Raw genomic sequence first — 144,179 nt, 5'->3', positions numbered from 1 at the left:
AAAATCATTTAGTTGAAGAGATTATATCTCTCTCAAAAGGGCTTCAATGGGAAAAGCAATGGAACAAGAGGGATTGGGAGATGCTTCATTCTTCTAAAAGGAAGGTTGATAGAGACAGTTCATACATTTTTTAGTTTGGGAAGTGGTCTGCAAAAGAGTGTTATAGATGAAATCTTTGAATGTAACACCTTTTCTTCAAACTCAGAATCTAAGGAGGACATTTATACATCTGTGAACTCTAATATGGATAAGAATTTTTAGACTATGAGGCACATGGTCAATGAGGGGAAAATTTTTTTGATTCAAAAATAATGGGAGATGGTAGGAATGAGGTGAGAGAGATGGTTGATAATGAGATTACTATAGAAGAGATCAAAACTTCTAAGATGATTAAAGAGGAGTTAGAGAAAAAGGAATCAAATAAGGTAAACAAGGAGTTTTTTGAAAGACCTGTTGTTGAAGCAATCCAAATTCCTGCTTTAAGGATGGTTTCAATAGATATGACCCAAAATCCTTCACAAGACCAAATTTTTAGTAATATAGATCTGAATCCTCAACAAGATTCTACTGATATGGCAGAAGAAGACCCAATTTTTAAGGATATACAGATCTCCCCTATTAGAAATCTGGATGTTTCCTTTGAGGGACTACAGGATAGTATAGACAATTCTTCAAATTCAGACATGGAGGATGTTTCTTTGTTTACTCAAGAAGAGGTGGATGATCTGGGTTGGCTAGCTTGTGCAAGCGAATCGGAGAAGAGAACTTTGGAATAGACCCCCTCTCTCTAGGCCAAAGTCAAAATTGGAGAGAAGGGGAAGCGAGGAGTTAAATCCAATAGGGTTAACTTACAGATGGTGGGCAATGTTGCTTGCCAAAGCAAATTGAGATTGGGAAGAGGTTATGCTTCTTCTTAGAAGAAATGAGAGCCATATCGTGGAATGTCAGAGGCTACAATGCCCCTGACAAGATTCACTTGATCAAGAGATGTCTTGATCAAGTGAGGCCGGATTTAGTTTTGCTTCGAGAGACCAAAATCAAAGTGGAAGACTTTGACTCTTTTGTTAGGAGATTCCCAACTTGAAATTATAAGTTAGTTGAAGCTCAAGGAGCTTCGGGGTGTTTGTCTGTGTTATGGAGAGCCTCGGTTATAGAGGTTGAAGTGGCTATTCATGATAGATAATGTTAGTTGGTAAAAAATATTTCAAAACCGATTCACTCTAGTTTCTATGTCTTAAATGTTTATGGTCCTAACAATCCTGAGCAAAAGAAATAGTTATGGAGCGAAATTTTGATCTTGTTGAAACAGAATGAGAATAATTTGTTTATCATTGGTGGAGATTTTCATGCTCTTCTTCACCCATCAAATAAAATGGGGGGGATTGATTGGAATGGACAAAGCCACAAGGATTTCAGTGTTTTTGTGTTGGACAATGGTATGATTGAGATCCCTTTCAGATCTAGTGACTTCACCTAGACTAATAGAAGGAGTGGTTTTTTAAACATAGCTCAGCGACATGACTTTTTTTTCATTACGGGTGATTGGTCTGATTCACATTAGACTTGTATTGCAGAATTTATTCCTATTATAGGTTCAGATCATTATCCAATCTGTCTCAGATTATAAGATGATTTAGCTCCAAACAAATGTCCTTTTAAGTTTGAGGCAATGTGCCTAAGAGACAACAACTTCAAAAATTGTGTGGATTCTTGGTGGCATCAAGCTCCTGAGGTAACGGGTAATAAAGCTTTCATTTTTTTCAAAAAGCTTCAATTTGTGAAAGAACAGATCAAAAGATAGAATAGAGAGTCCTTTAAAAATATTTTTAGTGAGAAGCTAAGGATAGAAGGTGAGCTAAAAGTGTTGCACAAGCAGATCATTTCTTAGGGTATGGATGAAGAAGCTTATGCAAAAGAGGAGTTAAATAAAATATGCTTTGAAACACTAGCTAGGGAGAAATTGTATTGGCGTCAAAAATCAAGGGAGACTTGGCTCAAAGAGGGTGATAGAAATGAAATTTTTTCACACCTCAGTTAAAGTTAGAAGGACGCACAATAATTTCTTTTCTATTAAGAATGAAAATGGAGATTTACTTTGAGAAGCTGATCAAATTAATTCGAAGGTTGTGGGGCTCTTTTCAAAAATATATAACGGTGAGGAGGGACATATTGATGATCCACACCCAATTTTGGATGTCATCCCCTCATGTATTAAAGAAGAGAACAACAAATGTTAATGGAGCCCATTTCGCAGGAGGAAGTGAGACGTGCAGTTTTCAGTCTAGAGGCGGACAAATCTCCAGGACTGGATGACTTTTCAGCTCTTTTCTTCCAAAATTTTTGGAACCTCTTGGCTATGGACATTGTGGATGTGGTGGAGGAATCAAGAAGAGGGGTTTTTATTTTAAAATATTTTAGCAACACTTTTAATGCCTTGATCCCTAAGAAGACAACAATTAATTCTTTTGATGATTTCTAACCTATTTCCTTGTGTAACACTACTTATAAGATAATTTCTAAGGTCATTTCTAAGAGGCTTCAAGTTGTTTTAGATTCGGTGATTTCTAATTAATAGAGTGGCTTTGCCCTAGGGAGATCAATTTATGAAGGCATAATTCTTGCATACGAGACTGTCCATTTTATTAGATTAGCAAAAACAGAGAAAATGATGGTAAAAGTTGATATTAAGAAAGCTCATGATGAGGTTAATAGAGGCTTTCTTTTACAAATTTTGTTTATATTTGGTTTCTCCAATGACTGGATTTCATGGGTGAAAAGTTGCATTAGCTCCCCACACTTTTTGATTCTTGTTAATGGTAGTCCGCAGGGTGTTTTTTGAATCCAATAAGTGAATTCGACAAGGGGATCCATTATCCCCTTTCTTGTTCATTATAATGGCAGAATTGCTTGGAAGACTGATTTCAAAGAAAGGTGATGAAGGTGTTTGGAAGGGTGTAAAAATCACTGATAATGTTGAGCCCCTTACCCATCTACAATTTTCTAATGACGCTTTCCTTATTGGAGAGGCATCTGGTAGGGAAGCTAGAGTGATTAAGCATACCTTAGATGATTATGAACAGGCCTTGAGGTAGAAAGTCAATTGGCATAAATCATAAATATTCTTTTTCAATACTGATCCAACAAAATAGAGGGAGATTTGTAGGGTTCTTGGTATGAAAATTGGTAATATGTTGGGCAAATATTTTGGTATTCCTTTTTCTGGTGGTGCTAGAAAATCGGATTTATGGAAGGGTCTAATAGATAGTTGTTTAACTAAAATGGATGGCTGGAAAAGTATATGACTCTCTTCAACTAAAATAATTCTAATGCTAAGGTCTGTTATCTTTGCCATTCCTATTTATTCTATGATGTGTTTAAATATTCCAAGCAAGGTTATCATGATAATTAACCATAGGATGAGATTTGTTTTTTGGAATGGACCCAATGAGTAGGACAAAATCCCGTTAGTAGCTTGGGATAAAATCTACAAATCAAGGAACAAGGAACAAGGGTGGGGTTTGTTTGAGAGATTGGCACTTGATGAATGAAGCTCTTGGAGCTAAATTGGTTTGGAATCTCTATTCCAGTCCAAATATGCTTTGGGTCAAAGTTATGAGAGCAAAGTATCTTGACTCCTTGGAAGATCATCGAATATTCACAATCCAAAACCTGCCTAAAGGGTCAGTAATATGGAATTTCATTATTAGTTGTAGGAAGGTTATAACTGATCATATCTCTTAGCAGATTGGAAATGGAGAAAAAGCTAAATTTTGGGAGGATTCTTGGTCGGGATTAACAACTTTGAAAGAGATTGATGGGCTACAGGGGACCAAAGATCATCTAGTGCTCCTATGGGGAGAAAGAGCTAGAGATTATGTGACAACCAAGGAAGGGCTTGGGGTTGAATGGGCCTGGAAGGATCTTGCTACAATAGGGATCTTAGATCAACAATAAAGTCTATTAAAGGAGGTATTGGATCAATAAAAATTACTTTTGACAAGTAATGAGGATAAAGTTATTTGGTGTGGGGTTCAAGATGGGAAATACTCTGTTAAATTAGGTTTTTCAAGTTTTTGAAGGAAGGGATTTGGAGACTTCGAAGGTTAAGGAACAAGGATTGTTTGCCTAAAGTGGGGTTTTTTGCCTAGATAGTTGTTAAAGGTAAGATTTTGACAGGGGAGAGGAGGAAACGTCTTGGTTTTGTTGGCCCATCCAAGTGCATGATGTGTGGGGGTGATGAAGAATTTGTTGATCACCTTCTTTTACAATGTGAAGTTGCCTCAAGGCACTGGACCAATCTAAAAGAAAAATTAAATTGGCATGGACCAATGCAAAATTTTCTCAAAGGGGTGTTTGAAAGTTGGCCAATTCCTACAAGGAAATCTACACTCTCAAGTATATGGATTTTGAGCCCCTCTTTATTAATATAGGAAATATGGAAAGAGAGAAACCGTAGAATCTTTTTGGACAAATGGGAGGAGGATTGAAAGATAAATGATAGAATAAATCTAGCAATTGAGGAAGCTTTTGGGACTCCAACATCGCAACCTCATTCAATTTCTTTTCCATACACAATGGAGGATGAAAGGATTTGTAAGTTGTGGCCAATGATTAAGATTAGACATGGGGCATGGAATGTGAAGACCTATAGTAAACAAGAGAAGTTACATTCGGATTGGAAACCCCTAGCAGAAGGTTGGTATAAGGTCAATTTTGATGGGGCAACTAAATTTAATCTCGGACTCTCTGGAGTGGGTTTTGTCATTAGAAATAAGAAGAGTGAGATTGTTAAATATATGGGTACATGAGAATTAAGTATGGAACTAATAACAAGGTTGAAGCTTATGCAATGCTTATAGCAATCAGGATAACACAAAATGCAGGTGTTAAAAATATACATTTAGAAGGGGGATTCATTTATTATAATTCAAGCCATTAAAAATGGGGCAATAAGTGTGTGGCATTTGCAGGGTTATGTTTCTTTGATTTTAGAAGAGCTAAATTTTTTTGATCAGTTTCAGGTGAGCCACATTAGAAGAGAGGGTAATAAGGAGGCTGATATTCTATCAAAATGGGCTCTTAGTTTTGATCAGGAAGGGGATTTGGGACTTGATGATTTCAAATGCTTTCTTAAATTGGAGGATGATTTTGTAGATTTCGAGATCCTTTAGTTTTAGTATTTTTTGGGTAATATCTTTTTAAAGCCGAAAAACTATGATTTTGAGTTGGGAAAATGACGTTTTCTTTGGGAAGTCTTTTTTTATTCTAGTGTTTCAATTGTGGAACTTAATTTCTCAATGGGATTCTATTAAATGTTGGCATAATTAAAAGTCGGCGTGGGAAGATTGAAAGGCTCATAAATGATGAATAAAATGATAGTTTGAAAGATTGATATAGATCACCTTACGCGCTAATCAATAAGGGAAGGGATTTCACGTGTCCGAATAGATTTGGAAGTATTTTTATTTGTCAGGAAGGACGATGCTGTGATGGAATGCAGATCTTAAATGTGTGAAATGTAGATTTCTAAATCATTTTTTTGCCGAGCTTTGACCTTGAGAAGTGTTTAAAGGCAGGGTGTAAATATGCTTTATTGCATATAGATATTTGTCTGGCTTTTTTTAGAAGAGGTGTGAATAGTTGGGTGAGATAGGGAAGCCATGGAAGCAAATTTTACAGTAAGCACCAAGAAACAACAGAAGGGTTTTAAAGGACCGGTGAGCAAGGAGAGAATGCAAGAGCTTCTCAGATATAAGGAAGAGGAGGTGGTGTATGTTGCTTTAGGGGTCCTAGGTAGTTTATTCATGGAGAACAAACGAAGATGGAGGGTAAATCTGGATATTATTTCCATGATCATTACCCGGAGTCTTGAGTTGGATGAAGACACTGAAGTGGTTAAATGGGCTGCAACTTCACTCTTTGAGGAGAAGATGCTTCATGGTTTGAATTCCATTTTAGAGTGGGCGGTTCTAGGAGTAGGGTCAGATTTTTCAGAAGGGATTGAAGAAAATGCAGAAGCTGCAGAGTTTGGGATTGTTCCCTTTTTTAGGTGGGAGGGAAAGGTGGATAAAGAAACTTATGAATTGGATATTGCAAGGGCCTGGAAAAATCTCAAATCGATCATTCGATGTCACAAGCATGAGGGGAATGAATTGATGCGAGCTTGGCCAAATATGGTTATGAGACGAGGCACTCGAAGAACAGGGGTAGGGCATGCCGAGATGGGAGACATCAAAATGGAGCTTGAACTCAGTAGGTGCTCAAGGAGTAAGAGTAAGGGATTTTTTTGATAATGCAAACATAGGTAGGATGGTGGTAGTTTTTGTCCTTCTCATCATTTTTGAATTTTGCAGTTATCCTTATGTAAATTATAGCTTAAGTTGGAAGATGGATCTCAGAATACATAGTTTAGTATAGTGCCAAAGTTTATGAACACTTAGTTGTTAACAGGGGTTGTGGTTCTTTTTTTATTGCAGAAGGCGGGCTGAATATAGTTTTCTTTTTTGATATAGGGCAAATATATATGCATGGGAAGACATTTTTTTGTCTTGTAAAGGGGGATAAGGTTTTTTTAGGTGATTTTTTGTGCTTTTGGACTTATGGGAGGCTTTAGATATTTGGTGTAGCGAAGATGCTATGTCAACTTCTCTATGTAATTTATTCTTATTTAATAAAATCAAAACTATTATTACTGACCAAAAAAAAATAACATACTTGGGTTTACTTTTTTTAATAGAAATATTTGTTGTGTATTGTTTGTAATGAAATAGTTTAACTATTCATTTTTTAAATTATTATTATTATTTTATACAATGTAAATGGTGTGAATTAAATCCTATACAACACTTATTTGATTTTATCACTTATATTTTCAAAAATAAAAAATAAAAATTTTATATATATTTATAGAGAAAAATCACTTTATTGACAAGATTATCAATAAAAAATGAAAAAAGTTAGTTAAATTATTTTTTAAATGTAAAGAAATAAAAAAAAAAGCCTATAAAATCTATCATTCCTATAAATTTGCTCCTATAACACCAAATTTTTTCATCTAATCGTATTGTAGATAAATAATTTCTAATTTAAAAATATAAATCTCAACTTTATAAAAATCATGTTTATTTTGAAAACAAAAATAATAACCACTTTTGATTGATGTAAAAAATTGATTAATTAGGCTTAAGTGAATGCAATAGTACTAGTGACAATTACTAACAAGTGCCACGTAGTGGCGAGTACTTGCTATCATAGTATTGCAATAAAAATATTTGTTCTAATTTTTTAATTATTATAATTTTGAATCATTGTTATTTTAAAATTATATTAGAATAATTATATTTATGTAATATTAACTACAACTCTTATTTTAATAAAATAATATAAATTAGCAATTACTCTTTGGTGTGCAATGGGTATACCAAAGAGGTGTGAAAGGTCAATTGGGGAAAATTTGATCTAGTTTTTGGATAAATTTGTGTAGTGCATGAGGTCAATTTGTGGCCATGATGTTGTTTGTACAAAAAAGCACTTAATTGAGAGGTGATAGCTTAAAATCAACTATGCATCCACTTAAAAGGATTCAATCATAACTTAAATGAAACCTTTGAATTGAAAAGATAATCAAGTTTTATTAGCAAAAAACTCATATTATATTTGCAATAGGCTGAGCACAAGAGTGAGGTTGAGATAGGGCTAGAAAGAGGGATATATAGAGAGGTAAGAGTAAGATAGAGATTGGTAAAGAGATAGATATAGAGATAGAGAAGAAGATGGAGATATAGATGGATTTGAGGATAGAGATGGAGAATGGGGAGAGGAAGCTAGAGAGAAGGAAAGATATGAGAGAGATAGAGAGAGAGAGGGGAGAGGAATATATAGATATGGAAGAGAAAAATAAATAGTTGGAGAGAGATGAAGATATAGAAAGATAAAGTTAGAAGTAGGTTGTGATATAGAGAGAGAGAGAGGTTGTGATATAGAGAGAGAGGGAGAGATGTGGTGGTAGAGAGAGATAGAGAAAGAGGGATAGATAAAAGAAGTGATAAGGTGAGATAGATATAGAGAGGAAAAAAGATATGGATATCGAGGTCCAAAATGAGGGAGAATGAGAGAGAGGTGGATGGATAGAAGGAGGCATGTCTAGAGATTAGGGGGAGAGATGAAGATAGAGCAAAAGAGGAGGGAAAAAAGATAGAGCAAGGGAGAGGGGGAGGTAAAGATAGAAAGAGAGGAGATAGAGAGGGAGAGACAAAGAGAAAGAGATAGAGAGAGAGATATAAAGGAAGAGGGAGAGAGATAAATAAATGGACAAATGGAGCTAGAGAGAAGGTGAGAGAAATACGGAACATAGATATATTGGAAGAGAAAGAGAGAGATATAGAGATGTAAAGGAAGAAAAAGTGAGAGAGGTAGAGAGAAATATACATAGGGGTATATGGAGGGAATGAGGGAGGGAGAGATGGGGAGAAATAGAGAGGAGGGTAAGATAAAGAGAGGGATGGCCCAGAGAGAGAGAGTGGGAGGAAATTGATATAGATAGAGGAAAATATAGATAGATAGAGAGGGATAGAGAGAGATAGAGATATAAGTATAAAAAGAGATAGATAGATGAGCCAAAAAGAGATGGAGAGAAATATGGAAAAAGATATATTGTGCAAGAGATATGGAGCAAATGAGAGAGAGAGAGGGGCCAAGAGTGAGAGAAAGGAGCTGACAATGACAAGTAATAGAGAGAGAAAGGTTTATACTTTAGAGAGAGGGAGCAAGATAAAGAGGTGGAAAGATAGAGATAGAGAGATAGAGAGAGAGGGGGAGAAACATGGAGTGTATATACATTAGAGAGAAGAAGTAGAGAAATATAAAAAAGAGGGAGTGATGGGGAGATAGGGAGAGATAAGATAGAAAGAGGGAGAGAAGTGATATATAAGGATATAAAGAGATAGATATAGGGATAGAAAGGATCTAGAGAGTAAATACAACTTGTAAAATATAGAGGGGGTGAGCAAGAGGGAGAGATGGAAGGAGAGAAAAAGGGGGAGAGGAAGAAATAGAGATAGTCTCGCTCTAAACATTTAATTTAGGTGTTAAGTTGAAATTTATTTTAACATATAAATTAGAATAAAATTCAAATATAATTATTTTATAATAAATAAAATTTAAATAAGACAAAATATATAAATTCTAAGTCTTTTAATTATTATTTGTAATTCTATTAAAAAACACAAATAATTAGAATACAATTTTAACTTAATAAAAAATCAACCCTTAAAAGAAGAAGTAAGAAAATAAGATAATATTAAAAGAAAATAGTAAGAAAGAAAGATTTTAATTCAAAATATAATTATTCTATCATAATTAAAATTTTAATAAGACAAATAATTATAAATTAAATTATAATAATTTTTAACTATTATAAAAAGACACGTAAATAATTAAAATAAATTTTAAACTTAATAAAAAATTAACTCCTAATAAATAAAATTAAAATTTATATTTTAATCTTTTTTATTATTAAATATCTCTTTTTAAAAATTAATATAAATTTAAGAGATTAATTCTATAGTCTTCATTGGCTCACTCATGGCTTGTCTAAGGTTAATCTTAGGGGTGGTGGGGGATTGGATAGTGTTTGGGTTAAGCTAGAGCAAGGGTGGGTTAAAGTAAATTTTGATGGGGCTTCAAGAGGCAATCTGGGAATCTCGGGTGCAGGATGTGTTGCTTGTGATGAGGAAGGTAAGATTTTATTCAAAGGAGCTTAACGACTACATGATGGAACTAATAATGAGGTGGAGGCTCAAGTAGCTTTGCTTGTGATAGAGCTGGCTAGTAATCTAAAGATTCTAAAGGCTCACTTAGAAGGAGATTCAAAAGTTCTTGTTGATGCAATCTCGAAGGGCTCCTCTCCAAGTTGGTGAATTAGTAAATTTATTTCAATCATCTGCTCAAAGTTATGGGCCTTTCAAGATTTTCAAATTTTGCATATTAAAAGGGCAGGCAATGGGGTGGCATATTTTTTTGTCCAATGTGGCATGTGAGTTGGACCCTTTTGCAACTTGTTGGTGGGGAAGTAGAGATGAAGAAGTACATTGGACTACTCAGTTGGCATCTAATGGTTTTGGCCTGAATGACTAAAGTGATGCCGAGAGTACTGGACGTTGATTTTTGTGTAGAAAGAGTGGAGAATGACTTTTCAGGGAAGCTGAATTAATGGTTGGAGATTTGAGGTGATATATGTTGGAAGAATATTTAAATTCCTTGTGACCAGTACACTTTTTTAACTTGTTGGCTTTATTCACCACCTTGGTAAGCATGTGAAGTCTTTCTTCTTGGTTGGGAAGGCAACAAACTATGGTACATTTCATTTTTTGGTGCTAGTATGGATTTAATTCCAAATGCCTTTGGTTCATGGTATTTCCGTTATCACTTTTTTTATTTTTTTCGATAGGCGTTGGGTGATCTAAATTTTTGGCTAAGGTTGGTGGAGGTGATAACATCGCCATTTCTGGAAGAAATGGAAGCTAAATTTACCTTGAAAACTAAGAAGCAACTCTATCCATTTCTCAGACCTGTCTCAGAGAGGAGGTTGAATGGCATGTTTATTTTCTTAGATGAAAGGTTGGTGAAGTGTGTGAAGAGGCTATTGGGGGAATCCATTGGTGTGGTGGAGCACTGTTACAGAACTAAAATGGATGTGTACTCTTTAATCTTGGAGTGGGGATTGGAATTGGAGAATTTTGTAGAGCCGGTGAAGAAGGTGATGAATGCCATTGTCCCGAAGGATTATCGCTTGGGTATGGAGTCAATTTTTGAGTGGGTGGTTCCTGGTGCGGGTTTCAATTTGTGTGAGGGGATTGAGAATTTTCACCGAGTGGTAGGAGAATTACATCCCCTTTCTAAGGTGGCAAGGTGATAGAACAAAGACTTGTTTTAGTGGGGAGGCTTGTATCGGCTAGGAAGCTCTGAAGTTGTTTGTCAATTTAATGGAGGTAGAAGCGGAGTTGCAGCAAGCCATTGAGGAAGAAATAGCATTGGAGGAAGTAGGACGACAAACTAGAAAGAGAGAGCAGGTGAACCCTAGTTCTTCCTCTGGTTAGAGTTCAGGTTTCTCTGTTAATGGTGTCTTTTCTTGCTTTTGGTTTGTGAGGTTAATCCCTAGATTAGTGTTCTTAAATTTTGACAGACTGTGTTTATATACCCTGTCTTACTTGGATACTGTATTGAGTGAATTTTGCATGCTCAAAGTCTATATTTTTTTGGAGTGTGGGTGTTTGCGTGGGTGGTTGGGGCTGGTGGTTTTTGTATTGTAGGTTGGTTTGGATGGTGGTTTTGTGGATGCTTTTTGATGGGTGGTTTAGTACTCTCTTGTAGTTAATATGTAAACTTTCTTAAATTAATAAAATATACTAATCGTTAAAAAAAAAAAATTGTAGTCTTCATTCTTCTCCCCAATTTTAAACCATTGATTTCAACAAGTAGTTGGTTCATTTCATATAGGGAATGCTTCAACATAATAATTATAATATAATATAAATTTTATAGTGAATGTATATATTTTTCTTAAAAGCATAATCCTAATTTAATTTTAAAAAATTATATAATTATAATTATAATAATTAAATTAATCTCAAATATAATTACTAATTTGTAGTATAATATTATATTATTTTTTATATTTGTGTAATATTAACTATAATTAGTTTTAATAAAATGACTATTAATAATTATAAAAGTGAAAATAGACATTTTTTAAATAACTTAATGAAAAATATTTAAATCTATGACTAAAAGTTATTAAATTATTTTGTATATATTAAAATGTTTTAAAAAATTATGATTTTAAAAAAGTATTAAAAAATAGAATGATTTCAAAAAATATATAAAATATAATTATAAATAATACATATAATAATTAGGTTTATTTTTTAATAGAAATATTTGTATTTAATTTCTTTTAAACTAAATGAAATATTATAATTGGTTTTATTATCTATATTTTGAGATAAAAAATAATTATTAAAATTTATATGTTTATTTAGAAAAAATATTTTATTTACAATATTACAAATGATAAAAAATGAAAAAAACTATTTAAAATAGACATTTCAATTTTTAAATTACAAAAAAATCCAAAAAAAAACCTAAAAAATCTATCATCCTTAAAAATTTGCTCTTATAACACCAAGTTTTTTAAACCAATCACATAGTGTAGATAAATAATTTCTACAACATCTTAAGAAAAAATAATGGTGCATACTAATGGTGCATATTAATTGAATAGAGCAGTTTCACTGAATGCAATAGTATTGCCTAGGGCAAGTACTAATAACATTAAAACATATTCGAAAGAAGATAATGATGAAAGAAAGATTTTTAATTCAAAATATAATTATTTCACAATAATTAGAAATTTGAAAAGATAAATAATTATAAATTAAATTAAAAACATAATATCCCTTTATTAGAATGTTTCTGCATATCATCGTTCTGCTCTGATATCTGGCGAAATGCGAAATCTCTGTCATGCGAGATTGCCAAGGTTTTCGACGAGGGGGTGCAGACAAGTCTTCGCCTCTTGTCCGAGGAGCATTTCAATCTTCAGCCCGCAAGGTAAGAAAAACCCTGTTACAAACGAAGGTCGGTTTTCGGTTGGCAAAGCGGGCAAGTTTGGGGAAAATGCAGTAATTAGGGCAAAAATGGATGATGCCTTGTCACTACCCTCCGACGGAAACTGGCATATCGTTCGCTCGAAAAAGGCCAGGAAGAAGATGGGCGAAAGTAGAAACATATCTTTCAACTTCGATTGGCACAAGTCCTTAGCCTCAAATCTTTATCCGACTACCGGGGCAAACACGGTGCCGCTCGGGAAAGTTAGAAATTTTGAGCCAAAATCCAGAACAAGACAGAGGCGAATTTGTAAAATTCCGGCAAAATTGACGGAACCCCAATTCAATTTATTTAGCAAATGTGGGGTTTTTGCAAAGTGGGCGGGAATTGGAGAAGATACAGGAAAAATTATTGAGTGGTGGATGGCCCTATACCCGGGACAGGTAAGTATAACTATCCTGGATAATAATTTTCTTGCAATTTTGTGTGATAATCAAAATACAAAAAATGATATTCTCCATGGTTCGGTTAAATTATATAAAGGTTATGGTTTTTTTTCGTTGTGATTGGAAACCGAACTTTGATCCTCACTCACAGAATTTAATCAATTACCCTAGATGGATTAATCTGGGTACATTACCAGTTGAATATCTGAATTTTGAAATCCTAGAATATATTGGGGAACAATTCGGTTCTTTTTTGGGATGTGAAGGTCTAGAAAATGGGGTTGTAAAAAAGAATATCAAAATCTTAATTGAATCTGACATTAATTCACTGGACTTAGATCCCATCACGCTAGTATCGAACAGGGGGGAGTGGAACATCCAACCCACCTTCTATGATGGGGCTATAAATGAATCTGATATTAGGTTGAAAACATGCTCAGCGCTGGTTAATAGTATCGAACAAATGGATAACTCTCTCTCAGATTAGCATAAAAAAACTACAATAAATGCATCCCCTGTTCACGACAATAGCCTTCATGTGGCTTACCCAGATGAAAATAGAAACAACACCTACAGCAACATTAATGACCTTGATAAGATTATAGATGAGGCAAACTCTATAAAAGAAGATGCCTTAGTGGAGATGACAAAAAGAATCTCAAATTCGGTGGACTCATTGAAACTTCCATCTGACACAAAATCAGACAAAAATTTGGAACAAGAAAATGAGGCAGATCTAGAAGAAATATCTTCTAGAATGGCTGCTGTTCTTGAGGTATTTGATAATAAGGTAGTTGAAAATCTTTCTCCGGAAGAGGAAGCTGAGAAGAGGTTCCTAATTCAGGAACTCTTGGCTTCTATGGATGAGGAAGAAAATAATGAGAATAGGGCTGGAGATATAATAACTACTCCTGTCAATGACTTTTCAGTAGCTCAGCCCCAACTGGGAGAGGATAATGGAGAGGGAGTGATAGTGCCCCAGCAAATCTTAGGAATAAAAAACATATATGACGGGAAAAACTTTCCTGACTGCGCTAGAGAAGCCAAAAGTAGAGGCAGAAAATCTTTGAGCGAGTTAAGATTGCAGGATGGAAATGCTAAAGACCAAGGCAAATTGACAGCCTTCTTTGATGCTGGGAAGGGGAAGGGCCTTCCCACGGCCCCATGAAAATCTCTTCATGGAATGTTAGGGGCATGAACGCCCCTAACAAACAGCGTCTAATTAGACGCAACATTATTAAATGGAAACATGATATCGTTCTCATACAAGAAACTAAATTAGCCCAGGTAGAAGCTGAGGCTTTTAAAAGGAAATTAGGTATTCTTTGCGGTGAATTTGTGGAAGCCAGGGGCGCTTCTGGTGGTATTGGAATTATTTGGAATCTGCGTAGTATTATTTTTCATCCTATAGCAGGTAATAGAAATTGGCTATTGGGAAAGGTTATAAGCAAACACAGCAAATTCACTTTCACCCTTATAAACATTTATGGCCCGATCCCGGATGCTGGAAAGCGCAGAGTTTGGTCAGAACTCTCGATTATGATGGGGCTAGATACCTCTTCCCCTGTTATTCTCAGAGGGGACTTCAATGCTATTCTGAATTTATCAGAAAAAAAGGGTGGTATTCGTAGGGAACCGCAATCCTTAAAAGACTTTAAAGAGTGGGTAGCTTATAACAATCTTATAGATATAGAAACCAATAATGGTGTGTATACCTGGTATAATAGAAGATCAGGCTTTACACAAATCGCTGAGAGACTAGATAGATTCCTTTTTAGAGGGAACTTGACCGATCTAGCGGTTAACCTCTCTGCTTCACTACTCCCATCATCAGGATCTGATCATTATCCTGTCATCCTCAATATTGAGGGAGTGGCTACACCGCGGTGTTGCCCCTTTAAGTTTGAAAAAATGTGGATGCAAAATCCAGACTTCTATGACCTGGTCTCCAGGTGGTGGTCTGAGGTAAGTTTTCAGGGATCAAAGATGTTTTGCCTTGTAAATAAATTAAAACATCTCAAGTGCAAGTTACTAAAATGGAATAGTGAAGTTTTCGGTAACATTTTTGAAAGCAAAATGTCATTAGAAAAAGAAATCGCAGACCTTAATGAAAAAGTGTTTAGACTAGGAATGGATCAGGATAGCTTCCTCAAAGAAAAGGAGCTCCTCGGGAAATACGAGGATGCGTTATCAAAAGAAGAAATATTTTGGAAACAGAAGTCTAGAGAGAATTGGCTTCAAAATGGGGATAGGAATACTAAGTTCTTCCACAATAGTACAAAATTAAGGAGGAACACTAACGGTATTCACAAGATCATGAGTAATAATGGTATACTACTGGAAGATCAAATTGACATAACTACAGAAGCGGTTAACCATTTTAAAACCCTGTTCAGCTCTGAATATTCTCTTAAAGATGCCAATTTAACTATTCTTAGGAATATTCCTAAGATCATAATTGAAAATCAAAATAAAGCGCTTTGCATCAAATTTACAGAATCAGAAGTAAAAGTTGCATTGGGGCAGCTTAACCCTGATAAAGCTCCCGGCCCGGATGGATTTCCTGCTTGCTTTTTTCAAAAATGTTGGCACATTATTGGTAAAGAGGTTGTGGAAGCTTTGGAAGCTGTTAGAAACTCTGGGAGTATTTTAAGGGAGATCAATAACACTTTCATTACTTTGATCCCAAAAAAGGAGGAATCAAGAAATTTTGAAGACTTTCGCCCTATTTCTTTATGTAACACAATTTACAAACTTTATACTAAAATTTTAGCAAACAGATTGAAAGGCATCCTTCCGTGCATTATTTCTGAGGAACAAACCGGTTTCGTACCAGGTAGATCTATCTTTGATGGCATTATTATTGCTCAAGAAGTCATGCACTCGATACAACAGAATCGATCAGCTGCGATGATGATCAAGTTAGACATTAAGAAGGCATATGACAAGGTTGATTGGAGATTTCTGTGTAAATGTTTAGAATCCTTTGGCTTTTCTAAACAATGGATCAATTTAATCTTCGAATGCATTTCATCTCCCAGGATATCATTGCTTATAAATGGTTCCCCAGCAGGCTTCTTCCAGATATCTAGAGGGATTAGACAAGGAGATCCTTTATCCCCTTTTTTATTTATCATAATGGCAGAGGGCCTTGGGAGAATCATTTCATGTGCTCGAATGAATCAGATTGTCAAAGGTATTAAAATTACTAATGGAATGGAGGCCATTACCCACCAGCAGTTTGTTGATGACACAATGTTGATGGGATGTGCGAATAGGTCTGAAGCCATGGCTTTCAAAAGGATTCTTGACATCTATGCATTAGCTTCTGGTCAGGAAGTGAACAGGAATAAATCAAAAATCTTCTTCTTTAACACTTCGCAAAACATAGAGTCAGATATTTGTAATATCTTAGGGTTTGATAAAGGGAAACTCCCTTGTAAATATCTAGGGATTTCGATGGATAAGGGAAACAATATAAATTCATTATGGAAAGAAATCCTTGAAAAGATGGATCTCAGGTTGAATTCTTGGAAGAACAAATGCCTATCTTCGGCTGGGAGATTAACATTACTAAAAGCTGTAATGGCGGCTATTCCGATATTCCAGATGACCTGCCAGCAATTACCTAAAGGTGCTCGATTAGAAATGATAAAAAAGATGAGGAAGTTCTTTTGGAATATGAACTCAGACAAAAAGAAATATGCTTTAATATCTTGGGATAAAATTAGCCAGCCTATCAGTATAGGGGGTGTTGGCATCAAAGACTTGGGGGTTCAAAACATGGCTCTCGGGGCGAAGTTAGTCTGGAAAATGTACTCGGATCCAGATCTTAAATGGGTAAGGATCCTCAAAGCTAAATATCTCACTAATTCCAATCCTGATAGTATACTAAGGATGGAGTTTCTTCCGAAGGGATCCAAAGTCTGGAATTTTATGTTAGAATGTAGAGAGGTGATCAGAGACTATTTGACTTGGGATATTGTGGATGGGTCTGAGGCATTGTTCTGGGAAGACTCGTGGGGGGGTTATTCTGCCCTTGACAAAACTGGAATAAGCGTAGAAGGTATTGAACATTGTAAATCAAACAGGGGCAGGTATGTCAAGGATTATATCAAGCTGGTTTCCAATGACCCCGCATTGGGTTGGGAGTGGAAACCCCTTGATGAGATGAACTTGACAAATGCAGACAAGGAAACCCTCTGGAATAATTTGAGGAATAGGCATTTTTCATTACATAATGGGAAAGACAGGATAATTTGGGTTGGTAGTTCTTCGGGCATTTATAAAGCCAAAGAAGGTTACTCACTTTTAAAACTCAGAAGAGCTGTAACCAATCCTAATATTCCGATTAGCCTTTGCTGGAATAACGTGGGTCTTCCCAAAGCTGGCATCTTCTCATGGGCAGCTTCCCAGAAGAGGATTCTTACATCAGATTGGTTCTTGAAATTAGGATTCATGGGACCATCGAGATGCCCTCTATGCGAATCCGAGGAAGAAAATGTGGACCACCTGCTTCTTAGTTGTAGTTTCAGTCAGAGATGTTGGGATTGGCTTTGCTCAAGCCTCGGTTGGCCGACTCCGAGACCGAGGGATATTTCAGAGTGGCTGATTAGCTGGCAACCTCCCTTCACAAATGATATATACCACTTAGTATGGCAAATAGCACCGACAATCCTCATATGGGACATATGGAAGGAGAGAAACAGGCGGATCTTTAAAGAATCAAAATTGAGGGTAGAATCCCTTCTAAATAAGATCGAGGCAACAATTGTGGAAAAAATCAATAATAAACTAAGACATACCTAGGGAAAGACTAATAATTTAACCAGATGGGATGAGGTTCTTCGATCTAAATGGATGGGTTTGATAATTCCCCCGTTTATGGGAAGTGGAGGTGAACAGGCTGAGATAGAAAGGAAGCTAACAAAGTGGACTCCCCCCCGAAAGGGCTGGGCTAAGCTTAATTTCGATGGTGCCTCTCGTGGAAATCCTGGTATAGCAGGTATAGGGTGTGCAATTCACCAAGATAACAATGTACTAATTGCTAGCATTAATAAGCCTATTGGCTGGGCCTCGAATAACATGGCTGAGTTCTCAGCGTTACGGGAGGGATTGATTTTAGCCAAATCACTTGGGATAAAATATCTGGAAATTGAGGGGGATTCATCGTTAACTATAAATGCAGTCAGGACTAGGGTAGTGTCAAACTGGAAATTGCAAGCGGAACTAAAAAGTATTTTGGACTTGATCAAATACTTTGAGGAAACTTCGGTCAATCATATTTATAGGGAAGGCAACACTATTGCAGACAAGTTAGCCAATTTAGGGGCAGATGGTAATTCGTATGTCTTTAGAATGGATTGCCCCATGGATATTTTAGGTGATGTCCGCAATACCCCTTCATATCACTCCTCTCCAAATCCTCTCCTTGTTCCTCATTTATAAACTCTAGGAAGGGTGGCCACAGTCTCCTTACTTCAACATTTTGGTATACTAAGATTTCGATATATATATATACATATATATATACACACATATATATATATATATGTTCTCACATGGATATATATATATATATGTGTGTATATATTCATAGACAGTCCCATTCTCATCGGATGGTTCTTATATTTATAAATATATACATATATATATATATGTCCATATATATAGATATGTGTATATATATACAATAGTATATATATACATATATATATTTCCTCATATATATATGTATATGTGTGTGTATGTGTGGGTGTAATTAGAAAACTTCATAATCACACACACGCATATATACATATATATATACAGAATCTATATATATATGAGTATGTATATATATAAATATATATATATATTTATATATATCTATATCTGAACCTTAATATATGCTTGATTTCTAATTTCCGAGTCCTTGACTACCATTCGGTGGGTAGGTGCCAGGGGTGTTTCAGTCGTGTTAAGAGGTGATTGGTAAATGTCTGGTTTCTCTGTTCTGACTCCTGCAGGTTATTCCTCCAATGCATGTAAACGGTGATAAGTCTGCCCTGGACAGCGAAGGGATAGAATTCAATGCAAATTAAATCTCTTCTTGTAATGATAAGCTGGGTCTGCCAGGTGTTATGTCCTTGAGCCATGGTTACTGGTTTTTTAACACTTGGTTCTCTAGTTCCTACATATCGGTTAGAGCTGGTAACAACTCTAACTGAGGTTATCAACCTTGTTTTAAAATGGGACAGTTAATGATGGTTTCTGTCTCGATGTTTGCATGTCAGTAGAGGTTGTTTCAGAATTGCTTAGCATCCAACACAACTTGATTTTGAGGTATCCTGGATCCTTCGTGAGGGGTTCTTTCGGGTTCTTTCAAATGATTGAGGTATGGGTGACAGATTTATGGTGAGGTTTTGAGGAGGGCAGTAGAGGTAATCCAAGATTTAGATATGGATTCAGATTTTAGTTGGTTTTATTTACAATAAATCTCTGGTCCATTTCTCGGTTCTTCTGTGATTTCACTTCTTTTCCCAGGCCTATTTTTTTCTATGTGCATCTGTATATTCTCAGGATCATGGCAGTTTCAATGATAGATTATTGTGCATATTGGCATTTAAAGACATAGACATATGCATAAGAAAATATTTATTTTTTATGATCAGGTTTTGGAGAACTGATTTTTGCAGAATTTAATGTATTTAAGAATCTGATAGAAATTGATTCTTTCCAGCTGTAGGCAGAATTGTAGCCTGGATAATCTCTTAATTTGAAACCCAAAGGGGTAGGATGGTTTCAAGCTAAGGGGTATCCAGGCTATAATCCTCTTACATTATTTGAAAGATGTTATTATTCTTTGAATGATCGATGCAATTTATTAAGTTTACTATGCTACTAACAATCTGGCAAAGTATGTCGCTAAGATTTTGCAGATTCGGGAAACAGGACAAAGTTTATGATCAAAGCATTTGTGGATTAGCCATATATGAGAAGATGGATCCAGCCGGAAAGTGCTGAATGATATTATGTACGGATAGAATCTTAAATGTCTTATTATGTCTACCTACATCCTCAGATGAGGATTTGTAAAAATGTACAGTTATTTATAATTTCTGATTCCAGAAGGGATCTGGGCGAGACCGGAGGTTTTCTTATCTCCATTCTTTCCTACCGGTGCCCACACTGAATGGAGATGTAATATTTTCATAAAAATAATAAAATGTTGGCTATGGCCTTTTATCGATCAAAAAAAACAAAAAAAAAATTATAAATTAAATTAATTTTAATATTTTAATTATTATTTGTATTTTAATAAAAACGTAAATAATTAAAATAAATTTTTGTTTCTTTTTTGAAATTATTAAAAAATAGAATATCTTGATAAAAAAATGTTAAAAGATATTCTTATGAAAATAAGATAATAAAAAAAGAGAGATTTTCTCTTTTTTGCATATTCGATTCTAATTAATAATATTTAAATATATATATTTTAATTGTTTATCAACCAAATTTTTTTTCTTAATTAGCCGATAAGCTTTTGTTATAAGTGGACTTGTCACACTACTTCTTCTCGAAAAAGTTGTCTCACGCCTGAAGAAAATAGTGTGCCGGAAAATAGATGTTTCAATGATGTTGAAATCCTTGCTTTCGTCATTATGTTTTTCCTATATTTTAATGTGTCCGCGGTGACACATTCGCAGAAGAAACAACCACTATATCCCTTTATATTGTTGCCAGTTATAATAATTGAATAAAATTACTCATTTAGTTATTTATTTTTAAAATTTTAAATATTGATTTGATTTGTGATTCATTTTATTTATTTTGTTTAATATAGATTTAGCAATTATTATTGTTATTATTATTTTATTTTTTAATTTTTTAATTTTTTTGTTTGTTTGAGAGAAATGCTTTTAAACATATAGTTATATAGTTTTAAAATATTATTAAAATTTAAAAAATAGATAATGATAAAATTATAAAAATAAATGGATATTTATAGAAATAATAAATTTAAGATTATTATTATTTTTTTTAATAAAAACATTCATTAAATCTATAATAGAATTTTAACATTTATTTCCTATATACACACATCATCTTTTAATGTGCTTATTTTTAATTATGTCATTTTAACTATGTTTTTTTATATTATTTTTATTTTATATTAGATCTTATTGTGTTTGTAAAGATGTAATTAGTATTGTGGAAACATATTTAATAATTTTAAATTGTATTGATTTGTAAAATAGTTTATTTATGAACATTTAGTCAACCAACTTTGATCTATGGATGATTCATATTTTTCTATTTTTACTTCCTCCACAAAGAAAAATGATAATAAAAACAAATCTGAATTATTATTTGTGAAAAGAATACTCTTCACTTAAATTTTCATCCACTCATTCTAAATTATTTGTTACATTCTTAAAATAGAAAAAAAAAATCTACATATCTTGTTATTTTATTTTATGTGTTGAAATTATTCTACATTCCATTATATTTACTCTAAGTTTAATTTATTGAGATATTACTTTCATTCTATTTTTCTCAAAATAATGCATCCTTAGATTTTAATATCATATTATGGTTTTTAATTTAGTGGGTTATTACTTTCATTCTATTTTTCTCAAAATAATGCCTCCTTAGATTTTAATATCATATTATTCTAAACCATATCTTCCTATAAATTATTTAGGGTTTTTAATAATATTATATTATTTAGGATTTTTTATAATATTATTTTAATATTCTATTGGACACTGAATCTTCCACAAATCTTCACATTTTATTGAATATATTAAATGATCATTTTATTAAGTATATTAAATGATTTAGATTTACTATGACATACTATAAATTATTATCACTTTTAAATTTAGTTCTTCCAAATATATTATTTAACTATATTTTACTATCGGTGTAACCCTTGCACCTCCTTTTGGTGCAACCATAACTATCATATATATCTTTAAAAAATCTATATAAAGAATATAGATTTTTTAAAGATATATATGCTAGTTTTATTTTATTATAAATTTTATATTCTATAGTCTAATTGTAGTTTATTTCCTTAGTCGGAAAATGAAAAAGGTGAAATAAATATGCTATTTTAGTTTGTTAGTACTCGTGAAATTCGCAACTACTATTACAATGAGTTGACAACTTTTATTTTAAATTAAATAAAATCAATTGAATCAATTATAATTTATTTATTTATTTATTTTGCTATAAATTTTACATTTTCTATAGTCTAAATATAGTTTTTTAAGTTTATAATTTATGAATTTTATTTTTTATCATATGATTGGCTAAATCCATTTGAGTCTTATACACTAAATTTTAGAGTCTAAAACATTATCAATTATTTATCTTTTTATAGACATAATGCATAATTCTAACCACTTTTTTTTAAGCTCTAAAATTTTAATTGTAAAATCTACCTACCTATGCACAATCATTTTCCCACCCCTATTTACTTGTGCACATACTTTGTATGCCTATGCAACATTGTTTACCCATGCACTACCATTTTCCGACCCATTGTTTACCATGCACTACTCTATACGCCTTTGCAAGTAGAATAGAAGAGTTGGAAATTCCAAAACAATACAAAGTTGTTGTTCATAGATTATATAACCAAGTCTAGGCTAAGATACAAACCAAACATGAATTTTTGGAATGCTTCAGAAGTAACATTAGGATCAATCAGGGCTGCCCATTATCTCCCACTCTATTTGGGATATACATTGACAAGTTAGAGTCTGAATGGATAGACAAGTTTGATGGTGGAGGAGTTCAATTGTCCAATTATGTAATAAAGTTGCTTCTATACACTAATGATCTTATTTTAAAGGCAAAAACAACACAAGATTTGAAATAACACTTTAAGGCTCTAAAACATTTTTGCCATGAGGTGGGGATGTAGGTGAACACTAACAAAACCAAGGTCATGATCTTTACCTTGAAGAGAAAGAAAGTCCATAGAGATTTATTTTTTTAGGGCAACCTCTTACAAATGGCCAATGAATATAAGTACCTTGGCATGGACTTCCACAATAAACACAACTGGGAAACATGTAGAGCAAAAAGGATCCGAGGGGGATGGAAAGCATTATACGTGTTAATCCTACAAGGATCTTGTTAATACTAAGAGGGGGGGGTCAATCGGTATTAAGACCAATTGAAACTTTAAACCCCAAAACAAACTTATATCAAATCTAAAATCATTTATCAGAATGTCTCAACTGCTTTTATCAGATCTAACAACCTCTTTATCATATTTTCTTAACACATTAATCAAATCTTTTACCACATCTATCAATTCTTTCACCACTTAAGCAATCATATAGATTTGATCATTTACCAACTCATTACCCTCATCAATTAGATCAAAACACTTTCACTACAAACTCTTATCAATACCGGTAACCTTTGATAAACCTCTAATAAAACATCATAATCGGTGTACTCAGAAATAATGCATGAAAGGAAACATAAACAAGAACATCACTTGAAAAGTATTCCACACATGAACACCATAATTTTTGACGTGGAAACCCAAATAGGGAAAAACCACTGTGGGAGTTGGCACCCACAAATATTTGTACTCTTTTGAAGTACACCTTGTTAGGAGCTTACAATATACCATGTTAAGAGCAAACCCTTTTAGGAGTCACCCGGTTAAGGGATTTGCCTAGCAGCCCTATTAGGAGCTTGATGATCTGTTAGGATCAACCTCGTGAAAGGATTTAACACTCTTTTGAGAGCTGCCCTGTTAGGGGACTTAAATGTTTAAGGCCTGTTAGGACCTACCCGATTAAGGGATTTAATCTGCTGCAACTGTTAGGGAACAACAATGAATAAGTGATATGTTACTTGCATAATATTATATAGTTCTATTTTGAATTGTTTTATTGTTTCCCATGTTGCGCCCTACTACTAGCTTACATATATTTGATTTTAATCACACACACACACACACACACACATAATATGCTGAGAGATATCCTTCTCAAGGCGCCTATTTTTATCATGTACCCCGAACTCTAATAGGCACCTCGAGAAGATATCTCTCAGTGTATTATATATATATGTAATTAAAATCAAATATATGTAAGCTAGTTATAATATAATATAATTAATATAAGGTCAAGGTTATAGTATGATTTAATATACTATAATAAATATTAATATAATATTATAATAATAATAATTTTTCAAAGATCAATTAGAAATAGGGTTAAGGTTAGGCTATGTAAGGATTATGAATTACTTAAGTGTATGTATATATATACACACAAGTAATTGTTAAAAAACTAGAAGAAAAAAAAATATTAAAGAAAAAAAATTTAAAAATAATATTAAAATAGAACATATACTTTTTAAAAGATATTTATTAGTGTTCTTTATATTTAAATTAACTCTCTCTCATGATCCCAATTTATCTAGGAATCCAAAGTGATAAACATGCTAATGGAAGTGCATAACAAGTCAAAAACTGCCTTCAAAGTTAAAATCCTTACGAGAATATATTTAAAGGTAAGATTTCTTAATAAATAAAAAAATTAAAAACCTTGAAATTCCAACCAATGGCCTTGCCATGCGATATAGGTGAAGTATTACGAGATTTTCCGACAAGTTTTGATCGGGCTTTTATTCTCGGGCACCAAACAATAGATGAAATCGGTGGGACTTCCCACCAAATAAGTCTATCAGCTAAATAATAAATATTATATATCAAAATTAAATAGTATGTAGTTAGGGTTCGGATTAAGTTAGCTTAAGGTGAGGTTCAGGGGTTGTTTAAAATTTTAAGATAGATAAGATAATAAACAATGTACAATTATTTTAAAATTTGAAAGTATATAATTATTAGCTTCTTGATATAAACTGGCTGAAGCTATTCTGGCTCCAAAACAGACCTTTTGTACAGCGTGATAGCGATGTGTTAGTCAATCGCAGCCGTTTATTGCAAATCGACGGTGTAAAACGTGCAACTCGTACTCCCGTTTTGGAGCAAGAATAGATGCATCCATATAAACTTAACCAAATTTAGTTTAGAAAAGTAAATTTTAATAATAGTTATAATTCTATTATATCGAAATCTGTTAAAGTATATAACTATTATCTTCTTATATAAACGTAAACAAATTAATAATAGTTGTAATTCTATTATAATGAAATATGGCTCTAAATATTATTATTTTAAAAATATTATTTAAAATTTATTTTTCAATGAAAATTGAATAATGTTTTTATAAAATTATTTTATTACAATATGTGGAATACCATCTTTTATGAATTAAATTACAATACTCAATATGATGTTAATATTAAAAAAAATATACTAAAATTAAATAATATGTATCATCTTTTAATTGTAATTAGGGTCGGATTTAAGTTTAGCTTAAGTGTTAACAATTGGTTAAAAATAAGTCTAAGGTTCAATTAGGGTTAGAGTTAGTTTTAGGATTGAAGTATAGGATTACCATTCTAGGATTAAGCTTGGGGATAAGGTTACTATGGAATTAGGGTTACAATTGATTTATGTTTACCATGACATATTATAAATTATTATCATTATTTCTTCGATTTGTACCCTCCAATATATTAGTTTAGTTATATTGCACCTCTTTTGGTGCAAGTGCTAGTTTAATTCTACACAATAATAGATAGTTTTGAGGAAAATGATCTCCTAAGTTTACTAATAAACATAGTTTTAATGATAGACAACTATAATGACATCAATTAATAGAAATCATAAAATTAAAAAGGGTATTATACTTCAGTTGCCTTTAGCTAGATAACCACTTAATTTTGTACAATGATTCAAAACTTTCAAATTTGATCATGAATAATAACATTTCAATATTTTAAGTATATTGGCATTCTTTTAGGATATTATCTCAAGCAATATTCCATAAATAAGGGAATCTACAATGCACATATATCCCTATAATAAAGTTACGAAAGCATAAAATTTTCATAAAGGACATAGTGCCCATACTAATTTTCATTGTAGAAGTATAAATGCATACTACTCACTACAAAAATATACATTATTATAGTGAACTTGTCATAAATCAACATAATGACTTCACATTTAAAATGTAGTCAATTATAGTATAATTTCTCATAGTTAAATCAAATTTTGTATAGTTTCTTACTAATAATGCAATAAATATCAAGTTAGAAATATAGTATAGTAACATCACCCTCATATAATTTAAGATCAAGTAAAATATAAATTATACAATCATAGTATCATCGATGTAAAGACCTAAGAATTTAATGTCATTGCAACCCTATACAACAATTAATATATAAAGGTATAGGCAACTTACAACACAACTAAAGTTGTAGTCAAGTATCTTTGTGGATAATAACAAATATTAGGACGACTCTTCTTTTTTTTTTAACTATTTTTGTCCACTTGTTACTCTCCTTTAATAAATATATGAAACTTCGTTTATATCATATTATAATAATCTTCACTAAAATATCGTTTGCATGGTTTTCAATATTTATAAATAGTTTTATGTCATTTGGCTAACTACATGGAAATATTATGATGATCAATTGCCCAGCAATGATCAATCATTACAACTATCAATATTTTGAACAACAAGTCATAGTTAAGAGAAAAGCAGAGGTGGAAGATTTGAAATGGAATGGGAGGAGGGCAATGTAGAATCAAATATAGAAGATGAAAACAAGGAATTCCCTTGGAACAAATGTGGCGATGATGAATTGTTGGATATTTCTTCTTGAGACGTGAATGTTGAGTTATTTTCCTATCTTGCATGAAGCTTTTGTGAATTCACACTCTACCCTTATTAGGAGATCCTTATCTTACAAACCAAACATTAATTTTATTCACAAATGGGCTCCAAGTTATTTATTGGTATGTTATGTGTGATGATCTTGATGAATGGTTTCCTTTTTTTCTCCTTTCAATCCTTAGAGGACTACACTAGACTTGTTATTCATGGAGGCCCTTGGTTTCTTTGTAAGGTTTTTCTTCTTTTCGCTAGATGTACTTGATCCAAATTCCTTCTCAACAAGAGAATAAAAGTATCACATGGATATTCCTAATCTAAGTACAGAAGGATTACATCAAATAGGTCAATAATGACAAAGTGCAAGGAGGTGTAGCACTTTATAATAGTGCGAGTACAACATTGCTCATGCAAGAGCATACATCATGGTATAGTGCAAATATGGAAACATGAAGATGGCGTCACCAAAAAGATGCCCTATTGAAGACCACAAATGAAGATGCCTCTGATTGGGATAGTGCCAAGAGATATGAAGGAGCAAACTGAACCCCCCCCCCTCCCCCACCCTTCCCTTGACTGTCGGTTGGAGACGCTGTAAACAGGTATGGTAGACAAAAAAAAAAAATTGTCCCCAATTTGACTTACTAAATGAAAATTTTGTTTTTAAAAACTTAATTAAAAGTTAATAAAAACATTTATTTAAAACCTATTAATTTTTTTTAATTAAAAATCAATAAAGAAACGCTTTATTAAAAAAAAGTTAATCTAAGGAGAAGTGGGTGGGACCTTCAGAGGGATGTTGAAAGATTAATTTTGATGGAGCCTCTAAAGGAAATCTTGGACCATCTAGGGCAGGGTTCATCGTTTGGGATTGGAAGGGGGGATGTGGTGGCACTAGGTGCACAAAAACTTGAACCGGGAACAAATAATATAGCTGAAGCATCAACTGCATTGATAGCAGTCAAAATTGGGAAGAAATTGGGAGCCAAGAGGTTGCACTTGGAGGGAGATTCATTTATCATCATTCAGGCTATTATAAAGGGTAGTATAGAGGCCTGACACTTACAAAATTCAATTAGTAGTATAATGGACAAGTTGAAATTTTTTGAAGATTTTCAAGTTAGTCATGTTAGAAGAATGGGTAATATGGAGGCAGGCATCCTTTCTAAATTGGCTTTATCTTTTGATGGGATTGGTGAACTTAGGTTTGAAGACCTTTGATAGAATATATTTGATGAAATCTAAAGGCTATAGAGAGTTAATGATTATAATTTTTTTGAATTACAAGGACCGTAGAGATGAGGTGGTAGGTGGCGGTGGGCATTAAAAACTTGTAGGGGCATTTATGAAGGACTCTGAATTGATTGAATGCACAATTAAATGCATGTCCTATCTCTACATCAATGTTATTTTCAAGTTTATGATGGAGAAAGTTAGATTTCTTTGTAAAGGGTTTTTTTTTGCAGGATTGGAGCTGAGTAGTGTGGAGTAAGGTGGTAGAGTGGAGCAGGTAGACGACGTGGAGGCAAACTTCACTCTGCAAACAAAAAAGCAACTATTTTTGTTCTGTGGGGACTTAACGAAGAAAAGGCCGAGAGGAATTTTCAGCTTCTCGGATGAGCTTCTGACACAATGTGTTTTCCTCATTGTGGGCAAATCTTTTGACTGGGTGAAGCATAGATATAAAACAAGAATGGATATTTACTCATTGATTATGGCATGGGGTTTGGAAGTTGGAGAGGATATAGGTATGGTGAGGCGGGTGATGGAAGCTATAGTCCATAAGGATTTCCTGGATGAGATAGAATCCTTTCTGGAGTGGGTTGTTCCTGGAGAAGGATTGGAGGTTGGTGGACATGGTGTTAGGGCAGGGTTGATCCCTTTTGTGAGGTGGTCGTGAGAATTGTGTAAAGTGCATCATCGAGCCAAGGAAAAACATGGATGTGAGGCTTTGAAACTCCTGGTGGAAATAAAAGAATTGGAGGCAGTAATTGAAATTGCCCAGGTTGAAGCAGAGGGTGTGGGGAGGAGAGTGTTGTGCCCGAGGAAGTAGAGAGAGATAGAGGGGAAGAAGCTTGGCGTCAATGAATCAATCTCCTTGAACAAGAAGAAATAATGATTACGTACAATTCCATTTAGTTTGTGCTATGTTTTGTCTTGGTGGGTTTATCCATCTTTTTGTATCTCATCTAGTCTGTAAAGAAGTTGGTTGAAGGGTTAGTTTTTGATGTAGAAGCTATAGTGTTAGTGAACGAGCATTTTGAAAAAGCTCGTTATAGGAGTAGGTGGGATGTCTTACTTTTGGCATATTGTGAACTCTTTGGAAAGTTGCATGTTTGGTCATGTATTTTTTTTTTGATTGATAACAGTATATAATATATTGCTTAAAATAGAAAATGTTTACATCCGAAGAGAAGATAGACATTCTGCCACACTATGGGATCATGCCCCTACTACAAAAAGGAACCCGACAAGACACCATCCCACCATGGCCAACAACCACAAAAAAGGCCACTTACAGACACAAAAACCACCAAAGAGGCCCTGAACGACCCATAGAACCTATCTACTAAACCACCCTAATGCCTCTTCTCTTGAAAAATTGGGGATACCCTTGCTGGGTCCTGCCTCCTGTGCCACGCTCCCTCCACCTAGCACCGTTCCTGGCCTGCTACCACATAGAGACCCATGCTTCACCACCTTCGCCTTGGAATCTGGTGTCGAACCAAAGATCTCCCATCCTCATCTAGAGGGGCCTCAGACCGAATGGGATTCACCTTCCCACAAATATTCACTCGCTTAGTCGGCCCCAATTTATGCACAAAATCCACAATCTCACCCCAACCTTTCCTTGCGTCCTTCACCTGCAGTGCAACCGACCGAGAAGCCAACCAGATGACAAAAGGCTGCAGCGCCCCCACATCCACCCCAATCCTCCTCTGTGGGCCTTCCACCGACTTCAGCCCCTCGCCAATGACAACTCGGGCCACCACTTCCTGCAAACCACCTGCCCATTTGGGTCTCAACACCAGAGATGTAACCCGTTGCACTTCCTCCACTGACTTTCCCACCTGCAAGGCCAGAGCAACAAAAAGTGATGAAATTTCAAGGTTTGTTCTCGGCCACCAATCTAGAGTCAGGAATTCCTCTCCAAACAACAACCTCACTACCCCCTAGAAGTCTTCTTCATCCACTCTGAAGACGTTCATCAGCCTATTCCTCAAGATTAGCCCACGAAACATAGGCAATTGCCCATCCGACATCAAAGAAAAATTTTCTTCCATCCTTTCTCGCTACTGCACAAAAGAAACCCTGAACACACTACCTACCACCAAGCAGCCACCACAAAATGCTAGGAAATGAAACACAAAGGCCTTTAAAAGTCGCCACCATCACATGTCATGATTACTCCACACGCCTCGCGGGAAACTAAGCATCATCGCCAGTCACTCACACCGATCGTCTCCATCATCATCCTTCACCACAAGGCCACTTGCAGTAACATCGTAGATCACACACCATGAGGATCTTTAATTCCCATAGGACCATGGCTACAAATGGTCACTTCAAATCAAGCTCAGGTTCTTTTTTCTAAGATAAGCCATCTAACCAAATTCAAAAACAAGAGGAATAAAATTTCTAAAGTCCTCGAACAAACTATACTTATTTTCAAAGGAGCCATTCGCTCCCACATTTGAAAGTTTGTCAACTTCCAAGTTTTCTTCCCAGAGGACAAGTCACCTTAAAATCTTCAAAACCGCCCAACAAAAGTTGCATTCTTCGAACCTGCTTGTCTAAGTGCCATGCCTCCATTCGGCCTCGAGCTGTCTTGTTCACCACAACTTGAGAGTCTCCTTCCAAATGGAGTTTCTTCGATCCCAGTTTCCCAACCATTAGGATAGCTTCTAATGCTGCTTGACACTCAACAATGTTGTTCGATCCATCCACCAATCTTTTAGCACCAATGGCCAGAGTGTTGCCCCAATCGTCTCGAGCAATCACCCCAACACCAAAAACCCCTGGGTTGCCCCTCGATGCACCATCGAAATTAATCTTAATCCACCCCTTTTCTGTCAAAGTCCATTCAGGGATTGATTGACTCTGACTTTGAAGATTAGCCCTCAGGTGCCCGTTAACAGGCCATGTTTGGTCATGTATTACTCTTTTTGAAAATTAATAAAATATAAAATTATTACTGAGCAAAAAAATAATAATAGTTAAAAAAAAATAAAAATTGACATTATAGAAAAAAACTTTATTTTAAAAACTATTTTATTAAAATTTATTTTTTTAAAAAAGTTTTTATTTATTTAAAAAACCTAATAAAAAAATACATTAAAAAATATATTAAAAAATAATTTTAAAAAAAAAAACCTGCGGTACCTGTATGTCCTACGGGGCTATAGGGTAACCTACAATCTACAGGACCCTGCGGTTACTCGCACGTACACTGCAGGGCCACATGGTTGTACCCTGCGGTTCTAAAAATTCGCCCAAATAATTTTTTTTTTTGATTTAAAAATAAAATAAAAAATGCACCCCCCCCTTCTTTTTAAATTTATTTTTTTATTTAAAAAAACAAAACAATTTTAATAAAAATAAAAAATACTTTTTATTTAAAAAAATTAAAAAATCATACTAGCCTACAGAGACATCCGTACGACCAAGGAGGGGGAGAAATTTTCTCAGCTCCGGGTCAACTACTCGGATTTTAGTGAATAGACAAGCAATCATGAGGTTGTTGGGCCTTCTGAGCGTAATGGTGATGACAGATTTGGCCAAAAATGCTCCAAAATTGTAGATCATTGTTGGGACAAGTCACCACCCTCTACCTTCAAACGACTCTAAATTTGGCCTCCGATGTCGGATTTGGACGAACAAAAGGCAATTATGACTTTCTTGAACCTCCTCAATCCAATGGTGACCTCAAAATTGACTCAACAAGCTCCAATAATAACCTGCAATAGAAACTTCCAAAATGCAAAACTCCAAATTCATCAAAATTCTCTCAATTGGCAAAACAATGGTACTCTAATGGCTCTGATACCATGTGAGAATTTGCCAAGATCTAGAGTCCAATTGAAAGCATAAAAGAGAGACTATAATATGTGACAAGAATAAATTGTATTCTTATCAATGATGCAAAATACCCAACTAACTGAGTTGATTGAAATTGAATTGCTACATACAATGTAAATGAGCCTATTTATAAAGGCAAGGCCATATGGATATGTGAGCACACAATGATGACATGTGGCTCAATGAGAAACAAGGGTAGGTAGGGTAGGTAGGAGAAATAATAAAATATTCCACAAGAGGTGGATCACCCACCGAAGGTGGAATGTAACAACAAGATAAGACCACAAAAGGTGAAATTTCTCCTACATGCATCATCCCTCTGTGCACACTTCCCTAAGTGTCTCATATCCAAACTACTATGAAATGCATTACCCTAAGTCAACTTAAGTAAAGTGTAATTATGAGACATAATTTACACCAACAAGTGGGTTGATGAATTCTAAATTATAAAGAAGCATACCTGTTTTATTTATATGATATCTTGCCAAATCTTGTTCATGATGTCTTTGTTCCGTATCAGGTGAATACTTTCGCACAGTCTTATTTACCCTTGTCCTTTTATTTCCCATCTCCTTCCTTTGAAAAAATACCGCTTGAAAATTCTACACCAACAAAATTAACTTCAAAATGTCTTCTTTATAAAAAAATGTGAATTATCCTTCAATTTTGTTTTCTAAAAAATGAAAAAAAAACTTATATTTATATGCAATCGTCCATTAAAAAAATGGCCAAAAGGGGGTTCTATCAAATGTCAACTATTAATATAGGTCATGCTCTATCAAACATGGTTGTTATAAAAAACTTGTGCGCAATATATTCAATAGAACATATGTTCGATCGAACCCTAATATGTTCGATCAAACATGCTTTCTATGCATCCCCCCCAATCTCTCCAAATTTTTGCAGATTTCTGGCCTTCGAAGCTCTAATTGAAGGCTCAAATGGAACAATCTTGACAAACCCAAATACATGATAGTAGTACCCAAAGTGAGCTTTCTAATGATTATAATTTTAATATGTATTGAGTTTATTATGAATATATTTTTTAGTTTAACTAAACATAGGTTTTTCACCAAACATCAACTTCTATGTTCAACGCTTATGGGAAAATAGAAAAATAAAAAAACATTCTAAAAAATATCTACGCACTAGGTATTGAAGTCCTCTTTCCAACAAAATAAATAAATTGAATTTCGATACATACACAACAAGTTACGAGTTACCAAATGAACCTATGTCTAAATTCTAGTTAACTCGACTTCAAAACTTAATAAAGTATGAAATACTCAACATAATGTTATGAAACCAATTGAAAACACTAGATATTGATGTTACAAACCTAAATTCGAAAGAATCACATTTTTATCTATTTTAGAAAAGAAAGTTGTGTTACCAGTGAGTATCACTCTTTAAAAATGTTGTTTACTATTAAAAACTAGTTTTTGAGGGAGATAGAAATATGAATACAAATTGATTCCAAAAATTTTCAAAAAAGAATATTTAGAATCTACATACAAAATGTCACAAATCACTAGTTTACATCATCTACAAATTCCTTACGGTTTAGTGATAATAGGTGTCTGAATGTGAAGTTTGTTTTCAAAATGTTTGTTTCAGTGTCAAAGTTGGCTAAAAAGTGTAACCCACTATTGTGGGATCATATTTTCCTAACTACTTTCGATGTCTCCTTACATCCATTAATGATGTCTAAACACTAATAGGTCACACCCTCTTAGTTTGTTGCTTCAATGGCACGATTTATCAATGTCATGTCATATTTCAATATAATTGTAATAAGTTAGACATATAATAATTACAAGTATATAATGGAATCTAAGACATCACATACTACAAAAGAGTTGTTTTTGGGCCAAGATGCCATATTAATCAATTTATACAAAAATAAAATAATCCCTTGAGATAGGGTAATATCGTACAATACTCCTTAAGGAAGAAGTCACTCCCCATTATATCTCTAAGAAATATCAAACACAATATCGTGCTCAACACATATCCTTACAATGATATTCACCTTCTTTATATAGACCTCATAGTAACATAGTGGAGGTGTTCCACAATTCCAATAAGGTCTACTCATCACCTAATATAATTAATCACAAATTTATCCACACAACCGAATACAACTAGTTTAAGGTATGTGTTCCATATGTCAACATCTCCATCCAATCAAATACATTATAACTTATCATGTCTCTAGATATATAACATTACATCCCTTCTTGACATTTTTCATACCTTAAAATGTGAGAAGCCTAATAGTATGATTGTCGCGAGTCATTACAAATACAACACCATGACTAATCATCCAAACATCCATAATTAATCTTTATAATGGTTTTAGTTTTATGATATCTAGATCCCATTATTTATCCAGAATTTGTTGCACCTATCTAATTTCATTCATCATAACATGTTCTCCTTTTCTATCATAAATAAATATTGCTTCTATGATGTCATTGATTGTTGTAGTGCTTCCTTTGATTTCATGTGGATCTATATTGATTGGCTTGTTGATTTTATTGATTATCATGTATCCATGATTGTTTCCTTCACCATTCTTGCCTCTCACAGTGATACATATGCCAATATAATGCACTTTTCTATCTCTGGAGCTTTCTCCAATGTTTCCCTTTGGTGTAGCTTTCTTTGTTGACTTGGGAAGGAAAACAAAACTTCTCCTCTTATATATATATATATATATATCCCCTATTTTTTGTCTTTTGCTTCTTTGGTTCCCTCTTTAGTAGCTTCTTGGACTTTCTCTATCTTCACTCTCCTTTGGTCTTCATTATGTGCAATATATTGTAATACAACATTTTTCCTCCTATGCCAGAGTTTGATCAACTTATTTTGCACTCTAATGTTTACTATTCCCATATATTTTAACTAAGGATAAGCAAGAGTGATATTCAACCCATCCATATCCAAAGTATAAAATTTTGAATGTAAATCATATTTATCCATAAATAGCTTCAAATTTTCACAATTTTAAATATATTTACTCACTATTTGACTATATATTTTTTTTCTTGTACCTATAGTTTCTTTAATTTAATGATAATAAAGCTATATTTATTGCCAAGGCTTCTATAAATGATAACCTTTGACTTTTGAATCCAATCATGACATTGAAGGGTTGAATCTTACTTCCTTGGGGATGATGCATGCATGTACTTGAATATTCTTTTCCTCCTAATTATTATTCTTCTCCTTCTCCTTCTCATCCTCTTCTATTTTTTCTTTTGGTGCTCATTTGTCTTGAAAATTTTGTTCTAGTTCATATAAAGACAAGTTATTGCTCAATAGCATATACCATTTACTAGTGTCACCTTTTAAGAATATAGCAAAACCTACTTTCCAACCATAAGCTCTCTTATATTGGTTACACCATTCTAATGCATCTTCACTTCCATAAAATTAGGATTCTTCAATGAAACTAGGGTTTAATAAAAGTGATTTCAATAGATCATTCTGCTAGGTTTAGTTGACCAAAGTTTGGTCCAATTAATTCATAATATAATTAGCCTCAAATAAAAAAAATGATATTAATAGACCCCCAACAAATGTTCATGAGATTTTGAGAAATGTAAAAATATCAAAAAAAATCCATGATGTGCAACTTATAGAGTGAATTTATGAAAAAATATAAAAGTGCAATAACTTTGTCAAATGACTTCAAGTGACTTCAAATGACTCCAAATTGGTGCAGTCACCGGTTACGAGGGACCTCAAAGAGATCAATCCGGACTAGGCAACAAGAGTAAACACAACAAAAACAAGAGGATATGATGGAGGCAATCCAAAACTGAATGAATTAGATTATGAAAATTGATTACAAATAACTAGTAACATCCGAGTTACAAGATTCAACTCACTGGCCTACTACTTACATGCTTAATTATAGAATTGGTCAGCTCCGAACCTCGAAATATTAAGATATGTCTTCTATGTTCTCGCTAATAATTTATGATGCTAAATTATATTGATTTATATGGTCAAGAGGGATTCGGGTCGGCCCAAGAGGGATCAAATACCGAAGAACAAGATCAAATGTGAAAACCATCAGGTTGACCTCCGCCAAAGAGATTCCTCCGAAAAATCCAAAGGATGAACTGCGGATCAGAGGGAAGGTCGGCCACACGCCAAGGAACATTGGAATCAATGAACTGGGGCTCTACAAGCTACGGAAAGGATCTGCAAGATTCACCAATAGAAAAATAGGTCCAGGTGGTTCTGGTGTTCTAAGCCAGAAAATTGTCTCGAAATCCAAAATTCGATAACTTGTCAGAAAATGATCCAAACATCCCGTGGTTTAGGAATAAGGAAGATGATCATGTTCATGAGAAAAATCCAACTCCGCAAGATCTAGTGAGCCAATGCAAGAAAATGCAGAAAGAAATGTTGAAACTGCATAACAGAAAACAAACTGAAAAGAAATGTTTTTGGTTGATGCAAGATTGTCAAGAACTTAGGATGCTCCTGCATCACAAATTCACACTATAGTTAGATCAATTTTCCCTAATAAACCTTCTCAAATTCAAATAAAATCACCTTTTTGTTCTATCATAAGAGTGAATTTAGTGGAAACCCTAATTTTTCAATAACTCACTCAAATCTACTCCAAATGACTTCAAATGTAGATCATAGAAATATTTGTATATCCTTGATCATCCATCCAAAATAATATGTTTTTTAGACAAATTATGATAGATATGCACTTCCCATTATGAACTAAAAAATAAATAAATAAATCACTTGTTTCTTGCCTTCAAGATGCCAAGATCATGCTTTGATACCACTTAATGGGATCCACACATACAATGATTTTGACAATGTAATGTAGAATAGAGATCACATACCACACAAGAGATGTTTGTGGGTTAAGATGTCCTAATATCCAATATATGCAAAAATAGAATAAACATTTGAAACAAGGTAACATCATACAATATTCCTTATGGAAGAAGCCACTCCATGCTATATCTCCAAAAAAATTGAAACACGATATCATACTCAACACATATTCTTACAATTATATTCACCTTCTTTATATGAGCATCATCTTGATAACATAATTGAGGGGGTACCTTAATCCTAATGTAAGCCTACTCATCATCTAATACAATTGATTATACAAGGTATCAACATGACCCAATATAACTAACCTGAATGCAACACATGTTGACATCTCCGTCCACTCAAATACATTATAATATCATATCCCTAGATACATAACACACTATCAATCTGTAAATTTCAATTATACATTTAAAGACACTAACAAACTCAAATTTTATATTATAAATCTTATCATTACCCCTAGATTTGAATTACTTGTTAATTTCTTTCCCAAACATGGGAAAATGATTTTGTTGTAGTATTTGAAGGTGTGTTAATTGAGGGAAACTATAGAATGAGAGTCATATTTGTTTGGAGGTGTAGATCAAAGTATTTTTCCTTGGTTTTTGCCATAATAAAAATATAGCGAACGAATTTCTATTATATATTTTAAAACATTAGTGTTACAAGAAAATAACCTAAATTTTGGGGGATAAAAAGAAAACAACAAGAAAGATTTAAATCCCTTTTATGGATATTTTGTGGCTAGAATTTCATGTTTTTCATTAAAAAACAACAAAAAAAGGGTGTTGACCCTATACAAAGACAGACCAAGAGGCCACAAGCAATTGGTAAAGAATAGGCCAATGACAACAAAGGCCCAAATAGACCACTTACAACACACTATCAAAACAACTAGTAACCCACATCAAGGGTGGGGAGAAAAAAAACCACAACTCAGGGAAGAGTTTGGGAGGAGGAAGAACAATGTCGCCTACATCGATGAACAATAGTCCAAGCAATATTGTCATTTGGAACACCATCACAAGGGGGATCAAGAGGGGAAACCCTCATAGTGAGACTATTAGCACAAGGAGTAGAATGCTGACAAGGCGAAACGATCAGCCACCAAAGGCTGGAGCATAACAAAAGCAACAAGTAGAGAAGGGTCCACGAGGCTAGAGGGGGTCGTGCCAACAATAAGTGGCAGAGACAGATCCATAGGGTTCAGGGAGGCTAGACCAGTAGAAGGCAAAATATCATCGTGGGAGGAATCGTTAGTAGCTTGTGAAGAGTTGTCAGAGGAAGAATCAGAAGCTAGGATGGGTATAATTTCATGTTGGTTTTCATGGCTCCAAATATAATGTTTCTCACAATGCCCACCCTAGTGTCTTTGAGACAATATGCATGGTTGTATGATCATTATTATGAATCTCTTTCTAAATCAACAGGAAAGCAAATATGAATTAAATTACAAAGACTAGCATGCCTAATGAGGATTAGTCCTTAGATGTTGAAATGATGCATCGATCCTCAACTAGATTTTTACTATAGAAATGAGGTCTTCCTAGGGTTGTGGCCATCTTAGTTGTTTCATGGACTACTATTGGCTGGCTCAACACATGTTTCCACATTTATTTTCCTTATGATTTAAAATTTGATGGTTTATTTGTTCTACCGACATTATTGGTAGCTCATAATTATTAATTTTAAACGATTAGGGTTAAAAATGAGTGCAAGCTTTACACTCACATGTTTAGCTTTACAAATTATTGTTAATGAGTCATGTAAGTCTTGTTAGGATTAAAGTGTCATCAACATTATAAATTTTATATATTTAATTATTCTAAGATATTATTTGTAAATGCATTTATTAAGGATGGATTTATTGGTAGAAACAATTATTTATTTATTATTTATTTGTTAAAAGCATCCCCTGATTTGAGATAAGGTGACAAGGTTTTAGCATGTGTTTTTTTCTTCAAAATTGAGGCATGACTCTGTGTCCAATTTTAGATGTCACATTTGGTGATTGAAAATAATTTAATCCATAATTAATATATTAGTGCTTAAAAGTAAAAAAGTGTGAGGTTGCAAGTACACAAATGCTATTAATTTGAAATAGATTTGACTTTTTTTATCTAATGAATTCTTTTTGAAAGGGTTTTCTCCATGTAAATAATGTGGTGTATAAATATACTAATTTATTTCTTTGTTAATGTTGTTTTACATTTATTTAAATCTCCATTGGTATTATATAAAAGTAAGGCCAAACCTGTAGCATAAAATTCAGATTTCCATATTGTAGTTGTTTACCTTCTTTTTTAACATTTAGTATTAAAATCTAGTCAACTTTGCTTCTTGGAGGGAGGTGTGTAGATTTTTTGTGTTGTAGTAGAAATTTTGTTTATTTTTTTTATAGATTTTTGTATGATAGTCATGGCTACATTTACATCAATGTACCAATTATGTGTTGTGGAAGCTAAAAATGGAGGATCTTCAAAAAGAGAGTTAATGGTGATTATAATTTTATTTATTTATTTATTTATTAAAATAGGTCAAGATGAGTGATACAAAAGGAGAAAAAAAGTACATGGTACAATCTAACTTAGGATGCTCATACCAAGTGACTCCTCACAAGGAGTAGTTTTCCACATATGGAGAATACAACAAATGCCACATTTACCTTGGGGGCAATAGTTCATATCCTATTGTTGAATGGGAAAAATTACAACTATTATTCAATTATGAAAGGATTAAAACCCTCCCAAGTCTTTTACATATTCCTAAATTAGCTAAAAATCTAATTTTTATATCCAATTTGAATGATTTAAGAATGCATATAACATTTGATAAGCATGATTGAAAATTGGTGAGAGGAATCTTGGTGGTAGCAAGAAAGAGAAGATTAAGAACTTTATTTATAGACTAAATGCCACTACTTTAAGTAAGTCCACCTTAATGACTAAAAAATATGAACATACATGTGTGTTGTGGTGTCATAGCTTGGGCCACGTAAGTGAAAAATATCTAAAAAACTATTATGAATAAAAAATTGTTTGATGGTTTATCTTATTCTAATAAGTATTTAAATTTTGTGAGACTATGTTTACGAAATAAAACAAATCATTCTTTCCTTCAAGAAATAATAAAGAAAATAGTAAATTAAAAATTATTCATACAGATGTACATGGTAATATGGATACTAATCCTATTGGAAAATATTAGTATTTTGTGTCCATTGATGATGTTTCAAAAATCATTTAAAGACTTTAAGTCTCACTAGTAATGCAATCAAAACATCAGATTTTTTTTTTAAGATATGACAATGGAGGATATTATTGGTCTAATAAATTTGATGAGTTTTGCAAGCATTTGTAAGGCAAATGACTACTCCTAACACACCTTAATAGAATGGAGTTGCATAAAAGATAAACCAAACTATAATAGAAAGAGCCAAAAGTATGTTAAGTGATGCACAATTGTATAGATATTTTTGGAGAAATGAGCATTGCTAACTACTTTATTAATAGATCTTCTTGTAATGCTATTGATTCAACACCTTATGAAGTGTGATAGATAAGAAACCTTATGTTTCACATTTAAAGAGTTCTAATTGTGAGAGCTTTGTCCATGTGCCTAAAGAAAAGTGTTTTAAGTTAGATAAAAAAGAATCTGAATGTATTTTCTTGGGATATGGTAAATATATAAAGGTTATAAGCTTTGGGATTCCATAGCAAAAAATTATTTTATTGATTTTCAAGAAACTTGGAGCTATTTCTAATTCTAAATAGCTAGAAGATGAAAAATAAGAAAAAAAAACGCATTTTGAATTGAAGCAATAGTAAACACAAGGAAAAACAAAATGATAGATTTGAGTATGGAGAGGAAGAGGGTTCAAGTGGGATTTCTAAGAAAGATGATCTTGAAGTTACAAAAGGGGTCAAACATGAAAAGAACCAAAGCGATGTTTACCCTCTGGGTGAACATCTGGCGTCGTTGCCTAAATTAATCTAGAGCATGGGAATATACTACATGGCACGTAGACAATGGGACAACCATTGCCCGAAGTGGCGAGCAGTAACCCCGACGAAGAGCCTAAAGAATTGTTCGAGGGAGAACTAGCACTTACAAAAGATTTCTCATGCATCCTACAGGTGGTGATCGAAACACACATACGAAGAGAAGCCACCACCGAGGATGTTCCAGAGGATGTTGTGTGGAGTGCACTTGGTGTAAGCCTGACGGTAAATCGTTTGATGAGCAACTTGCCCAACCTTCTAGCACAGACATTTTTGGCTCTTTAAAACCACAGGGAAGACACCTATTGGGAGAACCGACGATAGCAAATCCTACGAGAGTTTTACAAGTGCCAAGAAGAGGAGCGCGATGAAACCGAGCGAGGGTTAAATAATCCCTGAACTATGTATGGGTGAAGGAGAATAAACAAGAACACCCCCATTGTAGTGGGTATGTTAGGGACATACATTATATACGAGGGATGAATTAATTAAAGTGTTCTTTTTAATATGATGTCTTGTTCTATTTCATAAGGAGAATTTAGAATTAATGCCCAATCTGCTAAATAAGGACAAAAACAAAAAGGAATACGTAGGGGACTCTAAAGCCACACAATGAGCATTAATTCTTGAGCAACAAGTAGAACGAAAAAGAATATTCAAGAGGATTGCTGAGGAAGGAAGCAGCAAAAATGGCACCAATGGCTCTGGTGAGGGCCAAGATTTGGTGCTAATTGAAACCACCAGGAAACACTTGGGGGATCTTTCCCTAACATTGGAGGAGATTGGTGAGGGGAGTATGGTAGAGTCGTACACGCCATATAGAGGTGTCAAGACCAGGAGGGAAGATGAGAAAGAGACCGAGAACAAAGAGGCGAAGGATACCGGTGTGACCAAAGGTGTCGAGAGGACACAAGGTCACAGTAGTAGAAGCAATCTGTTTAGTGCAGGCTCATCACACCCTAGTAGTCAGAGCAACTTGGTGGGACCCAATGGACCAAATATCAGTGGAATACCTTCGGGAGGACTAGTGTTTGGAGGAAGAGTTCCTGGAGGGTCAAGTCTGAGTTCCAGAGGGCAGACTGGGCCTCCGCCTCTGCCAAGGAACGTAATGGCGAATCGGAAAAAAATGTCGAAGTTCACCAAAGATGGGAAAGAAGACCCCATATGGCATTGTCATACATGTGAGACAATCTGGTCGGCCAATGGCATAGCCGATAGGGCAGAATGGGTGGTGCAATTCCCCGCCACCCTATGAGGAGTAGCCATCGATTGGTACTCGGATGCTGATAAAACCAAACTGACAACTTGGGATGAATTGCACAAAGCCTTCAAAAAGGAGTTTCAACTCCTCAGAGACGATAATGAAATCGTAGTAGAAATCCTGAGCACCAAGAAAGGGAAAAGTGAGACCATCTGAGCATATAGTCGATGCCTCAAGGAATTGTTGGGAAGAATGGATAACCATCCCGACGATGGGTTGAAGAAAATGTGGTTTCTGGAGGGCTTAAAATTGTCACTCAGAAGGAAAATAAAAATTGTACCCCCCACATCCTACGAAGATGCCTATAACCAGGCAATGGACTTGGAGAGTGAAGGGAAGAAATCCAGGAAAAAGAAAGACAGATCCTCTGAAGAGGAGGACTCCTCTGACGGAAGTAGCAGCGACGAGGGGTCGAGTAAAAAGGTGCAAGCCCTTCAGAAGGATATGCATCGCATGATGAAGGAATTCAAGAGCATGAAGGGAAGCATCAACAACAATGAGGAAGTATGGTGCACAGAATGTAAGGAGGAGGGTCATACAAAAGGCTCTTGTCCAAAAAAGGCCTTATGTGATATTTGCCAAGTGTTGGGACACTCCACCAAAGAATGTCCCTACAACATGAAGACATGGGGGAACCAAGTGCTCTTCACCCAAGAGCAGCCATCAGTGACAATGGGCACATCGCGGCCTCAAGCCAACACCATGACATCATATGGCGGTTATAGAGGTAACTGAAGGGGAGGAAGAGGCAACAATAATAATAGCAATAATTGGAATCGAATGCAGTATGACATTGAGGGATGGTCAATGATTCAGTGTCAGGCATGCAACTAGTGGGGACACTTTGCACGGGATTGCCAGAAAGAGGAGGCACCGCAACACTTGTTTAGATGGTGTGGTCTTGGAGACCACAATGAGGCAAATTGGCCCAAGCCAGGGGATAATCTCCTCAACATTGAGAAGACTAGTGATAAAGAAGTACTGGCAATCACCTCTACTCAGACCAAAAAGGCCACTTATCCTGACCCCCGTATGGAGAAGGAGAGATTATGGGAGGCAAAAGTCAACATTGAGCGCAAGATGACGACAGAATGATGGAACAATGCAGAGGTGGTGAGTACATCATCTCAAACTGAAGCCGAAAATAACATAATTGGGCAAGTATTGCAAATGGAGTTGTCAATAAGGGTGAAGGACCTTCTAGACACAATGCCACAACTGAGAACCATCATTTTTAGTTTTGTACAAACCACTGCACAGGCACCTTCGGGTGTGACACGAGCGGAAGTTCTGGTCAGCCCCTTGACTGACCTAATGTTGTTGGCCTTAAATAGTGGTCGACATCCTGTGGTGGTAGAGATGGGAATTCTCGAGGCTATCCTCAAAGACACCATCGTGGACAGAGGTTCGGGGGTGAATGTGCTGTCGGAGGATACATGGAAGAAGCTCGGGAAGCCAACACTATGGCCACCCACATTCAACTTGGTGGGAGTAGAACAACACAACATCAAGCCACTCGGCACCCTGATGGCCCAACCGGTGATCATCTGCACACAACCCTTCCTATTGGATTTTGTGGTAATCCCACTGAAGAAGAAGGGGTATGACGCCATCTTAGGGAGAGGGTGGCTGGTTACAGCAAAGGTGAAACACAACAGGAAGAAGAACACCCTTTCCATGGAGAAAGGGGGGTGGAAGTACATCATTGACCTGAGGACCCAAGTTGTCGGTGAGGAGCTTGCATCATTTGACTCAGATTCAAAGGAGTGGGATTCCTATGAAGGTAAAGACGAGAGGGAACCAAATGATGAAGGAGTGCTTGAACTCGATGGATGGTCAAAAGATGACATTTCCTCATTGAATGGACTCTTCCACTGGCAAATGGAAGATTATGAAGTGTTTCACCCTGCTTGTCACATGCTGTAAATTAAGGACGAGCTAGGCAAGAAGGAGTTTCCACCAGAATACATGAAGTACAAGGAGGGAGACGCCAAAGTAAATGATGTTTCAGCGTACAAATTTTCAAAGGATAGACCAATGCGGTACGAAGACCCCACCATGAAGGAGACAAACTTAGGAGACACTACCACCCCTTGAGATATCTGGGTAGGAGACGATTGGAGCCTGGTGTTGAAGGCCGCAACATTCAAAATCTTCATGGAATACAAGGATGTATTTTCTTGGTCTTACAAGGATCTGAAGGGGGTCCTGCCAGAAATGTGCATCCATTGGATACCATTGGTATCGGGAGCCCAATCGATATGGAAGAGACTGTACCGAATGAATAAGAACTATGCTACCAAGGTGAATGAAGAGATTGAACGGATGTTGGAGGTAGACATCATATTTTGAGTGGAGACAAGTGAGTGGGTCTCATCGATTGTGATCTCACTGAAGAAGGAGGCCAACCAGATCCATATCTGCGTGGATTTTTGGTGCCTCAATGCAATCAACATCAAGGATCTGTTCCCTATACCTTTCACAGACAACATCCTGAAGAAGGTGGTTGGCCATGAAATGTACTCATTTTTGGATGCCTTTTTATCAAATTTTGATAGCTGAGGAGGACAAGTTGAAGACCACCTTTGTGGTGGAGGATGGAGTCTATGCGTACAATCGAATGTTGTTCAGGTTGTGCAATGCTCCTGCAACATTCCAGAGGATAGTCCTTCACATCTTTGATAAGATGTCTGTGGGAAATTTCAAAGCCTTTTTGGATGACTAGTCGATTTTCAGTAGTGAAGACGCTCACTTGGTGGCGCTAAGAGAGTGCATGGAGAGATGTCGAAGGGCCAGGCTCGCCTTGAATCCACGAAAATGCAGATTTATGGTACCACAAGGAAAGTTGTTGGGCCATATCATTTGTAAAGTTGGACTGAAAACTAACACAGATAAGGTACGAATAATTGTAGAAATGGAGTCGCCCATTGATGTGATGGGAGTGAAGTCCTTCTTGGGACACATTGGATACTACCGGAAGTTCATCAAGAACTTTGCCCAACTTTCATTCCAACTGGACAAACTAACAACAAAGGGTGAACCATACATATGGGAATCGACACAAGGGGAAGCATTCAAGGAACTCAAGAGGAGATTGGTGGCAGCACCCATTCTGGCCTATTCAAACTGGGACCGAGAATTCCACATACACGTGGATGCCTCAAACTATGCCATTGGGGCTACACTAACACAAGAAGGGGGACATAAGTTGGATCATCCCATCTATTTTTCTAGTCAATTGATGTTGAAAGTCGAGAAGAACAACAATACCACCGAGAGGGAAGCCCTCAGAATGGTCTATGTCGTACATAAATTTCGGCACTACTTGCTTGCAACACCCTTCACTTTCTATGTGGATCACCAGGTGTTGATGTACCTGGTAAATAAACCCATTATCCAAGGTAGGATAAGCAGATGGATACTGCTCCTTCAGGAGTTCACGTTCACAATAATTGTATAGCCAGGCAAGAGCCATGGCATCGCTGATCAGTTGTCCTGAATTAGGTCGGGAGAGCCACCAGAGGGAGTGAATGATGAATTTCCAGATACTCACCTATTCAAGACCGCACTACTGCCACCATGGTGTACTGCCATCGGCGAATATCTCTCCACCTCCATGTTCCCACAAGGTATGCCACTAGGAGAACAAAGGAAACTAGTGTTGAGAAGCCCCACGTTTCAGTTGATTAATGGATTGTTGTATAAAATGGGACCCGACTGAAAGATCCCTAAATAGGTCTTTTGCTGCCCTGTTTAAATTTTAATTTAATAAACTATATTTTGGAGCCTTTTTGGTGTTCTTAGAGACTAGACAGAAGATGCAAAAGAGTTCGTTTCTTTTGTGTTGTTTTTTGGTGATGGGGTTTGCAACATATGACAACAAACAACATAAAAATGAAATGTAATCAAGAGATCAACTTCTGATTTTTTATATGACAGCGGATTACAATCATCTAGAAGTGAAATAAATCCACATGTACAAGCAGAAAACATTCCAAGGATCCAGTGCTAGGGTTTGAGGCTGGTTTACTATCCAGAAAATGGATACAAGCTGAGAAGGATGGTGTAGGAGCAGACCAGTGGATCCAATCTACATATTTTTCCATAATATGAACTACCAATAACAAATTGGGTAAGAACCTAATTACCAGTTGGAAATCTAACCTTTGCCAGGCAAAATTATACAATTTTGACCTTCTTTTCCCACTATTTTGCTCACCCTAATCACAAATCTAGTCAGTTGATTGTGATTTCTTCCACACTACCCTTTATAATCCCAACAATGAGATCAAGCACAATAAATGGAGTTAGAACCCTCCATTTAATTTTAAATTGATGCACAGCATTCTGGAATGGTACGACACTGCCTGGAATGGTACAGCTGCAATTATGAAACCCACACTTGTTGCAATTTCAAGACAAACTGCTCAGAACTGATATATCATACCTAATGGAGATTGTTGGGTTGGTTTTGTTGCTAAATTGACCCCCATTGGGTCTAGACAAGGCACATCCTTGTCCCACATGGGAAAATTAGTGGGTACACCTCCACTACCAATGCAGATAGGAGGGTTTATGTCCTCCAAACACCTGCAATTTATGCTGCTAATGTAGAGCTGAGAAAATTAAAAAAATATAATTGTAGACATATAAAAATGACCATATTCCTAAATGAATATTTAATGTTCATTTTATTTTCATTCCTCTATTTAGTTAAATCTAATTTAGTTAAATCTAATTTAATTAAATCGCCCACATTCTTCTATTTAATTAAATAAATTATTCAATTTATTTATTTAAATTCACTTAAGCCTTTTTACATCATTTAATTGAATAAATCATTTTATTTAATTAAATCCCTTCTCTCTACTTTTAATTAAATTCACATTTAATTAAATAGTTCACCCCAATTAAATAAATCTAATTTATTTAATCCCAACTTGAAGCCAGATTGAAATAAAGCAATTTATTTTAAATAAATTCTATTTTCCCTAACCCACTTGCATTTTCCTACATCCCCCACTTGCATCCTAAACCCTATTCCTAATCTCTTCTAGAATCCTTCTAATCCTAATCAATTAACCCCAAACCCATCCATTATCCCCTTTCCCTAAATTTGAGGAGGTCACTTCTCAAATTTGGAGTAAAGTCTTCAAAAGGCATTAAAGCCTTTATCCATTCAACAAGCTAACTTGTTGAATGCCCCCAAATTTGGAAGGACCCTTACAAATTTGTCTCCAAAGTCTTCAAACCATTAATGGTTAACTAACCCTTAATGGCATGGTTAGAGACTTTTTGACTAACTTGACCTCCATCTAACCCAAGGGTCTCATCAAGCATTTATTGCTTTGACCATGGTTATTCCTTTTACCTTTGCACAAGAGTTTACCCCTTGGGTAAAAGCTTTATCCAATGGATAAACCTAACCTAACCTTAACCCTTACCTCCTAAGGTAACCATGAGGTCTTCTCAAGCATTTAATGCTTCTTACCTCTCCTCTCAACTAGCCTTATGTTGACAATTGTCACCATTTCATTGGTGAAAATTGAAAACATGGATTGACAACTTTCAAACTTGACCCTTGATTTAACTCTTTCTGATGGGATGGTGCTTGGGATAGACTAGCCTAGTTTATGCTCTTGGATCACCTGGTGTTCTCTACACACCCTAGGGTCTCTAGGACTTCCTTTTCTTGAGGAATCCCCTGACCTTGCCCCATTCCACCCACCAATGAGTTGCAAGGCTTCTCCTAAGGTCTCACCTACTCATGAGACTCAAAACCCCTTACTATGGCTAATAAGGGCTAGGCTTTTTCTACACCTTCCAAGGTTTTAGCAAGGTTATATCAGGTCTAATTCATGGTCTTTCCACCCATTCATGTTCCCCCAAGAGTTTTCAAGCCTTCAACCCCTTACCGATTTCACTATTTTGTGTTTTGCTTACAAAATAGGGCTACAAGGATTAGGACCAATTAGGCCTCCTACCCTGACTTTTAGGGCTTCCTCTCACAAATGATGCACAAACTACCCAAACTCCCAAAATGGACTACCATTCATTTGGAAAGGGCTCAAGGATTTCTTTGGTTTTGGGCCTCTAAGTGGCCGTACAGTGCCTAGGGCGAATTTTGGGGTTTTTAAAGGGTTTTGTGAGGGTTTTTAAGGTCTGCCTGGGTCACAGTGGGTGTTTTGTGTTCTAGCCACCTTGTCTAGATTGGTGGAGGCTCCTCCTTCACACCAGTGGTGCTTCACACACTCCTTTACACCTCCTCCAAAGGGTGCACTCTCCACTGACCAACCTTGCTCTCCAAGACCTCTGCACCAACAACCATTCCTAACTGAGCACTATCCAGTCTCGCCTAGGAATGGGTCTTCAAATGGCTTCCTTGAATTTTCAAGTGCCTTTCTTTCATTGGAATATAATATAAAGTCTACACTCTCATTCCCCATGGTTTCATGGTGGTTCCACAATGGGGAATGGAGTTATGCATCCATTTACACAAACCAGTCCAAAACTGGACAGTGACAATGCAATTTATAAACTATTTACAAACACACTCAACCGAAAAATAAAAACCTAATATAATTTCTCACAATGAAATTATTTACACCATAGAAGACACTCCACATAGTTTTACATGCAAATCAATCCATTAACTTTCTCGGTAGCTTCATTCAAACTGATTGGTAACCAACAAATAGTCACAGTCAAGCTCTTTCTTACTTGGTCGTACAATGTCTGACAACCAACCCATTAACTTAGGGTTTGGAAGTACTTATACCACCTTTTCCTCGGTCGTTGTGCCAAAATTAGGGCTCTCCGTGCTCAATAAGGGTCTTTTACCTATTGGGTGGAAAAGTTGCTTGACAACTTTTAAAAGTTGTCGTGCGACTTTTGTATCTTTTGAGCAACTTTGCCATTGTTTCTTTTCATGACTCCTAGGCCTTTTTTGGGCTATCCTAAGGACATCAACATGCCAATAAGGCCTAACACACATCTAAGGCACACTCAACCTATCCTGCACAAGAAATCACAACAAAAACACTAAGGACCTAAAACTAGGACCTAGTGAAGAACAAATGGGCTCATGGCCCTTATCACATGTACAATGGCTTCAAAAGAAGCATAACACCCACAAAACAAAGAAGGAGGAAGAGCTTGGAAGGGTGCTCATGCACCACTTTCAATCCTGACCATCCATTGCCTTATTTTCACTATAAATAGAGCTCTCATTCCTCCATTTTGAGGATCCATGCAATCTTTTAGTATCTCATTTATGCTCAATTTTATTAACACATCTAGCTTCTCTTTGTAATAGGAATTAATCTAATAAGAATTTTAGACTATTTCCTTTACCATTAGCTTAACTCATAAACTAGTATATCATGTTAGGATAGTATTGCTACTAATCTTGTCATCTTATAATCTAGTTTATTGCATTTGTAGAATCATGCATAGATAGGATGCATTTTCATGACTAAATCAATCATAAGCATCCCTCGTTCTTGCATTTGTCATCCCTAAACCACTTTGCTCAGTGATCTGAGAGCAAAGGCATTGGCTTGAGGGACCTTGTGAGATAGAGAACCATGGAACCATCCTTGGGAAGTTGAGTCATTCTTCATGACTCCATAACTTTCACCAAGAAGTCATGTGGGTGTGTGGACAAGCCTCTTTGAGCTTCATTTTTCACATTTTAAGTTTCATCACCCCGCTTTTCCCGCATACATTTTTGGCGCCCACCGTGGGGCCCTACCCCATTAATCAAAATCAGTTTTTAAAAATGAACACTTGTGCAGGTATGTGGGAAACAAGAATCAGCACGTAGGGAACATCCCTTAGTGCATCTGGTGAACCTTTTAGTGCATCGAACTCACTCTTTGGCACTTGGGACTCATTTCCCAGCACGTGAAGATCATACTTTAGTGCATCATCCTCACTAACCTTTTCCTGTAGGTCTTGGGGCGGAAGAATAACATCTTAGCGCATCTGGAAAATAGCTTAGTGCACTAGGTCTATCTGATAGCGCATCCTGGCTATAAAGTAGTGCGTATAGTTTGTTCTGTAGCGCATCACAGACAGAGGCCGAATGTAAAAATTAAACTTGTTGAAGTCCACAGATTTTCTAACAATTTTACTTGTTATTTTGCAGGGTTCTAACAAACTTCTTGCAGATAGGAGCTTGATTTTAAGATTATTAAATAGTTTAGGTTTTTACTAGCTTATTTAAGTTAGTTGAGATATAAACTTTTTTTGATTCTTGTTAAAATTGAACTCACTTTTATTTGGGCTTTAAAAAGAACCACAAAACAAATTTTTTTCTTGCTTTTCTAGGAGAGAAAATTTTCAAATTGGGTTTTAAAAAGAGAGAGCAAATTAATCCTTTTTCAAGTTTTGTAAATAAATGGATTAAAAAGAACTTCACCATCCTTTGGTGTATAAAAGGATCCATTTCAGGTTTTAGCAAGCAAAAGAATCACATAGTCCCAAAAGTCTTTTGTTTTGCAATTAAAGAGGAGAGATCTTCCCCTTTCACTCGATTTCTTTTGTTGACAAAACATCGTGTTCATTTTGTTGACCAAGTTCTTCTTTTCAGATTAGAAAATCATTGCCTTGAAAAGTTAAAAAGAACACCATGTTTTCATGGAGCAAATATATTGTAAAAATTATTTATTATTAATAAAATATATCAAGTGGCATTGCCACCTTTCCAAAAAAAAAAAAAAAACATCTCCATATAAGATTAACAAATCATTTCTTTGAAGGGTTAAAAGGAACTTGTGTGCTTTGTCTTGAAAGTGGAAGGTATATGCTCTCCCCTTAATTGGGTGATCGAAAAGTCAAACCACTCTTAAAGCCTTCCTTTAATTCAAGCAATAAATCCTTTAGCAGGCCTGCCTTCCCAAGGGGTTGAAAAACTCTTAAAGCCATTTTTGCCTAGTGTGAAGGGAACGACCTAAGTGGGAAACAACTTTGAAGCCAAGTGTTCCAACCCACTATAATCAAAAGTGGAAAGTGACGAAAGTCCTTTTCAACAGTTGCATGCAACGATTAGCCCTCCCCCAGTATCCTTGAGATATGTAAACCCTTTGTTCTAAAGGTTGGGAAGCCTCCTGAGGGATTTTATCACTGACGGCCGAACAGGAAGCTTGATTACGAACCTTAGCATAGAAACTTTGAGTCGAATCAATAACCGAACATTTGCAATATCATAGTGCAAGGGTGGGGAAGAATCCGCCCCCAAGATCGCTCACCATATATCTCCCAAGATAACTACTCAATTGTTAAGAAATTCAGTTTGGGTTAATTTCTGGCAAAAGGCAAAAAAATGGATGCCCCCTAGGGGGTGACACAACTATTTGAGCTGACAGAGTATCGAGACTAGTTAGCCATGATATTGCTTATAACCCTTGAATAAAGAGTTTGATTGAAATGCATGTTGTATCTAAACCTATTGAAACATTGGGGATTTGAACACATCCTCGCAGAACATACACTTATTGTTTAGATTAAGCAAAATGGTTGTCTCTTTGGTGTCGTGCTTTCATTTGTTACTTCAGAAAATCATCTATTAGCACTAAAAACTCAAGGCAAAAATTCCAAAATTACTAAAAAGAAACCAAGTCAATATTTTCAAGGCAGTTTAGCACATAAGAGCAACTTCTTAGCGCGTAGGAACCATCTTTTAGTGCATTAAACCTTCTCTTTAGCATGTCAAGTCTTAACAGTAGTGCTTCACCCAGATCTAAAAATAAACAGTGGTAGTTAATGCATTTTGAAAATAGTTTAGTACGTTGAAGCATCAGTTTAGCGCGTGGAAGTCAAACTTTAGTGCGTAGGGTTTAACTATTAGCGCATAGGCAGCCCATATTAGCGCATAACCTTTTGAACCGAGGCTAAAGCAAAATTAAACAATATTAACTAGTTAGCATGTATCATGGGGCAGTGTAGGACATAGATTCTTTTCTCTAGCGCATAGAGAAGTTTTCATAGCACATTGCGTTTCTGTTTTAGCGCATAGTCTAAACTAGAAAAATAGGGGGCAAATTAGAGGTCAATTTTGAAAATTTTGAGAGCAATTTCGGAAGCTTCTCTTCATCAGCCTGAAATTCATCAATCAGAAAACCAAAAATAGAGTATCAAAAGCTATTTCTAAAAGCAAGTTTCCATCAAGCAAAGTTGTCTGAAATCTGAAACTAGTCACAAGATAAACATATCTATCCTATCAAAATCAGGAAACATCATCACAAGTGGCAAACAGGTCCTTTAAAATCAAACAGATTTTTATCCCAAAACACACTTGTTTAAAACTCCAAGTTGTCAAATTGAGTTTCCATATCGGGAAAGTTCGTATTCCATATCATTTGACGCACTTTGTCGTGAGAGGGCATCTAAACCTTCACTTTGATAAAGTAAAACTTGAGTTTTCAAAACAAGCTAAACTGAATCCAAAACAAATCAAAGGAAACCATTAATCACTTGTGCATGACTAATCCTCATATTTTGAGAAGAAATAATATTTATCATAACACTAAGTTGAAGAAACAGCAACCAAGTTCTTCGAAACTTGCCAAAATAAATAAATTTTTATACATCAATCGTCAACTCTTCAAATCTCATCGAACATTCCTTCGTCACAAATGAATTTGACAAGGAATCATTGAGGAGTCGAGCATTCTATCAAAATTCAACATTCAGCCAACAAAATAATTGTGGAGGAAAGATCAATCCAGCATTTTTTCCCAACGAGTGCATCACTTACAACATACCCCGATTTGAAACACCAACCCCTAAACAAAACATTGAAGAAGAGTACATTCCTTTTGTCATAGAAAGATTCTACTAGATGCTTGTTGTTACTCACTCTCAACGAAACAAACAAAGCGAACTGCAACTAGAATCCAGCATGAATTAGAGATTATCAAATCCTTTTGAGCATCCGAATCTAGAAGACACCGAAATTTATGAAGAACTTCTTCAAGAATGTCAAGAGAGTGCTTTGTTTCAAAAACTTGTGGAAAGACTCATGGAAAATGACAAGGAAAAATACTTACTCATGCTCAGAAGCAAAGGGGTTAAACTTCCTAAAGACTTTGACACAGACATTTTTAGAACAAGATCTCAAAATTATGAATATCAAGAATGACAACGAGGAAGAGGCACGTGACCCTGAGCAAGATATTCCTGAATAAAATCTACCAGAACAAAATATACCTGAGCAAAACATCCCCAAGCAAAACGTACCATTCCATACACCATTTTAGCCTAGAATTAATGCAAGGGAAGAATTCTTCCCTCGGCAAAATAATGCACCTTTGATTGCCCTTACTCAACAAATGCAAATGTTACAAAGACAAATGCAAGACATGCAACAAGGGACAACAGTACGGTATTCATTAACTAAAATTTGTCCTTATCCGTTTGACAGAAGATTGAACATGGTACCTTTCCCTCCAAACTCAGATGTTCCCAAATTTGACAAATATGATGGGAAAAGTGATCCCCGTGATCATGTTCGATAATGTTGTACAATGAGTCTTGAATTTGCTCATGATGATACCTATTTGATAAGGTTATTCCCAAGAAGCTTGGGAGGACAAATAATGGAATGGTTATCCAAAATCACATCTCTCGTCAGATCATTTGATGAACTAGTCAACAAATTCATAACTCAATATTTCTATAACATTCAACATGCTATCACCATGTTAGACATTTGTAATACCAAACAAAAAAACAATGAAACATTCATGGTCTTCCTTCAACATTGGCGGCGTATGGTTTCAAGATATCCTTGTGATGTACCTGAAAAGGAAAAGATGGAAATTTTCATCGACAACTTGAATAGTGAGATGAGTTACAGAGTCAAACTCCAATGCATACCATCTTTTGCCAAGTTGATTGAGAATGGCATCCAAGTAGAAGAGGCATGTGTCAAGAAAGGGACGTTGAAATTTTTCAAAGAAGGAACAAGTTCATCCAATTACAACAACCAAAACAACAACATCTTGGACAAATCCAGATTCTGGACCAAAAACAAAAACAATGGAAATGAAGGAGGAACTGAATCAAATGATCCAAAATCAAAGCAACCCATGCTCGCATTATCAGGTAATCCTCAAGTTACAAAGAATCCCAAAGGTGCTAACCCAGGCACTAACGCTTATGCGCCAAATACCAATCAAGATCAACTCAACACAAACAACACCAACAATACCCAAAACAATAACACCAATAGAGAACCTAATCCAAACTCACGAGGTAACACAAACAACTTTCCAAAACACATTTATACACCACTAGGGAAATCACTGGAGTCAGCATTTAGAGAACTCCTGGCAAACAAAATTATCTCTTTACTTGCAATCAACAACTTTGAACCACAAATCAAACCACCCTGGTGGAATGACTCACACTTTTGTGATTTTCATCGCAACAAAGGTCATCAAACAAATGATTGCATGAGGTTGAAAAACATTGTTCAGGACATGATCGATAGAGGTGATTTAATGGTCGATGGTCTCAAGACAAATGGTGACCACTGAGCTTTCAAAAATCATCTTCCAAACTACAACAAGGATGGAGCTTCAACCTCAAATGATACACGTGGAGTTCGTATCAATCACATATACAAAAACACCATCAATCACATATCAACTAAGGACAATCAAGTCATTGTTATCACAATCAAAGACAGGCGTGAAGATGAATCTGTCAACGTAACAACCAGAGCTCAAAAATATGTCTTGAAGGGACATATGTCAACAACAAACACCTTACCCAAAATTCAATATGATCTAGTCAATCAACTGCGCAAAACTCCTGCTCAAATATCTATACTTGAGTTGCTAAAACTTTTGCCAAAACACAAAGACATATTGGAACAAGCATTATTGGAAACAAATGTACCTCAAGATCTGGATGCTGACAAATTCCAAACCATGGTGGCTCATATGACAGGGCCTCATAACCTCACTTTTTCTGAGCATGATAATATCTCATTGAGCCATCCACATAATACTCCACTCCATATTGAAGTCATGGTCTATAAACACCGAGTTAAACGAGTATTAATAGATGGAGGAGCTGGACTTAATATTTGTACCTTAAAACTTATCCGTGCATTAGGCTTCTCTGAGGAGTCTATTGATCCATGCAAAAAGATCACTATAAAGGCATATGATGATGAAGAAAGATCATCTAAAGGAACAGTGGTGTTGCCAATTTAGGTAGGACCGATACAAAAGGATACCATGTGCTAGGTCTTAGACATAGACCTCACATACAATATCTTATTAGGTCGACCTTGAATACATGAAATGCAAGCAGTATCTTCCACTTATCACCAGTGTGTTAAATTCCCCTACAATGGGTAGGAGATTTCTATATCAGCAGATCATAACCCTTTTCAGCATTGTAATGCTATGGGGGCAGCCCAAGACAGCTTGGTTCCACATAATAGAGAGAAACAAAATTCCTTAGCACCAGATCTTCAACAAGAAAAGTCTAAATCATTATCTATGGATTTCAAGTAGAAAATGAAAATCAAAGAACAAGGCATGGGAGAATACTCCTTGGAACCTATGTGTTTGGCCAACTTACCACCATCACCTAGATCTCACGGATTACCTACAACATCAACACATCAAGCAACTTAGCCCATCACCAAGTTTGATGGCACATTCATCCAACTCGGCACACTAGCACATGAATCCAAAGAAAAGGACATCCTTAGTTGGCTATACAAATATGAGGAAGCAGATAGAGTAGCTACTATGGAAGTAGCTATACCAACACACTTGTATGGAAAAGGCTACTTAATCATGCATCAAATGGGATACAATGGAAAAGGACCTATTGGTAAATGTTAGGAAGGCGTCACATAACCATTAGATCCTCCTTCACAATTCAGTAAAGACAAAAAAGGATTGGGCTTTGAACTCACTCTACTACCAAAGAGGGCACCACGCAAATACCAAAAACCTCAGTGGAAAGAAAAGAAGAAATACAAAGAAGACTCCTGGCAAGAGGCACTATTTGAGTTAGCTAAGACAATACGTAAGGAACGTGAACATCAAGAATAAAAGCAATGCCAAAAGCAGCCTATCAATCAAAAGAAGGAAGCATATATTGCAGAAGCACATCATATTCAAGAACCAACATCCAACAAAGAAGAAACACCTCCGGATTACATCATTCCTCCCAGAAGAGAGACCGTATACGAACAAATACAAAGAGTGGAAGCAGGATCTGACACAGAATCAGAGAAAAATCTCAAACTTGTATCAATCATCAAATACCTGTTTTCACCCTACAACATACCAGTCCACAACACTGCCAAAATCTGGGATAATACCTCTGAGACTGATTCAAATGAATATGAATGGGGCAGTTGTTCCAATGTTACTGATGATATTGCTGCAAATGATAGTCATACACCCATTTCATAAGAAGAACAAGGCACAGAGCCTAGACTACTTGAATTTGGTCCACAAAATATCTATGACGCCAAGGAAAACGAGCAGCAACATTACGAGCAAGTTTACACGGAAGACAATACCATTGAAGACCTCGACAAAATCATTAACTTATTTAATATCTCGGCCAACCACGATGATATCTCCATCCCGACACTTACAACAGTCGAACTTGATCCACCTAATGACTCCTTACTGCTTGTCTTTCCAGACCTCATAGACTAGGACGAACCTGAAACTCATGATATACCAATTTTCCAAAATGACGAATCCATTATCCATTAATTATGTACCATTAACCCAAAAACAAACTCTACCAGTGAACAAAGTAACAATGTCTGAAACCAGGGGAGTGCCAAGTATCTCAGTCGCAAAAATGAGCAAAATAAAAGATGTACTGCTGAAAACCAGTCAATGGCAATAATAGATCACACAAAGGTAAAAATAAAGGATGCATCTGAGGGTGAAAACCTTTTTAAGGCACCTAAGGATGGGAGACTTGACACTCTTCCTGAGCACTATCACAAGTGATCACCCATATTGATTAAGCCCACTCAATCAATTAACATTGGTACTACAGAAGCAGCCAAAACTATACACCTTGCAGAATCTCTGATGGAGGAAGAAAGATTAGGATTTATTAAATTTTTTAAAGAAAAGCAAATAAACTTTGCTTGGTCATATGCAGATATGCCCAGGATTGATCCACAATTGATCATGCATCACCTATCCATTACTCCAGAAGCTAAACTAGTAAAGAAAAAACTGAGAAAGATGAATCCACATGTAGCACTCATGGTCAAAGCCAAGCTAAAGAAACTATTAGACGTCGGATTTATCCGACCCATCAACTATGTTGAATGGATTTCCAACATCGTACCAGTATCAAAACGAGATGGCAATATCAAAATATGCACTAATTTCAAAGATGTCAACAAAACCTGTCCAAAGGATGACTTTCCTTTGCCCAGTATCGACATAATTGTAGACCTCACAGCAGGCCATGCAATGCTATCACCAATGGACAGTTTTTCAAGCTATAATCAAATCAAAATAGCCCTAAAGGATCAAGATAGAACAATGTTTACCTATCCGTGGGGAACGTACTATTGGAATGTCATGCCTTTTGGCTTAAAGAATGCAGGAGCAACTTATCAACGAGCAATGACGACAATCTTTCATGACATGATGCATACCTTCATGGAAGACTATGTGGATGATTTACTAGCTAAATCCTTCACCAGAGCAAAACATCTAAGCATCTTAGAAAAGATTTTTGATAGATTGGAAAAATTCCAAGTCAGGCTCAACCCCAAGAAGTGTGTCTTCAGGGTTACATCAGACAAATTACTAGGCTACATAGTTTCAGCTAAAGGTATTGAAGTGGATCTAGCAAAGGTACAAGCCATTATGGAGATGTCACCACCAAAGAACATCAGTCAGCTTAGATCTCTACAAGGATGACTCCAATCAATCAAGTGGTTCATCGCTCAATTAGCAGATAAAAGTCTCCCATTCAATCATTTGCTACATAAAAATGTATTGTTCAGATGGGAAGCCAAATGTGCAGAATCCTTCTATCAAGTCAAGCAATATCTAATGAACCCACCAGTTCTAGTACCACCAATAGAAGGGAAGCCACTCATTCTCTACATTTCAATAACAGACATATCACTGGGGGCATTGTTAGCACAAGAGGATCAACAAGGTAAGGAGCGAGCTATCTATTACATCAGTAGGACATTGAACGGATATGAACTCAACTATACATTCATTGAGAAAGCTTGTCTAATAGTGGTATTTGCCTCTCAAAAATTTCGACACTACATGCTAGCTCACACAATTAAGCTAGTTGCAGAAATTGATCCTCTCAAATATTTACTCAGCAAAGCAGCTCTTACAAGCAGATTGGCTAAGTGGGTCATGATCCTCAATGAATTTGATATCCACTACACAGAGCGAAGATCTATCAAAGGACAAGCAATTGCAGATCAACTGGCAGAAGCACCACTACCAGGAAAACAAACTATAGAGATCAAATTTCTAGACCGAGATGTTCTTGCTATCTCCACCAAACAACGGACCTTATATTTTGATGGATCCTACACGCATCATGGCTCAGGTGCTGGCATTCTATTCATCACTCCTGAAGGACACACTATACCAAGATCATATAGACTTATGTTTCCATGCACCAATAACATTGCTGAATATGAGGCATTGGTCATAGGCATCAAAATGGTCGTAAAATGGAGGATCACAGAATTAAAATTCTACAGAGATTCACAACTAGTCATCAATCAAAACAACAATGACTATCAGACAAAGGATGACAAGATGCTATCCTACAAGTGAATGGTGGATGATTTCAAACAATATTTTGTACACATCGCCTTCGAGCAAATACCAAGGTTGGACAACAAAGCAGCTGATGCCATGGCTACTATCGCTTCACTACTGCAAATTCCAGAGCAATAGAGTCATTACGAGTTTCTGGTAGAGCAACTATTCTCCCCAGCCTATGATCATTCTGAATCCCATGTTATCTATGCCTTGACCGGTTCTGACTCTCCATTATATGGACCAATATACGACTATCTTAAGAACAATATCCTACCCATTGACCTGTCCCAAAACCAAAAATGTAACTTTATCCGGCAAGACGCCCGTTATACTCTTACTACTGATACTTTGTATCGTCGAGGTCTAGATGGTACTCTTCTTCGTTGTCTTGATCGTAATGAATCTGACTCTTCTTTACATGAGCTTCATGAAGGTATCTGTGGCACACATTCAAGTGGTACTACTCTTGCTAAAAAACTTCTAAGAATGGGATATTACTGGCCAACAATGGAAAAAGACTCTTATTACTTTGCAAAGAAGTGTCCTAAATGCCAAATCCATGGCAATCTTATACATGCAACAGCACAAGAACTGTAGCCATTCACAACATCCTGGCCCTTCTGTCAGTGGGGACTAGACTTGGTTGGCAAAATTCATCCTTCATCTTCAAATGGACACAAGTTCATTATAACTGCAACGAAATACTTTACCAAATGGATAGAAGCAGTCCCCATGACCACAGTGACTGGGAAACAAATTGCTTCTTTTATCCTTAATTATCTGATCTACAAATATGGCATTCCAAGTTCCATCATCACAGATAATGGATGACCTTTCAAAAACCAAGATGTATGAGAACTATGTGAAAAATTCAAAATTCAGCATCGTTTTTCTACACCTTACTACCCACAGGGGAATGGTCAGGCAGAAGCATCCAACAAAACAATATTGAAAATCCTAAAGAAAACAGTGAATGATGCAGGCAAAGATTGGCATATACAACTCAATCCAGCACTTTGGGCCTACAAAACTAGCATCTGCACACCTACATGAGCTACACCATATTCATTGGTATATGGATCAGAAGCAATTTTACCCTTGGAGGTAGAAATTCCATCTCTCAAAGTCTCTTTGAAAGGCTTATTCCTAGATGAAGAGTATCGAGTTAACCGACTGCAAGAGCTTGAACTTCTAGATGAACGATGCCAATGTGCCTACACTCATCTCAAAGCATATCAACAACACGTGCAGGAGCTACAACCACAAGGTCATTCCCATAATTTTTAAAATTGGAGACCTAGTACTCAAAGAAAATCCTAGAAATCAGCAAGATTGGGAAAAGAAAGGGAAATTTGAACCTAACTGGTTAGGTCCCTATGTCATCATATCAGCCTATGGATCAGGTGCCTATCAGCTAACAACTTCAAAAGGAGATGTGCTTGATGAACCAACTAACAACATCCATCTGAAGAAATACTACAATTGAGTAATCCAATGCACAGATAAAGTCAAAAAAAAAAATTAAAAAAAATTAAAAAAATCAAAAAATCAAGAAAAAGGTAAATAAAAAGATACAATAAAAGCAACTAGTGAAAACCTGGCAAACAAGTGCTATTGTATCCATAGTAAAGCACTCTCGGCCATCGCCCGACATTTTTTATATCCATATCCATCCAAGACATACTTAGCATAGTCACTATCCTGGTTTATCCGCATACCATTTCATCGCATCTCACCATGATTTGGTAATCATTGTAGAATCCACATTTAGAAGCACACTTGACTAGGGGTAGTATAAACTTACAACACATTCAAGCTGTCAAAACTTGTCACAAACTTAGAACATCATATCCAGCAAACAACACTCGCAAAATCGCAAAAGCAAAACATTGATCTCTTAACAGGATTCACAAAATACGATGGATGATTTTCTGAAATATTAAATGTTGCATCTTGCATAAAGTTTTGACTATTTTTGCAATTGAACTTTTTGAATTATTGGATCCTCCACATTTTCTCCACAATGCTTCAAAGCTAGAGAATGTCATGGGGACTCCAATATTTTCTTAGTTTTCTGTTTGTGAGGCGATCATCTGTACTGTGTTGACACTTGTCTCGAGACATGATTCACAACATATCACTGAAGACATGATTTCACATCACACATACAAATGGTTTAATCTTATTTGTTTATACGCAATCTGCACTCAGGTCGTCCTGGTTCAATTATACCTTGACGCTTGTGCTATCTTGCAAAATCAAAAATCATGTAAATTTTTCTCAGGTCATTATGGTTCAATTATACCATTATGCTTGTATAAATTTTCAACATATCCCAAAACAAATCAATGCTCAATGATGATACATACAAAGAAAGCAAACAACATGTGGCTATACAGGGATGACAAATGCAGAATGAGGATGCTGAAAAATAATTAGTTGCATATCATTTTACAATTAGTTGCATATCAAAACTCAATTAGTTGCATATCATTTCACAATTAGTTGCATATCAAATCAATTAGTTGCATATCATTTTAAAACTAACATCAGTCTCACAACATATCATTATCATACATCTCATTTTCAAAATACATCTCACAGCATATCATTATCATACATCTCATTTTCAAAATACATCTCACCGCATATCATTATCATACATCTCATTTTCAAGATACATCTCACAGCATATCATATCATACATCTAATTTTCAAGATACATCTCACAACATCATGCATCATCACATCATATTCATCAAATATCACATCACATGCATCTATCTAAGCATTGCATCATCATAGAATAATCAAAAGCATATAGAAAGCATAATCCATAACACATCACATAAGGATCAAAGAAAATGGTGTCATATATATCTCTCAAAAAATGATCAATATACAAAATATGTCATGTATGTGCCAATACAACAAAATGATCAAACTACAATGGAGACAACATCTCTCAGGTATGACTATCTCCTGAAGGAGATGGTCTCGTTGCAGATGTCCCAGCACCTGGATCTCCAGGTGGAGCCTATCTAGGAGGCCCTGTCACGCCTCTACTCTCTGTCCTCGACCCAGTCTCTCGGGATCGACTAGATCTCGATTGTGTAAAACTACACTCAGTGCTCCCTCAGCACCGCATCCTCATAATGGTACCAATAATCTCCACCTCCTTGGCTCTCAGAGCCAGCTCTCTCAAGGTGTCTCTCATCAGGCCACCTACTGCCACTCTCTGCAAACTCGCTACAAGCTCCTTTGCTCGACCCCACCACTCTATCTCAGTATCACGCTCTATGGTCAGCTGAGTAATCTGACACTGATGCACCAGCAACTGTATCTGCAAATGTTGCATTGACAACTGCAGCAATCTAATCTACGCATCCTCCGCATGTGTCAGAATCTACACCTGCAGGGGTACCTATGAAGGGGTACCCCCTGTTCCTCTACTTGTCCTCGGTGCGGGTGGAGGTAAAACATCTGACCTCCTCCTCTGGGCAGGTCATCTGAAGTCATCATACCCTCCAATTGCCGCTATCACCTCCCCAACCCTCTCCTCACCCCCAACTCTGATAGCCAAACCTCCTCTCCCTCTATCCATCATAGCTCGCTGCACAGCTCTCTCTCTGCCCATATCCCCCTATCACCACCATCTCCACCCCTATCTCCTCTTCTCCCCCGATCCAATCTCCCTCTATCTCATAGCCGACCTTGGCCACCTCCTCCATCACCACCCCCCTCATCTACCTCCTCATCATCATCAAAAGTCAGAATCATCTCAACTGGATCCGATATCCTGGCCACTGCACGCACTGCGAACAGTCCTGCAAACTCGTCAGTCATCCCTGCATCCACTATCTCAGGGGCATAATCCCAAATCTGGCCGGCTAAATGGAAGAACTCCTCCACTGCCGCCGCGCTATCAATCATAGGTCCCCAATCCAGAATATCCTGTCTCTGTCGAGCATAAAAGCAGGCTCCCTATGGAATACCTTGTTGTCAACCATATTGCCGCAACACCCGACTATGCAGAAACCTCTTAATAACAAAGGGCATCTGCCCTATCAAATATCTGCTCATATACACGTAGGGCATCTCCATCCCATCCTCGGCCCATACCTTGCAACCTGTATATGGTCGCCAGATGGCCGTATCAATATCATCTAACACTCTCCTCCAGTGCTCTAGTTTTCCCAACTTATGCTGGACAACTATTCCTCTGTATCCGTATGCATACGCACACCTAGCAGACCTATCTCTATCCGTCAGTGGCCTAGCTGCGGGAATATGCTCCCATGCCCATACCTATAGTAGTGTCACTCCAGCTGATCAACTTTCGTAACCTAGGTATACCACCTGATGTAAATCCCTGTATAAATGGGCCAGCATAGCCGACCCCCATGCAAATCGGAGATCCTACGTCACCATATCCTCCAGAACCAATCCCCACCCCACTGCTAGTCCCTTCGACCTACGGTTGGGACATAAGAAACTACCTATGAAACATGCCAGCATTGATGGTAGAGGCACGTAATCCAAATCCAAGAACTGTTGCTAGGGGATCTCATATCTGCAAACAGTATCATCTTGCAAGATCCGGCGAAGTGCCTCCGTCCCACCCTCCTCAGTCTTCTCATAGGGTAGCAATGCACCTACCACAAGAATCCGTAGAATCCGATAACAATCCTCAGGCGTCACTGTTATCTCGCCTGTCGCCAAATGGAAGGTGTTCGTATCACTGTGCCACCTCTCCACCAATGTTGTCAATAAACCCCGGTTCACAATAAACTAAGGCATATCTAACAATGAGGTCAGGCCACATCTCTCAATAATGTCTCTATCTATCTGTGTCAATCGTGGTATCAATGACCACGGTCTCAAAAATCGCTCACGTGACTGAACCACTCCAAGTCACTCCTGTCAAAAAGCGAAACAAGTCCAATATCAGTTTCCTCATCACAACATAGATACTAAAATCAAATTCATATCAAAACTTGAAAATTTGACAATCTAAATCAAGTTCCACATCATATCAATCATATCAACTTGTAACACAACTCAAGTTTCATAGCAACTTGTAACACAACTCAAATTTCACATCCATATCAACTTGTAAAACAACTCAAGTTTCACATCCACATCAACTTGTAAAACAACTCAAGTTCCACAATCAATGCAGCTTGTAAAACAACTCGAGCTCTACATATATATCAACTTGAAACAATTTATATCAAATCAAGTTCATATCAAAAACCACAACATATCAAATCCACATCAAATCTATATCAACTTGAAAAATCGCAAATCAAATCAAGTTATATCAAAACTCATATTGGACAACTCACACACAAACCGACAATTTGCACCTATCCTGGCAGAGTTGGCATCAACCTATCAAATTTCTTCATTCACAAATCACACTGCACCAAAAATTTTTGCTATGTGCTAAACAAACTTATCTACGTGCTAAATTGTGTATCATGCACTACCTTGTCCTCGCTAAGCGCTACTTAATCTACCCTATGCGCTAGACAAAACCTATGCGCTACCCTTTTCTTCCAAAGCGCCACCTAACCTAGCCCTAAGCGCTAAACTACCCTATGTGCTATTCTATCCTGCTCTTGCACTGCAAATCTATCCCTATATGCTAGGTCATACCTACGCACTATCTAGCCCTACCCATGCGACTTCCAAGAAACCCTATGTGCTAGTTATCTCCTATGCGCTACCCATTTTACTTTTTGTGCTACCCTGTGATCGTGGTGCACTAACCTAACCTTATACACTACCCTAACCTGTCGATACGCTACCCTACACTTTTTGGACGCTACCCTATTCATTCAATCCTATGCGCTACGAAACCTATCGTATGCACTATTTCTTGCCTCTGACGCGCTAAACCACCAAATCCGCATGACAAAATTGAAAACATGATCAAAAACAACAAAATCAAAAATCAAAAAGGGGTCAAAAAGGTTGACTTACTGGTGCTCCATACGCAACAGGCCTCCGATACCTCCGATACCTCCGAAAGCGCTCGAATCGATGCGAAGCATAAGGAACCGACATGTTGACTTCTCTCCAAAAATCACTTTCTCCAAGGTCAACAAGCACAAATGAGACAAAAGAAATCACTTTTTCCCTTTATATAGGGTAAATCAAAATTAGGGTTATATGGAGGGAAGTAAAATTGCTCATGGTGTCTCCTACCACCCTACCAAATGGCAATATCGGGAGATGAATCAAATTACCACATTCAACACAGACAAAATTTTACAATGCAATGAAATTTATCAAATTTATCTAAATCAAATCAAATTTTCAAAAATTTTGATTCATCTCCCGAGGGAGCATTATCAACATCGTTTATCAAATCTAGGGTACGACATGAAAATCTCAAAACAACATAAAAATTGATCATAACTAAATCATGATGACACATCATTTTCTTTGAATCAACATGTGCACACACGTCACTTCAAAGAGGGGCAAAATGTAGACGTATAAAAATGACCATATTCCTAAATGAATATTTAATGTTCATTTTATTCTCATTCCTCTATTTAGTTAAATCTAATTTAATTAAATCACCCACATTCTTCTATTTAATTAAATAAATTATTCTATTTATTTATTTAAATTCACTTAAGCTTTTTTACATCATTTAATTGAATAAATCATTTTATTTAATTAAATCCCTTCTCTCCACTTTTAATTAAATTCACATTTAATTAAATAGTTCACCCCAATTAAATAAATCTAATTTATTTAATCCCCAACTTGAAACCAAACTGAAATAAAGCAACTTATTTTAAATAAATTATATTTTCCCTCACCCACTTGCATTTTCCTACATCCCCCACTTGCATCCTAAACCCTATTCCTAATCTCTTCTAGAATCCATCTAATCCTAATCAATTAACCCCAAACCCATCCATTATCCCCTTTCCCTAAATTTGAGGAGGTCACTTCTCAAATTTGGAGTAAAGTTTTCAAAAGGCATTAAAGCCTTTATCCATTCAACAATGCCCCCAAATTTGGAAGGACTCTTAAAAATTTGTCCCCAAAGTCTTCAAACCATTAATGGTTAACTAACCCTTAGTGGCATGGTTAGAGACTTTTTGACTAACTTAACCTCCATCTAACCCAAGGGTCTCATTAAACATTTATTGCTTTGACCATGGTTATTCCTTTTACCTTTGCACAAGAGTTTACCCCTTGGGTAAAAGCTTTATCCAATAGATAAATCTAACCTAACCTTAACCCTTACCTCCTAAGGTAAACATGAGGTCTTCTCAAGCATTTAATGCTTCTTACCTCTCCTCTCAACCAGCCTTATGTTGACAATTGTCACCATTTCATTGGTGAAAATTGAAAATACGGATTGACAACTTTCAAACTTGACCCTTGATTAACTCTTTCAATCCTGACCATCCATTGCCCTATTTTCACTATAAATAGAGCTCTCATTCCTCCATTTTGAGGATCCATGCAATCTTTTAGTATCTCATTTATGCACAATTTTATTAACACATCTAGCTTCTCTTTGTAATAGGAATTAATCTAATAAGCATTTTAGACTATTTCCTTTACCATTGGCTTAACTCATAAACTAGTATATCATGTTAGGATAGTATTGCTACTAATCTTGTCATCTTATAATCTAGTTTATTGCATTTGTAAAATCATGCATAGATAGGATGCATTTTCATGACTAAATCAATCATAAGCATCCCTCGTTCTTGCATTTGTCATCCCTAAGCCACTTTGTTCGGTGATCTAAAAGCAAAGGCATTGGCTTGAGGGACCTTGTGAGATAGAGAACCATAGAACCATCCTTGGGAAGTTGAGTCATTCTTCATGACTCCATAACTTGCACCAAGAAGTCCTGTGGGTGTGTGGACAAGCCTCTTTAAGCTTCATTTTTCACATTTTAAGTTTCATCACCCCACTTTTCGTGCATACAAAAATAATAACATAATGCCAATTCCCTCCTCCAAAAAGTCTAAAACCTTTTCCAAGGAGTGGCATAACCCTAAATGGAATATCCAACTAAAAAAGCATCTTCCTTGGCATCTTTTGGGTCTACGTAGCTAAAAGGCTTAAAGTCTTTTAAAGTAAGACAAGGGTCCCACCATGCCATGTCATTTAAGTGATTTGAGCAAAGGGGTGGTGTTGACATTAAAGGGGCCACTTTATTAAAGCATAAGCCTTTATTAAAAAAAGAAACTTAGGCTTATAAAGTAACTTTATAAAAGTTACTTTTTCCCTTCTTAACTTTTGACATTTAGAAATTTTGAAGTGTCTTTATTCAATAAATGCAATGTGGGAATTGCATCAAAAAGATGGGGACATGATAGTCTCCCCTTCCGGATTTGCTTGCCCACAAGCAAAGATAAGGTTGGATGCTTAAGAATCTCTTCTCCTTCCCACATAGCATCCTCAATGGGTAAATCTTTCCAACTAACCAAATATTTCTTGATCACCCCGTTCCTCAAATGTCTCTCTCGTTGTTCTAGAATCTCAACAGGAATCATAACCAATTTGCCTTCATCATCCAATGGTGGCAGTACTGGAGATGCTACAATACCCTGACCAATTGCCTTTTTGAGGCATGATACATGAAAGACATCATGAATCTTACTCTCAGGAGGAAGCTCTATCTCGTATGCTACCTCACCCATTCTCCTCAGCACTATATAAGGCCCATAAAACTTGGGCTTCAACTTCTCAACTCCCTTAACCTTAACCGAGCTTTGCCTATAAGGTTAAAGTCATAAAAATACCATATCCCCAATCTTAAAAGATCTCTCAACCCGATGCCTATCAACATACATCTTCTGTTGGTTCTAAGGTTGCTGAATATTGTTCTTGAGAGATTTTAACATATCCTGATTCTCCTGTAACCAATCAAGAGCCAAAGGCACTCTATTATCAGCCAAAGCTAAGTCAGTGAACATCATGGCATCATAACCATACAGTGCATGAAATGGAGTCATCTCAATGGACATGTGGTATGTAGTATTATAGCAGAACTCCCCCAAATACAAACAACAAACCCATGCACGTTGATGTCCGGAAACATAGTTATGTAGATACCCTTCTATCCATTTGTTGACAATCTCTATCTGGCCATCCGTCTGAGGGTGGTAACTAGTACTGGGAGTCAGTTTTGTACCAACGAGTTTGAACAACTCTTGCCAAAAGGCACTCATGAACCTACTATCACGGTCACTCACAATGGTCTTTGGAAGACCATGTAATCAGAAGATCTCTTTGAAAAACAAATTAGCAACCTGTAATGTTGTTTAATTTGATGCTATGGGAAAGAAATGGGCATATTTAGTCAATCTGTCCACCACAACATAAATGCAATATTTCCCTTGGACTTTGGGAAGTCCAGTAATGAAATCCATACATATTCCAGTCCACTTTTGATCCAAGATGGGAAGTGGTTGCAGCAGACCAGCAGGGTATGTGTTTTCAATTTTATTTTGCTGGCAAGTAAGACACTCATGCACATGTTGTAGAATATCACTCTTAAGACCCTTCCATGAGAATCTCTCCCTGATTTGTCTGTAAGTTTTTCCATATCCCTGATGTCCTACTATTGGAGAATCATAAAATACATGCATAATTTGATTTTAAAGTGTGGATTTAGGTACCAAATAAATCTTTCCTTTATAGTAAATGATATCATCAACAACCGAATATCTCTCATCCTGAATAATCCCATCCATGACCTCACATGCAAACTGATTCTTGGAATACTCTACCAACAGCTGAGATTTCCAATCAGCTAAGACTTCACATAAGGAACATAGGACAGCAGATGAAGGTCTCCTAGATAATGCATCAGCGGCAACATTATTCTTCCCAAAATCATATGCTTGGATCTTAGAAACCCATTTTTTTGTGCCTTTCACTGAGATCCTTTTGCTCCAAGAAATATTTCAGACTATTGTAATCAGTTCTCACCACAAATTTGCAGCCAACTAGATATTGTTTGAATTTAGTCAATGCATGCATAATTGAAAGCATTTCCTTGTCATAAGTAGAATAAAGTTTCTCATTGAGTTTCAATTTCCTACTCCCATAAACAATGTGGTGATGATTCTGCATCAATATAGCTCCCACACCTTCACCCGAAGCATCACATTCCACTACAAAGGGCTGAGTGAAATCAGGTAATGCTAAAATGGGACAAGAGCTCATCACTTGCTTAAGCCTATCAAATACCACCTGTGCTTCCGGAGACCAACAAAAAGCCCCTTTCCTTGTAAGATCTGTCAATCGTGCTGCAAGCTATGAATAACCTTTGACAAATCCACTGTAATATGCACACAAACCAAGGAAACCACGTAACTCAAATATATTCTTGGGTGGTGGCCAATCAACAATGGCATGTATCTTCTCTTGATGCACCTTAACCCCATCTACACCAATCACATGACCCAGATATAAGATTTCAGATAACCCAAAATCACACTTTGACAATTCAGCATACAGTGACTATGATTCCATGATACTCAAGACCTCCTCAAGATGTAACAAGTGTTCTTCCCAAGATCTGTTGTAAATCAAGATGTCATCAAAGAACACCAAAACAAACTTACGTAGCTGCCTGTTGAACAGATGGTTCATACAAGACTGAAAAGTGGCAGGAACATTAGTGAGGCCGAATGACATCACCAAGAACTCATAATGACCATAGTGGCATCTGAAAGCAGTCTTCTGAATGTTTGACTCTCTCACCTTAATCTGATGGTACCCTGAACGAAGATCTATCTTCGAGAAGTACACTGCCCCATGTAACTCATCTAACAACTCTACAATACAGGGAATGGGGTATCTGTTTTTAATGGTCTTCTTGTTCAATGCACAGTAGTCAATGCACATTCTTAGAGTGTCATCTTTCTTCTTCACAAGAACGACTGAAGAAGCAAATGGACTAGAACTGGGTCTAATAAACCCCATATCCAGAATTTCCCTGATGGTCTTCTCAATCTCATCCTTATAAGCCTTGGGATGCCTTTAAGGTGTGGTCATAATTGGTTTAGAATCCTCAAGCTCGATGACATGCTCAAAACCTCTATTAGGTGATACGCCAGATGAAATGTCTCCAAACACCACTCCATGCTCATCTAAGATAGTCTGAATATCACTGTGAAAAGTCCTCTCATCCTTCACTAGTGACTTCCTAGATGATACAAAGCATTGATTAGCCCAAATAATATCCTGGTGTTTGAAAATAGTTTCCATTCTATGAGAAGAAACCACCTTAGGACCTCCATCCGAACATGCCCTCAGAATGGTCTTCTTACAACCCTTCATGAACTCAAGTTGCATCTTACGATGATCAATAATGTACCTGCCAATACCCTACAGCCACTGTGTACCCAAAACTACATCATAGTCCTCCAACCGTAAGACATGGAGGTCATCAACCAGGGTGTAGTCCTTCATTTGTATCTGCAACAGTGGCACTCTCTTAGTGCAACCTAAGATAGCTCCATCCGCTACCTTCACTCCAAAACCAGAAAACTCCTCTGGGGTAATACCATACCTGTCAATCAACTCTTCACTAATGAAGTTGTGTGTAGCACCAGTATCAACTAGACACACAACATGCTGCCCCTGAATAGTACCCTTAAGTCTGAAAGCATAAAACTTAGGGTATCTTGAAAGCATAGCCACGGCAACATCAGCCATATCAGTACCCTCTTGAACATCTAACTCAATATGAGGTGTCTTATGATCATCATACTCATTATCTGGATCTGAATCAGCAACATGGTCCTCATCACCATCTGAATGGACCTCAATAAGATGGACCTTTCCCTTTCCACTGCATCGGTGACCAGGTTCCCAAGGCTCCTTGCAAGTAAAACATAGTTTCTTCCTTCTTAACTCATTTCTAGACTCCAGATCAAATTTTGGGGCAGAAGTATTGCCTTGCTGAAACTGAGAAGTCTTTTGGAAAAGTTTAGAGTTTCTGGTGAAGTTTTTGTTTTGCTGGAAAGTGGATGGGGGAGGAGGGGTGTCAAGATCTAAGGTAAGCTAAATGGCCTCCTGTAATGTCCCAAGCCTTAAAGCCTTAACTAGTCCCTAGAGTCTCTCATGTAGACCCTCAATAAACAACATAACGACTCTCTTATCAGGCATCTCAGGAACCATCACTGCTATCCGTTGAAACTCATTAATATAAGTTTCCACATGTCTTGACTGCCTCAGTAGAGCTAGGTCCCTGTAATACAGTTCTATATCATTCCTGTCAAACCTGGAAATCAATCTCTCGATGAACTTAGTATAAGAGTGAATAAGGGTATGGTTTTGCATAACCAAACCATGGTGCCACCAGTCATATGCAACTCCCTCCAGGTGTAAAACAACAAACTGTATAGCCTCATCCTCAGTCATGAGCTTCAGGGATAAATAGATGTCCAATTTGTGGACCCAAGCTCGTGCACTGGAAGAACCAACACCATCAAATGTGGACATAGAGAGCTTACCAATAGCTCTCTTCAGATCATTATTCCACTGTTGTCTAGGCCACCTGTCATTCTGACCTTGGTCAGCATCCCTATGCTGGATACAATACTGATGTAAAGGAAAGGCATCCCTAACATGCTGCAATAAAAGTGCCCACTCATCACTAGTTTGCATGACAATGTCCTGGAAGGTGATTCCATTATAAGGCTCAGTCAATGGTGGTACTTCTCTAGGGGTGGACCGTGGGAGCATAGGCCTATCCGCTATCCTAGTATGGGTCTTGTCCCTCTGTGGTGAGATGGATGCATTACTCAAGGAAGGTGGAATTCTACTGCTGCCCCTACTTCCTGTAGCTGATACTATCCTGCTACGGCTCATGTGGCTTCCCCTATTATTTCCCAAATCCATTTTGTCAAGTGTGCGCTGTAACTTGTTGATTGCTTCAACAATTCTTGGTTGTGCTTCAGCCAAGCTCCTCATAATCTCATCAGGATTGAGTGGAATTTGTCTCTCCTGTCTGGGTGGGCTCCTCTGTCCTTCAGGTATATCACCCATATTAGTCTCAAAGGGTGGTTCTATGACAAAATTTAAATCCACTCTAGGTCTCCTGCGTGTCTAATATATGTAGGTGCCAAATCTGCCCCACTGCATAGAATTATTCTGATGACCCCCAGGGTGGCAGGATCATCAGCTCTGATACCACTGAAAGATCCCTAAATAGGTATTTTGCTGCCCTGTTTAAATTTTAATTTAATAAACTATATTTTGGAGCCTTTTTGGTGTTCTTAGAGACTAGATAGAAGATGCAGAAGAGTTTGTTTATTTTGTGTTGTTTTTTAGTGATGGGGTTTGCAACATATGACAAGAAATAACATAAAAATGAAATGTAATCAAGAGATCAACTTCTGATTTTTTATATGACAGCAGATTACAATCATCTAGAAGTGAAATAACATTCACATGTACAAGCAGAAAACATACCAAGGATCCAGTGCTAGGGTTTGAGGCTGGTTTGCTATCTAGAAAATGGATACAAGCTGAGAAGGATGGTGTAGGAGCAGATCAGTGGATCCAATCTACATATTTTGCCATAAGATGAATTACCAATAACAAATTGGGCAAGAACCCAATTACCAGCTGGAAATCTAACCTTTGCCAGGCAAAATTATACAATTTTGACCTTCTTTTCCCACTTTTTGCTCACCCTGATCACAAATCTAGTCAGTTTACTGTGATTTCTTCCACACTACCCTTTCTAATCCCAACAATAAGATCAAGCACAAGAAATGGAGTTAGAACCCTCCATTTAATTTTAAATTGATGCACAACCTTCTAGAATGGTACTACACTGCCTGGAATGGTACGACTGACATTATGAAACCCACACTTGCTGCAGTTTCAAGACAAACTGTTCAGAACTGATATATCATACCTAATGGAGATTGATGGGCTGGTTTTGTTGCTAAATTGACCCCCATTGGGTCTAGACAAGGCACATCCTTGTCCCACGTGGGCAAATTAGTGGGTACACCTCCACTACCAATGCAGATCTGAGGGTTTATGTCCTCCAAACACCTGCAATTTCTGCTGCTAATGCAGAGCTAAGAAAATCAGAAAATAAAATAATAACATAATGCCAATTCCCTCCTCCAAAAAGTCTAAAACCTTTTCCAAGGAGTGGCATAACCCTAAATGGAATATCCAACTAAAAAAGCATCTTCCTTGGCATCTTTTGGGTCTATGTAGCTGAAAGGCTTAAAGGCTTTTAAAGTAAGACAAGGGTCCCACCATGCCATGTCATTTAAGTGATTTGAGCAAAGGGGTGGTGTTGACATTAAAGGGGCCACTTTATTAAAACATAAGCCTTCATTGAAAAAAGAAACTTACGCTTATAAAGTAACTTTATAAAAGTTACTTTTTCCCTTATTAACTTTTGACACTTAGAAATTTTTAAGTGTCTTTATTCGACAAATGCAATGTGGGAATTGCATCAAAAAGATGGGGACATGACACCGACCAGGTGTTAAGTCGGTGTGTGATGGAGGAATAGGTACCAAGCGTTCTGAGGGAGGCACATGAGGGGCCCGCAGGAGGCCATATGGGACCAGACACTACGGCAAGAAAGGTGCTACTAGCGGGCCTGTGGTGGCCCACATTGTATAATGATGTCAAAGAATGGGTAGTAGGTTGTGATACGTGTCAGAGAGCGGGGAAGCCGCTAAAGAGGGATTTCATGCCCCTCAACCCTTCGCATGCATAGGAACTATTTGAGTGCTGGGGGTTGGATTTTATTGGGCCACTCAAGGCTAGTCATGCCAGGAGGTGTCGCTATATTGTGGTAGCCACATAATATTTAACCAAATGGGTTGAAGCTCGGGCCCTGCCTGACAACTCAGTCATAAGTACAACAAGATTCATTTATGAGAAAATTTAAAATGATGGGGGTGGACATTTTGTGAACCATGTCATCAAACTTCTCACTACTGAATTTAAAAATTTTCATTCATTGTCCAGCCCCTATTACCCGCGAGCCAATGGGCAGGCCGAGGCTACCAACAAGATTCTTGTAGGAGTGATTTACAAGTCTTGCAGTGTCAAGGGAGAAGACTGGGAAGAAAAATTACCTTCGGTCTTGTGGGCCTACCGCACAACTTACAAGGTGACCACCGGCCAGACTCTGTTCCAACTAATGTACGGGCAGGAAGCTGTTGTGCCAACATAATTCATGGTGCCAAGTCTTCGCATTGCAATCGAGAACAGACTGGGGGACATGGAGATCCTGAGGGAGAGGTTGTATGTCTTGAACAAGCTGGATGAGAAAAGAATGATGACCTGGTGAGCTACGGAGGCAGCCCAACAAAGGAGGAAGTTGTGGCATGACAAGCACTTAAAACAAATGAGGTTTTCTTTAGGACAACTGGTACTAAAATATAATGGGCGTGATAAGATTAAACTAGGCAAATTCAATGTAAGATGGTTAGGACCATATAAAGTCCGCGAGGTGGCGGAGAACGGGGCAGTGAAGTTGTGGACACTGGATGGACGGGAGGTTGCAGGCAGCATCAATGGGTCGAAATTAATACTATATCATGAGCAGAGTCGACCGACCAACCCCGAATCCTCCCGAAGAAATACTTAGATCAAAAAAAAAAGTACGGCAGGTAACCGTACAACACTGTACGGAAAAAAAAATGTGGCAAGTAACTGTATGACCGTACGGAGAAATTTTTCTTAAAATCGTCGAATTAACCATACGATCAATACCGTACGACGGAAAAAAGAGCCCACTGTACGGATGAGACATCGTACGATATAAAGCATCATACGAAGGAAAGAAAACAAGAAAAAAAAGGGGGAGAAGCGAAACAATTGTACGACGAAGGAAGCGAAACCACCGTACGGCGAAGGAAGCGAAACCACCTTACGCCATACCCGTACGACGAAGGAAGTGAAAACCGTCGTGCGTCATAACCGTACGACGAAGGAGGGAGTGCAGGACAACCATACGGCAATTGGAACAAATGCAATTAAGAGCAATTCTGTACGGGCTATGAACGGTTGACAAGATAGATTCACCAAATGCTTGTACGGTCAATTAGAGGGTATTGTACAGTAAAAATAAAAAATAAAAAATAAATACCGCACGGTCATTGCAGGTGTTGTATGACCATTGCAGGTACTTTTGAATGGTGGAGAAAGATTGTCTGGTGGCACAAAAGCATTTTAAAAAAAAAATTATCGAGGGGTAGCGTCTGGAGGAAAGGTCCCATGTTGGAGGAAAATAGGCACGTGCAGAAGCTTGTTACCCTAACCCTATTTTTTTAATATTAAAAAGGGCACAAAAGACAAAGGAAAAATTAATTAATGGACGTCAGCAATGGAAAGAATTAGCAAAAGCAGTTATGGCAGTTACCTGCTACAGTGCCGGCAACCTCTGCGAACAAGAAAGTTGTTCGGATTTTGCCTTCAGGTGTGAAAGTCAGTGGCAGCATGGCTGACAACAACAAAAGAAAAGGTAAAAAGGTGCAACCCAAAGTGCAGCAGCAGATGGCAACAAAGAATGATGTGACCATGGACACCATTACCTTCAAGGGTTTGAGTGGAGCAGATTGTAGGAAATGGTGGAACGAGACCCCGCATGATGATCCTATGAAGACACAACTACGACTTGCACAGGTACAGTGGGCCATCCAGATGCCCATTTTTTGTATTAAGGATTTTGAAGTTGTGATGCGGGCCATGATTGGTGCCTATGACCCACATAGGCGACAATCCGTATTTGATTACGAGCACCACCAGATTATAGTGTTGTTCGCTTCCACAGAATTTACAAGAGTTTTTGGTATTCCAGGAGTGCAAGGAAAGAAAATGGACAAGGGGCAGAAAATATCCCCAGATTTAAAAGATAAACTTCTCAAGCTGATGTGTCGCGACGACCTCACACAAGCCGAACTGGATAGTCTCCAACATGCTAGCAAAGGAAGAGGTTTGAAGAAGTCGTTCCTGAGAGAGGGGATATGGCGGTGCCTTGTGGATGTATTGAAGAGCCGCTTGATGGGAGCGAGTAGGGCTTCAGACATTGCCATGGCGCAGGTGGTGCTGGTGAATGGCATCCAAAATGGCATGATATACGACTAGGCATCAGTACTGGAAGATAGGATGGAGGAATTCGTGACCCTCTAGCACTGGACCTTCTACATGCCCTACCATGCGATTGGACTCTTCCTGGATGTGGTACGCCTTCAAGGCTCACCAGACACACCACACTTGGCACCACAAGGCCATGTACGCTCGAGGCAGCCGCCTATATTTTATTGGGTTCACTTGGATATCATGGCACCCAACGGAGATACACAATCAGGCAAGAAACGAAAGCAACGAGTGGTGGTGTCTGAGGCGGAGACAGAGTCGGAGTCTGTGACTAGTGACCTGAGTGAGGAGGCAGAGGACTCCAGTGATACATCAGAGGCCACCGAGAGTAGTTTCAAAATGGTGGGTAGAGGTGAATAGCAAGTGGAGGAGGAGACAGGGGCAACATCTTCTACAATAGCACAGACAACCACACCTCCACCTCTCATAGTTGTGCCAGCAGCAACCACACGACCCTTGGGTGAGTTATCCGAGCAAACGGTCTCAACAAGTGCCACTTGGCCTCTCCCTGGAGCAGTAGTATTGGCAGTGCCAGTTCCTGGTTTTGGGTAGGGTCGGGCACCAGTGATTATGGTTCCACCACACGCAACCGCGACATTAGTAGGCTTACCAGAGCCTCACATGGTTAGCGATAGGAGTCCCACGACAGGAATAAAGGCTGGGGGCAGTGGTGGGAAGGTTGGTAGGGAGGTTGTACCAGCAGAGCATCATGGAGGGAGTGGTACGCCTTCTCAAACAAATATGAGTGTGTGGTTGAGTCGGTACAAAATGACACCAGTAGCACCAGTTGGAGTAGCGGTCCTCTCCCCATGGCGTGAGCCAATCCCTCACGAGATTGTGGACCTGGTCAGAAACAGTTCACCAGAGACTACACTGATTGTATAGAGAGACCACTCGCCCATTCGTGAGTTGGTGCTAAGTCTCAGGCAGGCGGAGGAGTTGATCTAGAGCCCCCCGCATGATGAGCCACTGCAGAGTCCTCACGGGGATGCCGAGGAGCACGATGTCCTAGCATCTCCGAAAGTGGCAGGCAACAAGGAATTGGAGCAATTCCTTGCGGATATGGTTATGGAAGCCCGGCGGATGGTAGCCTCTACAAGGTCTTAGGGAGATGCCCGGACAGATGAAGAGTTGGAGCAGCTACTCGGGTTTATGAGGGGCAGGTGCATGACACACTTTGCGCAGTGTTTTGAGTCTAGTGGATGGCCTACTACGAAGACCTTGCAGATGTTGGAGAATTGGGGCCTCCACGAGCAGGTTGGCAAGACCAGCAGACAGTCATTGTTGTGGAGAATAGAGCAAGTTTTCTGAGAGACCTACTATGGGTTGCGAAGGACACAGTATATTGCTGACAGTACCGAGACCCAATGCCAGGAGGCTATGTTGGCACAGGAAGAGTTGGTTGCTCAACTGTAGCAAATAGAGGAGTTGCACAGAGAGCAATTGGCTTGGGAGAAGGCCTCATGGGATGCAAAACGCGCTACCTTGGACACAGTGTTAGCTGAGGAGAGGTCAGCGAAGGATGCCTTAGAGGCACAGTTGGAGGAGGCCCGCAAGGACACGGCTATGTTGGAGAGACGCCTGGGTAGTGCCTTAGAGATGGTAGAGCAGAAAGACAAAGAGGTCTTGGAGGTGGCGATGATGGTGAAAACAATGATGGAGCACCAAATGGTTGCGGAGCAGGACCTCAAGTTGCGGATTGAGCAGGTCTATGAGTTACGAGCTCGCTTGACAGCCGCACCTCGCGCATCGGCACCCTCCTCACCGGGGACGCTTCCTCCACCCCATTCTCAATCCTGAATTCTATGTTGTTAATCATCCCATTTTGTTTTTCAATTGTTAGGAGACGACCTTGTTTTTTGGGGGGGATGATGTTGGTAGTAATATTGTACGGGAATAAAACAATAGTTAATTAGGTAGTACTTTACTTTGTTAGTAATGTAACTGAGGGATGATAGTTACAGGTGCAACGGTTGTCCCTCGCATCCCCTTGGTACCATGGAAGGTAACTTGTAAAGACACATGATTATGAATGGAAATAATATCTCTTATATTTGCTTGATCTTATCATCTCCTATCTATGGCATTATTGTTTCTCGTTAAGCATTCTATTTGTATGTTTTAAATTGTTCATCCAGAGGGTAAACAAGCTAGAGCCCTTTACTCTTACTTGAGAAGATCCACAAGACAATAGAATCCAATTGACAAGTATAGCCCACCAAAATTTTGTTGTATATTTTATTTACTTAGTATTCATGATGAACCTAGATCCTACAAAGAACTTTTCTAGCAAATGATCGTGAGTCTTTGCAACAAGCCATGAAAGAGGAGATGATGACTTTAAATTGAACAAATAGATTTTTAAGACTACATTTTTGCATTGAGATCTAAAAGTAAAAAGTTCATACACAAAAACCAAAAATTTTGAGATAAAAACAAAATAACACTTGGTTCACATATTAAGAGGTCTCGTTATGATTACTATATTGAGATAAGGCTAATTATTTACTTATTATTTACCAATTAAATAAATAAGGTTCACTATAAACAGATAAGGATCCATGGACGATAATAATTATTTACTTATTATTTACCAATTAAAACATTTTTTTATGTTAATGTGATAAAAGTTAAACTAGGTGCCCATCTTGGACTGTCTCCTATTTTTTAACAATTGAAAATCAAGTCATCTAAAATAAAAAAGCTAAAGTCAACTTTGACTTTTTGTGTGTGTCTTGGTTTAGTATATCAGAAACTTTTTTGCAAGCTTGAGAAATGATTTTTTACCCATGTTTGTATGTCATATTTGGTAATTGAGAAGAATATAATTCATAATTGTTATATAGATGCTTGAAAGGGTAGAGAAGTGTGAAGTTGTACAAACACACAAATGTATCAATTTGGATGTAGGAGGAAAAAAAAGTAATTGTATTGTACTCTTATTTCAAGATAATATAAATTTGACTCTCTCCACATAAATATTATATAAATCTCTTATGTTTATTAATTTCTTTGGTATTGTTGATTTGTGTTTCCTTATATCTCTATTGGTATATAGAGAATAAATTTTAGATTTAGAACATAAAATCCAGATTTCCACATTACGGTTGTTACCTTCATTTCTAACAACCATTACTTAAATCAAATCATCTAGATATTTATAGTTTAATTATAATCCACTCTTACATATGTCCAATATAGCTTATGGGGTACAGCGTGTATAAGATGACAAGACTTCCTACCCCTATCAACCAAACAGGGTCATTGCTAACCAACAGCAATACATAGGGGTAAACAAACCTCAAACCTAAATATGACATTCACTTAAAATGGTGCATGTTAAATTTGGTATCATAACACTCATTGAACATGCATCCAAATTATAATATCACAAGGCAAATTGTAAGGACATGGTTATTACATTGGGTTTACCAAAGCTATGATTAAGCAATATCTGCAACTAGTTAAAAAAAGGGTGCCTTCAAGGGATGTGACAAAAAGATAAGACGACCAAATTGAAAGAATAGAGTCCACTAGCTTCCATTGACAAAGCAGCCCTAGACCACAAAATATGCCAGACCTGCTCAAAATCTGTGTTTTTGGCCTTCCTTCAAAATTTAACTTCTTACTTGCTTGTTTGCTTGCAAATGCTGAGATCATTGATCATTGTAGATGGAAACAAAATGACAGATTGATTTTCAATGGAACATTATTCATACCTTAGCAAAGCACTCAACTAAGCTTGGCTCTAGAATTGTGTATGAAGCACCGCATTATCCTAATATAGAGAAGTTTTTGTTTTCAGAGAAGCTTCCACAGTCAATTATAATTAACAGGTAAGCTTCTGGATTAAGTGTAACACTTGTTTTTATTTCATCAGGCATAGTAAACACCATTATGTAACACTGGACTTTTGCGATGCTTAAAAATTCACTAGCATAAAATGCATCAGACTTGTCATATTTCTAATTCAGAATACCATTTTCTAGTGTATCTAAAGCTCTCTCTCTCTCTCTCTCTACCTACCTACCTACCTACCTATATATATATATATGGAAACCCTAATCATTTTTCTTGAATAGCCTGCACAACTTGGCTGATTGTATCAAAGTTACGTCTTTCCTTCATAATCTTCTTTGCAAGATTGAGAGCTCGGCGCTCACATTCTGCTCTCTTGCTTGCATCTTGAATTGACTCAAAATCTTCTACATGAGCCACCCCTACAATTCGCCTGCACTCCAGAACACAATTTGTCAGATTCTTTTCTCCAAATGGGGATGACTGTGTGCAGTCTTTTACAATCACAAAGCTAAGGCTTCTGAATGTAGAAAGTGAACTACAATATGGACTAGCTAAAATGAGCATGTGGAGCAGCAAAAACATGCTGTGAGAGTATAAACAATGTTGACAACTGGAAAGAAAAAAAAGATTTTGCAGAGAGATGCAAAATAGATTACACGTAGATGACAATATTACAGTAGAAACCCATATTGGCATTTATATCATGCATCTACCAAGATATAAATCTAGAAATATTACAAGTTTATTGTTGCTTTTTGAATTCCACCTCTCTACGACTGACAAAACTTATGAAGCAAAATAATACAAGAATATAAATTTATGCATTGTTGCCTTAACCTGATCATTTTTGCTGCACCAAATCCAAGGCTGTCATGGAATAAGTCTTTCATGTACTTCTGCTGCACAATCAATTTGAGTTCGGGGGTATTGTATATAGCTTCTAGATAAGCATCTCCACAGTGTTCTGTGTTGTTATTCCATAATGCAATAAACTTTGCTTCAAAAAGGTTCCATGTTTCTTGTATGCATCTGAGAATCCACTGTTTATAGCCCTGAAAAATCATTATCACACAGAATTCGATTCCTCAGCACATAGAATAGCATACTTAGAACCCCTTAATGTGGATCAGAAGGCATTACATGGAGTATAAATGAGTATCAACTGAACTTCAATCAGTTTGCTAAAGATATTTAAAACAGTGGATAACCTAATTCTTTAAAAACAAAAAACAATTAGAACAGAAGCCCAATTATGTGCCTAACATGTCTGGATGCAAGCTAAAGTTTAACTTTGCAATGCCTATGTTCCATGGTGTTGGGTTATGTCAAATGTGCACATAAATTACATATATGGAAAAGATAGAATGAAAATATTAAATAAAGAGCCAGAGTCGTACACAGCAACATTGACAGGATCAAGGAAGCAAAACAACTTTCAAAAGGTTAAAAAAGATTCAATGAAAATAGAAAAAATAGATGTAGCAATATCTATATATTTAATTGCTAAATTATTCCTAATATAGCTTCATTGTTTTTCTGCAGATATATTTCTCGCTTTCAAAATCACATCATTGTTAAGCTTAGCATTTCTAACTTTCTCCCTTTTTTTAGCATCTATATACATTTTGTGCAGAGAAATCCTTAAAATCACCAATTCTCTTCTAAGGCTTATCTAGGGTTCATTTTGAGAAAGCTTCAGCATGCAAACTTTAACCGTGGATCCCAACCCAAAACCGGGTGAGACTCAAAACCCAACACGTACTTTTTTGTTTAGGGGTTAGAGCTCTCAATTACATATTGTTATACATTTTGACAAAGCTATGAAAATAAATACAAAAAATTCAAAAACCAAAAAGTCAAAGATGGCCAAACAGCAGCTACAACATTTCAAGGTTTTCTGTTTAGGACTGTCCTCATCTGCTGTTCTTAGTTCAAGGAAAAATATAGAATTTTTCATTTCTATAGCAGCTGCACACAAGAACAGAAGGAAGCAGCAACAAACAATATATTGAATTTATACTTGCCTCACGCTCATTTGCATATCTGCTATGTCCATCTTGTGAAAAATATGCTAGAATTAAGTTCCCAAGAAAGGCACCTATGTCAAAACCCATAGGTCCATAGAAGCCAAACTCTGGATCTATAACTTGAGTTGAGTCACTTGTTACCATAATTGATCCAGTATGTAAGTCTCCATGAATAAGTGCTTGTGTTCTTTCACCAAACCTATGTAAAAGATGTAATAGATGCTTAGTGATATAGCCAACATTTGAGAAAGTGAAGGTAAAGAGCTAAAGAAAGCCAAGTTGCATTTCAAACAGCATAGAAAGCACAGTTTTCTAGAGTAGAAAAAGTAAAACAATACTTTGATTTCAATTCAGCAATTTCCAGCTTCAACTGATTATCTTCCCGTACAGCCTTAACATCTTCATCAAGATAAGGAGAAGTCCAACGACTGATTGGGGATATCATATAGGGATCTGAAAATATAACCTGCTCTGTATGCCTACACATCTCCACATTGTTGCAGAATCGAGCAACTGTACACAAAATGCAAATACAAAAAATTAGGAATAAGCTAAACTAACCATAGAATGAAATTCACTATTACCTATCTCTATACATATACTCTAAAAAAAATTTATTTCTAAGTATCCACCCAAACACATAAAGTATTAAAAAATGCAATCCACATACAGAATGAAACTAAATAACCACAGCACTAATAAGAGAAAAATAATTTACCTGCAGCCTTGTGCTCTGTAGTAGAAAGATACAGAAGAGAGGTGTGGAAAAGAGTTTTGGAAATATAATCTGATATATGCTCTGCCAAATATGGGTACTCGGTGCCGGCGATCAGGCCTTTGCGCAGAATGATGTGTGGAGGCTCCACATAGCGCATAGCAATTATGGCCATTGTAGAATCAAAATGATACACTTCTGGGACATGTTTTGGGCACAATTGACCATGCTCTTTCAGAATAGCAGCCTCAAAATATGCACGTTCCTTTGTCATTGACCATGACTCCCCTAGGCAGCGAATATAAGGTACCGCCTACCCAACACAATAAACCATGCCATCAATTGCATTTTTTTACTCTAGAGAGTCATAGACATGCATTGGTACAATGTATCTAAAAATGTCCCAAAAACATACACTAATTTAACCAAGGGTTGATCATTCAAAAACATTTAGTAATATAGTACAAAGGTTCCCTACCTACAAGGAGCTTTACATAATTGTTCGATCCATAAAGCAATGACAACACCTAAAATAAACCAAGGAAAATATCAGACTTATATACACCTCTTCCAGTTCTGACCAGATGATATGCAAATCTATCCGCTTGGATTTCTTACCTAGATTGCCAATGAAAACAAATCAGCCTAACTCTATTTTGCCCTTGTTGATCATTTCTTAAAAATGGCAATCATGGCTGCATGCAAGAAGACAATTAGCACACCTAAAATAACCAAACTCTTCTTTTAACATGTTTCGGTACACTTTAGGGTTATCCTCTCCAATGTGTGTATCTAATTGAGATCCAAGGTTTGTTAATCACTTATGGCAAGCTTTGTGGGAAACATTAGAACACATGGTTGGGTAGGTCAATATCATATCATACTAAAACTAAGGGGCAAATTTAAACCAAAAATTACACAATTGTTCAATTGCTGTGAATCTACAACAATGCTCATTATCAGACATGGGATAATATCATATATTTAACATGCCTACAATAGGGCTGATTGATGACTGTACAGGGCATTGTGGGTTCCAAACATGTCATGACTTCCAATCTTTGTACCTCTTAACATTGCTTTCTGCATCCCCATAGTTATAGAAATTAATATTCAAGCCAAGAAATCGGACAAAGCGAAGAAGTCTCTCTAGTAAATCCAACAATTGCATGACCAAGCTCAACAGATTTTAAGTCCAACAATATAACTACAAGGAATGCCATGATTCTTATCCAACTTCCAAGACTTTTTCGATTGATGACAGAGTTTGGTTGCAGATACAAGAGATATTTCAAGGTCTTCACCACAAGCTCAAACCACTGGTATATGATCTGTAAACCAGAATGTGTACTATTAGTTAGAATGCGGTCATTGAAAAACCACCTCCATAGTTGGCATGTGTCCAGTATTTCAATAATAAGCTTCTCAATCATACACAACGCCTTTGCTCAAGAGTTCCACAATCCAACATCCATCAAATTTGGATCATGCACATTTCAGTCCAAAAAAAATAAGATGAACTCATCAATGTTACATCCACTCACACTTGACATGGTCATCAATGGTTGTTCTAAGTTCCTAAAACGGGCAATACGCAAATGAAGCAAAGTGGTACAGTTGTTTGCAACTCCAAGTTCAATTTCAGCAATTGGCCATCCATGCATCAAGGAGCATTGTGTTTCAAGAAAGGGATAATGAGCTAAGACAAGTGCTTAAAGTTGGGTTCACACCTCCCCACGGCATCTTTGCATCTGTCATAGCTGAATTCACATCTTAAGCAACATTCAACTGTTGTGCTACACAACGTCACACAAGATTGAGAAACATTGCGTAAGCACACCATTTGAGTGAACTCATCAAGCACTACCAGATTAGTACTTGGTGACACTAAAATCCAGCTGTTCATGAGTGAATTTTGTAGCTTGCATACCATTGTGTAACATTACATTACACCAGTGTGATGCAGGGGCACATCCCCGGGGATTCAGGTGACATTCCAACATCCCAAATGTCCCATGGTCTGGGAAATTTGGAGGGGAGGCCCCCTTTTTACAGGACCAGAAAACCTGTTCCATCAGCTGCATAAAAATTTTAAAAGGTAGTTTTTAAGGGAAAAAATGCTAAAAGTGTTGATTTTTAACTAGGAAGAAAAATATATTATCGGATTCCAATTGCCATTAAGGCAACAGTGGAATCTGATGTAAGGCTGGGCCCCTTGTTCACCCTACACGTTAAAAGGAAACGTGTGCTCCTTCCTCAATAGGGCCGACCCTATTTGCATTCATCTAGCGTGGAAAAGCTAAAAGGAAATTGGCGCCAATATAAAATTAAGCCGACTCAAATAAGGTTAAGGTGGCATATAAGTAAAGGACCTTTTGAAGCATTCAAATTACTCTCATTCACTTACAAATCATTTCATGCGAATTGTATATCTGCTTAATGCGAAATCTGGAAGATTGAAGAAGGAATATATGCGAATCATATCTGCCATTGAAGGTGCTAACATCAAGTGCAATACCATCATAAAGGAGTGCGAATTGCTCTAGATTCAAGATGCTAAGGTTGCAGACCTGTTTCAAGCAAAAGTGCAGACTTAAGATGCATTAAAAGTGCAGATCTAGTGCAAACAAGAGTACGGACCTGATTGCTGGTTGGTGTGCTGAAGGGGCAGACCTAATGTTTATGAAAGTGCAGACTTGTTTGAAGATTTCATCAGCCCTAAGAGTGAACATCTCAGACCTCTTCAAGTACTTGAGATAAGTGTTGTCATCAGAATATTGAATATAATCCATAATCAGATCTGAGGATCTTTTCTGGCTGGGTTTTTCCTCCTAGGAGGTTTTCCCAGGGTAATTGTGTTTTGTTCTTAGTTTGTCCATTTCTATGTTATGCCTAAATCTAGAAATCTCTAAATTTTACAGCAAACAATCTAGTTAGAAACTAAATTCTGATTTCTGAGTTTTATATTAATCTGAAAGTATAAAACTTAACAAAAAGAAACTTAAAAGGGGGAGGATTTGTCATTGCAAATGCAGCACATGTATTTACATTTTAAGATTTTGACTGTTTGTAATTTTTTAAAGTTTTTTTAATAGCCATCCAAAAAATTTGGGAAAAAAATTGGCACCCTCAAACCTTGTCCCCATGTCCCCACGTTCCTCTCTCTTGGAAACTTGGACAAACACGGCATAACGCACAATGTGATGTTAGCTCCATGTCCACTCTTGAACAAGCTCTTGTGACATTGGAGTCTATGCTGGCTTTCCAAATGAAATTCACCTTCCAAGTCAAGAAACAATTTAGCAAGCTGAGCAATTGGTAGATAGATGGGTTCTTATCATCACTTGTCTCCTTATAACATATTATACTATAATTGGTTTGGATACTTTGAGTTCAGATCAAGTAGAAAAACATGAGAATCGGTTGAAATTGCTAGAGCACAACTCCAAGGTTGAATTTAACCATCATAATGATGAGAAACTTTCTCTCATTTGAGACAAGACTTGTAATAGTGAAGTTGTTGCTTGTGCTTCAGGAATTGGAAAAATGTTTCAAACTGTTGATGTCATTCATGAAGACAAGGCCCCTACATTCCAGATTAGTTCATCCACTACTCTTTTACATAGTAAATTAATATTTGTCCATTACAATTATGGCAATCTTCTTGCATTGAAAAAAAGAGATATGGTGTGAGGACTTTCCTCCATGTAGATAACAAACATTCTTTTCTCCAATTGTCTTGCTGAGAAGCAGCATTAGGTTCTTCTCTTTGCTGTAAAAACACAAGCCTCTAGTCCCTTGGAGTTGGTGCACACTAATCTATGAGAACCTATGACACCCACTCATAATAATGCCTAGTATTTTCTACTTTGTCTAGATGACATTCCAAAAAATGTGGATCTATTGTTTGACTCACAAAGATCAAGCTTTTGAGAAATTCAAAGCATTTTGAGTCCTTGCATAAAGGTCTTCCAGTCACTCTCTCAGAGCCCCACCCTCAGATTGAGGGAAAAAATTCACTAGTAAGGAGTTTTCACACTACCTACAAGAACATGGGATCAAAAGATAGTTGGCCATTGCCTAATTGCCTTAACAAAATGGTGTTTCAGAAAGGCATATTTATACTATTGTGGAAATGGTGTGATGTATGTTAAAGGATGTTGATTTGTCTCCTACTTTCTGAGCTGACGCAATTCATACAGTTATGTAATTGTTGAATTAAGCGCCCACCAAAGTGATTCAAAATATAACACCTGAAGAAGCATGACTGAGAAAAAGCCCTCCATTTCAAATCTCGAATGTTGTAGTTTATGGCTTTCATGCATGTTCCCAAGGTGCAAAGGTCAAAGTTGGATGGCAAATCCTCGAATTTTATTTTTCTTGTGTACAGTTTATAGTTGTAGGAATATCAGCTTATGGATACAATGACAAAGAAGTACATCAACAAGGATATTTTTGATGAGGAAAAAGGATACAGCACCTCTTCTTCACCATCACTTGTCAATGCTCAAATACCAAGAATTATTGAACTAACAGATGAGGAACTCGATGAAGAAGCACAAGAAGAGGCTTTGTTTCCAATGTAGATCAGTTTTCACTTCTACCTCCATCTCAATTCCCATCTTGTGTGCACAAAAAAGATCCCTAAGTCTCATATCCCCTTTTTCCATAAGATTAGTGGACGTTCCTCAAGCATATTTTCCATTTTCATGGGCTTGGGAAAATAAATTAGGGAAATGACTTAGAAACAATTTGGTGTGTCCTATTGTATGTGCACCCAAATTATAGGTCCTTTCGGCATCATGTAATCAAGCTTTATTCCTTACATGTTGTCCAGGCATGCATGTGCAGAGCTCCTTGAAGAGAAAAAAAAAGAGATTTGAATTTGTACTTGTAGAGGGAAAGTGAGTGCTCAATTGCCTATTTAAACCTAAGTCAAAGTTGAGCAACATCATCCTGTTTTTTATAATATTATTTGTTTGTCATTGGATATTGGAGAACAAAAACTCCTTGATCCCCACAACCTATTAGTGGACAAAAATCCCTATGCAGCATTAAGCAATTCCACTCACGGATTGCATTTAAGCTTCATTGGTTTTTCTTTCGGGTGGCTCCTGTCCACACCTGTTTTTCTGAGTTAGATGGCTCTCTCTTAGAGTGCCTAGGGATTGTAATTCTGTGTTGGATTTTGCAGCACTCCCTTTGCTGTGAATTTGTTATACTTCTGATAATAATATTTCTGTTATTGTTCTGGCAGCTAAATTGATTATAAGTGTGATCTTCAGGTGTAATAAGAGGAATTAACAATTATTGCGCATTGGTGTTCATTTGCAAGGGTTTACAATTCATTTCTACATATTCTGTTAATCTTTTTATCTTTTAGGATGGACCTAATTTGAAATAAGATCTAATCATTTGTATCCTGTTGACGCAGGGGCGTCCCGAAAGAACCCAGACCGGACCCAATTCCAGTAGCACGCAAGCCTTTGTGCAAATCATTCCCAGTGATTGGAATCAGTATTTAAACACATTATGAGGCATGGGAGAGCAGCAGCAGAGTTGGGGAGTGTAGCTAAGGAGTAGTAGATAGGGGAAGGGTGATCCAAAAGACTTCTATTTCACCGTTTTCATTGTAATAAGCCCATGGCGGCCTATGAGCTTGCATGTGGGGCCAACGGGTTGAATGTAAGGAACATGTAAAGGCTTGCGGGCATGTTGTCGATCTATTTTCATCAATAAAGTTGCTGTTTCATCCTGCATTCAATTGTGTGTTGTGTTTTGGTATTTGTTTGGCTGCAAGGTTGGATAGTCCATTCTGGACCCTCTAACCTTGACTGCATCACCCATGGAGTGAAATCAAATTGAAATATTCAACATCCCTAATCGGAGATATTACACCAAGTGGTATTATACCACAATGAAGGATGCAAAGGTAGATAGAATTGTAGATATGTCTAACATTAGGCTGAAGACTCACAAAAGTCTTTTAAGGAAGTCAATTTGGCTCTAATGTGCACAATTATTTAGAGTTATAACTAAAAACAATATAGCAAGCTCTTTAGTCACCACCTTGGAAAGATGCCATGGATGCAAAATATCAAGCATTACTAAGGAACAACACATGGGAACTTGTTTGATCTTCCACCAAGGAAGAAGCTATTGGACATAAATGGGTTTTCAAAATCAAATAACAAGTAGACAATAGCGTCAACAAGTACAAAGTCTGAATTGTGGCTAAGGGTTGTGCTCAAAAGGAAGATATTGACTATGATTTAACATTTGCCACTGCAACAAAGATCAAGACTATCTAATTTTTTTGGCAATGGCAATACAATCTGGTTGGAAAGTTCATCAAATGGATGTCAAGAGTGTCTTTCTTAACGAAAATCTCAAAGAAGAGGTCTACATGACTCAACCTAAGGTGTGTACTACACCTAGCCAGTAGCAAAACGTGTGTAGGCTCATGAAATCCTTTTATGATCTAATACAAGCTCCCACACTTAGGTACATCAAGATCGATGAGCATCTCCTTCAACATGGATTCACCAAGAATCTATAAGACCTTAATCTCTAACCCAAAGAGCAATAGGGAAAATATGTGATTTTGATTGTATATGTCAACAATTTGATCATCACGGGGAGTTTTCCACAGATGATTGCAACAACAAAGAATGATCTCAAACAATCAATTGATATGACAAATCTCGATCTCCTGCATTATTGTCTTCGACATAACGTATTGCAATAGAAGAACAGATTTTTATCTCTCCAATGAAATATGCCAAGACATTGTTTGAGAAATTCAAGATGGAAGATTGCAAGCCTATGTCAAACCCCATGGAGACAAGATTGCAACTTTCCCACAATGATCCATCACCTCAATTGAATGCTACTATTGATTGGGAGTCTCATTTACCTAATCTACACAAGTTCCAATATCAACTATGTTGTTAGCTATCTCTCTTGAGTTTATGTAGGAATCTACAATTACCTGTTGGAAAGCAACAAAGCATGTTTTGATATACATCCATGGTACAGCAAAATATGGCCTAGAATAAAAAAGACAGAGAATTTTTCTTTGCAAAAATACACAAATGCGAACTATGAAAGTTCTATGAATGACAAGAAGTCTACTTTATGCTTCGGTTCCTTTTGGGGTGTATTTCCATCTCATGAGGAAGCAAAAAGCAAATCATTGTTGTTCACTCTTCCACAAAGGCAGTGTATTGCATAACAGGTGGAGATGTCTATAAGGAAATATGGTTACATCTCATTTTGACAAGCAAGGTTGTTCCTAAGTGGTGCAGGGGCATCCCCTTGCGTTCTTGTTTTCTTTCTCTGTGTTTTATTTTTCTTTCAGTTTTGGGTTCAGTTGTGTTTGTTTTTGTTCCTGTCACAACTGAGACAGGAAGACCTGAAGTGACTAGAAGTTGCGACCAAGTAGTAACCAACAATTTCAATTGCCCACGGTGGTAGTTGGTTGCCAAGGCCATGGGGGTGGTCGTTAACTAACCACCTTCTGCCTATTTGAAGCGCTTGGCCGATGAATCAGGGGTCGGTTGTGAAAGGAAAAAGAAGGGGTCAAAGGATAGAACCTGACCAAGGGAAATCTGGCAGCGCTCGACTGATGGAATTGAAGGATCGCCTTGTGGATGTTCAAGCAATAGAAATCTAAATGTAGTCTTGTGTCTGCAACATAAGATAAATCGACTTCTGTGGAGGTTGAGTTTCTGTGTAAAGACTGGAATTAACATGTTTTTGTAATTGTGACATCGTCAATGTTTAAATAGTTTTGAACATTGATTGCTGTTGGCCTCAAACTATTGTTCTGTTGTCCTGATGCTAATACTCATGAGGGTGCATTTCTGAACACAATGGTAGATTAAGCAATGTCTGAATCACTTGTATATGTTGATATCTTTAGTGTTGAATCTCTTTAAATGAAGTGTTTCTTGTCTAAGAATTAGTTATGTTCCTGTCTCGGTTTGATCAGCAAGGTTGTTGCCATCATAGTGGTATCAGAGCCTAAAGAGATTGGGCTTGAGTTGTGCAGACAGAATGCCTCCAAGGAGAATGGGCAGAGGTGGAGCTCAAGGAAGAGGCATAAGAGATCCTGGTGAAAGAATTCAAGAAATCTTGCAGCATTTGATGGCTCGAATGGATAGCATAGAAAGGGCACAAAGAAGATGAACCCTTGAAGATGATGTGAGTGAAAACGAAGAGGAAGAGCAAGAACAGGAAGGGAATGAGGAAGCACATGAAGAACCTGAAAGGTTTGAGGAGAGACTATTGAGGACAATATTGAATGTGGGTTCCAAACCTAAGATAGAGGTCCCTACATATTTGGGAAGCCCCAATGGTTAAGATTTGATTGATTGGATCAATGACTTAGATAAGCATTTCGAGTATGAGGGAGTGGTAGAGGAAAGGAGAGTTAAGTTTGCTTGCACCAGATTGAAAGGCCACACTACTATGTGGTGGGACTTTGTCCAATCTGGGAGAAAAAGGAATAATAAAGAGAAGATTAGTTTGTGGAATTGAATGGTTACAAAACTGAAGGCCAAGTTCCTTCCTGGAGACTATCAAGCAAACCTTTTCAAAAGATTGTAGAATTTGAAGCAGGACATGTTAGTCAAAGACTACACTAAAGAATTTTATAAATTGGTGATTCGGTCTGGCCATAGTCAGGAAGATATGGAGAAAATAGCCCAAGAATGGCCTGAAGTATAGTTTGCAAGATGAACTAAGTCTTGTGTCCCCTAGAAGCATTGAAGAGGCTTATCAACTTGCCTTAAAAGCAGAGGAGAAATTGCAGTGAAAACAAAGTCAGCAAGAGAAGACGAGAGGAAGAGGTTTTAGAAGAAGGGGACAACAATATAGTAGAGGACAACAACACCATCAAGGTGAAGAGGTTGGAAGTAGTAGTGCGACAGCCAACAATGATAGAGGAGGCTATCAAAATAAAGGTGGAAGATCCTCTGGATGAGGAGGTTCACAAGGTAGAGGAAGAGGATTCACTAGAAAATGTTTCAAGTGCAACCAAATTGGGCACAAGAGTTGGGAATGCGCTGAGCCTTCTCAAGGAGGGCATATGAAGTTTGAAAGGAGCAATCAAATTGTCCATGCTGATCAAGAAAGTGTGGGTTCACCTGTTCACCATAAAGAGGAGCCAGAATTAGGCGAGTCATTATTGAAGAGAGTATTATTGAAGCCCCAAAAAGAAAACCAAGAACCCATTCAAAGGAGAGCCTTATTCAAAACCAAGTGTAAGTCCAAAGGTAAATGTTGTAGATTGATTATTGATAGTGGTAGTACGGATACCATTGTTGCAATAGAGATGGTAGATAAGTTAGACCTTAAGAGGATCAAGCATTCTCCCTATAAGGTATCTGTTATCACAAAAGCTTGCACCCTTGCTGAGCTATCAACTCAACAACCTTGTGAAACATTGAAACAACCCCGAAGTGTGGGACCTTGCGCAAGGGGGTTGAATCTCCAGAGAAGGCCGGCTTCCTTCTCAATCCAGGTGCAGGTGTTGAACCAACTCAACACTTAAAAACTAACTCCTAAGCCTATCCTAACAACTTGCAGAGGAAAAGGAAGAGAGAATTGCTTAAAATGAAAGGAGGTGATGCACCAAGAAGAGATTGTTTCTCTCCCTACCGAAATGACACAAGTAATTAACTGAAACACCCTGAAGATGCACAACTTTCAGTTGTATGAGTAACCCCAATGCATAGATGAAGGTTAGAATCCACTGAATGCCAAGAGGGGAGAAGGATTCCCACAGTCACACTCAGAAAACCAGTTAACACAACATATATGAAGAGAAAGAGCCACAACATGCACCTATGACGAAGGTAAGAAAGCATTAACAACATACATAGGTTGAAAGAAGGCAAGAATAGTGTTTTTTAATTAACTATAAGGCGAAAAGCCAATCTTACAGTTGCAGAAAATGCAAAAATTACAAGTCTTCAAGAGAAGAGAAGAGCATAAGAAAGCTCAAGGCAACAGGGAGAGAACCCTTTAAAATGAGGCTTAACAACCTTATATAGAAAAATGGGTTACAATGGTGATCATGACCCCTGCATGTCAGTCTAGAAGTGCAGGGAAGTGCATGCACCTGACTTGTACATACAAGCAACCTGGCCATACCTCCAAAGGCAATGCTGAGGAAGATAGATTGACTGACCTTCCAAAGTCAGTCATGACATAAGTCACCCAGCATGGCCCCGTACCTCCCTTGATGGAAATCCTGCCAAAAACATTAAATGCACCCTTGTGGCTCCACACAAAAAAGTGCATAAGTCACCAAAACTGTCCGAGCATTTAAAGCCTTGAGTGTCGATCACGCCATCCGGAAGTGTTGCAAGCCAGAAGCAAGTTTGGAAAACTTCAGGGACCGGAGTCACCATAGTTGGGGAACTTCGGGGTCTGGGGTCACCGTAGTTGGGGAACTTCGGGGTCCGGGATCACCGTAGTTGGACAAGGAACTTCGGAAACCTGGGGGTTCCGGGGTTGAAGACTTAGGAACTCCGGAACCTGGGGGTTCCGGAGTTCCGGGGTAACTTCGGAGACCAGAGTCACCGTAGTTGGGGAACTTCGGAGATCAGAGTCACCGTAGTTGGACAAGGAACTTTGGAACCTGGGGGTTCCGGAGTTCCAAGGTTGAAGACTTAGGAACTTCGGAACTTGGGGGTTCCGGAGTTCCGGGGTTGAAGGTTAAGGAACTTGGGGGTTCCAGAGTGTCAGGGGAGGACAACAGAAGAAAAGCTAAGGGAAGGAAGGGAACTTCGGAAACCTCGAGTTCCGGAGTTCTGGAGCAGGAAAGAAAGAGGCTAAGGCAAAGAAACTCGGAACCTCAGGGTTCCGGAGTTCCAGAGAAGAGAAAGAGAGGGGCAAGGAACTTCCGACAAGGCAACACTTCAAACCATGATTTCACCGCTTTTCTCCTTGATCAACTGGGCAGCGCTGGTCCATGGAACATATCTTTGATCGGTTCTCACTGATGGACCAAGGGTGTCATAAAATGACAACATTTTTGGCGATTTCTGCGGGATGCTTGCCTGCTAAGCATGAAGTCCAGAAGCCCTAAGCATCCATTGGGCACTGAGTCATGGAAGACCCAAACATGTGTGTGCCATCACTTGGAGGAAAACTGAAAACTAGAGCATACACCCTCTTGAGGAGAATGCGGCATGTGCATAAGCACTTATGAAAGCAAAACAACCTCTAGTCTAATATTTACATAGTCATCAACACCCTCTTTAGAAGCAAGGCTTGAGATGAATCTCATTCACTGGGATTGGAAGAACTTCACCATCAAGCCTGGAGAGATGAAATGCATTGGCCTCCTTGCAACTAGTGATGACATATGGGCCACTCCAGATAGCATCAAACTTGGAGTGTCGCCCAACTTTGGCTTTGTTTGCATCCCACTTGAGAACTGGATCTCCTTCCTTGAAGACCCTATTAGTAGCCTTTTTATCAAAAACCTTCTTAACCTGCTCTTGATGAGTCTTAAGTGTATGCATAGCCTGACTTCTAACCTCCTCTAGCTCCATCAGCTCTGCTAGCCTTACTGTCATGGCATCATTTTCTATCAATTCCAGCTGATGTGCTAGTTCAAAAGAGGGTAACTCTAGGGAAGTTGGGAGTCTTGCTTCCTTCCCATATACTAGCATGAAAGGGGAGTTACCAATCGCCCTCTTGGGTGTGATCCTGTCAGCCCATAAGGCTGTCCTCAACTTAGTGTGCCATGCCCTCTGAATGTCTTCAATTGTCCTTTTAATTATCCTGATGAGGTTCTTGTTGGAAGATTCAGCTAAGCCATTACCCTGAGGATAATAGTTGGATGATGTCTTCAAGTATACACCATGCTTAACTGCCCAAGAGCTGATTTGGGTTCCGACAAATGCCCTGGCATTGTTTGATATGATGGTAGAGGGGACACCGAATCTTGTCACAATTCCCTCAAGGAATTCTAACACTGAGGCCTCAGTAGCATCCCTCAATGCAACTGCCTCTGTCCACTTAATGAAGTAATCTGTTGCGGCCAAGATCCACTTATGGCCAGCACTAGAAGGTGGGTTTATCATGCCAATGAAGTCTAAACCCCATTGGGCAAATGGTTGATCTGCTTGGATGGGATGAAGGGGTAGGGCAGCTAGTCTTTGCTTCCCAGAGAAGAGAGCACATTTCTTGCAATTCTTCACCCATCTATGTGAGTCACTGAATAAGAATGCCCAGTAATAACCAGCCTTCATTATTTTGATAGCCGTAGTCCTTGCAAAGAAGTGGCCCCCTGAAGAGCCATCATGAAATTCCTCTAACAATCTGCTGACTTGGTTTTGCTTGATGCATCTTAGTAAGACTCCATTGGAGTCTTTTCGAAAAAGAGTGCCATTCACTAAGACATAGGGAATGGACTGTAACCTAAAATGTCTTTTTTTGGTCTGGTCCAAACCTTGGGGGTATCTACCTTCCATTAAGAAGGTGGTCATGTCACTTACCCAACTGAATTGAGTGTTGTTGTCAGTTGGTTGATCCTCTTGTAAGACAAGGGCGACCTTTGAAGTGGTCTCAGAAGATGAGACAAGTTGTTCACATAGGCCCCTGCCTCTTAGAAGCTTGGTGATCTTGATGTTGATGTCATACTCCATGACCTTGGTTATCCACCCAGCCCTCTTCTCATTGATATCCTTGTTTAGAAGGAAATCCTTGACACTTGCATGCGGAACTAAGAGCTGGATCCTGTTGTTGGACAACATGTGCCTGAACTTTTTTAATGCCCTTACAACAGTGAGGACTTGCTTCTCTACATAGCTATATCTAAGTTCATAATCCTTTAGCCCCTTACTAAAGAAAGCAATAGGTTGCTCCAACCTGTCATCGTTCAGCTGTGTTAGGACAGCTGAAATGATAGATTCTCCTCCGAAGGTATAGAGGATAAAATCATAAAATCCCTTTCATAATTAGGATTGACGAGGGTAGGGGCCTGAGCAATTGCTTGTTTGATCTCTTCGAAACCAGCCCTTCCTTCCTTGGTTCAACTGAAAGCCAAGTTTTTCTTCAACATGGAAGTGAGGGGTTTTACCACGGTGGCAAGGTTGGGAATGAACCTCCTCACAAAGTTGATCCTACCAAGGAAACTTTGCAATCCTTTCTTGTGACTAGGGAGTGGAAGAGAAAGAATAGCCTCCACTCGCTCTGGATCAATGGCCAAACCCTCCTTGGATACAATGTGTCCTAGCAATCTTCCTTGATCAGTAACAAATACACACTTGCTAGGGTTCAAGGACACACCATACTCCCTGCATTTCATGAACACTTGCTCAAGATAACCAAGATGGTCGGCTGCATGCTTCGAATAAACAGTTATGTCATCAAGGTATACAAGCACAAACTTTGCTAATACACCCTTGAAGGCCATGTCCATTTCTCTTTGGAAAGTGGCACCTGCATTGGTTAGCCCAAAGGGCATTTTACAATAAGCATAGGTGCCTGTTGTGACCATTTCACACATCGCCCCATTGCAAATGGGGACCCCCTCTTTTTGCTCGTTTTTCGCTCGCTTTTCGCTTCGCTTTTAGGGTTTTGTTAGTCAGTCAATTGTCTGGATTTAGGGTCAAGCCTTAGGGTTTTAATTACCGTCTTTTCAGGCCAGAATCCAGTCAGTTTTGAGAGCTTTTGAGCTTCTTTTGTAAGAATGCAAATTTTGAATGCAATGATTTTGCCAAGGTGGTCTATTTTCAATTGGAATTTTTTTGAGTGCAGAGCTTAAATTTGTCTGTGTGTTGAAGATGAAGTGTGAATTTTTGTCCAATTGAGTAATTTTGACCAAATTTTGACTTTTTTGATTTTTGATCCCGGGCATGGGGAATGATTTGTTTTCGCCTTGTGAAGTGATTAAATGTGCAAAATCATGATATTTTGGCCTGTAGGAGCAAAATCGCTCCTGTCCCTCAGTGAAGGACCGGAGCTACAAATCAAATTTTGCCTTGTACTTGCAGGATTTTGACGACTTGACAATTTGAAAAGGTCCAAGGAGATGCATTTTATCAAATGAATATAACTTGAAGTGCCGACATGAAGGAGAATGACCCAGAATGCCAAAATCGCTCCTGTCCCTCAGGAAGGGACCAGGGCGAAGTACATTGTAGCTCCCGTCCCTCTCCCAGGGACCAGAGCGATATTCTTCATAGGGCATGTTCTGGACGAAAATCAAGCAAGTTATAAGTTTGAAGGCAAGAAAAACGACGAGATGAACTCATTGAAGATAAATTGAAGATTACCAAATGTCAACAAGGGACCTCAAATGCCTGGTTCGCTCCTCTCGCTCAGGAAGGGACCAGAGCGATTTTTGTCTAAGACAAATTTCTTGCCAAGTTACAACCGATCCCAAGGCATGGATGAATGGAATGGGACGTTACGAATCCGTTGAAGATAATTTTAGAGGTTAGCAATGTGATGTGGAGACTACAAGAGCAAGATCGCTCCTGTCCCTCTCCAAGGGACCAGGGCGATATCTTAGTTATGTTGCCTTTTCCTCCAAATTCAAGACACTTCAAGGCGAAGAACAAGGTGGTGAGGACATTTTAAGACATCTCCATCAAACACAAAGTTACAAAGGTCGCCAAGTTAAAGAATTTGCATCAAGACACCTAATTCGCTCCTGTCCCTCAGGAAGGGACCAGAGCGAAATTTGCATAAAGGCATAGATTTCGAAAGATTAACAAGCATCAAGTGATTAAGGAAGATCAAGGGATCACGTTTTACCCAATGAGGACAATTGCAAGTTGGAGAACGCAAGCATGAACCCAAAGACTTGAAGTTCGCTCCTGTCCCTCAGGAAGGGACCAGAGCGATATCTATTATATTGGCCAAATCTCTCAAAAATCACGTAAGGTCAAGGTTTTGCAAGGTCGTATGGGGTCCAGGACATGATTAAAAGATGATATTCAAAGGCTTCAAACGTTAAAAGATCCCCAAATTGAACACAGAAGCTATATCGCTCCTGTCCCTCTCCAAGGGACCACGGCGATTTGTATGGGATCCTTCATTTTCCTTCAAATTCATGCCAAGTCAAGGTTTTTCGAGATCACTCAAGGTATAAGGTGTCATTTGAAGATGATGTACAAAGGTTTTGAACGTCAAAGTGTTACCAATTTGTGCAAGGAACTCATATCGCTCCTGTCCTTTGGACAAGGACCAAGGCGATTTTTATTAAAAGACTCATGTTTCGTCAAAATCATGTCAAAAAAGGCAAGTTCATGCTAGATCAAGAACGTCCTTTAAGAGGCAATGAACGAAGAACCAAGGTTGAAAGGTGATGCATTTGGACTAGAGCTTCAAGATCGCTCCTGTCCCTCTCCAAGGGACAAGGGCGATGATCCTTCCAACGTCTAAACGCCTTGTAGAATTCAAGTGGAACGAAAGGGGAGCGAAAGAATAGCATTGTTTGTCCATCATAACAAAGATTGAAGTTCGAAGTCACAAAGATTAAAGAGAAATTATGAGGATCGCCCCTGTCCCTCTCCAAGGGACCAGGGCGATATTTGCCAAAGCATTCATGTTCCTTCGAAGATCATAACAAAACAAGTTACAAAGGGTCTAAAACGCCATTTGGAAGGCAATGAACGAGGAGTTAGAATCAAAAACGAGGAATTTCAAAATAGAAGATAAGGATCGCTCCTGTCCCTCTCCAAGGGACCAGGGCGATATTCTTCCTAACATCAAATGCGCCTTGTAAAGGTTAAATGAAACAAGCATGGAATGAAGAAACAAGGTTATTATTTGCCTCATGATGGAAATTTGAGATCAAAGATGCAAGATTAAGGAAAAACAATGGAGATCGCTCCTGTCCCTCTCCAAGGGACCAGGGCGATAATGGTCATGAGATGCATTTATTCACACATGCAAGACACTCAAGTTCGAAAGACCCAACAAAAATACCGATTTGAACGTAAGGACAGAGACTTTGGACGTCGAAATTGCAAGAATCATGACAAAATTGATGGATCGCTCCTGTCCCTCTCCAAGGGACCAGGGCGATGAGGTACGTATCTTCCATTTTCAAAATTTGGCGCTCAAACATACATTTTTTGAATTTATTTAAAATGCTAAAAAAAAAAAGAAAAATCAATATTTAATGAAAATTAGCATTTAAATATTGCGCTTAATGTTAATTAATTATTTTGCCTTGTAAAAATCGAATTTGTCAATTTAAATGATAAAGGCATTTAATTAATTATTTATTAATTAATAAAAAACCAAGAGGAGCACTAAGATATGGAGGTCGGCCTTGTTATTTATTTAAAAATCGTTTAAATTGCCTTATATTTTACCAAAGTCGGCCTTGGGGTGAATGGAGAGGTGAGCGCTATAAAGGGAGAGGTGAAAATCATTATTTTCACATTATCATTTTTTCATCTCATATGCGATCAAAGGGAGAAGTGCGAATTTATATCCAAGGAAGTGCGAAATTGTGTTTGAAAGTGCGATTTGGAGTTTACAAAGCTAGGTGGTGCAAACTACTATCCAAAGTGGTGCGAGTCCAAGTTTCCATTTGAAGCGAATTGTCAAAGGCATTGAAGAACACGTCAAAAAACTTGAAGGGTGGCGAACTTAATAAGAAGAACGTTGGCTTGAGGAGATCACGTTGAAGATTATATATTTTCAATCTTTTTTGCCTAGGCGAATTTTTCTTTATTTGCATTCTAGAGTTAGCTCTCTATTGAGGTATGGCGATATTTGCTTTATTGTTTTAATTTTTTTAAATTTTAGATCGTCATAGCTTAAATTTTGAATTTTGAATTCCTAGCTCAATCGTTTTATTTTAGGAAATGATAACTCAAAGACTTATCATGAGGTTTCCTAAAGTATTCTCTACTCTATGTTATTTATTGCAATATCTAGCTTCTCATTATGAAATGTTGTGTAGGTATGGCAACCCCAAAGGCGGGAGCATCCACCAGTCGTTCAGCTCTCATGAAAGAAGATCAGAAGACCGAAGAAGTGGAGACTAAGATCGTGTCCAAGTGGAGCAACATTGGAGATACAAACTTAGGCAACTTCAGCACAAAGAAGTTTCGAGAGGTCCCTTACATTGGCAAACCATCACCTGTCGCCCGGAGAATAATCGAGAGTGGCATCATTAAGGCGGCCGGCTTTCCTCCAGCTATTCAGTGCCACGAGTTGATGATCGAGTGTGCTCGTCACTATGATCCACAGTCCAGAACGATCGTGTCCAAAGAGGGAAACACTTTGGCGTACCTTTCAGAGGAAGCTATAAGTGAAGCTTTCCATCTTCCAGAGCACAGGGGCATGATATACAAGAGCATAGAAGGAGCCAGATCAATGTACGAAGATGATCCAGATGCTTGTCTAAGCATTATCAATAAGAACTGGCTACTTAAGAGCCGTCCCCGTCTGAGCAAGGTCCCGAACACACCGCACAGGATTGATTTCCAGGAGGAGTACAGAGATTTAATTACCTTGCTCAACCGAGTTACAGGAGCCCCTCATGCCTTCTATTTTGAGAAGTGGATGTTTTACTTCATCCAGGTGATTGTTCAAGGGAAAGGTACGATACATTGGGCTAGGATGATTAGCCATTGCTTGGACGTACAGTTGAGGAGACTCAAGGCTACTAAGTCCTTCCACATGAGTTCATACGTCATCTATGCCTTGATTAGGAGTGTTGAATACGCAGGACTACCTCACAGAGGAGTGATTGGAAGAGGACCCGGCGAGGTCAGAGCTTGTGATTCCTATGCCTACTTGCATCATCCGCCAGGAAGCAACTATAAGTTGGTTAATGATACTTTCACGATGAACATCACCAGGACGTTGCCAGGTGGAATTCACAACAGATTATCTCAGGATGCCCAGGAATTCATAAAGAGGTACGGTGCTTGGTTCATTCAGTTTCCCAAGTTCACTTATATTAGAGTGCATGGATGTCCTTTACCTCCATACATGTTGCCGAGATATCCGACAGACAGAATTGTGTTACTTGAAGTAACAAGACAGTTGGCAGCATATGTGAAGGCATTCAGACACAGACATCAGAATGGAGTTCCAGTACCTATCATTTTGGGTAACTCAGTTGAGGTATGTCCTAATGCTTTAGCCATGGATGACGCAGAGAAGGACTTAGCCTTGTATTCTTTTTCATCTTTTGCTTTGAGAGAAAGCTTTGATCCACATGGACATTTAGAGGAGACAGTCGGCAGGAAGTTTAGGCATGAGTACCAAATAGAAGATTTTATGATGAATCTCTTAGATGATCTTGAAGTGAAACGGAAAATGCATTCTAGATTGCCTTTGGATTTCATCAGGAAATGCAGGATTTACAGAGTGGCCGACCAAGCTCAGGACAGTGGCAGACATATCCAGTCTTCCTATGATCGAGAAAGCAAAACAATAAGGTTAGATTGGAATGAGCCCGAGGTCGTGGATTTAGATACTTTGATGGCACCAGTCTTGTCTTGTACTCGCAGATGGGTTGACATACAACATCAGAAGTTGAGAGAACAAGGCATAGCCATGACTTTCACTTTGGAAGAGAAACCTGCCGAAGGTGGAGCTAGTGTGAGTGAAGGCAATCCTAATCCTAGAAATTCAGGTGAAGGAAACCTTTGATGTGCCAGTGAGGGCAATCTCCATCCAAGAGGTTCGAAGAGGAAAGAGAGACCTGGAAAGAGAGAATCTTCCAAGAAGAAACAAGAGGCTAACAGAGATCGATCATCCGGTACTTCTTCTAGACCTGAGAAGAGAACAATTCAAGTGGAAGAATCCATGGAATCGATGGTACAGAACGATAGGCAGGAGGAAGGACCGGCACAGCAAGGGTCACCAGATGGATCTCTCCAGGACTATGAGTTAGAAGAAGATAATGAAATAACATCTCCTCCCAGATAGGAAGAAATAGTGCATAAAGAGATACAAGTTCAAGAGACAAGATCGAATATCCCAGATTGGTTGAAGGAAAGATTAACTAAGGTGATCGTAGTAGAGGACGAGGACAATGCAATTGATTTAGAGAGCCTTGTTGGACGCTCACACGAAGTAACAGAGAAGAAGAAGGCTACCAAGATGTCCAAGATGATTCGAGATGAGACTGGATCCAGGAAATTGCAGATAGCTACACCGGCAGTAGACAAATATGAAGGTGAGATCCTAGCAGAGGAATATGATATACAGACATTTGAGCTAGGACCATCTACAGCAGAGCATACTTTAGATGATGCCACCGATTCATTTGAGGCATTGAAAGACAAGCTTAGAGAAGAAATGGAGAAGAACAGAAAGCTTGAGAGAGAGGTCGGTGCATGGAGGACATATTTCAGTCATATCAATGAACCTTTGGGACGTCAGGATCCAGCTAGATCACCAATGCAGGCACTTCCACTTCAATGAATCAATGAGGCAGAAAGATTCAGGAACATGGTCCAACGTACAAGTAATTGGATGGATAGATCTCATACAGTGGCCATAGAGTTTGTAACAAGGATGATGAAGATTATTCATCAAGCTATCCAAGTTCTTGAGATAATCCACAATTTGATGATAACAGTAGCTGCATTTGCCCATACCAAGGATGTCGTCATTCCTGTCTTGAAAGTTATTAGACACACATCCAGGAAAGTTTTAGCGCAAGAGAAGATCTTGGATGGGGAATCTCACAGTTTGTTTCAATGGTCAACCTTACTCCATATTAAGAGTGTTTTCCTCGAGGACATCAGTGTTAGATGTGGCCAAGTTGAGGAGGTGATCAATCCAATCCAGGACAGAGTATTTGAGGTACTTCGTACCATTCTTGGCAGAAGGATCGAGGTCGAGACAGATGTGGATATGCAGGAATTAGAGGATAGAATCAAGGTCATCTTTTGCAAGGACGCAAATGTTACAGATGAGCAATATGATCAGATGTTTGCCACCATGCTCCTGATTGAAAGAACAAAGGAACTTGAATCCACTTGGGACGCAGCTCTTCTAGATGCATTCGATCAGGTCATCCACTTGGAAGAGAGTATGAAGAATCTTCCCGAGATTCCAATTGCAGAAATCGAAGGAATCGTGACAAGATTCATTGCATATGCCAAAAAAGAACATTGGAAAGGGAATAAGGTTCTAGATGAAAGGTTGTTATAGATGACATGGCATCTTATTTGTCATTGGTTTATGTCTCCTAGGTTTTTGTGCCAAATTTAATATCTGGCTATGTATTTAATATTGTTCAGTAAAAAGGAGGCCATTTGTAACAAACCCTAATTAGGGTTTAGGTGTCATGATCTTGACCGTTGATCTACTTTCGATCTGGACCTTTCATTGTAACTGGGGATGCTATTTATACCCCCATTTTTCATTTCATTTGGTAATAGTCAATAGATGATAGTTGATGTAAGAGAGAATAGAGATTAAAGAGATTAGAGTTAGAAGCAATTTTATTTTGTAGCAAGATTGAGTTTTGAAGAGAGGAATTCAAGCAATTATTGTACATGATGACTTGGAAATCAATAAAATATTGAAGTTATGGTGTTTTGTTGCAACTTTCTTGGTTATCTTCATGGTTGTTTAACTTACTTGAATCATGCTCAATCAAAGTAGTGTGTTAGTTTGAAGGACATAGTGTGAGACTTGATCATTGGTAGGATTCGTAATCCAAACCACTAGCTTCTTGCTGATTGTAGGAACGCCTTGCGTGGTCGACTGGAGAATACTTTGAGTCCCTTAATCTTCAATCATTATTGTATCTTGGATATGTACCTTCGTGGTAGTGTCTTTGATCTTTGATGCATTGAATATCATTTTGTTACCTTAGAAGATCGCATCAATTTCAATTGAGTTGTTACCTTATGGCAAAATTGAAGATTGGTTGAATCTTGCCAAGTCTTGTCTACACGAAGTCATTTTTAGGGTTAGATTAGATTAGGCCTCTTTCAAGCCCTACTCTTTTGTTATTTTTGAATAGTTTCTTAGTTTAGCAAATCTTTAGCTTTCGGAATGCGTAAGACCCCTTGAAGGAAACAGCAAATCACATCATACCGCTGGAAGCTTGTCCACACGTAGAGACCCTACTAACAGAACCTTGGAGTCTTCCTAACTGATCCTTTATGCGAATCTTCAGCAGTTAGAGACTATTTTCTCAAGAGAGGATAAGATGCCTATTGGTATTTTATTCTGTGTATGATGGTGTATAAAATACACGTCAACAGAATTGGCGCTAGAAGGAGGGCAGTTTTCCAAATTTCTGAAAGCAAAGATTTTGAAGGGAAATACATTGCAAAAGTGATCATGAAGTACGATGGTGTTGCCACATGAAGGATTGAATCAAGTGGTACAACCAAATTTGCAGATAGGCAATACCCAAGAAGATATCATTTCAGAATTGAATCAAGTAGCGTGGAACGCAAGGAGAAGTGAAGTTGAGTATAACAGAGTCAGAATTATCTTGGAACAAGAGGAAGATAGAGCCGAAAAACATCGAAGGGTCATAGCTAGAGAACTTCGCAATCAAAGGAACCCACAATAATCTTCACAAGACTTCACGCTGGATCGCATTGGTTCATTCTCGCCCGAGAAACATCAAAGGTTGTTGAGGTCCACACCAGGCATCAAGAATCTAAGCGAACTTCAATTTACTTCCAAAGCAAAGCGAGCTAAGAGAGAAGACACTCCCAAAGAGTTCGAATTAAGATTGGAAGGATCTCCTGAGTCATCACAAGTTCTTCAAGAACAAGTACAAGCGGCGATCCAATCCAGTATCCAGGCAATTTCTCAAACAAAAGGCCAAGCTAGTTCATCAAGTTCAGCTTCAAAGGGTACAATGGCTCAACGTGCTCCACCTCCACCTCCTCCTCCTCATATACTCAATGGTGCGACTTGGCTAGTCAACAATCCATCACCGTTGGAATTTGCAATTTATCATGATATGCCAAAGAATCCAGAGCACTTTTGTTCCGAGTTCAATGTCAGTGATTTCCATCGCACGGCAGAAGATCATATCAAGATGTTCGAGGACCTTCTTCGCAACAGACAAATTGAATATGGAGATGTGGCATGTAGGCTTTTTCCCTACTCATTGGGAGAAGAGGCATACTTTTGGTTCATTCATTTACCTACAGGGTCCATCAGGACTTGGGATGCGATGAAAGATGCATTCATTGCTAAATTTGGTATCCCAACTACACCAGCTGAGTTATATAGACAATTTGTAGAGGTCCGAAGGAGAGAACATGAACCCATTACTTCCTTCAACAACAGATTTCACCACGCATACACAATGCTACGTCCTCCTTATCTCATTGCAGATCCAAGAGAAATTTACTATGGAGTCTTAGATCATCTCACAGCTATGTTCGTAAGGACGCATCCTACTCCGAATGATCTAAATGCGGCCTATGCAAAGGCTATTGAAGTGAGTAAGCACATGGGACAGAATATCACTGGGCCATTACTACACATGGGACCTGTCGCAGCACCAAACCAGATGCAGGCAGTTGGTATGGCCTTGGCCAACCAAACTCCAGTCATGAATCCAATTCCACAAGCAACATATCCAAGCATACAACCGACAAATCAGTTGGTCCTTCACCCTGGAGCTCCAATTTCTCAAGCTCCACCCGCTCAACCTGTGTACCTGCAAAATGCCACAAGTTCGTCAAGGACACAAGAAGAAAAGGACGAGATGAAAGAGTTGATTGAGCAAGTCAAGAGGCTATCAACCGAGGTGACCCACCTGAGGAACCAGAATAATCAACTACAAAGCATGCAAAGGATCAATCACAATCAAAATTTCCAAGGAAATAATAATCAAGGCTTTAGAAACAACTATCAAGGAAATAACAACCAAGGCTTCCAGAGGAGACCTTGGAATACGGCTCCCAACAATGGAAACGTGGTGACGCCTCTAGACAACCCACCAAATTCGCAAAATCAAGAAAATCCTTCTACAAGTAAAGTATTCTTAGCCGAAGCAGCCTTGTCCAGTTGGTGCAGACTCCACAATACGAATCAACATTCCGAGTTGCAGTGTCCTGAGTTCAAGATTGCGGCTGACATTTTCCAACAAGAGATGCGCACCACTAATCCACCTGAAAATCCTCCCACGACAGGATACGAAATTGTTCCAACCACGCAATATGGTCAAGCCATGATTGTGGAAACCTGCAAGTATTCACCAGAAGAAATTAGTCAAGTACAAAATGGAAGATTTCCACCAGAATCAGCTAATGAACCGATGGTACCACCAGGGTCTCAATTCCCGCCAGCATCTGCAAATGGACCTGTAGAGGATTCAGAGTATTATTTTCCACCATTGAACGACAGTGTCCTGGTAGAAGGAATAAAGGAGGTGTTTCACCAATCTTCAGGAGGTGTGAATCAAAGAGTTTATCATAGAAATCAGAGGAATCAAGAACCTCTAACTACGTCCATCCCTCCAAACAATTTCTCTACTCCGCCGGATCCCCAAGCCAGCAACATTCCGGAGTACCCGCAGAACACACAAGAATACAGACAAAGAAATATTGCACCTCCCGCAGGTAATGAAATGAAAAGGCTGGCCGCGTTGGTGTTGGATGAACTTAAAAAAGTTAAAGTAAGTCTACCACTCTATGAGTTGCTCAAAGTTTCAGAAATCAAGGATGCAGTGATCAATAGCTTAAGTGAGTCTAGTACAGCTAGGTCAAATGTTCAAGCCACTATTAATGTGACCCAAGAGGAAGCCGCTGACCAAGGGCAGTCCGAACAGAATGAATGCATGGTTCAGACCATAACCTTCCCAGCTAAAAAGGAAGATATGTTGGAAGGAAAAGTATTACTCAAAAGGGGCGAAACTAAGAAGACTCAACCCACCATCAGGGAAGGCTTCGCTACTAATCAGACTCTTCCAGAAAAGGAAGTCGCAATCAAGAAAGATGTAGTCAAGAAAGGAAAATCTACAAACAAAGCTAATCACTCAAAAGAGGAGAACCCAGCAAAGGACGATCATTCAAAGATTAATGAAGTCAAACATCAGGAACCGAGTGGGGAGACCTCAGGCCCTTCTCAAGGAAAAGACGAACCGGCCCCGTTCCTGTTATCAGTTAGAATCTTTGGAAAATTACTGCACAATTGCCTTTATGATTCCGGAGCTTCAAGCAACGTAATGCCCCTGGCTGTTTGTCAAAGACTGGGTATAACTCCCGCTCCTACCAAGAGGAAAGTCACTCAGCTTGACAAGACAGAAGTTCCAGTCATGGGCGAGTTGAACAACATTCATATGCAATTGGCAGCAGATCCAAGAGTCCAGAACTTCATTGATATTTCAGTAGTGGATATTCCAGATTCATATGGGATGCTCCTAAGTCGAGATTGGTCACGAAAATTGAATGGGTATGTGTCGACTGATTTCGCACACATGTGGCTACCATGGAGAGGAGTCCCGAACCAGATCAAAATTGACAGTACTCCAAGGTTGAGACTGATGATAACTGAATATGGGGAAGACAACGAAGTCCTGTTTTTGGAATCCGACTTGGGGACGTACAAGCCCAAAGTGGAGGAAGTCTTGATGATACAAAACATACAAGATAAAGATACCCAGCAAGAGGTGATAGAATCTACAGAGATAGTTATTGAAAGCGATCAAGGATCCGACCAAGAGGATGAAGGGATGTTTGAAAATTTCAGGAGGTTCGTACATAGAAACATCCAGCAAAGTGTGCAACTTGGTAATTTGAAGTCCGTCCGAGATTTGCTTCTTCCAAATTGGTGTAGAATTCACAATGCCGTCCACTCAGAATTATCTTGTGCTTTATGCCAGACCGCATTGGAGCAAGTATACAAAAGAGCCCCACAGACATTGGTCTTAGAAGAAATTCAAGATTCAGAGAATGAAAGCTCTACAGAGACCAAGAGTTTTATGGAAGACGGAACCTTATCCGATACATCAACTGAAAGTCAAGAAAGTCCAGAAACGGAAAATCCAGAAGATCAAATATGGACATTAAGGTTCGACGGGTCTAAATCTAAACAAGGATCTGGAGCCGGTTATGAATTGATTAGCCCAACGGGAGAAACCTACCTCGCCGCTCACAGATTACAATTTCCTTGTACCAACAACGTAGCTGAATATGAATCTTTGATTCATGGATTATTATTAGCCATCCAAAAAGGGGCGAAAGTACTGCAAGTATATGGAGACTCAGAAATTGCCGTAAGGCAAATCAGGAAGCAGTATGTTTGCCACGATAAAAGATTGACTAAGTACAGAAATCGAGTCTGGGATCTCATTGAGAGTTTTGAAGCTTTCAATATCAATTCTATTTATAGACATCAGAATCAAGTGGCTAATTCCCTTGCACAAGCCGCAAGTTCCTTGATACCATTAGCAATGGAAGGATTGAAGAAGTTCACGGTCGAGTTAGTATCAGTCCCTTCAGTCCCAGACAACATTACCAATTTTCAAGTTTTCGAAGATGACAAGCACATTCTAGACTTCTTAACCAGCACAGATGTCTTCTTAACACAGATCATAGATGAAGATGAAGTGGGTGAAGCCGAATTCGATGCCGAAGGTGTCCTGAATTTAAAGACAAACACTATTCCAAAAGGAATGGTAGAATTAGAAAGGATTTTTGATCCTGACAAGTTGAAAGAAAAGAAGAACCACAGTTCGGAAGGAAACATGTGCGACACGATCAATATAGGTGATGAGATACAAACCAAGAACGTATTCATTGGTAAGTCCTGCACAGCAACTGAAAGAGATGGAATCCTGAAAAATATGAGGGACTTCCCAGATGTCATCGCATGGAGTTATGAAGATCTTAAGACCTATGATACTGCAATTATCACTCACACAATCCCGTTGAAGCCAGGAAGCAAGCCATTCAGGCAGAGACAAAGACCGGTTAATCCTTTATTGGAACCACTGATATACCAAGAAGTGAAGAAGTTACTCACAGCCAAGATCATCTTCCCAGTAAGACATTCGACGTGGGTCGCCAACCTGGTACCCGTTAGAAAGAAAAGTGGAGAAATCAGATTGTGTGTTGATTTCAGAAATCTCAACCGAGCGTCAGAGAAGGATAATTATCCGCTACCATCATTAGATGAAGTGTTGCAGATTGTAAATGGATCGCAGATGATGTCCTTCTTCGATGGATATTCAGGATACAACCAAGTTCTAGTCGAACCTGAAGATCAACTAAAGACTGCTTTCACCACCAAATGGGGAACATTTGCATATAAAAGGATGCCTTTTGGACTTATATATGCCGGGGCCACATTCCAGAGAGCTATGGATATCGCTTTCAGAGATTTAATTGGTAAATGCATTATTATATATATGGATGACATCACAGTTTTCTCTAGGCAGAGAGAAGATCATGTGGACGACTTAAGAAGAGTCTTCCAAAGATGCAGAAGATACGGTGTCTCCCTCAATCCGAAGAAATGCATATTTGGGGTCACAGAAGGGAAGCTTTTAGGACATGTCATTTCAGAAAAGGGAATATCCATTGATCCTGAAAGAGTGAAGGCTATATCCACTATCAATTTGCCAGCAAGCAAGAAGGAACTCAAGTCATTTTTCGGCAAGATCAACTTCGTCCGAAAGTTCATCACCGGATTTGCCGAGATCGTCAGACCTTTGAATGAGATGCTGAAGAAGGACGCCAAAATTGAATGGACTCCACAAGCCAAAAGGGCGTTTGAAGAAATAAAGACCGCCATCTCAGAGGCACCAGTTTTGATCAGTCCAGATTATCTCAAGCCCTTTTATTTATATTCCTTCGCTTCTGACTACACTTGTGCCGCTATTCTGACCCAGAGAAGTGAAGAAAGAGATGAGAATCCGATTGCATTTATGAGCACCCCGCTGAAAGATGCAGAGCTCAGATATCCTAACATTGAAAAGCAAGCATACGCATTAGTAAAGGCAGTTAAGAAATTCAGACATTACCTCCTGAGAGCCAAGATTTATGCAATTGTGCCAGATGCAGCAGTCAAGACTCTTCTCATGCAAAATGAATTAGGAGAAAGAAGAGGAAAGTGGGTCGCCATTATCCAAGAATTTGATATTGAAATACAGCCCATGAAACTTGTTCGAGGACAAGCTTTGGCGCAGACATTGGCAATTGATGGACCAGGATTAGTCCAACAAGTTTATGAATTAGAAGATGTCACCCCTGATGAATGGTACAAAGATATTGTGACATACTTGCTTAATCACAGATGTCCTGCTCGTATGACACCTACACAGAAGAGAGCACTGAGATTAAAGTGTCAACACTACATGCTTCAAGGATCTGTTTTATATCGCAGGAATCATGAAGGAGTATATTTGAGGTGTGTTGGCAAAGACGAAGCAAGGCAAATAATTGAACATTTCCATTCCAAGTTTGGAACCGGACATGGAGCCAACCTTGCTACAGCTCATCAGATCCTAAGAGCAGGATATTACTGGCCTACGCTTTTCAAAGATACATTTAATCATATCAAGACTTGCCACACATGCCAAGTCGAAGGAATCCTGCCATGCCACTGAATCCAGTGATTGAAGCTAGACCATTTGCCAAATGGGGAATGGATTTTATTGGTGCCATTAACCCCGCATCCTCAGCACAACACAAGTACATCATTACAGCTACAGATTATTGTACCAGATGGTCAGAAGCACAAGCACTTAAAGTTTGCACTACTGAAGTTGTAATCAAGTTTCTGGAGGAAAACATAATCACAAGGTTTGGATGTCCTTATGCGTTGGTTTGCGACAATGGATCGGCATTCACATCATTGAGATTCTCAAATTGGGCTTTTGAATACGGAATAACCCTTAAGTTCTCATCAAATTATTATCCTCAGGGTAATGGGTTAGCTGAATCTACCAACAAAAATTTGCTCAGCGTTATCAAGAAATTGCTAGAGAGAAGTCCGAGAGAATGGCACACCCAGTTAAGATTCGCCTTATGGGCGGACAGAATCAGAACAAAGAACGCATTAGGCATTTCGCCTTATTTTCTGGTTTATGGCCAAGACCCAGTCTTCCCCATGCAACTCAGGATCCCGACATTAAGATTTATTCAGGAGTACATGGAAGACACGGATGCAGTACAAGCCCGACTGACGCAGTTAATGAACCTGGAAGAAAAGAGAGATCAAGCATTAGAGAATTTTGCAAAACACCAGGGAGTGGTGAAGAGATGGTTTGATCGACAAGCAAGAGTTAAGGCATTCCGAATCTCAGATCTCGTCCTGTATTGGGACAAAGCACATGAAAAAAGAGGAGAACATGATAAGTTTGATAAGCTTTGGAAAGGCCCTTATCAAATTTCAGAGATATTGGGAGAAAATGCATTTAGGTTGCAGACTTTAACTGGAGAAGACATCCCGTTGCCTGTCAATGGGAGGTATCTCAAACATTATTTTCAGTCCTGAAATGCCCAAGGCCTTCCTTTGTACATAGTTAGTTTAGTTTGCTTTCATTGTTTTTCGTTTGTTTGTTTTTGTTTTTCGTTTTTGTTTGCTTTTTGTTTTGTTTTCGTTTTTAGTTTAGGTGTTTTGTTTTTAGGTTAGTCGTTTTGTCCTGAGGGGTATCCATTTGACATTGGGTGATCTTGTTATGTAACGCTCTGACTTCCCACTAGGTTGTTGGTTGCATTTGGAAAATCATGAGGTCTTTTGGAATCACAAAGGGGAGTTTCTTTTAATAAAGTCTTGAGTCAGGACGTATTTGCATTGAAGTAGATTAGCTTATTGAACTCACGTATTTTTGTCCTCCAGTTATTATATCTTCACACACTTATAATCTCCGAGTCATTATGGTTTCCAGGCGAAGCTGTGATCAGTGAAAAATCTAAAGTCTAACTTCAGCGCCACCGCAATCCTCAAACCCTAGTGAGTTTCACTACTCACAAGCCAAAAGAATTGATGGAACTAAAAAGCAGTATCAAAAGAAAAGATGAAAAGAAAAAGAAAAAAGAAAATCAAAAGGAGAAAGAAATGAGCTAAAAGGAAATATCAAATTGGCTAAAGGGAGTTTACGAGTAACTCCATCGGGGCTATAGACGCCTGGCTGGCAATGGAGCAATATTCGTGAGCTTGCGGCGATAACCTCGTCAAGACTATGGACGTCTGACTGGCAGCGAGGCTCTATCCAGGATGCTTTTGGAGTCGAGACGAACTACGTAGCTTATCACAGGGGAACCTGAAGATCATGATTGTCTTGTTGAAGGGAATTAACGCATTTGCACACACATGGGTAACTGCGGACTTCATACTTTGTCTCAATATGATGGTCTCTTCTTGTAAGTGTTTCTTAACTCCTGGTTTTGTTGAGGGAGATTTTCTGAGTTTTCTTCTAGAAAGATTGATTCCCAAATGTTTTTCAACATTTCTCAGTGGTGTCGCCAGATGTTGTGACCATTTCACACATCGCCCCATTGCAAATGGGGACCCCCTCTTTTTGCTCGTTTTTCGCTCGCTTTTCGCTTCGCTTTTAGGGTTTTGTTAGTCAGTCAATTGTCTGGATTTAGGGTCAAGCCTTAGGGTTTTAATTACCGTCTTTTCAGGCCAGAATCCAGTCAGTTTTGAGAGCTTTTGAGCTTCTTTTGTAAGAATGCAAATTTTGAATGCAATGATTTCGCCAAGGTGGTCTATTTTCAATTGGAATTTTTTTGAGTGCAGAGCTTAAATTTGTCTGTGTGTTGAAGATGAAGTGTGAATTTTTGTCCAATTGAGTAATTTTGACCAAATTTTGACTTTTTTGATTTTTGATCCCGGGCATGGGGAATGATTTGTTTTCGCCTTGTGAAGTGATTAAATGTGCAAAATCATGATATTTTGGCCTGTAGGAGCAAAATCGCTCCTGTCCCTCAGTGAAGGACCGGAGCTACAAATCAAATTTTGCCTTGTACTTGCAGGATTTTGACGACTTGACAATTTGAAAAGGTCCAAGGAGATGCATTTTATCAAATGAATATAACTTGAAGTGCCGACATGAAGGAGAATGACCCAGAATGCCAAAATCGCTCCTGTCCCTCAGGAAGGGACCAGGGCGAAGTACATTGTAGCTCCCGTCCCTCTCCCAGGGACCAGAGCGATATTCTTCATAGGGCATGTTCTGGACGAAAATCAAGCAAGTTATAAGTTTGAAGGCAAGAAAGACGACGAGATGAACTCATTGAAGATAAATTGAAGATTACCAAATGTCAACAAGGGACCTCAAATGCCTGGTTCGCTCCTCTCGCTCAGGAAGGGACCAGAGCGATTTTTGTCTAAGACAAATTTCTTGCCAAGTTACAACCGATCCCAAGGCATGGATGAATGGAATGGGACGTTACGAATCCGTTGAAGATAATTTTAGAGGTTAGCAATGTGATGTGGAGCCTACAAGAGCAAGATCGCTCCTGTCCCTCTCCAAGGGACCAGGGCGATATCTTAGTTATGTTGCCTTTTCCTCCAAATTCAAGACACTTCAAGGCGAAGAACAAGGTGGTGAGGACATTTTAAGACATCTCCATCAAACACAAAGTTACAAAGGTCGCCAAGTTAAAGAATTTGCATCAAGACACCTAATTCGCTCCTGTCCCTCAGGAAGGGACCAGAGCGAAATTTGCATAAAGGCATAGATTTCGAAAGATTAACAAGCATCAAGTGATTAAGGAAGATCAAGGGATCACGTTTTACCCAATGAGGACAATTGCAAGTTGGAGAACGCAAGCATGAACCCAAAGACTTGAAGTTCGCTCCTGTCCCTCAGGAAGGGACCAGAGCGATATCTATTATATTGGCCAAATCTCTCAAAAATCACGTAAGGTCAAGGTTTTGCAAGGTCGTATGGGGTCCAGGACATGATTAAAAGATGATATTCAAAGGCTTCAAACGTTAAAAGATCCCCAAATTGAACACAGAAGCTATATCGCTCCTGTCCCTCTCCAAGGGACCACGGCGATTTGTATGGGATCCTTCATTTTCCTTCAAATTCATGCCAAGTCAAGGTTTTTCGAGATCACTCAAGGTATAAGGTGTCATTTGAAGATGATGTACAAAGGTTTTGAACGTCAAAGTGTTACCAATTTGTGCAAGGAACTCATATCGCTCCTGTCCTTTGGACAAGGACCAAGGCGATTTTTATTAAAAGACTCATGTTTCGTCAAAATCATGTCAAAAAAGGCAAGTTCATGCTAGATCAAGAACGTCCTTTAAGAGGCAATGAACGAAGAACCAAGGTTGAAAGGTGATGCATTTGGACTAGAGCTTCAAGATCGCTCCTGTCCCTCTCCAAGGGACAAGGGCGATGATCCTTCCAACGTCTAAACGCCTTGTAGAATTCAAGTGGAACGAAAGGGGAGCGAAAGAATAGCATTGTTTGTCCATCATAACAAAGATTGAAGTTCGAAGTCACAAAGATTAAAGAGAAATTATGAGGATCGCCCCTGTCCCTCTCCAAGGGACCAGGGCGATATTTGCCAAAGCATTCATGTTCCTTCGAAGATCATAACAAAACAAGTTACAAAGGGTCTAAAACGCCATTTGGAAGGCAATGAACGAGGAGTTAGAATCAAAAACGAGGAATTTCAAAATAGAAGATAAGGATCGCTCCTGTCCCTCTCCAAGGGACCAGGGCGATATTCTTCCTAACATCAAATGCGCCTTGTAAAGGTTAAATGAAACAAGCATGGAATGAAGAAACAAGGTTATTATTTGCCTCATGATGGAAATTTGAGATCAAAGATGCAAGATTAAGGAAAAACAATGGAGATCGCTCCTGTCCCTCTCCAAGGGACCAGGGCGATAATGGTCATGAGATGCATTTATTCACACATGCAAGACACTCAAGTTCGAAAGACCCAACAAAAATACCGATTTGAACGTAAGGACAGAGACTTTGGACGTCGAAATTGCAAGAATCATGACAAAATTGATGGATCGCTCCTGTCCCTCTCCAAGGGACCAGGGCGATGAGGTACGTATCTTCCATTTTCAAAATTTGGCGCTCAAACATACATTTTTTGAATTTATTTAAAATGCTAAAAAAAAAAAGAAAAATCAATATTTAATGAAAATTAGCATTTAAATATTGCGCTTAATGTTAATTAATTATTTTGCCTTGTAAAAATCGAATTTGTCAATTTAAATGATAAAGGCATTTAATTAATTATTTATTAATTAATAAAAAACCAAGAGGAGCACTAAGATATGGAGGTCGGCCTTGTTATTTATTTAAAAATCGTTTAAATTGCCTTATATTTTACCAAAGTCGGCCTTGGGGTGAATGGAGAGGTGAGCGCTATAAAGGGAGAGGTGAAAATCATTATTTTCACATTATCATTTTTTCATCTCATATGCGATCAAAGGGAGAAGTGCGAATTTATATCCAAGGAAGTGCGAAATTGTGTTTGAAAGTGCGATTTGGAGTTTACAAAGCTAGGTGGTGCAAACTACTATCCAAAGTGGTGCGAGTCCAAGTTTCCATTTGAAGCGAATTGTCAAAGGCATTGAAGAACACGTCAAAAAACTTGAAGGGTGGCGAACTTAATAAGAAGAACGTTGGCTTGAGGAGATCACGTTGAAGATTATATATTTTCAATCTTTTTTGCCTAGGCGAATTTTTCTTTATTTGCATTCTAGAGTTAGCTCTCTATTGAGGTATGGCGATATTTGCTTTATTGTTTTAATTTTTTTAAATTTTAGATCGTCATAGCTTAAATTTTGAATTTTGAATTCCTAGCTCAATCGTTTTATTTTAGGAAATGATAACTCAAAGACTTATCATGAGGTTTCCTAAAGTATTCTCTACTCTATGTTATTTATTGCAATATCTAGCTTCTCATTATGAAATGTTGTGTAGGTATGGCAACCCCAAAGGCGGGAGCATCCACCAGTCGTTCAGCTCTCATGAAAGAAGATCAGAAGACCGAAGAAGTGGAGACTAAGATCGTGTCCAAGTGGAGCAACATTGGAGATACAAACTTAGGCAACTTCAGCACAAAGAAGTTTCGAGAGGTCCCTTACATTGGCAAACCATCACCTGTCGCCCGGAGAATAATCGAGAGTGGCATCATTAAGGCGGCCGGCTTTCCTCCAGCTATTCAGTGCCACGAGTTGATGATCGAGTGTGCTCGTCACTATGATCCACAGTCCAGAACGATCGTGTCCAAAGAGGGAAACACTTTGGCGTACCTTTCAGAGGAAGCTATAAGTGAAGCTTTCCATCTTCCAGAGCACAGGGGCATGATATACAAGAGCATAGAAGGAGCCAGATCAATGTACGAAGATGATCCAGATGCTTGTCTAAGCATTATCAATAAGAACTGGCTACTTAAGAGCCGTCCCCGTCTGAGCAAGGTCCCGAACACACCGCACAGGATTGATTTCCAGGAGGAGTACAGAGATTTAATTACCTTGCTCAACCGAGTTACAGGAGCCCCTCATGCCTTCTATTTTGAGAAGTGGATGTTTTACTTCATCCAGGTGATTGTTCAAGGGAAAGGTACGATACATTGGGCTAGGATGATTAGCCATTGCTTGGACGTACAGTTGAGGAGACTCAAGGCTACTAAGTCCTTCCACATGAGTTCATACGTCATCTATGCCTTGATTAGGAGTGTTGAATACGCAGGACTACCTCACAGAGGAGTGATTGGAAGAGGACCCGGCGAGGTCAGAGCTTGTGATTCCTATGCCTACTTGCATCATCCGCCAGGAAGCAACTATAAGTTGGTTAATGATACTTTCACGATGAACATCACCAGGACGTTGCCAGGTGGAATTCACAACAGATTATCTCAGGATGCCCAGGAATTCATAAAGAGGTACGGTGCTTGGTTCATTCAGTTTCCCAAGTTCACTTATATTAGAGTGCATGGATGTCCTTTACCTCCATACATGTTGCCGAGATATCCGACAGACAGAATTGTGTTACTTGAAGTAACAAGACAGTTGGCAGCATATGTGAAGGCATTCAGACACAGACATCAGAATGGAGTTCCAGTACCTATCATTTTGGGTAACTCAGTTGAGGTATGTCCTAATGCTTTAGCCATGGATGACGCAGAGAAGGACTTAGCCTTGTATTCTTTTTCATCTTTTGCTTTGAGAGAAAGCTTTGATCCACATGGACATTTAGAGGAGACAGTCGGCAGGAAGTTTAGGCATGAGTACCAAATAGAAGATTTTATGATGAATCTCTTAGATGATCTTGAAGTGAAACGGAAAATGCATTCTAGATTGCCTTTGGATTTCATCAGGAAATGCAGGATTTACAGAGTGGCCGACCAAGCTCAGGACAGTGGCAGACATATCCAGTCTTCCTATGATCGAGAAAGCAAAACAATAAGGTTAGATTGGAATGAGCCCGAGGTCGTGGATTTAGATACTTTGATGGCACCAGTCTTGTCTTGTACTCGCAGATGGGTTGACATACAACATCAGAAGTTGAGAGAACAAGGCATAGCCATGACTTTCACTTTGGAAGAGAAACCTGCCGAAGGTGGAGCTAGTGTGAGTGAAGGCAATCCTAATCCTAGAAATTCAGGTGAAGGAAACCTTTGATGTGCCAGTGAGGGCAATCTCCATCCAAGAGGTTCGAAGAGGAAAGAGAGACCTGGAAAGAGAGAATCTTCCAAGAAGAAACAAGAGGCTAACAGAGATCGATCATCCGGTACTTCTTCTAGACCTGAGAAGAGAACAATTCAAGTGGAAGAATCCATGGAATCGATGGTACAGAACGATAGGCAGGAGGAAGGACCGGCACAGCAAGGGTCACCAGATGGATCTCTCCAGGACTATGAGTTAGAAGAAGATAATGAAATAACATCTCCTCCCAGATAGGAAGAAATAGTGCATAAAGAGATACAAGTTCAAGAGACAAGATCGAATATCCCAGATTGGTTGAAGGAAAGATTAACTAAGGTGATCGTAGTAGAGGACGAGGACAATGCAATTGATTTAGAGAGCCTTGTTGGACGCTCACACGAAGTAACAGAGAAGAAGAAGGCTACCAAGATGTCCAAGATGATTCGAGATGAGACTGGATCCAGGAAATTGCAGATAGCTACACCGGCAGTAGACAAATATGAAGGTGAGATCCTAGCAGAGGAATATGATATACAGACATTTGAGCTAGGACCATCTACAGCAGAGCATACTTTAGATGATGCCACCGATTCATTTGAGGCATTGAAAGACAAGCTTAGAGAAGAAATGGAGAAGAACAGAAAGCTTGAGAGAGAGGTCGGTGCATGGAGGACATATTTCAGTCATATCAATGAACCTTTGGGACGTCAGGATCCAGCTAGATCACCAATGCAGGCACTTCCACTTCAATGAATCAATGAGGCAGAAAGATTCAGGAACATGGTCCAACGTACAAGTAATTGGATGGATAGATCTCATACAGTGGCCATAGAGTTTGTAACAAGGATGATGAAGATTATTCATCAAGCTATCCAAGTTCTTGAGATAATCCACAATTTGATGATAACAGTAGCTGCATTTGCCCATACCAAGGATGTCGTCATTCCTGTCTAGAAAGTTATTAGACACACATCCAGGAAAGTTTTAGCGCAAGAGAAGATCTTGGATGGGGAATCTCACAGTTTGTTTCAATGGTCAACCTTACTCCATATTAAGAGTGTTTTCCTCGAGGACATCAGTGTTAGATGTGGCCAAGTTGAGGAGGTGATCAATCCAATCCAGGACAGAGTATTTGAGGTACTTCGTACCATTCTTGGCAGAAGGATCGAGGTCGAGACAGATGTGGATATGCAGGAATTAGAGGATAGAATCAAGGTCATCTTTTGCAAGGACGCAAATGTTACAGATGAGCAATATGATCAGATGTTTGCCACCATGCTCCTGATTGAAAGAACAAAGGAACTTGAATCCACTTGGGACGCAGCTCTTCTAGATGCATTCGATCAGGTCATCCACTTGGAAGAGAGTATGAAGAATCTTCCCGAGATTCCAATTGCAGAAATCGAAGGAATCGTGACAAGATTCATTGCATATGCCAAAAAAGAACATTGGAAAGGGAATAAGGTTCTAGATGAAAGGTTGTTATAGATGACATGGCATCTTATTTGTCATTGGTTTATGTCTCCTAGGTTTTTGTGCCAAATTTAATATCTGGCTATGTATTTAATATTGTTCAGTAAAAAGGAGGCCATTTGTAACAAACCCTAATTAGGGTTTAGGTGTCATGATCTTGACCGTTGATCTACTTTCGATCTGGACCTTTCATTGTAACTGGGGATGCTATTTATACCCCCATTTTTCATTTCATTTGGTAATAGTCAATAGATGATAGTTGATGTAAGAGAGAATAGAGATTAAAGAGATTAGAGTTAGAAGCAATTTTATTTTGTAGCAAGATTGAGTTTTGAAGAGAGGAATTCAAGCAATTATTGTACATGATGACTTGGAAATCAATAAAATATTGAAGTTATGGTGTTTTGTTGCAACTTTCTTGGTTATCTTCATGGTTGTTTAACTTACTTGAATCATGCTCAATCAAAGTAGTGTGTTAGTTTGAAGGACATAGTGTGAGACTTGATCATTGGTAGGATTCGTAATCCAAACCACTAGCTTCTTGTTGATTGTAGGAACGCCTTGCGTGGTCGACTGGAGAATACTTTGAGTCCCTTAATCTTCAATCATTATTGTATCTTGGATATGTACCTTCGTGGTAGTGTCTTTGATCTTTGATGCATTGAATATCATTTTGTTACCTTAGAAGATCGCATCAATTTCAATTGAGTTGTTACCTTATGGCAAAATTGAAGATTGGTTGAATCTTGCCAAGTCTTGTCTACACGAAGTCATTTTTAGGGTTAGATTAGATTAGGCCTCTTTCAAGCCCTACTCTTTTGTTATTTTTGAATAGTTTCTTAGTTTAGCAAATCTTTAGCTTTCGGAATGCGTAAGACCCCTTGAAGGAAACAGCAAATCACATCATACCGCTGGAAGCTTGTCCACACGTAGAGACCCTACTAACAGAACCTTGGAGTCTTCCTAACTGATCCTTTATGCGAATCTTCAGCAGTTAGAGACTATTTTCTCAAGAGAGGATAAGATGCCTATTGGTATTTTATTCTGTGTATGATGGTGTATAAAATACACGTCAACAGTGCCCCACTTAGTAGTAAATGCAATCTTGTATTGGTTTGATTCTTGGACCAAGATCTGATTGTAGCCTGAATACCTATCCAAGAATGAAAATCTTTCCGAGCCACTGACCTTTTGGAGAATTTGCTCCATAGAGGGAAGGGGATAGTGATCCTTGAGGGAGGCTCTATTGAGATCCCTAAAGTCTACACAGAGTCTGATTTCCCCATTCTTCTTCCTTACAGGGACAAGGTTGGCCACCCAGGAGGAGTGCTTGATAGGAAAGATGATATTGGCTTCTATGAGCTTGGTCAACTCCTTCCTCATTAGTGGCTCAATCTTGGGGTTTATTGGCCTTTGTTTCTGTCTTACTGGCTTTGCATCCGGGTTTAGCTCTATGGTATGCTAGGCTAAGCTAGGGTCAAAACCCTTCAAGTCTTCATAGGTCCAAGCAACTATGTCATCATACTCTTGGCAGAGCTTAACAAAGGCCTCCTGCCCGGTTGAGGAACACACCTTGCCCAAGTTCAAGGACCTACCTTCAGCAACAACAACTGGCTTGTAATCACCCCTCTTTGCAACCAAGTTCATCTTCTTCTTCGATTGATCATCTAAATTGAAAATGCCTTCCAAGGTAACTAGACCTTTAGGCAACTTGTTGGAGTTGAGCTGCACGATTTGGTCTCCATATTGGTCTTGCAGCCTAGACTAATTTTTGGCAGAAAACCCTGCTTCATTTTGCAAGAAGTTGACGATCTACTGATCGCTTTCGAACGCTTGCCAATTCACTTGATTGTCCGGGACAGCAGGCCTCACAACAAGTCTGATGTGTTGCTCTTTCTCTCGTGCAACATGCGCTGGTATGTCGAACTGAGCACCAACCGCTGCAAGCCTATCAGCATACTTGTTCTGACCTCTAGGAATGCTCTGGATATTGAAGGCCTCAAATCCTTCAATCAAATCCCAAACCCTGTGTTTGTATGATTTGAGTAGGTTGTTCTTTGCTACGCTTTGGGCTCGGATGTGCTTAACAACCAACTCACTATCTCCAAATACTTGCAGAGATCTGATCTTTCTGCTTTGTGCAAGTTGTAGACCTTGGATCAAGGCTTCATACTCGACGACATTGTTAGTGCAACCAAATTGAAGCCTAAAAAAGAAGAAATATTTCTCCTGCTCAGGAGAAACAAGCATTACCCCGACACCTGCACCATTCTTGTTTCTTGAACCATCAAAAAACATGTTCCATAACCCCTCTGAATCTCCTTGCGTCTTGATGAGGTTAGAGATAGGAGTATCCTCTTCATGGATACAATAGGTGCCAAGCCCAATCTCTTCAGTCTCAGCTAATGGATCAAACTGAAAAGCATTGGCCCATTTGTCCAGCAAGCAATCAGGAACCTCTTGCAAGAGAGTAGCAGGCTCACGGACAGCACACTCTTCCCCCTCTTCATGCAAAGTGCAATTCATGTTTATAGGGCTAAGGGTGTAGGGCTCAATGTGGTTTTGGGCAATGGGTTCTGCCCTTATGGTGACCTTGGTACCATACCTTGTTCGAAATAGCATATGGGACCAATCAGAAGATAGGTACCCACCTATCTTGGCTGTGAAGTCTCTAGACAGGCAGATGGCAAAGAAGGCAGGGAGGTCGATGATCGATACGTCTTGCAAGACAGTGCAACCAGGGCATGCATGCAAGGTTAACTTCAATTTTTTAATCACCCCTGCTGTCTTTATAGAAGTGCCATCTAATTGGACCACCCCTTTGGTCACAGGTTCGTATTCTATGCCAAGAAGATCAGCTACCTTCTTAGGCATGACTGAGCTACTAGCTCCTGAATCTATCATGCAGTTGTGAACCAAGTTATCTCCTATGATTAAGGAGAGATAGAAAGGGGGAGGCTTGCTGATCTTGCTTGAATCTTCCTCCTTGGGTTGCACCAAACTGGTGGATATTACCTTTCCCTTGACTACTGCCTCACCACTTGACTGATCGACGTCCTTCAGTGCCTCCTTAAGCAAATCCCTTTGAGATGGGATTGAAAGGGCCTCCCACATTGTGACGTTGAGGTTGGCCTTCTTCATTTGATCAACTATGTTGAAAGGAACACCAACTGACTTTAGAGGCCCCTTTGAGGCTACAAGGTCTACTTTTTCTCTTTGAACGACCTGGACCTCTTCCTACCTTCTATTCCCTTGCATGGTACTTTGGCTTGTATCATGGACAGCTACATTGGGTGTTGGAGCTTGGACTGATGTTGAAGGTGAGGAAGCCTCCATGGCTCTCTTCTTTGACCTCGCATACTGCAACATGGACTCACCATTTGTTTGGTTCAAACCACAGAATTCTGCCTCCTGCCAATTGACAAAGGTAGAATCCCCTTGTAAGTGAACCTGGGGACCAACACTAGGCTGATTAGGGTCATATTGCTGGCCAAAAGTGGTCGGCTCATCTTGCACCACTAAGGTTTGGGCAAACCCTCCACTTTGGCATACACCTTGGTTGTGTGGCTGATTACATGGTTGACACCAATCTTGCTCTTGGGCAAGGTTATTTTGCATTGGAACTATTGCCTTTGAGTTGCTTGCGTTAGTGGGGTTCACACTATTCAAAGGCCTGGCATTGCTCCATTGGTTTTTCCCTTGAAAGGGTGGCATGTTTTGTTGATAATTTTGACCTTGTGTTTGGTAAGGTCTATTATACTGAGTTTGTTGTCTTTTTAGTGCCACCAATTCATTGCCAAAGTTTTGTAATAGAGCCTTGACCTCATGGAGCTCATTAGAGGACGTAGATGGCGTGGATGGTTGACTTGCAGGTGCCATGGGAATAGGAGCCAAGGTTGGTTGTTGAGTAGGAGCTTCTAGGAAGAGAGGCATTGGAGGCCTTGGAGCTATCTTCCCAGCATGGATCAAACAATTTTCTGCTCTTATGGCTATGTCATATGCACCCGGTAGAGAGGCTCCACCCATCGATTGTACCATGACAGCTATATCGTTGTTAAAAGCTCTAAGATAATACAAGAAGGCATGATTTGGGGATGGCTTCACTAGAGCAGGAATCCTATTCCATGTCTTATGAAATCTGAAGTTGAAGTCTCCCATGAACTCGTGGGGTGCCCTCTTGATCGTAGTTAACTGCTCCACAAGTGATAGGTGATCACTTTTGTCTTCAAAATGGTTGCACAATTTCTCCCCCAATTCGTCCCAATTGTGAATGGAGCTAGAGGGCAACCCTCTTTATCACTGCAAGGCTTTGCCTTTCAAGAATGTGGCCAAGAGTCTGACAGCAACATCATCCTGAGTGATGTTATGGACGGAGCAGATGTTTGCAATGTCTTGAATGTGCTCAATGGGTGTAGTAGCTATTTCACCAGTGAAGTATGGTATACTCTTCAACGCAGCCACTGGTATGTCATTCCATTGAGTCAAAATAAGGGGACTCCCCCCATTGAAGGTAACAAAGTCTTGATTTCTTGCCATGTGAAACAATGGTCTATTGATATGAGTGGTGGGAGCCCTTGATAGAAAAGGTCTTGTAAATGGAGGAGTAGAACGAGACTTGGGAGATGGAGTGTTTACAACCTCGTCACCCCTGACTGGTGATAATGAAGGTCTACCTCTCCTCCTTCTAGATCCTGCAGATGGAAGCTCTAGGAATTGAAAACTGCCCCTAGAAGACACCCTTGTATGAATTCTGGGCATGAAATCCGCAACCGACCTCAGAAGTTCGAAGGTCCAGAGTTGCGAAGTATGACCACTCCAGCACCTCGGGAGCTTGGACGTCCTGAAGTTGGAAGTTCGGGAGTTCGGAACCTGGGAGTTCCGGGACCCTGGGAGTTCCGGGCTTCCGGGCCTAGCACCTCGGAACCTGGGGGTTCCGGGGTAACATGGCTTTACTGACTTCGAAACCTGGGGGTTTCGGGGTTCCGGAGTAAGCAGAGTTACGATGACTTGGGAACCTGGGGGTTCCGGGGTCCCAGAGTTATGAACTTTGTGTGAGCACGAACTGGTCCTTGAGCAGAGTCGCCAAGTGCTTGAGAGATGACTGCCTCTAAAGGCCAAAACACTAAGAATAGCACTAAATCCTTAGCATGTGAATTGAATAAGTCCCATTGGGCGTGCCAAAAACTGTTATCACAAAAGCTTGCACCCTTGCTGAGCTATCAACTCAGCAACCTTGTGAAACATTGAAACAACCCCGAAGTGTGGGACCTTGTACAAGGGGGTTGAATCTCCGGAGAAGGTCGGCTTCCTTCTCAATCCAGGTGCAGGTGTTGAACCAACTCAACACTTAAAAACTAACTCCTAGGCCTATCCTAACAACTTGCAGAGGAAAGGAAGAGAGAATTGCTTAAAATGAAAGGAGGTGATGCACCAAGAAGAGATTGTTTCTCTCCCTACCGAAATGACACAAGTAATTAACTGAAACACCCTGAAGATGCACAACTTTCAGTTGTATGAGTAACCCCAATGCATAGATGAAGGTTAGAATCCACTGAATGCCAAGAGGGGAGAAGGATTCCCACAGTCACACTCAGAAAACCAGTTAACACGGCATATATGAAGAGAAAGAGCCACAACATGTACCTATGATGAAGGTAAGAAAGCATAAACAACATACATAGGTTGAAAGAAGGCAAGAATAGTGTTTTTTAATTAACTATAAGGCGAAAAGCCAATCTTACAGTTGCAGAAAATGCAAAAATTACAAGTCTTCAAGAGAAGAGAAGAGCATAAGAAAGCTCAAGGCAACAGGGAGAGAACCCTCTACAATGAGGCTTAACAACCTTATATAGAAAAATGGGTTACAATGGTGATCATGACCCCTGCATATCAGTTTGGAAGTGCAGGGAAGTGCATGCACCTAACTTGTACATACAAGCAACCTAGCCATACCTCCAAAGGCAATGCTGAGGAAGATAGATTGACTGACCTTCCAAAGTCAGTCATGACATAAGTCACCCAGCATGGCCCCGTACCTCCCTTGATGGAAATCCTGCCAAAAACATTAAATGCACCCTTGTGGCTCCACAAAAAAAAGTGCATAAATCACCAAAATTGTCGGAGCATTTAAAGCCTTGAGTGTCGATCACGCCATCGGGAAGTGTTGCAAGCCAGAAGCAAGTTTGGAAAACTTTGAGGACCGGAGTCACCGTAGTTGGGGAACTTCGGGGTCCGAGGTCACCGTAGTTGGGGAACTTCGGGGTCCAGGGTCACCGTAGTTGGACAAGGAACTTCGGAACCTGGGGGTTTCGGAGTTCCGGGGTAACTTCGGAGACCAGAGTCACCGTAGTTGGGGAACTTCGGGGACCGGGGTCACTGTAGTTGGGGAACTTCGGAGACCGGAGTCACCGTAGTTGGACAAGGAACTTGGGAACCTGGGGGTTCCGGAATTCCGGGGTTGAAGGTTAAGGAACTTGGGAACCTGGGGGTTCCAGAGTTCTGGGGGAGAAGAATAGAAGAAAAGCTAAGGGAAGGAAGGGAACTTCGGAAACCTGGAGTTCCGGAGTTCTAGAGCAGGAAAGAAAGAGGCTAAGGCAAAGAAACTTGGAACCTCGGGGTTCCGGAGTTTCGGAGAAGAGAAAGAGAGGGCCAAGGAACTTTCGACAAGGCAACACTTCAAACCATGATTTCACCGCTTTTCTCTTTGATCAACTGGGCAGCGTTGGTCCATGGAACATATCTCTGATAGGTTCTCACTGGTGGACCAAGGGTGTCATAAAATGACAACAGTATCATGGTTACAAAAAGGACATCAATTGTTAGTAAATGAGCAAGCTTATGTTGATTTTCAGATTGGAAGTTATAAAGATAATGTGTTATGTGATATAATGCCTATGGATGTGTGCCATGTATTGCTTGGAAGACTGCAGCAATTTGACAAGAAGGCAATGCACAATGGAAGGGAGAACACCTACACAATTGAGAAAGATGGAGTGAAACATACTTTGATGCCAATGAAGGAGCAAGAAGCAGGCAACAACAATAGTAGCGGCAGCAAGGTAATGTTGGTAAGTGCTAAGGAATTCATCCATGAAATGAAGAATGAAGGAGTAGGATTTGCTTTGGTTCTTAAACCTAGACAAGTGTTTACTACCAGGAAACTTGATGATTTACCTCCTGAAGTGCAAGGTATTTTGAATGAGCATTTGGGAATTGTTGCAGCTGATTTGCCTAGTGAGTTGCCACCTATGAGAAGCATTAGCCAACATATGGATTTGATCCCAAGAGCTAGCCTACCAAACAAGGTAGCCTATAGGTTGACACCTATGGAAAATGAAGAGATAAGGAAGCAAGAGGAGGATCTCTTGAAGAAGGGTTTGATAAGGAAAAGCCTAAGTCCTTGTGTTGTTCCTACGGTGCTTGTACCAAAGAAAGGAGGAACTAGCGTATGTGCATTGGTTCAAGGGCCATAAATAAGATTACTATAAGATATAGGTTTCCCATTCCTAGAATAGAAGATTTAATGGATTGCTTAAATGGTGCTAAGTATTTTTCTAAGATAGACTTGAAAAGTGGCTACCACCAAATAAGAATCAGACTGGGGGATGAATGGAAGACAGCCTTTAAGACTAGTGATGGTTTGTATGAATGGCTGGTTATGCCTTTTGGATTGTCCAATGCACCCAGCACTTTTATGAGAATAATGAATGAGGTGTTGAAACCATTCCTTGGTAAGTTCATGATTGTATATTTGGATGATATTCTGGTGTTTAGCAGGTGTAAAGAAGAGCATTTAGAGCATTTGAGGCAAGTATTGAGGAGGCTACATGAGGAGAAGTTGCAGATAAATCTCAAGAAGTGTGTCTTTTTGCAGACCGAACTGATTTACTTGGGCTTTGTGGTGTCCAAGAATGGACTAAAGATGGATAAGGAAAAAGTTCAAGCCAGACTTGATTGGCCCACACCAAAAAGTGTAATGGAGGTAAGGAGTTTTCATGGGTTAGCAAGTTTTTACAAAAAAATTCATAAGAAATATCAATCATGTTGTTGCTCCTCTTTGAGACTATTAAGGGGAATAAGAGGCATTTTCAATGGACTAGGAAGGCTGAAGAAATTTTTAAATTTCTTGAACAAAGGGTAAGTGAGCAACCCATTCTTGCTTTGCCTGATTTTGACAAAGTGTTTCAAGTGGAGTGTGATGCAAGTGGATTAACTATTGGGGCAGTCCTAAGTCAAGAAGGTAAACCTGTAACATACTTTAGTGAGAAACTAAATGAGGCTAAAAGGAAGTGTTCGTCTTATGATTTGAAATTTTATGCTTTGGTTCAGTCCTTAAAGAAATGGAGACATTATTTGCTTCCAAAAGAATTCATTGTGTATACAGATAATCATGCTCTACAATTTATTAACAGCCAACACAAGTTGAATCAAAGACATGCTAAGTGGGTTGAATATCTCCAAAGTTTTAACTTTGTTTTGAAACATAAAAGTGGGCAAATGAATAAAGTTGCTGATGCTCTAAGTCGAAAGAGTTTGTTGCTTTGTGAAATGTAAACTAACAATGTGGGTTTTGAAAGTTTGAAGGGGTTGTATGCAGATGATGCGGATTTTAAGGAAGCATTCGCAGCTTGTGGTGATCCTATTTGCAAGAATCAAGAGCCATGGGTGGACTATATGATTTAGGAAGGTTTCTTGTTCAAGGGGAACAAGTTGTGCATACCTAGAGGATCCATGAGAGACAATTTGTTGCAGGAAAAGCATTGTGGCAGCCTCGTTGGTCATTTTGGACAAGACAAGACTTCTTTGCAATTGAGTACTCATTATTACTGGCTTAAGATGCAAGCGGATGTCAAGAAATATGTAGAAAGGTGTAGAATTTGTCAATATGCAAAGGGAAATAGACAAAATGTTGGATTGTATCAACCACTACCGGTTCCATCTAGGCCTTGGGACTCAGTGAGTATGGATTTTGTTTTGGGTTTGCCTCGAACTCAAAGGGGCAATGATTCGATTTTTGTTGTTGTGGATAGATTTTCAAAGATGGTTCATTTTATACCCTGCAAGAAAACTAGTGATGCTACCAATATTGCGAATTTGTTTTTCAAAGAGGTGGTGAGATGCATGGCATTCCACAGAGTATTGTCCCAGATCGTGATTCAAAGTTTGTGGGGCATTTCTGGAGGACACTCTGGAAGAAGCTAGGCACTATAATGTACCCTACTTGATCTATTTCAATATCACTTAAATTGATTGATATTCTTCAATTAGTTATTAACAAGTTCTTATTTATTTTCCTCATTAGATGATTAATTTCATTATTTATAGTTCTCAATATAGATATCATACCCTGCTACTAGTTCAGTTTTATGGAAGAAGGGTTTATGTATGTTACTAAAGCGCTTAGAGACCAAATACAATAGGTTCCCTCAAAATTTACAGATCCAAGCCCTTACCTATCTTGGGTCTATACCCTCAAGGCTTATGGGTCGCTGATCCCCACCCTATCTTGGGACTTAACCAATTGCTTGGATTTAGACTGCCCCTGTTTGGAACATCTCATTCTCATCTTCTTAAATACTGACAGTAATAACATGATTTAGACTATAAGTATACTAAATTCTTATGTATTATGAATATATAAGTGAAATTAAGTATGACTGTCATACATATTGCAGTCTATATTAATATTACTACTACTACTAAATTCTGCATAAGAACATTATCGGGTTTCATATATTAAGCATACTTATTAAACACATCCCCATGCATACCACCAAGAACAAGGATGTTACTGCCTGTAACTTAATAACAGTTCTCATTTGATCCGATCCATGGTGATGTCACTAGATGCTTTTGATTCCTTCCCTTTATATCTCTCAATGTGAGGGAGGGGTCACACCTCTTAATGTATGTCCTTTGGCAAGAGACACACCCTTTCACCATTAGCACCCTTTGAAAGAGTGCAACTCTTCATTCTTTCTGCCCTTTGAAAGGGGCACAACATTCCACAATCAGATCTGCACTTCTTCTTTAAATAAGATCTGCACTTCTCATTTCTCAAATTCTTCCCCCCTCAAATGAGTTTCTCTTCTCCCTTTTATATCTCACGTTTGAGGGAGTCACAACTTATCATTTCATGCCTTTTGACCTTTCATTAACTTTAATAAAATTTTAATTATATTTCATTATATTCTTTTATATTTTTATTTTTATTTTTATTTTTATATTTATTCTTTTGTATTTTAATTTTATTATTATTTATTATTAAATTATATTTCAAAGTAGGGACATTACAGGCACAAATTTGAGTTTTAGTTCTGCATATCATCCACAAACGGATGGTCAAACAGAGGTTGTTAATTGAAGCCTTGGTAATATGTTGAGATGCATTGTTGGGGAGACACCAAGCAATTGGGATCTAGCCTTGGCTCAAGCTGAGTTTGCATTTAATGATTCTCCCAATCGAAGGAAGCACATGCTTCAGTCCTATTTATATTGTATATGGTATGCATCCACGGGGTGTGTTTGAATTGAGGGATCTTGGTAATATGGAAAAATGAAGTGCCGATGGAGAAGACTTTGCTACAGTCATCCATGATCTCCATGAGGAAGTAAAGATGAATATTGAAGAGCACAATCTTCATTACAAACAAAATTCTGATAAGAAGCGAAGGGAACTTCACTATTAGGTGGGTGACCTTGTCTTGGCTCATCTTAGAAAGGAGAGGTTTCCTGTTGGAGTTTACAACAAGCTTCAGATGAAGAAAGTGGGACCTTGTAAAGTCATCAGAAAATTCTCTGCCAATGCTTATGAAATAGCTCTGCCCTCAGATTTGGGCACTCGCCTATTTTTAATGTGGCAGACCTCTATCCATACAGAGGAGATGGGCAGGAAGCTGAATCAGACACAGAGATACCGGTCAGTCTGAAACAGCGAGGAACTACTTCTACCTCATCAGAAATAGAAAGCATTCTTGAGAAGCAATGTTGAAGAAGACCCGGGGCAAGGAATACTATAGATATCTAGTTAAGTGGCAGCATCGACCAGTGGAGGATGCTTCTTGGCTCACTGAACCAGAAATCATTAAACTGGCTCATACTGTTGCAGATTTCATGAGCAGGAGCTCATGATTCTTTCTCCACCTGGGGAGTTTGATGCAGGGGCACCCCCTTGCGTTCTTGTTTTCTTTCTCTGTGTTTTATTTTTCTTTCAGTTTTGGGTTCAGTTGTGTTTGTTTCTGTTCCTGTCACACTGAGACAGGAAGACCTGAAGTGACTAGAAACTACGACCGAGCAGTAAGAAACAGTTTCAACTGCCCATGGTGGCAGTCGGTTGCCAAGGCCACGGGGGTGGTCATTTACCAACCACCTTCTGCCTATTTGAAGCGCTTGGCCAATGAATCGGGGGTTGGCTGCAAAAGGAAAAAGAAGGGGTCAAAGGATAGAACCCGACCAAGGGAAATCTGGCAGCGCTCGACTGATGGAATTGAAGGATCACCTTGTGGATGTTCAGGCAGTAGAAATCTGAATGTAGTCTTGTGTCTGCAACATAAGATAAGTCGACTTCTGTGTAGGTCGAGTTTCTGTGTAAAGACTATGGAATTAACATGTTTTTGTAACTGTGACATTGTCAACGTTTAATAGTCCTGAACATTGGTTGTAGTTGGACTCAAACTGTTGTTCTGTTGTCGTGATGCTAATACTCATGAGGGTGCATTTCTGAACGTAATGGTAGATTAAGCAATGTCTGAATCACTTGTATATGTTGATATTTCTGTGTTGAATCTCTTTAAAGGAAGTGTTTCTTGTCTAAGAACCAGTTCTGTTCCTGTCTTGGTTTGATCGACAAGGTTGTTTCCATCACCAAGACATGTCCTACAACTTTTTTTTACAACAATCAAAGCATTTTGAAGCTTAATCAAAATCCTACTTTTCATGAGTGCACAAAACACATTGAGAATCAATGCCACTAGATCTGCGAACACATCTACTTTTCTCTAGTATTGTTACACTCGAGCAAATTTACCAAATCTCTTGCAACAATGAAGTTTGACACTTTTTGAACTTTCTTGATTTGTTCTCTTGGACATATGATATAATAAGGGGGGGATTGTTGGAATATTATAATTATATAATATTAAATCACAACACCATTGTAATAATAATTAAAAATTGTAATATGCAAATATTATTAACACAAATAAACACCATAATAGATGGTTATAGTTAGTTCTTAGGGTATCACTGGCCTGGTTGGTTATTTACCAACCATTATAAAATATAATGTATATATTACTACCTCCTCTCAATAATACATTGCTCATTCCTTCTCAATTTGAATAATCCTTGATAGTGATAGACTGTAAAAATGGGATCTTATTCATAATACATTTGATATCTTTGTACAGCTAAAAAGAACTTATAATATGGTGAAAAGATCTAGTGTTAATGGTTGTTTCAGTGTTGTCTATTGGAATATTGCCAATTCTTTGGATAAGGATGTTAAGTCTTTCATTGGCAATATGATAAAAAGTGTGGCAGTATTTGATTGTTGTAGACATTATGTGATGCATGATACTCTTATATGTTATGGTCTGTTATCACGGTTTTTTCCCTATTTGACCTTTATTATATCTGGTTATTTGATGTACTATTTGGGTGGTTTGGTTTTAATTGGTTGAGGTGGATGGGATAATTTTTGTGACAGCCTCTTTTTTGAGTTTTGTGTCAGGTGTGATGAGTATTAGTTATCTTTGCAATCAACTGCTCAAAGGAGCTATAATTGTAAACTATTTACCAAAGTTTGTTTGATTCTCTTAATTTAAGATATTAGCCCTAGAATAGAATCCTTGAAATCTAATGCCTAAAAGATAAGATCAGATGACCTGTAATGCTTTCTCTGTAAAAATCATCTGTGATACTGAAAGCAGAGTGTTTAATATGACTTCTAGAAAGGAGTTTTTAAACGAGGGTTCAGTTTCAGAAAACAAATACCCAAAACTTTGCCTGATTAGCTGCTATAAGATTTCACCTACTAAACAATGACTAAATCGTTGCCCACACCCACGTACACACTTCGGCATGCTCTATCCTAATAAAAAATAAAACAGAGCAGAATGGATCTGAAAAGACACTGTAAATGAAAGCAGCGCATAGATATCCATGTAAAAAAGTGTTTTCATTTATGTATTTTCAATAAGAGGATAAACGAAAAAAATAAAAATAAATCGAGTAACGCCCACATTTCAATTTGCATACTGAGCTCTAATCACTCACAGAATGAATCCCAAAACCACGTAAGGTAAAGGAAAACACAGATAAATTCTCTTATCACTAAGAGAGTTAATCCTAAAACCAAGTAAATGAATTCAAAACATAAATAAACTTTCAACCAGAGTATTAATTTCTGATTCTTCAATCTGACAACAAATAACAATAATTGAATGGACTAAAGACCGGATGAAATGTAAATACCTGTTTCAAAACAAAGGATCCTTTAGGTCCAGTGATAATATAAACAAAATTGAGATTGCCATCACCCACTTCTTTGACATTAAGCTCTTCGGGATTGCTGTATCCTGCCTTTTGTGCTAAAGTGGGTGTGCTGTTAATGTAATCTATAAGGCTTCCTTTTTCATCCAATTTAGAGAAGCTTTCAAATGTTTTGCTACTCATCTCTGCTATCAGGGAGTTGGATGCCAACAAGATTGGATTATCGATATAAGTTATAAATTCAGTGGTGCGATTTAGAGTCTAAAAATTTTGCCCAATCAATGAATGTGCTTCCTGATGTAATTTAGAGACTAAGTTTTGCAATATTCAAAGAATGTGGTCATTAAGGGATTACATCGGTACTGTGAAGGATCATGCTTGACCATGTGCAAAATTCTTCGAGGAGATAAATCATTATCATCAAGAATCATGCTTTACTTTAACAATTATTATTATCACGATATTAAATTCCTTTTTAAATAGGGGCCCTATTTTTGGGGAGTCTAATTGATAGCTTCGTATTTTTCAATTGTAAAATGAAAAGAATTTTGGGTTCTTTACCTTTGAGGTGGGGATACAAGAAATTCATTTTTATTAAGGTGGTAAAAAAAAAAAATTATCTCCTTGCGAAGCAAGGAAGGAAAAATCACTATTAATCTCAGTCCCAACCTAGAATGAATCAAATCGTGGTGAGCTTGAAGGCTTGATGGAAGAGGTAACGTTTATGTTTATGGTTAGGGTTTCTTTTGTATGAGTTTGGGGAGTTTGTATTCGGTAAATGATGAAGAGGACACCTTATGTAATTTGTAAGGTATGAGAAGGGAATTTAATTAAGGTTTTTTTATAGAAAGTTTTTTTTTATTTGTAAATGTAAAATTTGGTAAATTGTTAAGGTATTCATTTGAGGAAAGTGGCCCCTGATTTGTATTGGCACATCATGTGTATTTTCATAAAATTTGTGTTATGGTTGGAAAAGTGGGATCAATGAAAACAAAATTTATATTATCTTCTAATTTTAAATATGGCATGATGAAATTGGAATCTTCTTCAATAGAGATGAGGAATTTATTATCTTTGGGTAAAATATTGAACTTATAAAGGTGTCAATATAGTCAGAGAACAGTTCAAAGAGGAAAATCAAAGGGATGAAAAGGTACCAAAAGGAAACTATGTTAGGAAAGGAGGAAGATATTTTTCTTGGGGAAATGATATGACATAAGTGAAAAAATTTCACTCAGAAAAAAAAATTATCTAAAAGGGGTGAAAATGACCCAACCAAAGGAAGGGAGAAATTCATTATCATGTTCATAAATTAATGTATATGTTTTGATCAAGGTCTCTAAAATTAGTGACATCTAAATGAAGAAAAGGTGGAATGTCCCACTTGGTGGATATGCAATAATGACAATCTATATAGGACATTAGGTTGTACAATGTATTTGAAGACAGGTTAAAAGGAAACTAAAGTGAAGAATGTTTAACCCGTGAGATAAATGTAAGAAAAGAGCAAAATAACAACTAAGCTATGGGATAAATATAGGGCAATATAGTAATAAAGTAAGTAGCATGAATCAAGAAATTAAAAATAATATAAAGAAAATGGTGACATCTAAATGAATAAAAGGTGAAGGCCTCTCTTAGTGGATACAAAATAATGACAATATTTATAGGACATTAGGTTGTACAATGCATTTGAAGATAGATTAAAAGGAAACCAAAGTGAGGAATGTCTAATCCATGAGATAAAAGTAAGAAAATGAGCCAAATAACAACTAAGATATGGGATAAATGTAGGGCAATATGGTAATAAAGTAAGTAGCATGCATAAATAAATTAAAGAGAATATAACAAGAAAGCATACTTGTATAAATGAGAAGGGTAGGGCTAGATACCCCTACTTGAGGTTTATTTGTAGGTGCATAACATCTCTCTCAAATAAACAATTGTTGAGAGGTGGTTAAAGGTAACTTGTGAAGGTGTATGCTAAAAGAACCTAAAAGATATCTTTTTTTTTATGAATGTTGATAGGCAATATAATGTAAATATGCAAGTAAAGTAGTGTAAATAAAACCTTTTTAACATTGATTACCTAATCAACAATAGTTGGTACAAACTTTTAACTAGAGACTAGACAAGACAAGAAATGAAGACACGCACTCTTGGAAATAAGAATAAGCAAGTGGGAAACAAAGAAAAAGTGAATCAAGATGCACTTGGATTGGGCAATGGCAATCCTAAAAATAGATCAAAATGAAGAGAGGAAGTTGCATGTCGAAATCTAGAGGTTTTTTAGTAGAGAATAAGGCTACTAGGTAAAGTGACTTCCAAGGGAGTAGCTTGGCCATTTCCTTGTGCATTGGTGTCTATATAGTCTAAAGTAGGCCACTCTAGTCCTAATAAATCATAAAGGTCTAATATTTTGTAAAGGGTTCTTAGTTATATGTTGAAGATTATCCAATACAAACACCTATTAATCAAATCAAATAGAGATATAATAAAATAAAAACTAGGTGCTTGTTGAGAAACAAAGTGAAATGGTTATGGTAAAATGCCTTACAAGTGTATGCAGATTTTAAATATAATTGTTTATCAAGGATTGCCAAAATATAATTATGTGATTAAATGAAATCAAAAAACTATATGAACATATGATTTGCATGGATAAACCCTTTTGAGAAAATTAAAAAAAAACCACATGAGAAAGAGGACAAGTATGTATTTGTTGGAAGTCTGAGTTATGTTGTCATTGATGCCAAACTTGTTAGTGGTCTAGATGTGCTCTAGTCTTTTATCTTGTCTTTGATGTCTCATTGGTTTGGATGTGGTCTAGTCTATTGTCTTGTCTTTGACGTCAAACTTGTTGATCCAGATATGGTATGTTTTGGATACAATCTTGTGATGTGCAAACTAAATTTGGTGGCAGGTGAGCTATTATTATGTCATACAAGTATATGAAGGTTTATTTATTTTGTACTATTGATTAAGAATGCCAGATATTGGTGTTGTTGTTGAGTTTTATCGATGCCTCACTTGAATTTTGTTATGGAAGATGATCAGAGATGTATGATGTTGATGTTGCTATTGAGTTTGATTGGTGCCTTAGTTAAAGTTTGTTGTGGAATATGATCAGAAGATGTATGATATCAATATATCCTACTTGTTATTAGTATTGAGTTTGATTGGTATCTTAGTTAAGGTTGTGCTATCATTAATGCTACAATAAGTTGGTGACTAATGATCAATGTTATATTTGACTTAGTATTGAGTGTTTAAATATTGTCATTCTCGGGTAGAGATGGCATGGTTACATAAGGACATTTCTGAGAATTCAGTGTAGCATAAGTTTCAATATGTAGGAACATGTACTTAATGCCCTAGTGAAAGATTCAGATTGTGAAAAGTATGGTGTGCAAACTTGGATATAATGTTAATGTTATGTGAACAATGCAATATCAAATTTGTAGGTCCTCTAGTTGCTCAAATGATGAGACTAGTTGTTGTTGTCTTCTGACAATGAGAGTGACTATTAGACTGGTTTGAAATTTGCTTGGCGGCTTCCAGATATGTGAAATCAAGTATTGCAATTTGGAGGAAATTCTTATTTACTTCATGCAATGTTTCGGTTCTAATATCTGGTGTTGCTTTCATTTCGCACATGAGTTATGTCGGTTTGTGCTTGGTTTGGTTAGGTGTGATGGGTCTTAGTGTTCCTAGATGATTTATCTTGTATGGCTCATGCTTTCTGGTCCAGCTATGCATTGGAGGTTAAGTTGGAATATTGTTTTGGGTCTCACCATGGTGTGTGAATATCTACTTTAGAGTAATTTACATTGGAAGATGTTTTGGGGCCGACTGATTATTGAGCTTTATTGTTTATCTACACATTTCATTTGGAATTGTCTTTGGAAGATGTGTTAGGGTATGTGGTTCATTAGATTCAACTTAGAAGGATGTGTGGTTCTATGTTTTTATCCCCTCTTTCTCCTAGAGTGGACCACATTGGATATTATTGGTCTAGATGGCTAAGTTATGTAATTTTATGTACTCTTCTTTGGGCTAGTTTAGTTGAGAGTTTTGATGAATATCTTTGTATATAAAAATAAGAAAATGTGTAGCATCATAAATTGTACACCCTTAATTAGATTTTCCAATTCCACACTTAGGTTAGCACCCGCCTTAGTGTGTCTCATTGCATTTTGCATTATAAGACTTCTTTAGGCATTTAATTATTAATTTAATCAAACCTAAGTCCTCTCTCATTAATTTACATATCATAAAATTGGGCCCTTGATCCTAAGTGTGCCCCTTTTATTTAATCCTAATTTAATCCTAATCTTACCCTAATTTCAATCTTCAAGGTATATTTTGCACATCTACATATCTTGGTTTGAGCCACCGAGCTAGATTTAGCATTAGAATCACGCTATCTCCCATCCCTAGAAAATCGAAAAAAAAGTTGATAGGACCAGGTAGTATACTACTTGGTCCCAAACTTTTTTCCCAAAATTTTGAGAGAACATTAAGGTGTGTTACCCTATTAAAATCTTTCTTGGTGTCAAATTTCATCAATTCTAAGCTATCCTTTTATCAAATTCAAACTTAGGGTTTCATATATATGGCAATTATTTCCCTCATTTGAGAATCCCCAATCTAGCAATTTGGAAGGAGATTCTTGTGAAATGAAAGTATTGCTTTGTGTGAAGTCTCAGATCTGCAAATTCATCCATTAATCAAGTCTTCATCAATTATGAAATCTTTAGGAGATATTGAAGAATAATAAGGGAATCACCGACTACTGATTGGTTTGTACCTCTTCCTTAGGATTTAGTATGATTTCGTGTTGTTTTCATGTCTCTATATTGAGCTTCAAATTTAGATCACATTAGTTCTCATATTTTCATTATTGCTTTATATTTGCATTACAATTGTGATTTAATGCATTCTCATTACAAGCATTTAGGGTTTGCTCAAATACACAAGGTAAAACTCTAGTTTGCATTTAGCTCATAGCAATCTTATAAACACATAAGATTCAAGAGAATACATATTTTTAGTTACTATCGGCTATTTATGGAGGTGGAAATCACCAACAAGGGGGTTTACTAAGGCAAACCCTTATATAGCCAAAACACCACCATTTTTCAAATTGCAAGTATATTAAAGGTTTTCGTCGGAAAAGACAATTTCTGAAAGATCTCAGCAAACAGGTACAAACCTTCTATCAGAATTTGGACCTAGTTTTTAGGGACCAGGGCTCCCCACACCCTTGTCCTCTAGGACCAGGACACCCCACGCCCTAGTCCAACTTGTTCTACTTCGGACTTATAGGACAATGCTTAGACAGTCTAAGGGATTGGACCTATAGTTTATAGTTCATCACAGTTTCTCAGACTGGGGCATACACCACCCTATTCCTATCAATTAAAACTCATTTTTCTTTATCACAGATGCACAACAGAATTCCATTCTTAGATCTATGCTTATTGTTAGTTTTGTTATCAATCAGCTTATTGTTCTTGCTATTTTATTCAATTTTTCTTGCATTCTCAACATATTTTTACATTCCCCTATATCTTACATATTCTCTTTCATATCGATAAAGGAATACAAACCCTAGAAGTACCTCTTAACTCTCTTTCCCAAGAGTTAGTTAAAAAGGATCACTCCTCTAGGTGCTTTCATATTATAATGTTTGAGTGAAAGTGGAGTTAGGTCCTAATACTACCTGATTCCATTTTCACCTTAAACATTTTGATGAAACAAACCTTCTTACATTGCATTTTTTGTTTAGATCTTATTTTTGCATGTTTCTTTCATGTCAAAAACATTAAAAAATTCAAAAATATTGTTTTATGCATTGTATGTGTTTAAGTTTTATATTCACTTTTTATTTCAAAAGTTAATTTTCAAACATGTCAGGTTTTTATTTGCAAGATTTTCATACGTATGATAATTCTTTTTCTTATGATGATTACACTTTTAGTAAAGAAGAACTTGATGATGCTCTTGATGAGTTCCTTTATCCTAAGCCTTCTAAATAAACATTTTGCCAAAAACTCATAAACATAGTTACTATGCCATTTTGTAGTGATGATATAGATAAGTTGAATGACTCTTCTCATGAATTCATTCCTATCAAGTCATCCTCTAAATCTAGTAACATGGTGATATATGACAACCCTCTTTATGATGATACCTCCCATCCAATCCAATAACCAACCATTTAGTAGTCATGACTATGCTATGCTAGATGATTCTCTTGATGATTTCATTTCTAGTAAAGCTTCTTCAAACAACCTTAAAACATCTAAGAGATTGATTAATATGATAAATGTGACTATCTATGAACCTAATTTTCAAACACCCAATAAATATTTTTAGTGGTTCAAGGTACTAGTTCTCCTCAAATTTCTCAACCTCTCAACAAGCCTTTCTTTGTGGTTCAAGGTGGTTTTAGTAATGATTCCTTTTTCACTCCTAACAAACCAATTATTGTTGTGAAAAGAGGTTATCCCACCAAGAGTCCTTATGATTATACTAAACAAATCACCTGAGAGAGTTATAATTCAGCTACCCATACCTATAATGCAAGGAACAATAGGAAATCTAATCCTCCTCCAGTGATCTCTTCTTCTCTTCCTTCTTCTCAACCCATTCTTCCACCAACACCGCATTTGTCACAACATCTTGGTAAAGAGTATGATCTTATTGAATAAACTAAAGCTACTCGTGCCAAGATATTCCTTTGGGATCTAATTCAAACTTCATCCACACATCATGGAATGTTACAAGATGCTTTAAAGAACTTAGATATCCCACCCATAGTGACACCTACTAATATGGCTTCTTTGATTGGCTCTATGAAAAGACCTAAATATCAAATTGTGTTCTCACAAGATGAGTTACCTTCTAAGGAAAATCAAAATCAATATGATTCTCTTATGATTGGTGTCCTTGTTAATGGTAATGTTATAAGATGAACCCTTGTGTATAATGGATCTGACCTTAATGTTTGTAGCATTGATTTATTGTTGGGATCCAAGAACACTGAGAGAATCAGTGTTCTATCGGATTGATGAATTTTAACCTTATTAATACAATAGCTTAGCAACTAGTAGATATAAAAGCAGATAACAATAATTAATAATGAAACCACATAGATGAACACCATAGCACCACAAATTTATACGTGGAAAACCTCAATGAGGAAAAACCATGGTGGGATTGGAGACCCACAATATCTATACATTGATCAGATGAATAAATATTACAATAAGGGGCATGCACATGTAGGAAGGCCAACACCCTAGAGCGCACTGCTCATCACAAAAGGAGCCTCATTGACTACAAAAAAATTCGAACTACAATCCAAAATAAAGATTGAACTGCTAGAATAGCATCTCCTATGCCTGAGTACAGCTCTGATTTAAGCTCAATGTCGGAGGTCTTAAACCTCTTACACAAACTCAATTCGATCACCTAAGATCAACCAAATCCTCTGCATATGATTACTTTATTCGCACATGGATAATTGCATAACCATTCTTTTCCATTATCCTATGATCTACAAAGAGATCTTACATTATATTTATACCAACCTAGTACCTAAACAATTAGGTTGGCCACCTAAAAAATAATACAATAAATCCATTACATAAACCTGCAAACCAATGATAACACAAGTCGGCCTAAGACCGAAACAACATTAACCAAACAATAAATCCAACTGGTAATGCATCGGGAGCATCCACCAACATATTACATAAACCGGTCCATAACCTAACAGAATAGCATTAAGACTAGACTTAAAATAGGTCGCCATAAACCAAATGCAACACCATCGATCAATTGGAACATGAACACGATAACCATTAGCATCCTGAAAACCTTCTAAAAGCTGCACCAACACCACTTATTGAATCCATCGAAAGATCTTCAATAAAGCTCTGTCGGTAGAACCCTTACCAGTTACCAAAAGGCTTAATAGAACATATGATAGCTTTCAGATCACCAAATCCCAAACCAACTGAATGTGATGCGCATATAAATGACATGAATAACCTAACAAAACCAATTCCACCAATCTGGACATACCGGAGAATATCGGAGATGATCTCTAGATCAACATCAAAGTCCAACCACTCTACCGGAACCCGATAGACAACTAAACAAGCTAGTGTTGACATCAATGAAAAACATCAATGCAACACATAATAAATTCCTCCAAATTGACAACATTTATTTCATAAGATTAATGTAGATACTTCTCTTATGAAACCTGAATCTCTTTCTATTTGTGGTTTTGACAATGTTGCTAGAGCTTCTTTAGGTACTATAACCTTGCCTATTAAGGTATAACCTGTTATTTTACCTACGCCTATTCAAGTCATGTTTGATAGCCTTAATTGTAATCTTTTGTTAGGATGACCTTGGATTCATAGTATGCAATTTGTTCCTTCTACTCTTCATCATCAAGTCAAATTCATCTATAACAACAAGATGTAAACTTTGCAAGCTGATAACACTTTACAAGCTTGTTTGCAAACCTCATCTGATTCCAAATATTCTCCAAGTACTCCCACTTCTTCTACCTTTCTATATGAATCACCATCTCCTCTTGAAGATACTTCTTCATCTGGGAAGAGGTACTCTTAGATGATGATTGGGGGTCTCTAGATTTTACATGTTTTATTAAAGAATATAAAGTCCCCTCAATATAGTCTAAGACTAAAAAAGAGGATGATATGGTTGAACCTAAAAATAAACCCACTTTGTCTAAACAACTTTGTGGTTGTTTTAAAATCAAAAAATTCTTCAACTTCATCTACTTATGACATTGAGGCATATGAGGCCTCGTCTTCCCTTACAAAAATGACTACTCTTTATGGTCCTGGTTTTCAATCTTAGCTAAGGGTGGATATAATGACAATGGTTGTTTTGTAAATGTACAAGGAATAAAAGTTCCTTTAAATAATCATGCTCATGAGGCATCTTTAGGACTTGGATATAATCCCTCTAAGCCCACCAAAGCCTCTAAGAGACCATCTCTTAATGTTAGTGTCATCTTTTCTTCAAATTCTCTTTCTTTAATCTATCCTCAATTAATTGATTCCGACTCGTCACCTTCCCTTGACATATTTTCTACAAATGATTCCTTGGCTAAGTTCTCGGGAGTCTATGATAATCTTCCTCGTTATCACCATAATCATGGATTTCCTTATTGTTTAAATGTTGAGGCATACTTCAGGAAACACGCTGAATTGGGGAATGAAAATGACAAGATGATTCATGACTTTTCTCAATTAATGGATGCTCGTCAACAAAGTAATCTTCCTGTGAGTGATACCATTGATGTCAAAATGGATCTTTACAATGAGGAGAAAATCACAAAGATTGGGAAGTGTTTAAACGATGATGAACAAGATGAATATTCTTCTTTATTAAGTGAATTCCCTGAAATATTTGGTTGGATTTATTCAAATATCCCTAACATTGATCCTAAGATTGTGACTCATAACATTGTGTCAATACCTTATGCTAAACCCATGAAGTAAAAGATTAGGAAAATGAACCTTAAGATAGCCTTGATAGTTAAGGCTAAAATAGAAAAACTACTATAAGTTGGCTTTATTCACTCTATTGATCATTCCCCTTGGATTTAGAATATTTTTGTCATTGCCAAACCTGCTAACAAGATTAGTGTTGGCATAAGACACTATTTCGGTGATGCTCCGGTGAAGATTGGTGATGTCTGATGCATGATATTGCTTAGGAGTTGTCATTTATGGAAACTCGGTCTATTGATCTTATCTGGTATGGAATTTTGGTTATCTGGATGTCCTAAGGATGTTTTGATTAAATTTTGGTATAAGTATGTCAGTGATACTCTATGTATAGTTTTGGTGAACAATTCTCATTTCTAGTGATGTGTTTTTGGAGTTAAGCTGATTGAGTATGAGAAATAGATTATTATGCAATATTATCCTCTGTTGTTGATTCTTCAACATGTTAGAAGGTCCAATATCTAGTAGGGCATTAAAACAAGAATCTTCATTATTGGTGATGTATCGTGTGGACCAGATTTCTTGAGGTGATTTTGGTGGTTGTTGGTAAGTTCAAGGTAATTGAATTGACTTATGGGAAGCATGTGATCATATATTTTGGATCCAGAATATTGTTTTGTAAAGATATGGGCCGACTTGAAGCTACACGTTTCATCTTTTGATATTTTGTTAAGCCGACTTGTGAGAGATCAAATTTGCTAGTGTGGATATATAAGATCAAATTGGTTAATACATTTACACAATGGTGTGTGACATGATTTTGGGAGCGACTAAGTGCAGTTTCACATGCACACCTTGAGTTTTGTTGATCCGATAATCTGTAATAAGGAAAAATAAAGTAGGTTATCAGAACAGTGCAACGGATCACTTTGTGCATAATTGGAGTTGTTATTTGGCATGGTTGGATGATTTTTATTTAGTTCATTACTCATTGTAATCATTTTCTATTAGCTTGTAAGGTAGTGATCCTTCCTCCGGGTTGTAACCCTTTTGTAATTGAGCAGTGAGCTCTAGGTAGTGTGCTTGAATGCATGTACATTTCAACTCATGTAATATTGTTTTACTACTGGCCATAGTATAATAATATTGTAGGTTCAAATTCCACTGTGGTTTTTCCCTTTCCGGGTTTCCATGTAAAAACATCAGTGTTATGATTATGTGCTTGTTTGCTTTGTGTTTCTGCATTTCAATTTTTTATTTGTCCATCCAGTTGATTAAGAATCAGATTAACAAATTTATAAATACCGAAACACTGATTCACCCCCCTCTCAATGTTCATTGATTCCAACAATTAGAATGTGCAGTTCTGAATTTCACAATCTCAATAAGGCTTCTTTGAAGAATGATTTTCTGCTTCCAATCATTGACATGGTAGTTTTTTCTATGGTCATTCATGTTTTGATATCTTTCATGGATGGTTTTTCAAGATAAAATCAAACTTTTATTAATCCTCAAGCCCAATATAAAACTATTTTTACAACTCCTTGGGGTATATTTTTTTGGGTTGTGATGCCTTTTGGATTGAAAAACACCGATGCCACCTATCAACGTGCTATGACCCTTCTATTTCATGATTATATGCATAAAATTTTGGAAGACTATGCTGATGATATCCTAGCTAAGTCTATTTCTCATCAAGACCATGTTAGGATCCTTCGCCAAATTTTTGAATGAATTCGAAAATATAACATGCACTTGAATCCCTAAAAATGTATTTTTGTTGTGGATAGCATGAAAAACTATTAGTATTGATTATTTCACATCATGGTATTAAGGTGGATAAGAAGAAAATAGATGCCATTTTGAGCATGCCACCTTCTCAAAATATCTCTCAATTATGAAATTTACAAGGCAAAATTCAAGATATTCATAGGTTTGTTTCAAAACTTGTGGATCAAACTTTCCCTTTTACTTAGTTGCTTAAGAAAGATACTACTTTTTGATGGAGTATGGATTGCAAAAAGCTTTTGAAGATTTGAAACTCTATTTGGCCAATCTTGCTATCTTACAACTTGCTATTCCCAGTCAACCTTTCCTTCTTTATAATGCCGCTTCTTCTCATGCTCTTACAACTTTATTGGTACAACACAATAGTGATGGTAAACAATGTTTGGTTTATTATATAAGCCACACTTTACTCAATTATGAGGTTTGATATATTGTGATGGAAAAGAAATGGCTTTCTCTTGTCTTTGCAACTCAGAAGTTAAGACATTATCTTTTGAATGTTGAGACACATGTTATCATCAAATTTGATCTTTTAAAACATTTATTTTCTAAAATCAATCTTTTAGGATGCTTGGAAAAATGGGTTATTTTGTTAACCAAATTTGACCTTAAGTTTTTTTTCGCAAAAAGTGATTAAAGGACAAGCTTTAACCGACCATTTGGTCGATGCTCCCTCTCCTCTTACTTCACCCAATCAGGATTCATTCCCTAATGATTTTGTTTTTTCATTTGGATTTTGATAACACTTGCAAATTGTATTTTGAAGGATCTAAGTATCAAATTGGTTTAGGCGTTGGTGTTATT

General features: G+C 38.0%; 1 protein-coding gene across 1 annotated transcript; it reads right to left on the bottom strand.

Moving 5' to 3' along the window:
* Positions 1 to 79,696: 79,696 nt before the first annotated feature.
* Positions 79,697 to 132,530, bottom strand: LOC131064424 (methylthioribose kinase). Its single transcript, XM_057998562.2, has 6 exons — positions 132,067 to 132,530; positions 82,552 to 82,861; positions 82,172 to 82,346; positions 81,831 to 82,032; positions 80,644 to 80,858; positions 79,697 to 80,236 (listed from the first exon to the last, which is right to left on the bottom strand). Exons 1-6 carry the CDS (start codon positions 132,265 to 132,267, stop codon positions 80,071 to 80,073), a joined length of 1,269 nt encoding a protein of 422 aa, XP_057854545.2. The 5' UTR covers positions 132,268 to 132,530; the 3' UTR covers positions 79,697 to 80,070.
* Between the last annotated feature and the right edge of the window lie 11,649 nt (positions 132,531 to 144,179).

The sequence above is a fragment of the Cryptomeria japonica genome, chromosome 5 (assembly GCF_030272615.1).
Source record: "Cryptomeria japonica chromosome 5, Sugi_1.0, whole genome shotgun sequence".
NCBI classification, from domain to species: Eukaryota; Viridiplantae; Streptophyta; class Pinopsida; order Cupressales; family Cupressaceae; genus Cryptomeria; species Cryptomeria japonica.
This window is presented reverse-complemented; position numbering and strand designations above follow the sequence as displayed.

Excerpts from the sequence above, each read along its gene's own strand:
- LOC131064424 (XM_057998562.2), bottom strand. The coding sequence starts at position 132,267 with ATGAGTAGCAAAACATTTGAAAGCTTCTCTAAATTGGATGAAAAAGGA. Across the intron at positions 80,859-81,830 it reads GATATGCAAATGAGCGTGAG|GGCTATAAACAGTGGATTCT; the intron begins GCAAGTATAAAT and ends ATGATTTTTCAG. Across the intron at positions 80,237-80,643 it reads GGTGCAGCAAAAATGATCAG|GCGAATTGTAGGGGTGGCTC; the intron begins GTTAAGGCAACA and ends TCTGGAGTGCAG.